Here is a 144,179-nt window from a genome sequence, read left to right as displayed (position 1 = left end):
GGAGGTCAGTCATCTCAGCTCCAGGATGTGATGTTCCACAGGGTAGTGTCCTCAGCCCAACCATCTTCACCTGCTTCATCAATGACCTTCCTTCCATCATAATGTCAGAAGTTCGCTGATGATTGCACAATGTTCAGCACCATTCGTAATTCCTCAGATATTGAAGTAATCTGTGACCATATGCAGCAAGACCTGACAATATCCAGGACTGGCTGATAGGTGGCAAGTAACATTCGTGCCACACAGGTGTCAGGTAATGACCATCTCCAACAAGAAAGAACCTACCCTTCGCCCCTTGACATTCAATGGCATTACCATCACTGTCAACATCCTGGGGGTTACCATTAATGAGGAACTGAACTGGACCAGCCAAAGCTAGGTCAGAGGCTAGGAATTCTGTGGAGAGTAACTCAGCTCCTGACTCCTCAACGTCAAATACAAGGCACAAGTCAGGAGTGTGATGGGATACTCTCCACTTGCCTGGATGAGTGCAGCTCCCACAACACTCAAGAAGCTCGACACCATCCAGGACAAAGCAGCCCACTTGATTGGCAATCCATCCCTAAACATTCACTCCCTCCACCACCGACACACAGTGGCAGCAGTGTGTACCATCTACAAGATGTTCTGCAGGAATTCACCAAGATTCCTTTGACAGCACCTTCCAAAACTGCGACCACTACCATCTAGAAGGACAAGGGCAGCAGATAGTTGGGAACACCACCACCTGCAAGTTGCCCTCCAAGTCACTCACCATCCTGACTTGGAAATATATCGTCGTTCCTTCACGGTCACTGGGTCAAAATCCTGGAACTCACTTCCTAACGGCACAGTGGGTGTACCTACACCACATGGACTGCAGCGGCTCAAGAAGGCAGCTCACCACCACCTTCTTAGGTGGGGGGGGCGCGGGGGGGGTGGGCAATAAAAATGCTGGCCCAGCCGGCGACGCCTGCATCCCGCGAGCGAATAAATCAAAAACGTAAGTTCGAGGGGCCGAATGGCCTCCTCCTGTTCCTGTTACTGGACCGGGACGCAGCGTAGGCGCAGGCAAGCGACGGGTGAACGGGGCTCGATACAAGTCAGCGCACGGGCAGCAGAGTTTTGGAAGTCATCACCTGAGGGGTGGGGGTGAGGGTTGGCGGGGTGGTGGTTCCAGGGGGCTGGGGCAGGGGTGAGGGGGCAAGATGGGAAAGCCGACCAGGGGAGAGCGCTGAAATGCCTCCGAAGTCAGGGCTGACTTTTCACTATCCAAAGCAGCTGGGCACTGATTGAGGAGCACGCAGCGTGACCTTTGACTCCCCAGCCCCCTTTTGAATTGCAGCCAGGCCCAGCTCTAACAAAGGGGCCTCTGTCTCTGCAGGGCCCAGCCGAGGTTTCATTTATTTTACCAATGTAAAAGTTTAGCTGTTTTCCTTTCTGTGTCGGGAGGGAGACATGCTCAGTTACAGAGCAGGAGGCGAGGCAGGGAGGGGGGTTGTGGGAAGGGGTAGACGGTGTTTTGGGGGATGGGAAGGAGGTGGGAGTTGGGGGTGGGGGTTGCTTTTGTCAGAGGGGGGATCGGGGGAGCTGCCTTTCAAACCTTGAGTGCCTGTCAGCCCCAACATACCTGTGGCTTCTGAAAGAATTTGCGATCAGGGCTTCAAACGAGCACCTTTCTGTCTCCTTGGCTCAATCCGACGGCTGATCCATCTCCTTCGGAATGGCATCGTCCACGGCAACGAGGGGAGCGGGGTGGGGTGGGCTGGGAGGGGGGGCGCGAGGGGGGTGAGGGGGTCTCGCTCTCGGCCGTCGTGCCCAGGTTCTGTGATGTTTCTCAGTGTGGTTTTCACCGAGATAAATACTGGCCGCCTGGCTGATGGGGTTTCAATGCCCCTGGCCTTATTCGAAAGAGGGGCGTCAAATCCTTGCTGGCAATGACAGCGAAACAATCCGGTTTTCGCTGACGGGGGTTTAGGGAGTAGTCGGTAGTCAGTGCCCCAGATGAACTTGCTCCTGAACGGTGCTCATCAAAGCTTCTTGGTGCACATGAGGGGTCAATGGGAACGCAGTTTAATGTCCAATCTGAAGAATGGCATCTCAACAATGCGACACTCCCTCAGTGCTGACCCCCTGACAGTGCAGCACTCCCTCAGTACTGACCCTCTGACAGTGCAGTTGTCCGTCAGTACTGATCCGGTGATAGTGCAGCATTCACTCACCACTGACCCGGTGACAGTGCAGCACTCCCTCAGTACTGACCCTCTGACAGTGCAGCACTCCACCAGTGCTGACTCCCTGACAGTGCAGCACTCCCTCACTTCTGACCCTCTAACAGTACAGCACCGCCCCAGTACTGACCCTTTGACAGTGCAGCACTCCCTCAGCACTAACCAGCTGAAAGTGCAGCACTCCCTCAACACTGACCCTCGAACAGTGCAGCACTCCCTCAGTGCTATCCCTCTGTCAGTTCAACACTTCCTGAGTATTGCCCCTCTGCGCTGACCCTCTGACAGTGGAGCACTCCCTCAGTACTGTCCCCTCTGACAGTGCAGCACTCCCCAACTACTGTCCCTCTGACAGTGCAGCACTCTCTCAGTACTGACCCTCTGACAGTGTAGCACTCCCTCAGTACTGACCCTCTGACAGTGCAGCACTCCCTCAGTACTGATCCTCTACCAGTGCAGCACTCCCTCAGTACTGACCCTCTGACAGTGCAGCATTTCCTCAATACTGACCCTCTGACAGTGCAGCACTCCCTCGGTTCTGACCCTCTGACAGTGCAGCACTCCCTCAGTACTGCCGCTCTGAGAGTGCAGCACTCCCTCAATGCTGACCCTCTGACAGTGCAGCACTCCCTCGGTTCTGACCCTCTGACAGTGCAGCACTCCCTCAGTACTGACTCTCTGACAGTGCAGCACCCCCCCAGTACTGACTCTCTGACAGTGCAGCACTCCCTCAGCACTAACCAGCTGAAATGCAGCACTCCCTCAACACTGACCCTCGAACAGTGCGGCACTCTCTCAGTGCTATCCCTCTGTCAGTTCAGCACTTCCTGAGTATTGCCCCTCTGCGCTGACCCTCTGACAGTTCAGCACTCCCTCAGTACTGTCCCTCTGACAGTGCTGCACTCCCTCAGTACTGACCCTCTGACAGTGCAGAACTCCCTCAGTACTGACCCTCTGACAGTGCAGCACTCCCTCAATACTGACCCTCTGACAGTGCTGCACTCCCTCAGCACTAACCAGCTGAAATGCAGCACTCCCTCAACACTGACCCTCGAACAGTGCGGCACTGTCTCAGTGCTATCCCTCTGTCAGTTCAGCACTTCCTGAGTATTGCCCCTCTGCACTGACCCTCTGACAGTTCAGCACTCCCTCAGTACTGTCCCTCTGACAGTGCGGCACTCCCTCAGTGCTGACCCTCTGGCACTGCAGCACTTCCTCAGTTCTGATCCTCTGACAGTGCAGCACTCCCTCAGTGCTGACCCTCTGGCACTGCAGCACTTCCTCAGTACTGACCCTCTGACAGTGCAGCACTTCCTCAGTACTGACCCTGTGACAGTGCAGCACTTCCTCAGGATTGACCCTCTGACAGTACAGCACTCCCTCAGGAATCGCTCTCTGACAATGCACCACTCTCTGAGTGCTCTATGCAGTGGTTGCAAAACAATTTAAAGAGAGCACTGACAGATAGTCAGTACTGAGGGAGCACTGCACTTTCAGAGGGTCAGTGCTGACAGGGTGTGGCGCTGTCAAAGGGTCAGTGCTGAGGAAGTGCAGCACTGTCAGAGGGTCAGTACTGAGGGAGTGCTGCACTGTCATAGGGGCAGTACTGAGGAATGATCCCTGATGTTCGGGGATATCTCACGTCAACCAGGGCTTTGGTACAGGCACTGCCGCTGCTCTCACCACCACGCAAGGCCGAGTTCGGCCAGGTGTCCTGCTCCAGGTTACAGAGTGGTGACCCCCTCTGGAATGTCAGGACTGGGCTCGGCTGCAACGCCGTCCATGGAAGAATAGCCTACCAACGCCTCCTGCGCGGTGGAGGGCAACTGGTACCTCACGCTGCATCGTCCCCCGTCCCTGCCGCAAGCCCTCCACCCAGTCCCTCACGGCACTCTAACTGGCAAAGTCTGGTGGGGGTGGAGGGGTTGGTGGGCAATGGTCAGGTTCGCGATGCCAAGCCTTGAGCTGATGGACTGGCCTTTAAGTGGCTACCATAGCTGGTCATGGCACACGAGTGCCCTAACATGATTTGCTGGCTGCCAGCTCACCTGTGGGCCCCTGCGTATTGGGGATGCGGCATCCTGACCAGAAGCCGAGGCTGTAGACAGCGGACTGGTGAGGGGAGGCAGGAGCTGGCGGGAAGTCCTCGGCGTTGGAAGTGGGGTTTTTTCCCCCCTTTGGAGTGTCGGAGGCTGGGAGTCCGGTCAAACTGGAGCTCAGGACTGGCAGCGGGGTATTGGAAGGACAATTTTCATTCTGGCTGCGCCTTTCACCCATCTCGCGATGCCCCTGTCAGCTGACGAAGTGCTGCCTGAAGGTCCCAAGTCACGCACAACAAGATCCCACAAACAACAATGTAGCGATGAGCAGAACAAACTTTTCCCATAAGACCATAAGACCATAAGACATAGGAGCAGAAATTAGACCATTCGGCCCATTGAGTCTGTTCTGCCATTCAATCATGGTTGATAAGTTTCTCAACCCCATTCTCCCTCCTTCGCCCTGTAACCTTTGATCTCCTTACCAATCAAGAACCTATCTATCTCGGTCTTAAATACACTCAATGACCTGGCCTCCACAGCCTTCTGTGGCAATGAATTCCATAGATTCACCACTCTCTGGCTGAAGAAGTTTCTCCTCATCTCTGTTCTAAAAGGTCTTCCCTTTACTCTGAGGCTGTGCCCTTGGGTCCTAGTCTCTCCTACTAATGGAAACATCTTCCCCACATCCACTCTATCCAGGCCTTTCAGTATTCTGTAAGTTTCAATCAGATCCCCCCTCATCCTTCTAAACTCCATCGAGTATAGACCCAGAGTCCTCAAACGTTCCTCATATGTTAAGCCTTTCATTCCTGGGATCATTCTCATGAACCTCCTCTGGACCCTCTCCAGGGCCAGCACATCCTTCCTGAGATACGGGGCCCTGTGACGTTGGCCAGGCAATGAACATTGACCCTGGACGCTGGGGAAAATAATGCCCCGTCCCCTCGCTCTTCTCCCTGATAGTGACCGTGGGATGTTCCCATCTGAGAGGGCAGACAGGGCCTCAGTTTACTGTCCCATCCGAAAGTCAGCAGGACTCCCCGGCTACCGGGTTTGGGAGCGCGGGCATGTGATCGCACTCACATGGACGGGCACTCAAGCCTCTGGACTGAGCCTTGAGGCCGTGACCCTCGGGTCCGGAGGGGAGAGCGCTCCCCAGGGAGTTCGGGGTGGGAGCCATGGCAACGGGAGACAGGCGAGGGAGGCAGCGAGGCACTGGGTGCCTGCTGCAGCTCCCAGGATCGGGTTGGGAGGATGGAGATGAGCAGTAAGGGTGGGGCGGTTACTGAAAGCAGCGCGGGGGCACCTTGAAAGCAAGGCTTCACTTTGGGCCTGACGATCGAGGGTGAGAAATCCGTGACACAGGAAGTAAACGCGGCAAGCGGGAAGTGCACACAGACACAAGGCATCCAACAAAGGGAGAGCCAGTTCCTCCCTCTTGGCCGCAGGGAAAATGTGTTCATTTTCGATTTGATCGGATGTGTTGGTTGAAAGGAACTTGGATCATGACCTGATGAAAAAAGTATTTGCAGGAAAGGGCTGAAGAGAGGAGTGGACGGTGTCACTCTCGAACAAGTAGATACGTTTGCCTGCTTAGGACAAACGATGACAGAACGTGGTCGGTGCGGTGTCGGAACTAACAGGGGAACAGAGACAGCCAGAGGTAACTTTGTGAGGATGAAGCGTTCGTTAACAACAACAAAACTCAAGCTTGTAACGGGGAAGAAGCTGATAATTTACATTCCAACCACTTTCCTGAATGGGTCAGAAACCTGAACATTAAATAAAAATCTGTGGAAGGGAATAGAAGGGAGGCCGTGTGACACAGTGCCCCTAACTCTGGACCAGAAACTCCGGGGTCAAGTCCTACTCCAGAACTCGGTGGCCATGGAAGGTGCATTCTTAATGTGGTCAAACAGGTTGATTATCAGCCTGTGAATCCTTCCGATACGCCTGGTGGCCGGCGGTGAGAGCGGAAGAGTTTCCTGGTCGGCCATACTACAGAAAGTAACGGCAAAACCACAGTAGTGCTTCACCGAGCGTCACCATGGACCAATCCAATGGAAAGTCCATGATCGCCAACACCCTCTGAGGGCCTGGGACCAGGAGGTGGAAGGAAATAGAGACCTTTGGAAATGTGGGTGCTAAGACATACGCTTAAAATTCCACATGCAGACCCGTAAGGCAAATGAAATTGAGACTCCCAGAATGAAAAGACATCCGGAAAAGAAAATGTCCGTATTTCAGCCATTTGATCAGAGTTGAAACGTCACAGAGATCTCTTCTAGAGGGCAAAGGGGAGGGCAGCAGAAAGAGGGGGGTTGACCTAGGCGTAGCCAGGTGACGGACGTTACTGAGCAGTCACAGGCGAGCTACAGTGGATGCGTGAGGACGGTGCAAGATGGACGAGGGTAACGGGCCAAGACTTCCCATCTCCTGGCAGCAGCAGCAGGGGGGAGAGGCAGGAGTGGGGCGACCCTGGGTTCCTCTTGCGGAGAGATAGCCATGAGCACGACGGGCTGAAAGGCCTCCTTCTGTGCTGCAACCGCTTTAAGAATCTGTGATTTCATTGGCTAAAAAGCCGGGTGTGCAGCAAGAGGCCATCGCTACATAAAATGGGCCTGAAGGAGCTGAACCAGTCGATGGCAGATGTTTAATCGAGGCGAGTTTGGGATTGTTTCCCACTGGGTGCTAGGAAACCTCAGCCACAGAACACAACAGAAAGAAAAGATTAGGAATGCAGGGTATAGGGGAACAGGAAGAGACCATTCAGCCCCTCGAGCCTGTTCTGCCATTCAGTTGAGACTATGGCTTGCCTGCGTACTAACTCCATTTACCCACCCCAGCCCTCATATCCTTTTACACCCTTATTTATCTATCTCAGCTTTAACATCATTAAATTGGGCAAGCATCCACCGTCTTTCTTTGGGAGAGGGTTGCACATTTCTCCCTGTCCTTGCATAAAGAAGACGCTCCCTAACTTCTCTCCAGAGTAGCCAAAGCCCTGATTTTAAGGTTATGCCACCATCACCACGCCCCCACCCCCACCACCCCCCAGTCCTATCCTGTCCTCTCCAGTGGAACATGTTCCTCCCTACCTCACCCTTTCAGTTCCTTTCAAAACCCTACAAGCCTTAAAATCCAGAATAATAAAGTCCTAACGGGGGCAGATATGGGAACGTCAGCCTCCCGATCAGGAATCAGCCACACTTCTTTCTCAGCGTGAGGAACGTTGGAGAGAGGCGTTGTCCACTCTCCTTGGCCAGGGCTCCTGCAGGTTCCGCCCTGACAAATAGGCTTGCTCCCCACCTTCAGTCTTTTTAAAGCGAAGCAAAAAAATAAATAAATAAAGGAGGAAAACACATCTCCCAATGCCCGCGTGATTTTCCTCCTGAACATTTGCCCTCAGCAGAGTCCTGGAGGTTACTCTCCGATTCCCGGGACCAACCTTGGTTGGTTGGCAACTGTAATGGAAGGAAGTTGTAGCTGAATAAAGTAAGAGGAAAGGGGAGAGGATGAGACAGTGAGGAAGCTGAGTGGGTTTGAATGACGTCCAGCAGTTTAAATGGTGGGGGAGGGGCAAATTATTCACCTCTACTGAGCAGGGAAATTTCTCAAAGTGAAACAAATTAGCTGAAGATGGATAAAGATGGAAATCGGTGAAACCAAGCCCTATAGACAAAACTAAACTACAGCCGTTTGCAAACTAGATGCATAACAAACCATAGTCATTTCACAAACTACAGACTCTCACAAACTACAGAAACCCACAAACTGCAGACAGTCAAACACAACAAATTATAGACATTCACAAAGTACAGACACTTTCAAATTACAGACATTCACAAATTACAGACACTCACAAACTATAGACATTCACAAACTACAGATAATCAAATTACAGACGTTCACCAACTACATAGACTCACAAATTACAGATACTCACAAACTACACACTCACAAATTACAGATACTCACAAACTACAGACATTCACAAACTGCAGACTCACAAGTTACAGACTCAGAAAACAAAGGCACTCTCAAACATCAGACATTCAAACTATAGACACTCAAATTACAGAAACTCACAAACTGCAGACATTCACAACCTAAAGACATTCAAAATCTTCAGGCATTTGCAAATTACAGACACTTGCAAACTACAAACACTCACAAAGAACTGACACTAGCAAACTTCAGATATTCATAACCTACAAGCATTCACAGACGGCAGATCCTTGAAAAGTATAGACACTCACAAACTACAGACATTCACAAACTACAGATATTCACAACATTTCGACACTCACAAACTAGACACTCGCTGGCACCTATAGGGCTAAAGTGGGACTGAGTACAGTACTACCCACACAGTGAGTAGCGACCCGCACCCAGGGTCAGTCTGGTGTCAAACAGAGCCGTGTGTACCAGTGAGCATGGAGACAGCTCCTAGCTTGTACTCTTTACTGTATTTTTGTAAATAATTCTAAGAGTCAATAAAGACTTACAGTTAACCTATACATGACTATGAAAACTTCTTTAGAACTACCGAACTGTAACCAACACCCTACAACATTCCCAAACTATGGCACTCATAAAGTAGGGAGATCTCACAATGGTCGCAAATATTTGACATGATGGAAGGTACAAGAGACACTTCAAAATGACAGACACTCAGAAATTGGTTTGTGTGACCAGACTTCCATGTGCACTCTATTTCTCAAAACACGGAGACAGCTTAGCTAACTCAACAGCCTTTTTGATCATTTTCTGATTAGCTAAGCCAGCTCCTCCGTAACCCTTTTTAATTTCTAAAGCGGACCTCCTTTCGTTCTTCTCCCTCCACCTGTCCCCCAACATTCCCTCGCTAATGTCGCATGAATGTATCTGTTTAGTGTATGGCCACTGCTACACCTTTGCCCTTTTACCTCAGCTATTTCCTCCCCAGCTTCCCCAGTGCACACTCCGACACCATGCCTGCTCCAGAGCGCGCTTGGCTAGACTCTCATGTTCCACCCTCCATAAGGGTGGAACTCAGCAGCCTGTATCCCAGCTCAATCACGTCAAGTCCCTTTCACCCATCACCCCGGTGCTCGCCGATCTACATTGGCTCCCAGTCCAGTGGCGCCTCAATTTGAAAACTCTGATCCTTGTTTTGAAATCCCTCCATGGCCTCGCACTCCACCCCCCACCCCCGGCCTCCCCCCCACCCCCCCTCCACCCCATCCCCCAACACCCCATCTCTGTCACCTCCTCCAGCCCTACCACCCTCCGAGGTGTCTGCGCTCCACCATTTATGCACACCCTCGATTTTAATCGCTCCACAATTGGTGGCTGTGTCTTCAGTTCCCTACGCCCTGAGCTCAGGAATTTCCACCCGCCCCTAACTCTCTCAGCCCCTCTACTTCGCTACCCTCCTTAAAACCCACCTCTCTGATCTCTTGGTCATCAGATCTAATATCCCCCTACTTGGATCCGTGTTAAATTTTGTTTGCCAACACTCCTCTGAGAAGCCTTGGGGCATTTTGCTACATTAATGGCACTATATTAATGCAAGTTGTTGTCGCTCTGTCTCACTGCCTATATATCCGATGTCTGGGGGCCCTGCACTGAGCTCAGAATTGCCTACGTACGAGCGTACAAATTAGAGGCAGGAGTAGGCCACTCAGCACCTCGAGCCTGCTCCACCATTCAATAAAATCATGGCTGATCTGATTGTAACCTCAAATCTGCATCCCACCTACCCGCCCCAATAACCTATCACCCCCTTGCTTACCAGAATCTAACCACCTCTGCCTTAAAAATATTCAAAGACTCTACTTCCACCACCTTTTGAGAAAGAGAGTTCCAAAGACTCATAACCCTCTGAGTGAAAACATTTCTCCTCATTTCTGTTTTAAATGGGCGACCCCTTATTTTTAAACAGCAACCCCTAGATTCTCCCACAAGAGGAAACATCTTCTCCACATCCATCCTGTCCAGACCCCTCAAGATATTATATGTTTCAATCAAGTCGCCTCTTACTATTCTAAACTCCAGCAGACACCAGCCTAGTCTGTCCAACCTTTCCTCATCAGACAAGAAACTCTTGTCAGCCGTTTCAGGCCTTCAGTAGATTACCAATCCATACCCAACGCTAAAACGGCTCTTATCAAAGTCTTAAATGGCTCCCATGTCACTGTGACAAAGATAAACTTTCCCTCATCATCCTTCTCAACCGCTCTGCAGCCTTTGACAGGATTGGCAGCACTATCCTCCTCCAAGACCATCCCCCTCCAACACCATCCTCCTCCAAGACCATCCCCCTCCAACACCATCCTCCTCTGACACTATCCTCCTCCAACACTATCCTCCTCCAACGCTGACCTCCTCCTCCAACACCATCTCCCTCCAACACCATCCTCCTCCGACACACCATCCTCCTCCGACACTATCCTCCTTGAACATCACCCTCCTCCAATGCTGACCTCCTCCTCCAACACCATCCTCCTCTAACACTATCCTCCTCCAATACCATCCTCCTCCAACACCATCCTCCTCCGACACTATCCTCCTCCAACACCATCCTCCTCCGACACCATCCTCCTCCGACACCATCCCCCTCCAACACCATCCCCCTCCAACACCATCCTCCTCCGACACCATCCTCCTCCGACACCATCCCCCTCCAACACCATCCTCCTCCAACACCATCCTCCTCCAACACCACCCTCCTCTGACACTATCCTCCTCCGACACTATCCCCCTCCAACACCATCCTCCTCCAACACCATCCTCCTCTGACACTATCCTCCTCCAACACCATCCTCCTCCAACACCATCCTCCTCCAACACCATCCTCCTCCAACGCTGACCTCCACCTCCAACACCATCCTCCTCCAACACCGTCCCCCTCCAACACCATCCACCTCCAACACCATCCTCCTCCAACACCATCCTCCTCCAACACCATCGTCCTCTGACACTATCCTCCTCCAACACCATCCTCCTCCAACACCATCCTCCTCCAATGCTGACCTCCACCTCCAACACCATCCTCCTCCAACACCATCCTCCTCCAACACCATCCTCCTCCAACGCTGACCTCCACCTCCAACACCATCCTCCTCCAACACCATCCTCCTCCAACACCATCCTCCTCCGACACTATCCTCCTCCAACACCATCCCCCTCCAACGCTGACCTCCTCCTCCAACACCATCCTACTCTGACACTATCCTCCTCCAAAACCATCTCTCTTCAACACCATCCTCCTCCAAAACCATCCTCCTCCAACACCATCCTCCTCCAACACCATCCTCCTCCAACATCATCCTCCTCCAACACCATCCTCCTCCAACACCATCCTCCTCCAACACCATCCTCCTCCAACATCATCCTCCTCCAACATCATCCTACTCCAATGCTGACCTCTTCCTCAAACACCATCCTCCTCCAACACCATCCTCCTCCAACACCAGCCTCCTCCAACATCATCCTCCTCCAACATCATCCTCCTCCAATGCTGACCTCCTCCTCCAACACCATCCTCCTCCAACACCATCCTCCTCCAACACCATCCTCCTCCAACGCCATCCTCCTTCAACACCATCCTCCTCCAACACCATCCTCCTCCAACACCATCCTCCTCTAACACCATCCTCCTCCAACATCATCCTCCTCCAACATCATCCTCCTCCAATGCTGACCTCCTCCTCCAACACCATCCTCCTCCAACACCATCCTCCTCCAAAACCATCCTCCTCCAATGCCATCCTCCTCCAACACCATCCTCCTCCAACGCCATCCTCCTCCAACACCATCCTCCTCCAACACCATCCTCCTCCAACGCTGACCTCCTCTTCCAACACCATCCTCCTCCAACAACATCCTCCTCCAACACCATCCTCCTCCAACGCCATCCTCCTCCAACGCCATCCTCCTTCAACACCATCCTCCTCCAACACCATCCTCCTCCAACACCATCCTCCTCCAACACCATCCCTCCTCCAACATCATCCTCCTCCAACATCATCCTCCACCAATGCTGACCTCCTCCTCCAACACCATCCTCCTCCAACACCATCCTCCTCCAACACCATCCTCCTTCAATACCATCCTCCTCCAACACCATCCTCCTCCAACACCATCCCTCCTCCAACATCATCCTCCTCCAACATCATCCTCCTCCAATGCTGACCTCCTCCTCCAACACCATCCTCCTCCAACACCATCCTCCTCCAACACCATCCTCCTCCAACGCCATCCTCCTCCAACACCATCCTCCTCCAATGCCATCCTCCTTCAATACCATCCTCCTCCAACACCATCCTCCTCCAACGCCATCCTCCTCCAACACCATTCTCCTCCAACGCCATCCTCCTCCAATGCTGACCTCCTCCAACACCATCCTCCGCCAACACTATCCTCCTCCAACATCATCCTCCTCCAATGCTGACCTCCTCCAACACCATCCTCCGCCAACACTATCCTCCTCCAACACTATCCTCACCAACATCATCCTCCTCCAATACTGACCTCCTCCAACACCATCCTCCTCCAACACCGTCCTTCTCCAACACCATCCTCCTCCAATACCGTCCCCCTCCAACATCATCCTCCTCCAACACCATCCTCCTCCAATGCCATCCTAAATGGTAAGAGATTAGAAATTGTAGATGTACAAAGGGACTTGAGTGTCCTTGTCCATGAGGTGCAGCCAGCTATTGGCTAATGGAATGTCAGCCTTTACCGCAAGACAGTTTGAGTATAGGAGTAGTGAAGTCTTGCTTCAATTATAAAGAAGCTTGGTTAGACTGCACCTGGAGTACCGTGTGCAGTTTTGGTCCCCTTACTTCAGAAAGGATATTATTGCCATAGAGGGAACGCCATAGAGATTCGAAGAATGAGAGGTGATTTCATTGAAACATACAAAATACTTAAAGGAATAAAAAGGGTAGATGCAAGTAAGGTGTTTTCCCTGGATGGAGTGTCTAGAACCAGGGGACACAACTTCATAATAAGGGGGAAGCCACTTAGAACCCAGATGAGAAGAAATTTTTTTTAATCAGGAGGCTGAGAATTGTTTAGATTTGGAATTCTCTACCCCAGAGGGCTGTGGAAACTCAGTCACTGAGTATGTTTAAAGTAGAGATTGACAGGTTTGTAAAGGCCAATGACATAAAGAGATAAGGGGATAATTTGGAGAAAAAAGTGAAATGGATGACCAGCCATAATCGTATTGATGGTGGAGCAGTCTTGATGAGCTGAATGGCCTTCTCCTGTTCCTACTTTCTTATGTTCTACTTCACCACTATCTCTCTGTCCCTCGACTCCTCCACTGCTGCTAAGTTATCAGTCTGCCCCCTGGGCCGAATTTCGTGGAGGAGGTGGATGGGTGGAGTCGGGAAACCTCCCAGCTTGGCAGAACCTGATTCCTTTAAAAGGGATCCGCCCATCACATTTTTGGTTTGAAAAGCCAGTTGAGGCTGGTTAGAAGGCTCACATCCATTCTCTGGGACTTCAGTCGTGTTACTTTATGGCTGTTCGACTCTCTGGTGCTGACTTCTCACACCCTCCCACTGACCCTCCCTCCCCCCCATGCCTCCTCATACCGCCATGCCCATTCGTATCCCTCATGCCCCCATATCCCCCATGTCCTCTCATATTCCTCATGCCCTTCCCATGTTCCCTTACATCCCCCATGCTCTCTCCATCCCCCCTCATGTCCCCATGTCCCCTCATATTCCCAAAGCCACCTTAATCCCTCCCCATATTCTCCATGCTCTCTCCATGCCCCCCGTATACCCTCCATAGCCACTCACCCAGTATTCACTCTGAGTAGACCTCAGCAGCCATGTGGAGATGAAAAAAATTAAACTTGTAACAGTGTAATAGAGCTGTCACTCAAACACACTTGATACTGTAAAAACTCTCATTTGTGAATCCCAGTCAAAAAATTTAAATCCCCTCAAGTGGTCAATCTGCTGTAAAAACAAACATCTACTTCAATAAGCACATCAAAGATGGAAATTCCTTTAATACCCTATTAAATCTGTCAATCAAAATGTCTATACATTCCTTCCTGGGTTAAGTATTTCAGGTCCCTCTGAAAATCAGCCATGCATTCATAATTAGTTCAGTTATAGTACCAAACCTTTGGAAATCTAAACAATGGAGTCTATTGAAATTGCAGAAATAGACAGCTAATGATTTTTTTCAAAGCTAGACCAGATGGCCTGTCAATAAATGCACTTGAGCATCGGGTGTCTGTTATTTTGCTCTAAGTAAAAGCTGCAGACTCATTTTGTTTATGATTTTAAAAGGCTGGGGATTTAAATCACTTCAGATCATGATACTTAAACAGACCTTAAATCCGTCGTGCTCCATAAAATCGTGGCCCCAACACTTCAGGTTAAGGCTGTTGGAGCAACATAAATTGGGTGTGAATGTACACAGCAGTCCAGTAAAATGACCCAGCCATGTTTGGGTTTCCTGCCTGTGTGAAACATGCCTCACCCTCTTCCTCCTGCTGGCAAAAATGGGATCTGGCGGAGATGGGGTCCCGCTTACCATTTTTGCCTCGACTCAGCAAAAATGTGGGCTCTTAACTGACCCCCCCAGCGCTGTATAAGCAGCAATTTACTCCAACTAAGTTATTGGCTGAAGCCACTGTTGTAGGTCCTTGATCCAAACTCCATTCCCTAGCTACTGACTCCATCCCTCTCATTACCAACCATCTGAGACTAAACCAGGCTGTTCACAATCTTGGTGTCATATTTGACTCTGAGGTGAGCTTCCAATCACAGTTCACATCATCACTAAGACCGCCTTTGTAACATCTTCCAACTTAAACCCTGGCCTCAGCTCATCTACTGCTGAAAGCCTCATCCATGCCTTTGTTACCTCTAGGCTTCATTGCCCAATGCTCTCTTGGCTGGTCCCCCACATTCTACCCTCTGTAAACTTAGGGTCATCCAAAACTCTGCTGCCTGTGTCTTGACCTGCACAATATCCAGTTCATCCATCTTGACCCTTTTGACTCCCGGTCAAGCAACATCTTGATTTCAAAATTCTCATCCTTGTTTTCAAATCCCTCCATTGTCTCGCCCCCTCCATATGTCTGTAATCTCCCCCAGCCCCACAGCCTTCTGAGGTATCCGTGCTCCTCTAATTCTGATCTTTTCAGCATCCCCAATTTTACTCGCTTTGCCATTGGTGGTTGTACCTTCAGCTGCCAAGACTAAGCTCTGGAATTCCGTCCTTACACCTCTCTGTCTCTTTATCTCTATTTTCCTCCCTTTTAAGACCCTACTTAAAACCTAGCCCTCTGACCGAGCCTTGGGTCATCTGATCAAAATACTCCATGTGAACATGCGAATTAGGAGGAGTAGGCCATTTGGCCCCTCGAGCCTGCTCTGCCATTCAATAAAGTCATGGCTGATCCGATTGTGGTCTCAGCTCCACCTTCTGCCCATCCTGATAACCTTTGACTCCCTTCTTAATCAAAAGTTTATCTATCACTGCCTTAAAAATACTCATTGACCCTGCCTCCACCTGTCACTGGGGAAGAGAATTCCAAAGATTCACGACCATCTGAGAGAAAAAAATTCTTCTCATCTCTGTCTTAAATGGGAGATCCCTTATTTTTAAACTCTCTCCTTATGTGCTTTGGGGTTTCATACACATATACATAGATAGCTACATATAAAACCCATAAAGGCACACATGTACACTTGCGAACGTATACCCACACATTTACACACACCCATATATAGTCACAAATGTGCATCTACAGCTACACACATCCACATAAAACATGTGGACACACATATATAGCCCCCTACACATCCACACACACAGACATACACACACATCACACATACAAAAACAGACAAATACACTCACAGGTACAAACACACACACACATCCACACACACACACACACACACACACACACACACACATAGGAGCACAAGGAGGCCATTCAGCTTCTCGAGCCTGTTTATTAATTTGATTAGGTCATGGTTGATCCATCCTAACTCCATCTATCTCTTTGACCTCTAACCCTTAATACCTTTGTCCAACAAAAATCCAGCTAACTCAGTGTTGAAATGTTCAACTGTCCCCAGTCCCCACCCCAACCACCTCCCGAGCCTCAAAGGCATTTTGAGGAGAGAGTTCTTGATCCCCACTGCCCAATCTGGTTCAACAGGAACTTTGCAAATGGAGCCACCAACCAGCCTGGCTGCGCTAAACATCCACACTCCTGGAGGTCAGGGAGGGTGAGCGGGGGAACTCCAGAGAGAAGGAATTCCCAGGGGGATGGGAGGGGGGGTGGGGATTTCAACCAATCTGTGGCTGTGGCGGATGAGGCGATCCCTGCGGAATTCCCGCAAACCGTTGTGTGTCCTATTGAGCAGCAGATAAGCCAGGCCAGTGCCTGATAAAGGCTCGCTTTACGTTCCGGTGCTGAGCCCCACTCACCGGGAGGTGAGAGCGGAGAAACTGTGCACCTGCTCGCCACAATCCTTCATCTTCAGGCCAGGTGGGTTCTGCATGGGAAATGGCTGGGAAGCTGCCTGATGCTCTCCTACTCTTGTGTCAGGACTTCTGTCTTACAGTCACTGGCCTGCATTGAGCATTACTCTAGTCCTACTCTGTCCCTGAGGGGTAGGGGGTTCAGTATCGGTGACTCTACTTCGCTGCCCTGGGTCCCAGAGGGATACGTTCAGCTGCCCATATTGGAATGTGGCATGCCCAGGGATCAAGCTGAGGGAACTCGCCCCTTTTTCTCAGCCTGTCTGGTTTGATCACAATCTTATTTTTTGATTCAATTTCATTAGATGGTGACACCCTCATAGAATCCTACAACACAGGAGGCTATTCGACCCATTGTGCCTATGCAGGCTCTTTGAAAGAGCTATCCAGTTTAACCCCACAGCCCAGCCCTTTCCCCATCGCCCTGGGAGTGAAGTCCTCTGCAAGTGTACTTCCCACTGCCTTTTGAAAGTTTCTGTGGAGTCCGATTGCACCGTTCTTTCCGGTAACGTCTTCTGGACCTTCATGAAGAAAAGTCCCTCTCATTTCCCCCTCTCGTTGATTTGCCAATTATTTTAAATCTGTGACCTCTGGTCATCCAATCGTTGGCCAGAGGGAACGCTTTCTTCCTATTCGCTCGGTCAAAAAAATAATTATGAAGACCTCGATGAAGTCTCCCCTCAGCCTTCTCTGCCCTAAGGAGAACAATCCCAGGTTCTCCAGTCTCTCACCATTAACTAAAGTCCCTAATAAACTTCCTCTGCCAGTTCTCAACATCCTCAATGTAGTCCCGAATTGAACTATGTTTGCTGTGTGGTCAAATAAGTAGTGAAACGCTGTGTATCTTATGACAGCCTTTAAACCAATCTCTGTCTTGAATAATGGGAAATGGATATGTCGGATTACAGAGTGTTTACTGCACAAAAACAGGCCATTCGGCCCAACATGTCCATGGTGGTGCTTAAGCTCCACAGAAGCCTCCATCCACCCCTCTTCACCTCATCCCGTCAGCATATCCTTCTTTGCCATTTTTCCTTGCGTGTTTATCTAGTTTCCCCTGAAACGCATTTCTGCTATTTGTTTTATTCATTCCTGGGAGGTGAGTGTCGCTGAAATGACCAGCATTTGTTGTCCATCACTAATTCAAATTCTTTTAAATGTATTTGTTCATGGGATGTGGGCCTCACTGACTAGGTCAGCATTTATCCCTAATTGCCCTAGAGATGGTGGTGGTGAGCTGCCTTCTTGAACTGCTGCAGTCCATGTGGTGTAGGTACACCCACTGTGCTGTTAGGGAGGGAGTTTCAGGATTTTGACCCAGCGACAGTGAAGGAACGGCGATATATTTCCATGTCAGGATGGTGAGTGACTTAGAGTAGAAATTGCAGGTGGTGGTGTTCCCATGTGTCTGCTGTCCTTGTCCTTCTAGATGGTAGCAGTCGTGGGTTTGGAAGGTGATGTCCAAGGAGCTTTGGTGAGTTCCTGCAGTGCATCTTGTAGATGGTGCATACTGCTGATCCTGTGTGTCAGTGGTGGAGGGAGTGAATGTTGAAGGTGGTGGATGGGCTGCTGATCAAGCTGCTTTGTCCTGGACGGTGTCAAGCTTCTTGAGTGTTGTGGGAGCTGCACTCATCCAGGCAAGTGGAGAGTATTCCATCACACTCCTGACTTGTGCTTTGTAGATGGTGAACAGGCTTTGGGGAGTCAGGAGATGAGTTACTTACCGCAGGATTCCCAGCCTCTGAACTGCCCTTGTCACCACAGTAATTATATGGTTGGCCCAGTTCAGTTTCTGGTCAATGGTAACCCCCAGGATGTTGATAGTGGGGGATTCAGTGAAGGTAAAGCCATTGAAGGGGAGATGGTTAGAATCCATCTTGTTGGAGATGGTCGATGCCTGGCATTTGTGTGGTGCGAATGTTACTTGCCACTTGTCAGCCTGTATTCTCACCACTCTCTGGGTTGCAGTCACTACTTTATTCATGCATGAGGTCTGGGGATTACTCACCCAGCCAGCACGGACTGCAGCGGTTCAAGGAGGCAGCTCACCACCACCTTCTCAAGGGGCAATTAGGGCAGGGCAATAAATGCTGGCCTAGCCAGCGGCGCCCACACCCCATGAATGAATAAAAAAATGTATTAACCTGCCCTCGAGAAGGTGATGGTGAGCTGCTTTTTTGACACAGTCTGGCTAGACTGCTTCCGAGGGCAGTTACACATCAACCACATTGTTATGGGTCTGGAGTCACATGTAGGCCAGACCGGGTAAGGATGGCAGATTTCCTTCCCTAAAGGGGCATTAGTGGACCAGATGGGTTTTACGACAACCCAGTCATTTCATAATCACATTAACTTTCTAAAGCAGGTTTATTTAATTAACTGAGTTCAGATCATACCCTTGCATTCCAAGCCTCCTAGTTTCACCCTTCACAGAATCTCTCCTGTTTGACTATCTCTTCAAAACAGACTTGCTTGTTTGAATTTGACTGGCTGAGGAATACTTTCCAAATAAGAACCTGACTAAGCCAACTTAAATAACCCAGAGTTATTTAAAACTCTCAAAAGAGCAGTCAACCAAATATATATAAATATATATAAACGTATAAATCACAGAGAGTCTACAGTACAGAAATATCCCAAATGCTCTGCACCAGTGTTTATGCTTTACACCAGCCTCCTCCCATCCTTCCTTCATCTAACCCCATGAAGATATTCTTCTATTCCTTTCTCCCTCATGTGTTTTTCCAGCTTCCCATTAGATGCACCCATGTTACTCACCCTGCGGTAGTGAGCTCCATGTTCTAACCACTCTCTGGACCCAACACAATATGAACCTTCAGCGTGATGCCACCACCAAACTCATCCTCCCCCATACTGCTCCCTTTTCCGCATTCCGAAGGGACTGTTCCCTCCGCGACACCCTGGTCCACTCCTCAGTCACCCCCACCCCCCTCCCCCAGCACCTCGGTCCCCTTCCCACGGCACCTTCCCATACAACTGCAGGAGGTGCAACACTTGCCCCTTTTACCTCCTCTCTCCTCACCCGTCGAAAGGCCCCAAACACTCCTTCCAGGTGAAACGGTGTACTCCTTCCAATCTAGCCTACTGTATTCACAGCTCACAACATGGTCTCCCCTACACTGGGGAGACTAAACGCAGACTGGGTGACCGCTTTGCGGAACACGTCTATTCGGTCTGCAAGCGTGATCCTGAGCTCCCAGTGGCCGCCATTTTAATTCCCCACCTTGCCCTCGCACTGACCTCTCCGTCCTCTGTCTGCTGCACCGTTCCTGTGAAGCTCAACGTAAACTTGAGGTGCAGCACCTCATCTTCCAGTCGGACAGTTTGCAGCCTTCCGGACTCGACACGGTGTTCAACAATTTGGGGGGGTGGACTCTGTTTCCCCGTTTTGTTCCCCTTTCCTTGCTGATCTTGTATTTTTTTTCCTTACAGCCAACGACACACCTGCTCTGGGCGTAACTTTTGTTCCTTTGTTTCTCATCTTGCTCCAAAGCCATTCCCTTTGGCCCCGGAAGACTAATTCTTCAGATATTCTCCGGCCTCCCACCTTATCAAAGACCTTCCTTTTGTTCTTGGCCCACCCCCTGGTTCGAAACCTATCACAGCTTTTCTCACTCCTGATGAAAGGTCACAGGCCTGAAACCATTAACTCTGTTTCTCCCTCCACACAGATGTTGCCTCACCTGCTGAGTCTTTTTTTCAGTTTTTTCTGTTTTCATTTCGGATTTCCAGCACCCGCTCTGTTCTGCTTTTCGACAGGATTAGGACTTGAGTTCTGAATTTCCGGAATGGTCTAGGACAATTAAACAACAAACGAGGAGGAGGAGGAGGCTTCACAGATATCCCCACCCCCAGTGATGGGGGGAGGAAGACCATAGCACATCAGCGAAAAAAGACAAGGCTGACCCATCAGCAACCGTCTCCAGCCAGCAGGGCCGAGTGAACGATCCATCTCGGCCTCCTCCTGAGGTCCCCAGCATCACACGTGCCTGTCTTCAGCCCATTCGACTCACTTCATGTGGTGCCAGAAATCGACTGAGCAACCTAGGAATGCCACCACCTGCAAGTTCCCTTCCAAGCCGCTCACCATCCTGACTTTGGAAATATATCACCGTTCCTTCACTGTCGCTGGGTCAAAATCCTGGAACTCCCTCCCTAACAGCACTGTGGGTGCACCTACACCACATGGACTGCAGCGGTTCAAGAAGGCGGCTCACCACCACCTTCTCACGGGCAATTAGAGATGGGCAATAAACCTTGCCAGTGACACCCACAACCCAAGAACAAATGAAAGAATGTCCCTGCTGCTACAAGCAATTACAGCAGCTCATGGAATGTTGGCCTTTATCACAAGAGGATTTGAGTACAGGAGTAGTGAAGTCTTGCTCCAGTTGTTTAGAAGCTTGGTTACACCACACCTGGAGTCCTGTGTACAGTTTTGGTCCCCTTACCTCAGAAAGGTTATTACTGCCATAGAGGGAGTGTAACGAAGGTTCACCAGACTTGTTCCGGGGATGGTGAGACTGTCTTATGAAGAGAGATTGGGGAAACTGGGCCTGTATTCTCTAGGGTTTCTTACTTAAAGGAATAGACAGGGTAGATGTCCTCCCTAGTTGGGGAGACTAGAACCAGGGGACACAACTTCAGAATAAAGGGGAGGCCACTTAGGACCGAGATGAGGAGAAATTTCTTTACTCAGAGGGTTATGAATCTTTAGAATTCTGGAGGTGCTGTCTTTCAGATGAGACGCAAGACTGAGTCCCATCGGCCCTCTCGGGTGAATGTGAAAGAGTCCGTGGCATTGACTGAAGCAAAAGCCTGGTGTCCTGGTCCAATATTCATACCCCAACCAACGTCACTAAACAACAGATGATGCTGTGGTCTGAGCACACGCTGGCTGCCATTTTCCCTGACATTACAGCACTGCCTGCTCTCCAAACAGCACCTCACGGGCTGTCTAGTGGGTTACTCTGAGATCACAGAAGATGTTGTCTAAATGTAATTCTTTCTGTAGGGGTATCCCACCTGGATCTTCTTCAGGGGGTCCCCACAATGCTGGTCGGTCACCTTGAGGTCAAGCATCATTTCCTGGATTTGACAGGCCCTTCCTGAAGTTAACCTGTCCTGTTTATCCAGGGTTGGGAGCTGGACCCCTTCCCACTCTTTGCCACCTGCCATTGGCAGTTGCGTTGGAAGGATTTACAGGTTGATACCCGGCCTGTCTGGTCACATTACGAACACACCATCCTTGGTCATCAAGTCCTGGGCCGAGACTTGAACCCAGAGCTCCTGGCTCCAAGGCAGGGAGGCTGCCCTCTGCACCACAGGACCTCCCATGGGTGTCCAGCACATTCTGCTGCAGAAATCAATTGGAGTTAATGTTTCCTGACTGCAATTGGATATTACCTCCCCCTCACACCACCACCCACGCCCCTGTCCCGGTGTTGGGAATGGTGAGGTTGGCATCAGATTCAGTTGTGATGCCCTCTCCCCATTAAATAAGCTGCTGGCTTGGCTGCGCTCACACACCCCATTGCCAAATGGAAATAGCTCTGACCACCCCCACATCGCCCCTCCCACCCACCATCTTGAGTGAAGGTTCCAGAACGGGGATGAGGAGAACTTTATTAGCGTTACGGTTTGGAACGCATTGCCTGAAAATTTTGTGTGAAATTTTCAAATTCCAAAAGGAATTTGATCGATACTTGAATAGGGAAAGAGAAGTGGGAGAGTGCGACTAATTGGATAGCTCTTCCGAAGAGCCAGCACAGGTGCGGTGGGCTGAATGGCCTCCTTCTGGGTTTTTTTTTTCGTCTATTAATTCTCGGGACTTGGGCAAGACCAGCATTTGTTGCCCATCCCTCGTCGACACCTTCATGAGCCGCTGCAGCTCCTGTGGAACTGTACCCGCCATTCCTCCGCTGTCGTTGGGTCAAAATCCTGGAGCTCCCTCCCTAACAGCACTGTGGGTGTACCTACACCACATGGACTGCAGCGGCTCACCCACCGCCTTCTCAAGGGCAATTATAGACGGGCAACAAATGCTGGCCCAGCCAGCGACGCCCGCATTCAGCAAATGGGGTAAATAAGATACAGCCTTGGTACTGTTGGAGAGAGGAAGCTCCAAGACTTTGGCCCCGCGGCTGTGAAGGAGGAGTGAAATCTCCCCGAGGGGGGATGGCGTGAGTGGGGGGGGTGGGGGGGGCGCTTGCAGGTGGCAGCATTTCCGGAGCGTCTGCTTCTCCCTTGTCGTCCGAGGCGGTGACGCTGCCTGGTTCGATAGACTGGCTCACAGTGTCGTGAGCAGGATTAGAATCAGCACACGCAGCATTTCCAAATTATAGGTTTGCACAAATTGAGCCACAGGACGAGTTCCTGTGTTCTGAAATAAAATTGTTCTATATTTATGAAAATCACGCTGCAGCCACTCATTTGAAAAGCTGTGGAATGTTCACCTCACTGCCTCAAGTGCTTTTCACTTTGGGTGGATGCTGTCGACAATTAAGGTTTCCCGATTTTTTTTTTAGCCTGCTCACGAGCCTCTCCCTCTCCCTGTGACTGCTCACACTGCCACGCTCCTCACCCAGTCCTTCGGGGGATCTCCCCAATTCCCTGCCCGGTTTCAGCTGCAGGTTCCCGTGGGCCGCACTGATGCTGGGTTCAAGTCCCACCCCAGGGGCAAAACCAAAGCGAAAACTGCTGGAAATCTGAAACAAAACGGATTGGTCATCGGCCTGACATCTTAGCTCTGTTGTTTTCCTCTCTCCCTCTCCCTCTCTCTCTTTCTCTCTCCCCACGGATGCTGAATGTTTCTAGCATTCTCCGTTTCAATTTACTTGAGAGCGAAATCCCGGCTGACGCTCCCAGCGCGGTATCAAAGGGGCGGGGGTGCTGCGCTGTCAGCGGTGCCGCCTTTCCGATGAGGCATTAAAACCCGAGGCCCTGACTTCGTTCCCCCGGGATGGCGTAAAAAGGTCCAGGCGGTCGATGTTCCGAAGAATAGCTGGGGGGTTATCCCTGGGGTGTCCTGGCCAATGCTTATCCCCCAATCAGTATCACAAAAAACAGGTCATCTGGTTCATTGTCACGTTGCTGTTTGTGGGAGCTTGCTGTGCACAAATTGGCTGCTGCATTTTCTACGTTACAGCAGTGACTTCACTTCAGGAATGTGCTTTTCGTTGGCTGTAAAGCACATTGGGGGCATTCTGAGGTCATGAAGGGCAAGTCCTATTTCTCCAATACCCTGGAAGCGACCAGCCAACATTCTGCACAGCAACAGTCACAGCCCGCTTACAAATTCGATCTTGCTGACTTGTCCAGGCATGATCTCAGATACCCACTCAGCCCCTTTCCTCTCTCAGGGAATGCTGAAACACCGGCCGGAGTTTTCCAGCCCTCCCACGGCACTCTGCCCTGGAAAATTCCAGCCTTTGTTTCGCCCTGGGTCTAAGTATCGGTCAAGTGCTTTGCCCTTGGCAGTGCAGCATGAAGGGTTAACAGTCGGGATATGCTAATGTGTGATGTAGACGATGATGTATCACTGACATCGGTCTGTTGTGTGTTCATCTCTCTCTCCCTCCCTCTCTTTCTCTCTTGAGAGAGAGCGAGGTTGGAACATGGCTAGGAGAGAGAGAGAGAAAGAGAGAGAGGTTGGAACGTGCCTAAGAGAGAGAGAGAGAGGTTGGAACATGTGTAGGAGAGAGAGAGAGAGAGAAAGAGAGAGAGAGAGGTTGGAATATGCCTAGGAGAGAGAGAGAGGTTGGAACATGCCTAGGAGAGAGAGACAGATTGAGAGAGAGGTTGGAACATGCCTAGGGGCAAAATGCCTACTCTGTAACCCCATTAGATGCAACACTAATAAACAAGTGTTAAGCGAATGCCAGAGTATGACTACGGTCTGTGCAGGAACCAGGTACAATGCCTAGTGTCTGTGAACAGAAGGACCAGAGGAGTTTTCCCCAATGTCCTGAGCCAATGTTTATCCCTCAACCAACAGACAATCCTGTTATCATTATCCCGTTGCTTTTATTTATTTGTGTGGTGGTCCTTGGCTAAGCAAATTGGCTACCGCGCCTCCTACATTGTAGCACTGACCAGAACTCGTGAAAGTACTTCACTTGCTGTGAGGCACATTCCAGTCACGTACAGCAGGGATGGATGGGATAATTGCCCGGTAGCTCCCATTCTGGAGACTTGAGGCGTTGTTATATTCAGCCGACACCATCGTCCCACCAGCTGGAAGTGATGGCTAGGAATTGTACAAAGAGGGCGTCTTAAACCAGGTTGGTGGCTCCCCAAGTGAATCCCACCTAGGCCCCGACGCCTGCTTGTGGGGCAGTTTTAAGGGCACAAGCCACCTTTGGGCATCTCACCCAACTCAAGCGTGAACCCCGAGAACGGGCGACCACAAAAAGCATCCTGGCTAATCTGACACTGTCCTCATGTGAAGACTGCACATGCATGATCTCCGGAAGGCTATCACTGAAAAATAAATGTCATCTGGTAGTACAGAACTTGAATATTGCTGAAAAGAGAGACATGTTTTGTCTTGCAGTCATCAGGATAAACACAAGAATGCCAAATTTCAAAGGATCACAATCATTCATACTAGCACTAGAAAAGGTTGCTGATTGGTTAGCAGATTGACTTGTTTGGCTGTTCAGTGTGATTTCAGTCTGTGTTCAGTGTGATTTCAGACTGAGTTCAGTGTGATTTCAGACTGAGTTCAGTGTGATTTCAGACTGTGTTCAAGGTGATTTCAGACTGTGTTCAGTGAGGTTTCAGACTGTGTTCAGTATGATTTCAGTCTGTGTTCAGTGTGATTTCAGACTGAGTTCAGTGTGATTTCAGACTGTGTTCAATGTGATTTCAGACTGTGTTCAGTGAGGTTTCAGACTGTGTTCAGTATGATTTCAGGCTGAGTTCAGTGTGATTTCAGGCTGAGTTCAGTGAGGTTTCAGACTGTGTTCAGTGTGATTTCAGGCTGAGTTCAGTGTGATTTCAGGCTGAGTTCAGTGTGATTTCAGACTGTGTTCAGTGTGACTTCAGTGTGACATTTGCTGACCCTGTCTCTGAGCTTCCAGACACTTGCCATTGCTGCTTTCTATGCAAGCACAGGCGATGTAACACCTGTCCGTTTACCTCCTGCCTCCTCACCATCCAGGGCCCTGAACTCTGGTTCCAGATGAAGCAGTGATTTGCCTGCGCTTCTTTCAGTTTGATATACTGCATTCACCAGTCACAAAGCGGTCTCCTTGACATCTGGGAGGCAAAGCTGGGTGACCACTTTGCGGGACGCCTGCCGGGGTGTCCCCCGACTGTGACCCTCACTTCCTATCACTTTTCATTTTAACTCTCCCCCTCGCTCCAACTCTCTGACCTCTCCGTCCGCAGCAGCGTTCCGGCAAAGCTCAAACGCAAGCTCGAGGAGCGGCCCCTCCTCTTTTGACTCGGCACTGAGCTATCCCGCCATTCGCGCCTCGTCCGGACACGTCTTTTGTCTCTTGAAACCATTCGCTCAAAACCCTTTAGCCATTTAACCTCTCCACCCTGCGACAGCTCTGTCCCTTCTGTTCTTTCCCCCCCAACCCCGCCCCTCTTTCGCTCGCTCCAAGCCCTATCGCATTTCTACCCTTCCTCAGTTTTCGTCATCATCCCAAAACGTTTACTCCGTTCTCTCCGCCGGTGCTGTCTGGACGCACGCGCAACGCCCGAGACAAGCGGGGCGGACTGTTAGCCCGAATTGAGGGGCAGAGTTTCCTGCTCCCACCAGTGGCAGAAATCGTGGCGGGCGGGGGGAAGCGGGGGTTGGGGGGGTGGGGGGGGGGGGGGGGGGGGGTGGGGAAGCGGGGGTGGCGGTGGGGGGGGGGGGGGGGGGCACTAAATGTGGCGAGACCAAAAATGCCAGTTTTCCGACGGCGGGAAAGCAGTTTGGGATTTTGGTTTCCCGAACTTCGATGTCGGGTTTAACGACTTCCCCCGCTGACCCGTGTCGGGATCCGCCCTGGCGTCCATTTGCATCTCATTCAGAGGCTGGCCCGCCGGGATCGCGTTCATCCTCCGAATTAAGTGGCCCCCCTGCCAGCAGTGGGGGGGGTGGGGGGTGGGGGGGGGGGGGGGGGGGGGGGGTGGGGGGGGGTGGGTGGGGGGCAGGGGGTGGGGGGGGGTGGGGGGGATGTCAGAGTGGGCATGGGGATGGTAACGGGCGTCGGCTCTGAGGGGAGGGAAGGCCTGTGGAGCTGGAGAGGGGAGGGGGTGTGTCTATGGTGACGGGTGGGTGACAGCGGGGGAGGGTAGAAGGTGGTGAAGTGGGTCTGGGGAGTTACACGCACCAGATCCTCAGGGCTGCACTTGACAAACACAGTTACTCTGTGCGTGCGAACCCTCGAAGAGGGACGAGGATTTTTTCGGGTGGATAGGGTTCAAGGTCAGCACCCTAATAAGTATAAGGCAACTGGATGTCAAAGATGGTCAGTTGTGTTCTCCTCTCTATGGTTAATCCCGCATGGCAGCAGGTTGGTTCCTGGCTCGTGGGTCTCACAACGTTGAGATCCCAGCAAGTTGTGGAGCTGCGACTCATCCTTTGCCATTCACCATTGCCTGCAGTCAGACGCAGGGAGGGAGGGAGGGGGCTGGGTGCCTTCAAAGGGGCAGGGCTGGTGGAGGGCAGCCAACTCGCGACTCCAAACCTCCACCCTCCCGGGTGAACGGTCACGGCTGACGAGGGCTCGTTCGGTCAGTCTTTCTATCCAGCCAAGGCAATGCTCTCTCTATGGAGTCTCGAGGGTGGTGGAGACAAGCGGAAAAGTGGCCGTGTGAGTCTCCCTGCACGTGGCTCTCATCGCCCTGGTCAAAGAGCAATGTCTCCATACGCAGTCATGTGCGAACGGGAGGAACATCCATCTCTAGTCCTCCGGGGTGTCCTTTAGCCTGGAAGAGTTCGGCTGAGTGGGGATGCCATGTCTAGATGGAGGGCAGGTGAAAGGCTTAGCACTGGCCTGCTGGCTTTGAGATGTAAAGGACACGCTCGTTTAATGTATCACTTCAATTTGTTCACACGTCCACTGAGTCGTCGATGATGCAGGCTGCAGGCCTCGGTAGTGGCCCCCATCGAGTCGAGGAGAAGGGAGGGTGGGGGGGTCCAACGTAGGTTGGCACAGGGCCAGGAGAAGGAAGGGTCTGAGCAGCACGAGGCAGTGGAGCCTCTATAAAGGTCAAGATGCTGGCGAACATGGACCAATGCTACGGTGAGAATGGGCCCAGCCATGGGTGTATCTCCGGCGGTGCTCTTATCTAAAGATGAACGAAAGACAGTGCCCTGAGGTGCCCTCGTATGTCCCGGAATGCGGGTGCTCGCATCTGCCAGCTTCCCCTGTACGGGTGGTAGATACAGGGACGCTGGAGGAGTAACTCAGAGCTCCTGGTCTGCACTGGCGGGGTGTGCTTCAAATAGGACCTCCGACCCCATGAGGTAATGGCGGGGTGGGCTACTTCCTGCCCACCGCGCCACAAAATTTACCATGCTCCTTGCTGATGCATAATTAATGAGCTTGAAAAGCAGAAGGTCGCGCTTGTTCACCCACCCGCTGCCCGGCAGGAATCACGCTGAATTTCCCGCCTGTCACCTCTCCTGGTCTCCAGGAGGGAAAATTCCACCTGAGGTTAAAAAGGTATGACTTTTCACTGCCATCATGGAGATGTTGGCTGCAGGGTGACCAAGACTGGAAACGGAATACTCAAGGGCATTCAACATTTAGGGAGGATAGGCAAAAAGAAAACGGAGGTGGGGTAGTGTTGTTAATAAGAGCTGAGGTCAGTATGTTAGTGAGCGAGGACCTTAGTTTGGAAGAACAAGATGTAAAATCTGTTTGGGTGGAGCTAAGAAACAGCAAGGGGCAGCAAACATTGGTAGGAGGTGTTTATAAGCCACGAAACAGCAGTGGTGATGTAGGACATGGTTTAAATCAGGAAACTAGAGGTACGTGTAACAAGGGTAATACAGTAATTGTGGGTGACTTAAATCTACCTACAGACTGGGTAAACCTAATGAGCACTAATGCTGTGGAAAGCAAATTCCTGAGATGTGTACAAGGTGGTTTTCTAGAGCAGTAGGTTGAGGAACCAGCTAGGGAACAGGTTATTTTAGATCCAGTATTATGCCAATAAGAAAGGACTAATTAATAATCTTGTAAAAGAGCTTTTAGGGAAGAGTGACCATAATATGGTAGAATTTTCCATTAAGTTTGAAAGTGACTAGCTCAATCTGAAACAAGGGTCTTAAATCTAAACAAAGCAAACTATGAAGATATGAGGGACATGTTGCCTGTGGTGGATTGGGAAAATACATTAAAAGGTATGATGGTAGGCAGGAAATGGCTAGTATTTAAAGAACACATGATACAAATATACATTCCTTTAAGGCACAGAAACCCAACAGGAAAAGTATCGAACCGTGGCTAACAATAGAAGTTAAAGATTGTGTTAGATGAAAGGAAGAGGCTTATAAAGTTGCCAAAAAAGTAGCAAGCCTAAGGATTGGGAGGATTTTAAAATTCAGCAAAGGAGGACCAAGAAATTGATAAAGAAAGAGACAATAGAGTAAAAATTTAAACTAGCAATAAACATAAAAACAGACTTTAAAAGCTTCTATTGGTATGGAAAAAGGAAAAGATTAGCAAAGACAAACATGTGTCCATTACAAGCAGAGACATGAGAATTTCTAATGGGGAATTGGGAAATGGCACAGAAACTAAATAAATACTTTGTGTCTGTTTTCAAGGGGGAAGATGCAGAAAACCTCACGCAAATACCAGACAACCAAGAGAATGGAGAACTGAAAGAAATCAGTATTAGTTTAAAAAAAGAGTACTAGGGAAATTAATGGGACTGAAAGTTGATAAATCCCCAGGACCTGGATGATTTACATCCCAGAATGCTGAAAGAGGTGGCTGCAGAGATAGTAGATGCATTGGTGGTCATCTTTCAAAATTCTGTAGGTCTAGAATGGTTCCTACAGATTGGAAGCTGCAAATGTAACCCCACTATTTACGATGAGAGGGAGAGAAAAAATGGGAAACTACAGTCCTGTTAGCCTTACATCAGTAGCAAGGACAATACTAGAATCTCTTACAAAGGATGTGATAACTGAACACTTAGAAATTAAAAATCTGATTGGGCAGAGTCAACATGGATTTATGAAAGGGAAATCATGTTTGACAAACCTGACAATGTGACTAGCAGGATAGATAAGGGAGAACCAGTGGATGTGATGTATTTAGATTTTCAGAAGGCTTTTGATAAGTTCCCACACAAGGAGTTGATAACAAAATTACAGCAGATGGGATTGGGGGAATATATTGGCATGGATTGAGATCTGGCTAATGGACAGAAAACAGAGAGGAGGAATAAACGGGTCATTCTCACATTGGCAGGTGGTGACTAGTGAGGTACCATGAGGATCAGTGCTTGGGCCCCAGCTATTCACAATCCAGATCAATGATTTGGATGTGGAGATTAAATGTAATATTTCCAAGTTTGAAGATGATGTAAAACTAGGTGGGAATGTGCGTTGTGAGGAGAATGCAAAGAGCCTTCATAGAAACATAGAAACTTGGAGCAGGAGTAGGCTATTCGGCCCTTCAAGCCTGCTTTGCCATTCAATATGATCATGGCTGATCCTCCACCTCAACACCATGTTCCCGCTTTCTCTCCATACCCCTTTATGCCCCTAATATCCAAAAAATTATCAATTTCTTTCTTGAATATACTCAGTGACCCAGCCTCCACAGCTTTCTGTGGTAGGGAATTCCACAAGTTGATCACCCTCTGAGTGAAGAAATATTTCCTCATCTCAGTTCTAAATGGCCTGTCCCATATCCTGAGACTGTGGCCCCTAGTTCTAGACTCCCTAGCCAGGGGGAACATCCTCCCTGTATCCAGTCTGTCTAGCCCTGTTAGAATTTTATACGTTTCAACCCTTTTCATTCTTCTAAATTCTTGTGAATACAGGCCCAATCGAACCAATCTCTCCTCATACGACAGTCCTGCCATCCCTGGAATCAGCCTAGTGAACCTTCACTGCACTCCCTCTATGGCAAGGATATCCTTTCTTAGGTAGGGAGACCAAAACTACATGCAATATTCCAGGTGTGGTCTCAGCAAGGCCTTGTATAACTGCAGTAAGACATCCCTACTTCTGAACTCAAATCCTCTTGCAATGAAAGCCAACAAACCATTTGCCTTCCTATTTGCTTGCTGCACCTGCCTGTCTACTTTCATTGACTGGTGTACAAGGACACCCAGATCCCTTTGGACATTCACATTTCCCAATCTTTCACTATTTAAATAATACTCCATTTAAATAATACGCTGGGGGATTTGGAGAGGCTAAGTGGGTGGACAAGAACATGGCAGATGGGATATAATGTGGAGAAATTATCCACTTTGGCAGGAGGAACACAGGTGCAGGGTATTTCTTAAACGCTGAGAGATAGGAAGTGTTGATGTTCGAAGGGACCCGGGTGTCCTTGTTCATGAGTCACTGGAAGCTAACATGCAGGTGCAGCAAACAAATAGGAAGGCAAATGGTATGTTGGCCTTTATTACAGGAGGATTTGATTATAGGAGTAAAGAAGTCTTACTGCAATTAGACAGAGCCTTGGTGAGACCACACCTGGAGTGCCCGTGTGCAGTTTTGGTCTCCTTACCTAAAGAAAGGTATACTTGCCATAGAGGGAATGCAACAAAGGTTCACCAAACTAATTCCTGGGATGGAGGGATTGTCGTATGAGGAACAATTGAATAGACTGGGCCTATATTGTCTGGGGTTTAGAAGAATGAGAGGTGATCTCATTCAAACATACAAAATTCTTACAGGCTGGTCAGGGTAGATGCAGGAAGGATGTTTCCCCCTGGCTGGGGGAGGGTGTCGAGAACCAGGGGACACAGTCTCAGAATAAGGGGCAGGTCATTTAGGACTGAGATGAGGAGGAATTTCTTCACTCAGAGGGTGGTGAATCTTTGGGAATTCTCAGAGAGCTGTGGAGGCTCAGTTGTTGAGTATGTTCAAGACTGAGATTGAGGATTTCTACATAGTAAAAACATCAAGGGATATAGGGATAGTGAGGTAGATGATCAGCGATGATCTAGTTGAATGGCGGATAAGGCTCAAGGGGCCGAATGGCCTCCTCCAGCTCCTGTGTCCCTAAATGCTACCTGACCTGATTATTTCCAGTGTTTTCTGTTTCTCTTTCAGGTTTCCAGCATCGGGGGTGTTTTGCCTATGCCTGAAGCTGTGCATCATTGCTGGTGTTACAGGCATTCTCTTTACAATCTAGCCCTAAATCAGGTGAAGGCTTCTTTTAGTGCTTTTGGCACGTGGCTGTTTTAGAGTGCAGGAGTTAAGTATTATTGCATGCATTTAAAGGCTGGCTCAAGTCAGCTGCTGCAATGATTGTCTTGACTCCCCGGGGGTGGGGAGGGAGGGGGGTGGGGGGAGAGGGAGAACGAGAGGTTATTTCTTGTGCAAAGTGCTAAAACAGTTGGTGCCATTTCCTTTTCACTCATTTATAAGCCCCTGTCAGCTGCCATCAATCCGACTTGGCTACTGCGCAACGCAGACTCCCAACCGGCTCCCCTTTCCATTAATGAACTGCGCAGATCCCAGATCAAAGGGGCATTGGGAACCTCTCACCCCTGGGATCCGAACGGGATTATGGGCTCAGGGAGGGATTGACAGGTCTCCTCTCTCTCTCTCTCTCTCTCTCTCTCTCGGATGGGATTTTGGTGGCCCTTCCGCCTCTGGGATCGGGTTTCAGAGCTGCAGAGGGGAGCGCGTCTGCGCACGGTGGCTTTGGGAGAACCACAAACCCAGGGCCGCTCACGAGGTCTGGTGCTTGTGGGAAGAGGAGATGGTGTTTGGAAACGGAAGCAGCTCGCTCCGGTGGTCACTGCCATGGGATGGTGTTCGGGCAGGCCGGCAATTAGCGGCTCGTGCCAAATTCGGGAAAACTGGGCTTATTTCTTACTCATTCCCGGGGTGTGGGCGTCGCTGGCTGGACCAGCATTTATTGCCCATCCCTAGTTGACCTCGAGAAGGTGGTGGGTGAGTCCTTGTGGTGTAGGTACACCCACCGTGCTGTTAGGGAGGGAGTGCCAGGATTTTGACCCAGCGACAGCGAAGGAACGGCCGATATATTATTACTATTATTACATTATTACTCCGAAGGGGGAAAAATAAATATCGATGAGAAGGTGAGTGCTTGGCCTCGCCTTTGGCTGACATTGGAAGAAGTTTGTCAACGGGGAGAGAATAGTCAGTCAGTCAGGACCAGTTCATCCCAAACTGGCTGCCTGCTCTCAGCTGGAGGGGCGGGGGGCCGTGGGGAGGGGGGGCTCGGGGAGGGGGCTCGTGGATGGGGCACGGGGAGGGGGGAGCGGGGCGGCAGAGAGTGGGGGGGGGGGCGGCGGAGAGGGGGGGCTCGGGGAGGGGGAATGGGGAGGGTGTCGCGGGGTGCGGGGGGCTCGGGGAGGGGGCACAGGGAGAGGGCAGCGGGGAGGGGGGTTTCGGGGAGAGGCGGCACGGGGAGGGGGCCCGGGTAGAGAGGGGTCGGGGAGGGGGGGTTCAGGGTGAGGGGGCACGAGGTGGGGGTGCTCGGGGAAGGGGGAGGGAGCATGGGGAGGGGGGGGCACAGGAAGTGGGGACTCAGAGAGGGGGGGGCTCAGGGAGGGGGGTCTCGGGGAGGGGGTGTGGTATTAGTGACGCTGCATTGTGAGCCTTGAAGAAGCTGAGTGGTGAGAGGGAACATTCCGGGTAACCGTGGGGCTCAGGGGGTAGCGCGCTCGCCCCGCAGTCAGGGTGGGCTCTGGGCTCGAGTCCTACACCAGCCACTGGAGTGTGTATAATCCAGGTGGATAAACGCCCCCACCCAGCGTGGCACTGAGGGAGTGCCACCCTTCCCCCGAATGCTGCCTTTCGGGCGAGGTGTCAAACCACCCTCTGGGGGGCAGACGCCAAAGATCCACCCAGCCTCATTTTGAAGGAGGAGCGGGGGAGCCGCACTTATTGCTGCGGCAACTCCACCACGCAGGTCCCGCTCACGCTGCCCCATTGTGGGATCTTGCTGTGCGTAAACCAGCTGGCACGCTTCCCGCGTTACTGGGTCAGGCTCCGAAAGGGCTTCGGTAAAAGCAAAACGCTGCGGCCGCCGCTAATCCGAAATAAAAAGCAGCAAACACCGGAAAAGCTCAGCGGCTCTGGCAATGTCCGTGGGGGGGAGAAACAGCGTTAAAACCCAGAGCTGCCAACTCTCTCTCCAGGCACAGAGGCCGCCAGACCTGCTGAGCTTTTCCAGCGTTTTCTGTTGCTTTTTTCTTCAAATTTCGAAAGCGCTCCATCGGGTGTAACTCGCCCTGGGACCATCCCGAAGGCACAGGTTCGACCGTGAGGGCTCACCTCGGCCACGGAGGAGCTTGCTATCGACACCTGCTGGTGAAACGATGCACTGAAGCCTAACCCTCACTGCAGGAGTGTACCCCGGAGGGTGAGGTCTGGAGGGGAGAGGGGGGGTGCGGGGGCGGATGGGAGTGGGGGAGGGAAGTATGAGGAGCAAGCCTGAAGAGGACTTGTGGCCAGAGGTACGGTCTCACAGGTCCAGGGACTCTGTCCTCTTCAAGCTCCAAGTCTGAGAAACGTGAAGCAAAGGAGGAGGCCATTCAGCCCACTGTGCTTGTGCCGGCTCTTTGAGAGAGCTATCCAATCAGTTACCCCACTCACCCACCCACCCCCTCTCTATTTAGCCATAAACCTGCAGAATTTTCTTCCCCTCTAGCATTCATCCAGTTCCCTTTCAAAATGCATGGAATCTGCTCCCACTGCTCCTTTCAGACAGAACAATTCCAGATCACAGCAACTCGCTGTCCATGAAAGGTAAACTCCTCTCTCCTCCGAATCGCTTGCAAATTATCTTCAGTCTGCTGCCTCCTACAATTGGAAACGGTTCCTCCTTATTTACTCTGCGCTGATTTACTCCCCATCATTTCAAACACTTCTACTGAATCCCTCTCTTAATCTTCTCTGCTCCAAGGAGGACAACACCAGCTTCTCCGGTCCCGCTATGTGAACTGAGGTCCCTCATCCCTGGTGCCATTCTGATAAATCTCCTCTCCCACCCTCTCCGAGACCTTGACATCCTTCCCAAATCCAGGAAGCATACTGGCCACTAAAATCTCTAAACAGAAAGCACGCACAGCCCACACACACAGATACACAGAGATACACACACACCCCACACACACACAGATACACAGAGATACACACACACACACGCAGATACACAGAGATACACACACAGATACACAGAGATACACACACACACACACACAGATACACAGACACACGCAGATACACAGAGATACACACACAGATACACAGATACACACACAGATACACAGACACACGTAGATACACAGAGATACACACACAGATACACAGAGATACACACACACACACACACAGATACACAGAGATACACACACAGATACACAGAGATACACACACACACACATACACAGACACACGCAGATACACAGAGATACACACACAGATACACAGATATACAGACACACACACACATACACACACACACACGGATACACAGACACACGCAGATACACAGAGATACACACAGATACACAGATATACACACACACACACACAGATACACAGACACACGCAGATACACAGAGATACACACACAGATACACAGATATACACACACACACACAGATACACAGACACACGCAGATACAGAGATACACACACACACACACAGATACACAGAGATACACACACAGATACACAGAGATACACACACACACACACACAGATACACAGACACACGCAGATACACAGAGATACACACACAGATACACAGATATACACACACACACAGATACATAGACACACGCAGATACACAGAGATACACACACAGATACACAGAGATACACACACACACACACACACACACACAGATACACAGAGATACACACACAGATACACAGAGATACACACACACACACAGATACACAGACACACGCAGATACACACAGATACACACACAGATACAAAAATATACACACACACACACACACACACACACAGAGACACGCATACACACACACACACAGCCGAGTACAGAGACATCTTTAACAGGAACCTAGAAACTGCCAGCAGTGCAAATCTGAGACAGTTTCCCCTTCCCTGGGACACACTGTTCCCACCCATATTTCATTCTTCCTTCCCTTAACAAGCCGAGAGGATGCTGAGCTCTGTGGCCATCGACCGGCCCTCAGCAGCATTCGGCTCGGTCCCTGGTCCCTTATTTCTGGTGCTGTGCTGCACTCTAGTGGGCATCGTGAGGCTATCAGCCTCGGTCCCTGTTCAGAGAGAGAAGAACCCTGGGATCCAGGCGGACTGGACGGTTTAAGCCAGCAGGGCTGGAGTTTGGGTGATGATCAGAGAGAGAGGAAAGAGGAGATTGTGGAGCGAGGCAGTACGCTCACACACACACAAACCCAAACACAGGCGCATACACACACAGAGGCACAGGGGCAGGCACACACAACACAGGCACACGCACACACATAGGCAAAGACACACACACACACTGAGACGCACACACAGACACTGACTGACACACAAACGCGCGCGCGCACAGGCACAGACGGACACACACACGCACGCACAGGCAAACACACATATACTGGTCGATGAGATGTCGCGGGGGTGTCAGTCACTGGTTGATTTCCACGACCTGTCTGGCAGCACAGACTCGCAAACCCTACCCTCAAAATAGCAAAACACCTACAAATATTGTCAAGCGGGCGCAGCAACTGCTAGAGGGCACTTCTGCAGCAATGGTGCCATATTAAGAAATTGTCACCTCTCTCTCTCTCTCTCCCCCTCACCCACCCACTCCTTCACAAAGAACCCTTTCATCCAGTCTCTCCCTTTTTAAAGACAGACACACTCTGGGCAGCCTGATCACAGCAGAGGGGGTTAACCCTTCCATCCACTCTCTCATTTACAGACAACCACCGAGCAGCCTGATCCCAGGAGAGAACAAGCCTTTCCTCTTGCTCTCTTCGCACGTCCACTCTTGGACCCTGGGCTGCCCTTCCACCCCCCAACCCCCCCCTCCACCTTTGCAGTTAAGGGGCTGCTGCGGGAGCCAATTTGTCAAACCCACCACCTCGAAAAGGTCAAGAACGGGCCCAGGCATCGTCGAGCTTAGGTTTTGTGAATAAAGTGAAAGAGTTAGGTGAGGGCGGACTGTAATTGGAGTGACGTGGCAAGCAGGAGGAGTGGGCCAGAAAACGTCAAGGCGGAGTCAGTAGTAAAAACGTTCAACTTATTTAATGGCTTCTAATAACTTATCACTCTATATGGGGGGTAAAGATCTTCTGACTGACTCCCGAACAGTTTCAGACATCGTCATGTCGGAGGCCCTTCAGCCTATTACGCCTCTTTGAGAGTGTTGCTCAAATACAGAATCTCAGAATCTCACAGCGCAGAAGAGGCCCTTCAGCCCATCGAGTCGAGAAACACCCAACCCGCCTGCCTAATCCCATTTACCAGCACTCGGCCCACAGCCTTGAATGTTCTGACGTTAGTCCCGTCTCCTGCTCACTCCCCGTAACCACACAATTATTCTTTTCCTTCTTTAGTCTTTGTTGCCATTTTGAAAAAGTTACTATTGAATCCACTCCCTCCGCCTTTTCAGGCAGCGCTTTCCAGATCACAACAAATCGCAGCGTGAAAGAACATTTCCACCTCTCCCCCCCTCCCCCCCCGCCACGCCTCTGTTTCGCTCGCCGATCTCCTTCAACCTGCGCCCTTGGGTTGCCAGCCCTCCAGCCCCTGGGAATAGTTTCTCCTTATTTACTCTGTCAAAACGGATGTGGAAAGGGCATTTCCTCTTGTGGGAGAATCAAGAACTCGGTGGTGGCGGCGGGGGGGGGTGGGGGTCGCTGTTTCAAAATAAGGGGGTCGCCCATTTGGGGCAGAGGGTATGAGGCTTTCCTCAAGAGATGGCTGAGGCAAAGTCCTTCCACACCCTTAAGGCAGGGGTAGACAGGTTCTTGACAAGCAAAGGGGTGAAAGGTTATCGGGGGCTGGGGGGAGGGGGGTGGGTGGTTAGGCGGGAATGTAGAGTTGGGGGTTAAAATGAAATCAGCCATGATCTTATTGGACAGTGAAGGAGGCTCAAGGGGCCAAGTGGTCTGCTCCTGCTCCTTAAGTTGTATGTTTGTAACACCTATTGAATCTCCCCGAGTAGAGCCTCCCAAGGGCTGTCGAGCATTGGACACATGCCTATGTCCGTTTTAGAATTCTCTCAGTGAGATTCTCCCTCTCTTCTCAAGACCAGAGCGAGAAACCGTCTGAGTCCTCCTTCCTCGGTCTTTAAAGTTCATGCGCTGTTCTGGAGGTTCTCTTCGCTGCAGACTTGCCATTTCTCGTATTGTCCTTTCTGGAGTGCACTGCAGGACTAGAATACCAGGGCGTTAAAGTCCAGCTAGGTTTTTTTTTTATTCATTCATGGGATGTGGGTGTCGCTGGCGAGGCCAGCATTTGTTGCCCATCCCTAATTGCCCTTGAACTGAGTGGCTTGTTAAATCATTTCAGGGGGGGCAGTTAAAAGTCATCCACATTGCTGTGGGACTGGAGTCACACATAGGCCAGACCAGGTAAGGACGGCAGATTTCCTTCCCTAAAGGGGCATTAGTGAACCAGATGGGTTTTTAACAACAATTGATGATGGTTTCATGACCACCAGATTTTATTCTTTTAACTCATTGAATTTAAATTCCACCAGCCACAATGGGGGAATTTGAACCCATGTCCCTAGTGTATTAGTCCTGGTTAGCCCACTTCCAAGGCATTGCACTCCAGTCTGGTCACCGCATCTTAGGGACGGTAATCTGGCCTTGGAGTGAGTGCGGTGGTAGCTTTACCAGGACGAAACCTGGTAAAGTTATGGGTCCAAGGGTCAAGTTATGAGGAGAGATTGCACAAGCTGTTACCTGGAATGGTTAAGTTAGGTAGTTAAGGGGTGATCTGATCGAAATTAGCAGGACGTTGAGGCAAAAATAGGGAGTAAAACATTTTTTGCCGGTTGGGAAAGTCTGGGATGAAGGAGCAGAGACCAAGCGTTAAGCTACAGATCTTTCAGGAGTGAAGTTAGGAATTACTTGTACATGCGAATGGGCAGCAGGAGTTTAGAACTCCCTCCCACAAATGGCAACTGATACTGGAGCACGTTTTAATCTAACACCTGAGGTCGGTAGAGTTTCGCTAACCACGGTGTTAAGAGATATGGGGCAGGGATGGACATGTGGAGATAGGTCACGGGTCAGCCGTGATCTCACTGAATGGCCGGACAGGCTCAAAGGGGGTAAATGGCCTCCCCATATCCTAAGGAGCAAGGACTGGCGCGCCGGAAAGATTCAGCCCTTCTGGCCGTGTGGACCCTGTCGCTTCAGACATCTATCCCCACCCGCCCACCCCCCCCCCCCCACACCCCCCCCAACCCCCCCCCCCACCCCCCAACCCCCCCCCCCCCCCCCCCCCACCCGCCCCACTCCCCCCTCGGGTGCTGCATGGAGACCGGTAAAACGGAAAGATGAGCTGGTGAAACGTGGACTGTGTTCGCACTTGGGTAACACACGGTGCAGTTATCCATCCAGTTATCCAGAAAGCAGCTACACAATACTCCAGGTACATTTTATATGTAGTGTTAGGTAGGCACACTATATAACGCTACAGGTGCTGACAGAGTCAACGATAACCGCTTGCCCGCATACAGCACCTTCAGGCACCAGCTGTGGCTCAGTGGGTTGCACTCATGCCTCTGAATCAGGAGGCTGTGGGTTCAGGTCCCACTCCATAGAGTCACAGTGCAGTACCAATGAAGTGCTGCATTGTCAGAGGCGCCGTCTCTCAAGTGTGACATTAAACCAAGGTGGCACTTTCAGCCAGATGAGAATATTAGAAATAGGAGCAGGAGTGGACCACACAGCCCATTGTCCCTGCTCCACCATTCAATACAGCCATCCCACTCTCCTGCCCGCTCCCCATATCCTTTAATTCCCTGCCTATCCCAGCCTTAAACGTATTCAGCGATGGAGCTTCCACAGCCCTCCAGGGTAGAGGATTCCAAAAGATTCACAACCCTTTGAGTGGTGATTTCTCCTCATCTCAGTCTTAAATGGTGGACCCCTTGTCCGGAGACTGTGCCTCGTTGTTTTAGACTCCCCGAGGTGTACAAGGTTATAAAGGGGCACAGAGAGTAGACAGGGATGCCCTATTTTCCCTAGTGGAGAGGTCAATCACCAGGGGACACAGATTTTATGAGATTGGTAGGAGGATTAGAGGAGACATGAGGAAAAAACTTCTTCACCCAGAGGGTGGAGGGTGTTTGGAATTCACTGCCTGGTTTGTGGGGTGGAGGCAGGAACCCTCAACTCATTTAAAATGTCCCTGAGGTGCTGGAACCTGCAAGGCTACAGACCGGGTGCTGCAAGGTGGAATTTGAATGGCAGCTAGTTTTTTATTTTTTTCTTTGCTGGCTGGCACAAACACAATGGGCTGAATGGCCTCTTTTTGTGCCCTAATGTTTCTATGGTTCAATGGAAACAATCTCTCAGTGCCTATCCTGACAAACCCCTTCAGGATTCTGTCGGTTTCAATGAGACCGCCTCTCATTCTTCTAAGCTGCGGAGAGTATAGGCCCAATTTACTTAGTCTCCCATCATAGGACTACCCCCTCACCCCAGGGAGCAATTAGTGAACCTTCGCTGTACTGTCTCCAGTGCAAGTATATCCTTCCATACAACACCTTCAGGCACCAGCTGTGGCTCAGTGGGCTGCACTCATGCCTCTGAATCAAGAGGCTGAGGGTTCAGATCTCACTCCATAGAATCACAGTGCAGTACCAATGACGTGCTGCATTGTCAGAGGCGCCGCCTCTCAGGTGAGACATTAAACCGAGGTGGCACTTTCAGCCAGATGAGAATATTAGAAATAGGAGCAGGAGTGGACCACACAGCCCATTGTCCCTGCTCCACCATTCAATACAGCCATCCCACTCTCCTGCCCGCTCCCCATATCCTTTAATTCCCTGCCTATCCCAGCCTTAAACGTATTCAACGATGGAGCTTCCACAACGCTCTGGGGTAGAGAATTACAAAAGATTAAATATGGAGACCAAACTGCACGCAGTATTCCAGATGGGGTCTCGTCAAAACCCAGTACAACTGGAGCAAGGTTTCTTTATTCTTGTATTCCAGTCCCCCTTGCAATAAAGGCCAACATTTCCAAGATCTAAATCTTGGCACTATTCCAAGCAGAGCAGGGGGTTCCCCCTGGTGTCTTGGCAAAGATTTATCTCTCAACCAACATCACTTAAAAAAAACCATTACCTGTTCAAATTGGCTGTCACTTTTTCTACATTACATACACTTCAAAAGATCTTCACTGGCTGTAAAGGGCTTTGGAACATCTGGAGTTTGTGAAAGGTGCCGGACAAATGCAAACTTATCTTCCTTTCAATGCGTTTAAGATGTCTCAAGGTGCTTCACAGGGTGTAAATCTGACATCGAGATACATAAGGAAATATTAGGACAGGTCACCAACAGCTTTGAGGTTAGGTTTAAGGAGCTTTGTGAGAGACAGAGAGACAGAGAGAGAGAGTGGGGGGGTTGAGAGTCAGAGACAGACATAAGAGTGAGAGGGAGAGAGAGAAAGACAGAAAAAGAGAGAGAGGGAGAGAAAGAGAGGGAGGGAGAGAAAGAGGGAGGTAGAGAGGGAAGGAGAGAAAGTGGGAGGGAAAGAAAGAGAGGGAGGGAAAGAAAAAGGGAGGGAGAGAAAGACGGAGGGAGAGAAAGAGGGAGGGAGAGAAAGAGGGAGGGAGAGAAAGAGAGGGAGGGAGAGAAAGAGAGGGAGGGAGGGAAAGAGAGGGAAGGAGGGAAAGAGAGGGAAGGAGGGAAAGAGGGAGGGAAAGAGGGAGGGAGAGAAAGAGGGAGGGAGAGAAAGAGAGGGAGGGAGAGAAAGAGGGAGGGAGAGAAAGACAGAGAAAGGGAGGGAGAGAAAGAGGGAGGGAGAGAAAGAGGGAGGGAGAGAAAGAGAGGGGGGAGAGAGGGAGGGAGAGGCAGTGAGGGAGGGAGAGACACAGACAGAATCACAGAGAGGGAGAGAAAGAGGGAGAGGGGAAGAGAGAGACAGAGAGAAAGGAGGAAAGACAGAGGTGAGGAGAGAGAGACAGAGACACAGAGAGGGAGAGACAGAGGGGGGGAGATGGAGGGGGAAGAGAGACAGGGACAGAGAGGGGGACAGGAAGAGGGAGAGACAGACAGAGACACAAATGGGGGGAGAGAGACAGATGGGGGGTAGAGGCACAGAGAGAGACACAGCAAGAGGGAGAGAGAGACACACACAGGGGGGTAGAGAGAGGGGAGAGAGAGACAAGCAGAGAGAGAGAGAGACAAAGAGAGAGGGGAGAGAAGAGAGAGAGAGGGGAGGGGGAGACACAGAGACAGAGACACATGGGGGAGAGAGAGAGAGAAACAGACAGAGACATAGGCACAGGGTGGGGTAGAGAGAGAGAGAGAGACAGAGTCAGACAGAGAGGCGGGAAGAGAGAGAGAGAGAGAGAGATGGAGACAGAGAGGGGTGAGAGGCACTTCTCATGAGACCTCAACAGCAGCATGACCATCCTATGGCCTTCTCGTTGGATGAAGACGCGGAACTCGCCTTAGTTCATCTCAGTTGACTGGCAAGTTTGCTTGGCCAGCAGACCCTCCCATTCTCACGGAGTGCCAGACGACAGGGGCTTTACTGAAGTCGGTTTCAGACAAGAATTTCGGGGGTGGGGGGAAAAACTTTCGAACACAGCAAGGGGGTTAATGATCGCAACACGCTGCCCACCAAGGAAGCGGAAATGGGAATGACCAATGACCTCAAAAAGGATATTGGACGGACTCTCGAGGGAAATCAAGCTGCAGGGGAGCGGGCTTCAAGCGGAGGAGGGGGTCTGACCGGATTGCTTGTGGGGGAGCTAGCATGGGCTTGACGGGCCGAACAAGTCTGCTACTTTGTCGGAATGGCTCAGCGTTAAGGGAAAGGCGCGGAGGCATCAACTGAGGCCTCATTGTCCCCTTCAAATACTCCCAAGAGAAAGAGAGGAAGGGAGGCAGAGAGGGAGGGAGGCAGAGAGGGTGGGAGGCAGAGAGGGAGGGAGGGAGGCAGAGAGGGAGGGAGGCAGAGAAAGTGGGTGGCAGAGAGGGAGGGAGGCAGAGAGGCTGGGAGGCGGAGAGGGAGGGAGGCAGAGAGGGTGGGGGGCAGAAGGAGCTCCTTGGTGAGACCGTACCTGGAGTGCTGTGTGCAGTTTTGGCCTCCTTACTGAAGGAAAGATATACTTGCCATAGAGGGAGTGCAACCAAGATTCACCAAACCAATTCCTGAGATGGAGGGATTGTCATATGAGGAACGATTGAATAGACTAGGCCTTTATATTTCGAAGAAGAACAGGGAAGTTCTCCTATGGTGTCCTGGCCGATATTTAATCCCTTAACTATCATAAAAAATCCAGGTTATTAGGTCATTTGTCACAATGCTGCCTGCAAGATCTTGCTGTGAACATGTTGGCTGCCACATGAAAATAGTAACTGCACATCAAAAGTAAGGCACTTCTGCACAAGGCTCTATAGGTAGGCAATTTTTTCTGAAGTACGTTTTCCTGTCTGGGTTTGAAGTGTCTGCTGTAAAACCAAAATGGTGTTTTTCTCTCTAGCGCCCCTGAGGCTAAATCAGAGATCTCCATCACATAGCACATTTAAGAAAGAAGGGAGAAAGAAAACATGGGGGATGTACAGGCCTGTTAGCCTGATATCAGGAGTGCGGAAAATGCTAGAATCTATTGCGTAGGACGTGATAATAGGGCACTTAGAAAATAATGCTCGGGACTGGGCAGAGTCAACATGGGTTTATGAGAGGCAAATCATGTTTAACAAGGCTGTTGTGGAGTTTTTGGGGATGTAACTAGCAGAATAGATAAGGGGGAACCTGTGGATGTAGTGCATTTAGATTTTGAGAAAGCTTTTGGTAAGGTCCCACACAAGAGGTTAGTAAACAAAATTGGAGCACATGGGGTTGGGGGGAATGTATACTGGCACGGATTGAGAACTGGTTAGTGGACAGAAAACAGATAATAGGAATAATTGGGTCATTTTCAGGCTAGCAGGCTGTGGTTAGTGGGGGTACCGCAAGGATCATTCACAACCTACATTAATGATTTGGATGTGGGAATTAAATGCAATATTTTCCACGTTGGCAGATGACACAAAACTAGGTGGGAGTGTGAAGTTTGAGCAGGGTGTACAGCTGCTTCAAGGGGGTTTGGAGAGGCCAAGGGAGGGGGCAAAAACTTGGCAGATGGGATACAATGTGCAGAAATGTGAGGTTACCACTTTGGTAGGTAAAACAGAAACATAAAGTATTTCTCAAATGGTGAGAGGCTGGGAAAGTGTTGAACTTCAAAAGGACTTGGGTGCCCTTGTTCATGAGTCACTGAAAGCTAACATGCAGGCACAGCAAGCAATTAAAGTGACAAATGGCCTTTATCACAAGAGGTTTTGAGTATAGAATTAAAGATGTCTAACTGCGATTATATAGATCCTTGGTGAGACCGTACCTGGAGTGCTGTGTGCAGTTTTGGCCTCCTTACTGAAGGAAAGATATACTTGCCATAGATGGAGTGCAACCAAGATTCACCAAACCAATTCCTGGGATGGAGGGATTGTCGTATGAAGAACAATTGAATAGACTGGGCCTTTATTCTCTGGGGTTCAGAAAAATGAGAGGTGATCTCATTCAAACATACAAAATTCTTACAGGGCTAGACAGGGTAGATGCAGGAAGGATTTTTCCCCCTGGCTGGGGGAGGGTGTCGAGAACCAGGGGACACAGTCTCAGAATAAGGGGCAGGTCATTTAGGACTGAGATGGGGAAAAATTTTTTCACTCGGAGGGTGGCGAATCTTTGGAACTCTCTGCCCCAGGGAGCTAAGGACAGTCATTGAGGACGTTCAAGACAGAAATGGATAGATTTCTAAATGTTAAAAACATCATGGGATACGGGGGTAGTGTGGGAAAAGGCATTTTGAGATAGATGATCAATCATGATCTGGTTGAATGGCGGAGCAGATTTGAGGGGCTGAATGGCCTTCTCCTGTTCCTATGTTGAATTCTTCCCCCCCACCCCCTATCAACATCCTGGGGGGTTACCATTGACCATAAACTGAAGTGGACCAGCCATATAAATACTGTAGCTACAAGAGCAGGCCAGGGGCTGGGAATTCTATGTAGAGCCTGTCCACCATCTACAAGGCACAGGTCAGGAGTGCGATGGAACACTCTCCACTTGCCTGGATGAGTGCAGATTCCCACAACATTCAAGAAGGCTCGACACCGTCCAAGAAAAAGCAGCTCACTTGATTGGCACCACATTCACCACCTTAAAACATTTTCTCCCAATCCGTTAATAAATCCTAGTTTTTACAGTAAACCCCTCACCCTGAGAATGAGTAACAGAAGCAGATAGGAGCAAACAAATAGGCTCGCTTTTGAGCTACTAATGAACATTTGCAGCACACGGGTAAGCTGGTCGAGTTGCAATGGTTTTCTTTTTAATGGGTTTGATAGCAAAATACAAATCTTAAAACATAACAATGTGATTATTTTGTAAAACATGCTTTAAATATACTCTGAGCTGCAGCAAATCAAAGCTACCTGCAAATGTGTGAAAAGGAGCTGATGTAACAGCTTGAAGGAGTGTAGCTTTAAAGGAAAAGTCAGCCCAATTCTCCCTAATTCTTTACCCAACTAGGGGTTTTGTTTTCAGTCACTGGCTTGAGTATCTGAGGCTGCGGGACTTGTCCAGTGACCCTCTGGATTAAAGCCACTTTGATAAACTCTGCCGAATGTGGGGTGTCAGTGTTGAGGAAAAGAATCTGACTCATTTCAAGCAGCAACAATGGGGGCAGGTACAGCACAGGGTTAGATACAGAGTAAAGCTCCCTCTACACTGTCCCTATCAAACACTCCCAGGACAGGTACAGCACAGGGTTAGATACAGAGTAAAGCTCCCTCTACACTGTCCCTATCAAACACTCCCAGGGCAGGTACAGCACGGGGTTAGATACAGAGTAAAGCTCCCTCTACACTGACCCTATCAAACACTCCTAGGACAGGTACAGCACAGGGTTAGGGACAGAGTAAAGCTCCCTCTACACTGTCCCTATCAAACACTCCCAGGACAGGTACAGCACTGGGTTAGATACAGAGTAAAGCTCCCTCTACACTGTCCCCATCAAACACTCCCAGGACAGGTACAGCACAGGGTTAGATACAGAGTAAAGCTCCCTCTACACTGTCCCCATCAAACACTCCCTGGACAGGTACAGCACAGGTTAGATACAGAGTAAAGCTCCCTCTACACTGCCCCTATCAAACACTCCCAGGACAGGTACAGCACGGAGTTAGATACAGAGTAAAGCTCCCTCTACACTGTCCCCATCAAACACTCCCGGGACAGGTACAGCACAGGTTAGATACAGAGTAAAGCTCCCTCTACACTGCCCCTATCAAACACTCCCTGGACAGGTACAGCACAGGTTAGATACAGAGTAAAGCTCCCTCTACACTGCCCCTATCAAACACTCCCAGTACAGGTACAGCACGGAGTTAGATACAGAGTAAAGCTCCCTCTACACTGCCCCTGTCAAACACTCCCAGGACAGGTACAGCACAGATGAGATACAGAGGAAAGCTCCCTCTACACTGTCCGTATCAAACACTCCCAGGACAGGTACAGCACGGGATTAGACACAGAGTAAAGCTTCCTCTACACTGCCCCTGTCAAACACTCCCAGGACAGGTACAGCACAGATTAGATACAGAGGAAAGCTCCCTCTACACTGTCCGTATCAAACACTCCCAGGACAGGTACAGCACGGGATTAGACACAGAGTAAAGCTTCCTCTACACTGTGCCCATCAAGCACTCCTAGGACAGGTACAGCACGGGGTTAATTACAGAGTAAAGCTCCCTCTACACTGTTCCTATCAAACAATCCCAGGACAGGTACAGCACGGGGTTAGATACAGAGTGAAACTCTATATTTTAACCCGTCAATATACCTCAGGTCCAGCGTCTGAAGCATGACTTTTACTGATATCTTGACTTTCTCCCACCGACTCCCAATACTTAAAATGATGACCATCCATGGGCCATGGAGCATCATGGCTGGAGCTTAATCAGTCTCGCTCCCCTGGGCCCCTCACATCCACAGAGGGTGCCTGCCCATTGCTCTGGGTTTAAGGCCAGCTGCCAGGCGCTAGCTTGTGCAGGGAGCCGCAGGTTCTAAGTACTATCAGCGCTTACCGCTAACACATACAGGCAGCTCCTTACTCATCAATCAGCACTGTGCCACCAGGCCTTCCACCATCATCACCCCCCCCTGCCCTCCATCAACCACACAACATCCCACAGTCTGTGCGAGCCAAGCACGGCTCAGTTTAAATAAATAAAAAAGGACGAGGTTGCACCCACCGATCTGGAGAGCGGCGAGCCCCTCCCCCCGGCCGCTGGAAATCCTCGGAAGACAGCGAGCGAGCCACCAGGCGGGCCGAGTGAAGGGGAGAGGGAGAGAGAGGCAGAGAGGAGTGCGGGGTTAGCCAAAGCAGCGAGATGGGTACAAGTGGTGGCCGAGGGAGCACCTCACCGGAGCCTGGGCTGGCGACGGGTCAGCTCGGCCCTTGGGCTGCAGGGGTCCCTTTCCCCTCTCCCTGATGGGAGCCTCTCCAACATCACTCTGCCCAGCAATGCGCTTGCTGAGTTCACCAGGTCAGGGCACTGCCGTATTTTCACGGTGGCGGACTCGGCGAGAGTCAATGCCGTGGCCAAGCGGCCGCAAGGCTTGTAACGACGCATCGCGGAGGCCAGGCATCCGCCCGGCTGCTTTCCTCCCGGACCCCCCTCGTGGCGGGAGGGGCAATGCTGTTTCGTTCCATTCCGGATCCGTTGAGAAGCGCACCCCACCACCCCCACCCCGCCCCCACCCTTCACTCCCCCGCCCACCCCCACCACCCCTCACTACCCCCACCCTCAGGACATCTGGTGCGGCGCCTCCAGCATTTCCATGAGGAAGGTGTCGATGGGAGTGTCTCCAATCAGCTTGAAGAAGAAGAGATGCTCCAGGCACTTGAGTCCGATGGAGCGCAGGGCGGGCAGGCGGAGGAGGAGCTTCGCAAACCTGGCGGAGGGGGGTGGGGTGGGGGAGGGGTTGGGGGGGGGAGGTGGAGGCACGGAAGGTACAAGCAAGGAGTCAAGGTCAGCACTCAGGACAGGTCGGGCACATTCACCTCCCGCATTCTGTACCAGAAAACTCTCCGCTGTTTCAGGCCCTCCAACATTCCACAATCCTTATAATAACCCCTTCATCCCAGCTATAACCCCACCCCAACCCCCACCTTTACCCCCCCAAGAAGCCCAGTCCCCCTATGACCCCCATTAATGCCCCATCTGCACCCAATAACCACTATTCCACATTATAACCCCATTAACTTGTCCATGAATCCCCCAATTTCCCCCCCAGTAAACCATCCTCCCTTAATACCCCTCCAGCCCCAATCACTCTCCCCATAAACCCTTCCAAATCTCAAGTACCTTGTCACACTTCACTCAGTAACAACCTCAACAATCCCAAATAAATCCCTCCCCCATAATCCCTCCCCACCTCCCTTTAATAGCCCCTTTCTTCTCAAAAGTCCCTGCCCTCCCCCTCAATAATCTCTCCTCCCCATATTCCCTCCCCAAAAAACCCCACCCCTGCGCTTCTCCCCTCAAGAACACAACTCCACCCTTTAATAACGCCCCATTAATAAACACTTTCCACCCCCTCGATAATCTCTCTCCCTCCAACACAATAACCCATGCCCTTTAATAATCCCACGCATTCCCCCGCAATGTTCCCGACCCTCCCACACTCGCCTTAATCACTCCGCCCACAATGGTGAACTGGACATCACCTTTCTCCACACCTAATGTCTCAGTCAGCCCCAGCTCCCACAGTAAAGCCCGGCAGAGCTAAGCATACCAGCTGAGGCTGTCGGGGGACAGGTTTAAGGTATATCTAACGATTGGGTGGGTAATCCAAACAAGAGCCAAGCACAACCCAGAAATAATTGTCCGAACACACTGTTCACTCCACAACCTGTCACAATGGGAGACAGCTGTCCGAGCACATCGCGACTCCACAAGCTGCCCCGAGGGGAGAGAGCTGTCCGAGCACACTGTCCACCCCACACCTTGCCCCAAGGGGAGAAAACTGTCCGAGCACACTGTCCACCCCACACCCTGCCCCGAGGGGGGAGAGCTGTCCGAGCACACTGTCCACTCCACACACTAGCCGGAGGGGAGAGAACTGGCGGAGCACACTGTCCACCCCACACCCTGCCCCGAGGGGAGAGAAATGTCCGAGCACACTGTCCACTACACAACCTGCCCCAAGGGGGAGAGAGCTGTCCGAGCACACTGTCCACCCCACACCCTGCCCCGAGGGGAGAGAACTGTCCGAGCACACTGTCCACCCCACACACTTACCCGAGGGGAGAGAGCTGTCCGAGCAAACTGTCCACCCCACACCCTACACCGAGGGGAGAGAGCTGTCCGAGCACACTGTCCACCCCACACCCTGGCCCGAGGGGAGAGAACTGTCCGAGCACACTGTCCACTCCATACCCTGCCCGGAGGGGAGACAGCTGTCCGAACTCAATGTCCACCCCACACCCTGCCCCGAGGGGAGAGAGCTGTCCGAGCACACTGTCCACCCCACACCCTGCCCCGAGGGGAGAGAGCTGTTCGAGCACACTGTCCACCCCACACCTGCCCCGAGGGGAGAGAGCTGTCCAAGCACACTGTCCACCCCACACCCTGCCCCGAGGGGAGAGAGCTGTCCGAGCACACTGTCCACTCCACACTCTGCCCCGGGGGAGAGAGCTGACCGAACACACTGTCCACTCCACACCTGCCCCGAGGAGGTGAGAATGGACCAAGCACACTGTCCACTCCACACTCTGCCCCGAGGGAGAGAGCTGTCCGAGCACACTGTCCACTCCACACCTGCCCAGAGGGGAGAAAACTGTCCGAGCACACTGTCCACCCCAGACACTTTCCCGAGGGGAGACAGCTGTCTGAACCCACTGTCCACTCCATACCCTGCCAAGAGGGGAGAGAACTGTCCAAGCACACTGTCCACCCCACACCCCTGTCCGAGCACACTGTCCACTCCACACCCTGTCCCGAGGGGAGAGAGCTGTCTGAAACCACTGTCCACCCCACACCCTGGCCCGAGGGGGTGAGAACTGTCCGAGCACACTGTCCACCCCACACCCTGCCCCGAGGGGAGAGAACTGTCCGAGCAAACTGTCCACCCCACACCCTGCCCCGAGGGGAGACAGCTGTCCGAGCACACTGTCCACCCCACACCCTGGCCCGAGGGGAGAGAACTGTCCGAGCACACTGTCCACCCCACACCCTGGCCCGAGGGGAGAGAACTGTCTGAGCACACTGTCCACCCCAGACACTTCCCCGAGGGGAGAGAGCTGTCCGAGCACACTGTCCACTCCACACCTGCCCCGAGGTGGAGAGAATGGACCAAGCACACTGTCCACTCCACACTCTGCCCCGGGGGAGAGAGCTGTCCGAGCACACTGTCCACTCCACACTCTGCCCCGGGGGAGAGAGCTGTCCGAACACACTGTCCACTCCACACCTGCCCCGAGGAGGTGAGAATGGACCAAGCACACTGTCCACTACACACTCTGCCCCGAGGGGAGAGAACGGTCTGAGCACACTGTCCACCCCACATCCTGCCCCGAGGGGAGAGAACAGTCCGAGCACAATGTCCACCCCACACCACTGTCCGAGCACACTGTCCACTCCACACCCTGCCCCGAGGGGAGAGAGCTGTCTGAAACCACTGTCCACCCCCACGCCCAGGCCTGAGGGGAGAGAACTGTCCGAGCACACTGTCCACCCCACACCCTGCACCAAGGGGGTGAGAACTGTCCGAGCACACAGTCCACCCCACACTCTGCCCGAGGGGAGAGAACTGTCCGAGCACACTGTCCACTCCACACCTGCCCCGAGGGGAGAGAACTGTCCGAGCACACTGTCCACTCCACACCTGCCCCGAGGGAGAGAGCTGTCCAAGCACACTGTCCACTCCACACTCTGCCACGGGGGAGAGAGCTGTCCGAGCACACTGTCCACCTCACACTCTGCCCCGAGGGGAGAGAACTGTCCGAGCACACTGTCCACCCCACACCCTGCCCCGAGGGGAGAGAGCTGTCTGAGCACACTGTCCGCCCCAGACACTGCACCAAGGGGAGAGAACTGTCCGAGCAAACTGTCCACCCCACACCCCTGTCCGAGCACACTGTCCACTCCACAACCTGCCCCGACGGGAAAGAACTGTCCGAGCACACTGTCCACCCCAGACACTGCCCCGAGGGGAGAGAACTGTCCGAGCAAACCGTCCACCCAACACCCCTGTCTGAGCACACTGTCCACTGCACACCCTGCTCCGAGGATGAGAGAGCTGTCTGAAACCACTGTCCACCCCAGACACTGCTCCGAGGGGAGAAAACTGTCTGAACCAACTGTCCACCCCACACTCTGCTGCAAGGGGGAGAGAGCTGTCCGAGCACACTGTCCACCTCACACTCTGCCCCGAAGGGAGAGCTGTCCGAGCACACTGTCCACCCCACACACTGCCCCGACGGGAGAGAACTGTCCGAGCACACTGTCCATTCGATACCCTGCCCCGAGGGGAGAGAGCTGTCCGAACACACTGTCCACCTCACACCACTGTCCGAGCACACTGTCCACCCCACACCCTGGCCCGAGGGGAGAGAACTGTCTGAGCACATTGTCCACCCACACCCTGGCGCGAGGGGAGAGAACTGTCTGAGCACACTGTCCACCCCAGACACTTCCCCGAGGGGAGAGAGCTGTCCGAGCACACTGTCCACCCCACACCCTGCCCCGAGGGGACAGAACTGTCCGAGCACACTGTCCACCCCAGACACTGCCCCGAGGGGAAAGAACTGTCTGAAACCACTGTCCACCCCACACCCTGCCCCGAGGAGGTGAGAATGGACCAAGCACACTGTCCACTACACACTCTGCCCCGAGGGGAGAGAACTGTCCAAGGACACTGTCCACTCCACAACCTGCACTGAGGGGAGAAAACTGTCCGAGCACACTGTCCACCCCACACCCTGGCCCGAGGGGAGAGAACTGTCCGAGCTCAATGTCCACTCCACACCTGCCCCCAGGAGCAGAGAATGGTCCAAGCACACTGTCCACTCCACACTCTGCCCCGAGGGAGAGAGCTGTCCGAACACACTGTCCACTCCATACCCTGCCCCGAGGGGAGAGAACTGTTCAAGCAAACTGTCCATCCCACACCCCTGTCCGAGCACACTGTCCACCCCACGCCCTGCCGCAAGGGGGAGAGAGCTGTCCGAGCTCACTGTCCACCCCACACCCTGGCCCGAGGGGAGAGAACTGTCTGAGCACACTGTCCACCCCAGACATTTCCCCGAGGGGAGAGAGCTGTCCGAGCAAACTGTCCATCCCACACCCCTGTCCGAGCACACTGTCCACCCCACACCCTGGCCCGAGGAGGAGAGAATGGTCCAAGCACACTGTCCACTCCACACTCTGCCCCGGGGGAGAGAGCTGTCCGAACACACTGTCCACTCCACACCTGCCCCGAGGAGGTGAGAATGGACCAAGCACACTGTCCACTACACACTCTGCCCCAAGGGGAGAGAACTGTCCAAGCACACTGTCCACCCCACACCCTGCCCCGAGGGGAGAGAACTGTCCGAGCACACTGTCCACACCACACCCTGGCCCGAGGGGAGAGAACTGTCCGAGCACACTGTCCACCCCACACCCCTTTCCGAGCACACTGTCCACTCCACACCCTGGCCCGAGGGGAGAGAGCTGTCCGAGCACACTGTCCACCCCACACCCTGGCCCGAGTGGAGAGAAGTCTCCGAGCACACTGTCCACACCACACCCTGGCCCGAAGGGAGAGAACTGTCCGAGCACACTGTCCACTCCATACCCTGCCCCGAGGGGAGACAGCTGTCCGAGCACACTGTCCACCCCAGACACTACCCCGAGGGGAGAGAGCTGTCTGAACCCACTGTCCACCCCATACCCTGCCCTGAGGGGACAGAACTGTCCGAGCAAACTGTCCATCCCACACCCCTGTCCGAGCACACTGTCCACCCCACACCCTGCCCCGAGGGGGTAAGAACTGTCCGAGCACACTGTCCACCCCACACTCTGCCCTGGGGGAGAGAGCTGTCCGAACACACTGTCCACTCCACACCTGCCCCGAGGAGGAGAGAATGGTCCAAGCACACTGTCCACTCCACACTCTGCCCCGGGGGAGAGAGCTGTCCGAACACACTGTCCACTCCACACCTGCCTCGAGGAGGAGAGAATGGCCCGAGCACACTGTCCACTCCACACCCTGCCCCAAGGGGAGAGAGCTGTCTGAAACCACTGTCCACCCCACACCCTGGCCCGAGGGGAGAGAACTGTCCGAGAATACTGTCCACCCCACACGCTGGCCCGAGGGGAGAGAACTGTCTGAGCACACTGTCCACCCCACACCCCTGTCCGAGCACACTGTCCACCCCACGCCCTACACCGAGGGGAGAGAACTGTCCGAGCACACTGTCTACCCCAGACACTGCCCCGAGGGGAGAGAGCTGTCTGAACCCACTGTCCACCCCATACACTGCCCCGAGGGGAGAGAGCTGTCCGAGCACACTGTCCACTCCACACCCTGGCCCGAGGGGAGAGAACTGTCCGAGCACACTGTCCACCCCAGACACTGCCCCGAGAGGAGAGAGCTGTCCGAGCACACTGTCCACCCCAGACACTGCCCCGAGGGGAGAGAGCTGTCTGAAACCACTGTCCACCCCACACCCTACACCGAGGGGAGAGAGCTGTCCGAGCTCACTGTCCACCCCACACTCTGCCCCAAGGGGAGAGAGCTGTCCGAGCTCACTGTCCACCCCAGACACTGCCCCGAGGGGAGGGAACTGTCCGAGCTCACTGTCCACCCCACACCCTGCCGCAAGGGGGAGAGAGCTGTCCGAGCTCACTGTCCACCCCAGACACTGCCCCGAGGTGAGGGAACTGTCCGAGCTCACTGTCCACTCCACACTCTGCCCCGGGGGAGAGAGCTGTCCGATCACACTGTCCACTCCACACCTGCCCCGAGGTGGTGAGAATGGACCAAGCACACTGTCCACTCCACACTCTGCCCCAAGGGGAGAGAACTGTCCGAGCACACTGTCCACCCCACACTCTGCCCCGAGGGGAGAGAGCTGTCTGAACCCACTGTCCACTCCATACACTGCCCCGAGGGGAGAGAACTGTCCGAGCACACTGTCCACTCCACACCCTTGTCCGAGCACACTGTCCACTCCACACCCTGCCCCGAGGGGAGAGAGCTGTCCGAGCACACTGTCCACTCCATACCCTGGCCCGAGGGGAGAGAACTGTCCGAGCACACTGTCCACCCCAGACACTGCCCCGAGGGGAGAGAGCTGTCCGAGCACACTGTCCACCCCAGACACTGGCCCGAGGGGAGAGAGCTGTCTGAAACCACTGTCCACCCCACACCCTACACCGAGGGGAGAGAGCTGTCCGAGCACACTGTCCACCCCACACTCTGCCCCAAGGGGAGAGAACTGTCCGAGCACACTGTCCACCCCACACCCTGCCGCAAGGGGGAGAGAGCTGTCCGAGCTCACTGTCCACCCCAGACACTGCCCCGAGGGGAGGGAACTGTCCGAGCTCACGGTCCACCACAGACACTGCCCCGAGGGGAGGGAACTGTCCCAGCTCACTATCCACTCCACACTCTGCGCCGGGGGAGAGAGCTGTCCGATCACACTGTCCACTCCACACCTGCCCCGAGGAGGTGAGAATGGACCAAGCACACTGTCCACTCCACACTCTGCCCCGAGGGGAGAGAACTGTCCGAGCACACTGTCCACCCCAGACACTGCCCCGAGGGGAGAGAGCTGTCTGAAACCACTGTCCACCCCACACCCTACACCGAGGGGAGAGAGCTGTCCGAGCTCACTGTCCACCCCACACTCTGCCCCAAGGGGAGAGAACTGTCCGAGCACACTGTCCACCCCACACCCTGCCGCAAGGGGGAGAGAGCTGTCCGAGCTCACTGTCCACCCCAGACACTGCCCCGAGGGGAGGGAACTGTCCAAGCTCACTGTCCACCCCACACCCTGCCGCAAGGGGGAGAGAGCTGTCCGAGCTCACTGTCCACCCCAGACACTGCCCCGAGGTGAGGGAACTGTCCGAGCTCACTGTCCACTCCACACTCTGCCCCGGGGGAGAGAGCTGTCCGATCACACTGTCCACTCCACACCTGCCCCGAGGAGGTGAGAATGGACCAAGCACACTGTCCACTCCACACTCTGCCCCAAGGGCAGAGAACTGTCCGAGCACACTGTCCACCCCACACTCTGCCCCGAGGGGAGAGAGCTGTCTGAACCCACTGTCCACTCCATACACTGCCCCGAGGGGAGAGAACTGTCCGAGCACACTGTCCACTCCACACCCTTGTCCGAGCACACTGTCCACTCCACACCCTGCCCCGAGGGGAGAGAGCTGTCCGAGCACACTGTCCACTCCATACCCTGGCCCGAGGGGAGAGAACTGTCCGAGCACACTGTCCACCCCAGACACTGCCCCGAGGGGAGAGAGCTGTCCGAGCACACTGTCCACCCCAGACACTGGCCCGAGGGGAGAGAGCTGTCTGAAACCACTGTCCACCCCACACCCTACACCGAGGGGAGAGAGCTGTCCGAGCACACTGTCCACCCCACACTCTGCCCCAAGGGGAGAGAACTGTCCGAGCACACTGTCCACCCCACACCCTGCCGCAAGGGGGAGAGAGCTGTCCGAGCTCACTGTCCATCCCAGACACTGCCCCGAGGGGAGGGAACTGTCCGAGCTCACGGTCCACCACAGACACTGCCCCGAGGGGAGGGAACGGTCCCAGCTCACTGTCCACTCCACACTCTGCCCCGGGGGAGAGAGCTGTCCGATCACACTGTCCACTCCACACCTGCCCCGAGGAGGTGAGAATGGACCAAGCACACTGTCCACTCCACACTCTGCCCCGAGGGGAGAGAACTGTCCGAGCACACTGTCCACCCCATACTCTGCCCCGAGGGGAGAGAGCTGTCCGAGCACACTGTCCACTCCATACCCTGCCCCGAGGGGAGACAGCTGACCGAGCACACTGTCCACCCCAGACACTGCCCCGAGGGGACAGAACTGTCCGAGCAAACTGTCCATCCCACACCCCTGTCCGAGCACACGGTCCACTCCACACCCTGCCCCGAGGGGAGAGAGCTGTCTGAAACCACTGTCCACCCCAGACACTGCCCCGAGGGGAGAGAACTGTCCGAGCACACTGTGCACCCCACATCCTGCCCCGAGGGGAGAGAACTGTCCGAGCACACTGTCCACCCCACACCCCTTTCCGAGCACACTGTCCACTCCACACCCTGGCCCGAGGGGAGAGAGCTGTCCGAGCACACTGTCCACCCCACACCCTGGCCGGAGGGGAGAGAACTCTCCGAGCACACTGTCCACACCACACCCTGGCCCGAGGGGACAGAACTGTCCGAGCAAATTGTCCATCCCACACCCCTGTCCGAGCACACTGTCCACCCCACACCCTGCCCCGAGGGGGTGAGAACTGTCCGAGCACACTGTCGACCCCACACCCTGCCCCGAGGGGGTGAGAACTGTCTGAGCACACTGTCCACCCCACACTCTGCCCCGGGGGAGAGAGCTGTCCGAACACACTGTCCACTCCACACCTGCCCCGAGGAGGAGAGAATGGTCCAAGCACACTGTCCACTCCACACTCTGCCCCAAGGGGAGAAAACTATCCGAACACACCGTCCACCACACACCCTAGCCCGAGGGGACAGAACTGTCTGAACCCACTGTCCACCCCATACCCTGCCCCGAGGGGACAGAACTGTCCGAGCAAACCGTCCACCCAACACCCCTGTCCGAGCACATTGTCCACTCCACGCCCTGCTCCGAGGGGAGAAAACTGTCTGAACCAACGGTCCACCCCACACCCTTGTCCGAGCACACTGTCCACTCCACAACCTGCCCAGAGGGGAAAGAACTGTCCGAGCACACTGTCCACACCACACGCTGGCCCGAGGGGAGAGAACTGTCCGAGCTCACTGTCCACCCCAGACACTGCCCCGAGGGGAGAGAGCTGTCTGAACCCACTGTCCACCCCATACCCTGCCCCGAGGGGACAGAACTGTCCGAGCAAACCGTCCACCCAACACCCCTGTCCGAGCACATTGTCCACTCCACGCCCTGCTCCGAGGGGAGAAAACTGTCTGAACCAACGGTCCACCCCACACCCTGCCGCAAGGGGGAGAGAGCTGTCCGAGCACACTGTCCACCCCAGACACTGCCCCGAAGGGAGAGCTGTCCGAGCACACTGTCCACCCCAGACACTGCCCCGAAGGGAGAGCTGTCCGAGCACACTGTCCACCCCAGACACTGCCCCGACGGGAGAGAGCTGTCCGAGCACACTGCCCATTCCATACCCTGCCCCGAGGGGAGACAGCTGTCCGAGCACACTGTCCACCTCACACCACTGTCCGAGCACACTGTCCACCACACACCCTGCCCCGAGGGGAGACAGCTGTCCGAGCACACTGTCCACCCCACACCCTGGCCCGAGGGGAGAGAACTGTCCGAGCACACTGTCCACCCCACACGCTGGCCCGAGGGGAGAGAACTGTCTGAGCACACTGTCCACCCCACACCCCTGTCCGAGCACACTGTCCACCCCACACCCTACACCGAGGGGACAGAACTGTCCGAGCACACTGTCCACCCCAGACACTGCCCCGAGGGGAGAGAGCTGTCTGAACCCACTGTCCACCCCAGACACTGCCCCGATGGGAGAGCTGTCCGAGCACACTGTCCACCCCAGACACTGCCCCGACGGGAGAGAGCTGTCCGAGCACACTGCCCATTCCATACCCTGCCCCGAGGGGAGACAGCTGTCCGAGCACACTGTACACCTCACACCACTGTCCGAGCACACTGACCACCACACACCCTGCCCCGAGGGGAGACAGCTGTCCGAGCACACTGTCCACCCCACACCCTGGCCCGAGGGGAGAGAACTGTCCGAGCACACTGTCCACCCCACACGGTGGCCCGAGGGGAGAGAATTGTCTGAGCACACTGTCCACCCCACACCCCTGTCCGAGCACACTGTCCACCCCACACCCTACACCGAGGGGAGAGAACTGTCCGAGCACATTGTCTACCCCAGACACTGCCCCGAGGGGAGAGAGCTGTCTGAACCCACTGTCCACCCCATACACTGCCCCGAAGGGAGAGAGCTGTCCGAGCACACTGTCCACTCCACACCCTGGCCCGAGGGGAGAGAACTGTCCGAGCACACTGTCCACCCCAGACACTGCCCCGAGGGGAGAGAGCTGTCCGAGCACACTGTCCACCCCAGACACTGCCCCGAGGGGAGAGAGCTGTCTGAAACCACTGTCCACCCCACACCCTACACCGAGGGGAGAGAGCTGTCCGAGCTCACTGTCCACCCCACACTCTGCCCCAAGGGGAGAGAACTGTCCGAGCACACTGTCCACCCCACACCCTGCCGCAAGGGGGAGAGAGCTGTCCGAGCTCACTGTCCACCCCAGACACTGCCCCGAGGGGAGGGAACTGTCCGAGCTCACTGTCCACCCCACACCCTGCCGCAAGGGGGAGAGAGCTGTCCGAGCTCACTGTCCACCCCAGACACTGCCCCGAGGTGAGGGAACTGTCCGAGCTCACTGTCCACTCCACACTCTGCCCCGGGGGAGAGAGCTGTCCGATCACACTGTCCACTCCACACCTGCCCCGAGGAGGTGAGAATGGACCAAGCACACTGTCCACTCCACACTCTGCCCCAAGGGCAGAGAACTGTCCGAGCACACTGTCCACCCCACACTCTGCCCCGAGGGGAGAGAGCTGTCTGAACCCACTGTCCACTCCATACACTGCCCCGAGGGGAGAGAACTGTCCGAGCACACTGTCCACTCCACACACTTGTCCGAGCACACTGTCCACTCCACACCCTGCCCCGAGGGAAGAGAGCTGTCCGAGCACACTGTCCACCCCACACTCTGCCCCAAGGGGAGAGAACTGTCTGAGCACACTGTCCACCCCACACCCTGCCGCAAGGGGGAGAGAGCTGTCCGAGCTCACTGTCCACCCCAGACGCTGCCCCGAGGGGAGGGAACTGTCCGAGCTCACTGTCCACCACAGACACTGCCCCGAGGGGAGGGAATTGTCCGAGCTCACTGTCCACTCCACGCTCTGCCCCGGGGGAGAGAGCTGTCCGATCACACTGTCCACTCCACACCTGCCCCGAGGAGGTGAGAATGGACCAAGCACACTGTCCACTCCACACTCTGCCCCGAGGGGAGAGAACTGTCCGAGCACACTGTCCACCCCACACTCTGCCCCGAGGGGAGAGAGCTGTCCGAGCACACTGTCCACTCCATACCCTGCCCCGAGGGGAGACAGCTGACCGAGCACACTGTCCACCCCAGACACTGCCCCAAGGGGACAGAACTGTCCGAGCAAACTGTCCATCCCACACCCCTGTCCGAGCACACTGTCCACTCCACACCCTGCCCCGAGGGGAGAGAGCTGTCTGAAACCACTGTCCACCCCAGACACTGCCCCGAGGGGAGAGAACTGTCCGAGCACACTGTCCACCCCACACCCTGCCCCGAGGGGAAAGAACTGTCCGAGCACACTGTCCACCCCACACTCTGACCGAGGGGTGAGAACTGTCCGAACACACTGTCCACTCCACACCTGCCCCGAGGGGCAGAGAATGGTCCAAGCACACTGTCCACTCCACACTCTGCCCCGAGGGCAGAGAGTTGTCCGAGCACACTGTCCACCCCAGACACTGCCCCGAGGGGAGAGAGCTGTCCGAGCACACTGTCCACACCAGACACGGCCCCGAGGGGAGAGAGCTGTCTGAACCCACTGTCCACCCCACACCCCTGTCCGAGCACACTGTCCACTCCACAACCTGGCCCGAGGGGAAAGAACTGTCCGAGCACACTGTCCACACCACACCCTGCCCCGAGGGGAGAGAACTGTCCGAGCACACTGTCCACCCCAGACACTGCCCCGAAGGGAGAGTGCTGTCCGAGCACACTGTCCGCCCCACACCCTACCCAGAGGGGAGAGAGCTGTCCGACCACACTGTCCACCCCACACCCTGCCCCGAGGGGAGAGAGCTGTCTGAACCCACTGGTCACCCCATACACTGCACCGAGGGGAGAGAACTGTCCGAGCACACTGTCCACCCCACACCCCTGTCCGAGCACACTGTCCACTTCACACCCTGCCCCGAGGAGAGAGAGCTGTCTGAAACCACTGTCCACCCCACACCCTGCTCCGAGGAGCAGGACCAAGCACACTGTCCACTCCACACTCTGCCCCGGGGGAGAGAGCTGTCCGAGCACACTGTCCACCTCACACTCTGTCCCGAAGGGAGAGCTGTCCGAGCACACTGTCCACCTCACACTCTGCCCCGAAGGGAGGGCTGTCCGAGCACACTGTCCATTCGATACCCTGCCCCGAGGGGAGAGAGCTGTCCGAGCACACTGTCCACCTCACACCACTGTCCGAGCACACTGTCCACCCCACACCCTGCCCCGAGGGTGAGAGAGCTGTCTGAGCACACTGTCCACCCCAGACACTGCCCCGAGGGGAGAGAGCTGTCTGAACCCACTGTCCACCCCACACCCTGCCCCGAGGGGAGAGAGCTGTCCGAACGCACTGTCCACTCCACACCTGCCCCGAGTAGGTGAGAATGGACCAAGCACACTGTCCACTCCACACTCTGCCCCGGGGGATGGAGCTGTCCGAACACACTGTCCAGTCCACACCTGCCCCGAGGAGGTGAGAATGGACCAAGCACACTGTCCACCCCACACTCTGCCCCGAGGGGAGAGAACTGTCCGAGCACACTGTCCACCCCACATCCTGCCCCGAGGGGAGAGAGCTGTCCGAGCACACTGTCCACCCCAGACACTGCCCCGAGGGGAGAGAACTGTCTGAGCACACTGTCCACTCCAGACACTGCCCCGAGGGGAGAGAGCTGTCTGAACCCACTGGTCACCCCATACATTGCCCCGAGGGGAGAGAGCTGTCTGAACCCACTGGTCACCCCATACACTGCCCCGAGGGGAGAGAACTGTCCGAGCAAACTGTCCACCCCACACCCCTGTCCGAGCACACTGTCAACTCCACAACCTGCCCCGAGGGGAAAGAACTGTCCGAGCACACTGTCCACATCACACCCCTGTCCGAGCACACTGTCCACTCCAGACACTGCCCTGAGGGGAGAGAACTGTCCGAGCAAACTGTCCATCCCACACCCCTGTCCGAGCACACTGTCCACTCCACACCATGCCCTGAGGGGAGAGAACTGTCCGAGCACTCTGTCCACCCCACACCCTGCCCCGAGATGAGAGAGCTGTCCGAGCACACTGTCCACCCCACACCCTGCCCCGAGATGAGAGAGCTGTCCGAGCACACTGTCCACCCCACACCCTACACCGAGGGGAGAGAGCTGTCCGAGCACACTGTCCACCCCACACCCTGCCCCAAGGGGAGAGAGCTGTCCGAGCTCACTGTCCACCCCAGACAATGCCCCGAGGGGAGAGAGATGTCCGAGCACTCTGTCCACCCCAGACACTGGCCCGAGGGGAGAGAGCTGTCTGAAACCACTGTCCACCCCACACCCTACACCGAGGGGAGAGAGCTGTCCGAGCACACTGTCCACCCCACACTCTGCCCCAAGGGGAGAGAACTGTCCGAGCACACTGTCCACCCCACACCCTGCCGCAAGGGGGAGAGAGCTGTCCGAGCTCACTGTCTACCCCAGACACTGCCCCGAGGGGAGGGAACTGTCCGAGCTCACTGTCCACCCCAGACACTGCCCCGAGGGGAGGGAACAGTCCGAGCTCCCTGTCCACTCCACACACTGCCCCGGGGGAGAGAGCTGTCCGATCACACTGTCCACTCCACACCTGCCCCGAGGAGGTGAGAATGGACCAAGCACACTGTCCACTCCACACTCTGCCCCGAGGGGAGAGAACTGTCCGAGCACACTGTCCAGCCCACACTCTGCCCCGAGGAGAGAGAGCTGTCCGATCACACTGTCCACTCCACACCTGCCCCGAGGAGGTGAGAATGGACCAAGCACACTGTCCACTCCACACTCTGCCCCGAGGGGAGAGAACTGTCCGAGCACACTGTCCACCCCACACCCTGCCCCGAGAAGAGAGAGCTGTCCGAGCACACTGTCCACTCCACACTCTGCCCCGAGGGGAGAGAGCTGTCCGAGCACACTGTCCACTCCACATTCTGCCCCGAGGGGAGAGAACTGTCCGAGCACACTGTCCACCCCACACTCTGCCCCGAGGGGAGAGAGCTGTCTGAACCCACTGTCCACCCCATACACTGCCCCGAGGGGAGAGAACTGTCCGAGCACACTGTCCACTCCACACCGCTGTCCGAGCACACTGTCCGAGCACACTGTCCACTCCACACCCTGCCCTGAGGGGAGAGAGCTGTCCGAGCACACTGTCTACCCCACACCCTGCCCCGAGGGGAGAGAGCTGTCCGAGCACACTGTCCACCCCACACCCTGCCCCGAGATGAGAGAGCTGTCCGAGCACACTGTCCACCCCACACCCTGCCCCGAGGGGAGAGAGCTGTCCGAGCACACTGTCCACTCCACACCCTGGCCCGAGGGGAGAGAACTGTCTGAGCACACTGTCCACCCCAGACACTGCCCCGAGGGGAGAGAGCTGTCCGAACACACTGTCCACTCCACACCTGCCCCGAGGAGGTGAGAATGGACCAAGCACACTGTCCACTACACACTCTGCCCCGAGGGGAGAGAACTGTCCGAGCACACTGTCCACCCCACACTCTGCCCCGAGGGGAGAGAACTGTCCGAGCACACTGTCCACCCCACACTCTGCCCCGAGGGGAGAGAGCTGTCCGAGCTCACTGTCCACCCCACACCCTGCCGCAAGGGGGAGAGAGCTGTCCGAGCTCACTGTCCACCCCAGACACTGCCCCGAGGTGAGGGAACTGTCCGAGCTCACTGTCCACTCCACACTCTGCCCCGGGGGAGAGAGCTGTCCGATCACACTGTCCACTCCACACCTGCCCCGAGGTGGTGAGAATGGACCAAGCACACTGTCCACTCCACACTCTGCCCCAAGGGGAGAGAACTGTCCGAGCACACTGTCCACCCCACACTCTGCCCCGAGGGGAGAGAGCTGTCTGAACCCACTGTCCACTCCATACACTGCCCCGAGGGGAGAGAACTGTCCGAGCACACTGTCCACTCCACACCCTTGTCCGAGCACACTGTCCACTCCACACCCTGCCCCGAGGGGAGAGAGCTGTCCGAGCACACTGTCCACTCCATACCCTGGCCCGAGGGGAGAGAACTGTCCGAGCACACTGTCCACCCCAGACACTGCCCCGAGGGGAGAGAGCTGTCCGAGCACACTGTCCACCCCAGACACTGGCCCGAGGGGAGAGAGCTGTCTGAAACCACTGTCCACCCCACACCCTACACCGAGGGGAGAGAGCTGTCCGAGCACACTGTCCACCCCACACTCTGCCCCAAGGGGAGAGAACTGTCCGAGCACACTGTCCACCCCACACCCTGCCGCAAGGGGGAGAGAGCTGTCCGAGCTCACTGTCCACCCCAGACACTGCCCCGAGGGGAGGGAACTGTCCGAGCTCACGGTCCACCACAGACACTGCCCCGAGGGGAGGGAACTGTCCCAGCTCACTATCCACTCCACACTCTGCGCCGGGGGAGAGAGCTGTCCGATCACACTGTCCACTCCACACCTGCCCCGAGGAGGTGAGAATGGACCAAGCACACTGTCCACTCCACACTCTGCCCCGAGGGGAGAGAACTGTCCGAGCACACTGTCCACCCCAGACACTGCCCCGAGGGGAGAGAGCTGTCTGAAACCACTGTCCACCCCACATCCTACACCGAGGGGAGAGAGCTGTCCGAGCTCACTGTCCACCCCACACTCTGCCCCAAGGGGAGAGAACTGTCCGAGCACACTGTCCACCCCACACCCTGCCGCAAGGGGGAGAGAGCTGTCCGAGCTCACTGTCCACCCCAGACACTGCCCCGAGGGGAGGGAACTGTCCGAGCTCACTGTCCACCCCACACCCTGCCGCAAGGGGGAGAGAGCTGTCCGAGCTCACTGTCCACCCCAGACACTGCCCCGAGGTGAGGGAACTGTCCGAGCTCACTGTCCACTCCACACTCTGCCCCGGGGGAGAGAGCTGTCCGATCACACTGTCCACTCCACACCTGCCCCGAGGAGGTGAGAATGGACCAAGCACACTGTCCACTCCACACTCTGCCCCAAGGGCAGAGAACTGTCCGAGCACACTGTCCACCCCACACTCTGCCCCGAGGGGAGAGAGCTGTCTGAACCCACTGTCCACTCCATACACTGCCCCGAGGGGAGAGAACTGTCCGAGCACACTGTCCACTCCACACCCTTGTCCGAGCACACTGTCCACTCCACACCCTGCCCCGAGGGGAGAGAGCTGTCCGAGCACACTGTCCACTCCATACCCTGGCCCGAGGGGAGAGAACTGTCCGAGCACACTGTCCACCCCAGACACTGCCCCGAGGGGAGAGAGCTGTCCGAGCACACTGTCCACCCCAGACACTGGCCCGAGGGGAGAGAGCTGTCTGAAACCACTGTCCACCCCACACCCTACACCGAGGGGAGAGAGCTGTCCGAGCACACTGTCCACCCCACACTCTGCCCCAAGGGGAGAGAACTGTCCGAGCACACTGTCCACCCCACACCCTGCCGCAAGGGGGAGAGAGCTGTCCGAGCTCACTGTCCATCCCAGACACTGCCCCGAGGGGAGGGAACTGTCCGAGCTCACGGTCCACCACAGACACTGCCCCGAGGGGAGGGAACGGTCCCAGCTCACTGTCCACTCCACACTCTGCCCCGGGGGAGAGAGCTGTCCGATCACACTGTCCACTCCACACCTGCCCCGAGGAGGTGAGAATGGACCAAGCACACTGTCCACTCCACACTCTGCCCCGAGGGGAGAGAACTGTCCGAGCACACTGTCCACCCCATACTCTGCCCCGAGGGGAGAGAGCTGTCCGAGCACACTGTCCACTCCATACCCTGCCCCGAGGGGAGACAGCTGACCGAGCACACTGTCCACCCCAGACACTGCCCCGAGGGGACAGAACTGTCCGAGCAAACTGTCCATCCCACACCCCTGTCCGAGCACACGGTCCACTCCACACCCTGCCCCGAGGGGAGAGAGCTGTCTGAAACCACTGTCCACCCCAGACACTGCCCCGAGGGGAGAGAACTGTCCGAGCACACTGTGCACCCCACATCCTGCCCCGAGGGGAGAGAACTGTCCGAGCACACTGTCCACCCCACACCCCTTTCCGAGCACACTGTCCACTCCACACCCTGGCCCGAGGGGAGAGAGCTGTCCGAGCACACTGTCCACCCCACACCCTGGCCGGAGGGGAGAGAACTCTCCGAGCACACTGTCCACACCACACCCTGGCCCGAGGGGACAGAACTGTCCGAGCAAATTGTCCATCCCACACCCCTGTCCGAGCACACTGTCCACCCCACACCCTGCCCCGAGGGGGTGAGAACTGTCCGAGCACACTGTCGACCCCACACCCTGCCCCGAGGGGGTGAGAACTGTCTGAGCACACTGTCCACCCCACACTCTGCCCCGGGGGAGAGAGCTGTCCGAACACACTGTCCACTCCACACCTGCCCCGAGGAGGAGAGAATGGTCCAAGCACACTGTCCACTCCACACTCTGCCCCAAGGGGAGAAAACTATCCGAACACACCGTCCACCACACACCCTAGCCCGAGGGGACAGAACTGTCCGAGCAAACTGTCCATCCCACACCCCTGTCCGAGCACACTGTCCACTCCACACCCTGCCCCGAGGGGAGAGAGCTGTCTGAAACCACTGTCCACCCCACACCCTGCCCCGAGGGGTGAGAACTGTCCGAACACACTGTCCACTCCACACTCTGCCCCGAGGGGAGAGAGCTGTCCGAGCACACTGTCCACCCCACACCCTGCCCCGAGGGGAGAGAGCTGTCTGAACCCACTGGTCACCCCATACACTGCACCGAGGGGAGAGAACTGTCCGAGCAAACTGTCCACCCCACACCCTTGTCCGAGCACACTGTCCACTCCACAACCTGCCCAGAGGGGAAAGAACTGTCCGAGCACACTGTCCACACCACACGCTGGCCCGAGGGGAGAGAACTGTCCGAGCTCACTGTCCACCCCAGACACTGCCCCGAGGGGAGAGAGCTGTCTGAACCCACTGTCCACCCCATACCCTGCCCCGAGGGGACAGAACTGTCCGAGCAAACCGTCCACCCAACACCCCTGTCCGAGCACATTGTCCACTCCACGCCCTGCTCCGAGGGGAGAAAACTGTCTGAACCAACGGTCCACCCCACACCCTGCCGCAAGGGGGAGAGAGCTGTCCGAGCACACTGTCCACCCCAGACACTGCCCCGAAGGGAGAGCTGTCCGAGCACACTGTCCACCCCAGACACTGCCCCGAAGGGAGAGCTGTCCGAGCACACTGTCCACCCCAGACACTGCCCCGACGGGAGAGAGCTGTCCGAGCACACTGCCCATTCCATACCCTGCCCCGAGGGGAGACAGCTGTCCGAGCACACTGTCCACCTCACACCACTGTCCGAGCACACTGTCCACCACACACCCTGCCCCGAGGGGAGACAGCTGTCCGAGCACACTGTCCACCCCACACCCTGGCCCGAGGGGAGAGAACTGTCCGAGCACACTGTCCACCCCACACGCTGGCCCGAGGGGAGAGAACTGTCTGAGCACACTGTCCACCCCACACCCCTGTCCGAGCACACTGTCCACCCCACACCCTACACCGAGGGGACAGAACTGTCCGAGCACACTGTCCACCCCAGACACTGCCCCGAGGGGAGAGAGCTGTCTGAACCCACTGTCCACCCCAGACACTGCCCCGATGGGAGAGCTGTCCGAGCACACTGTCCACCCCAGACACTGCCCCGACGGGAGAGAGCTGTCCGAGCACACTGCCCATTCCATACCCTGCCCCGAGGGGAGACAGCTGTCCGAGCACACTGTACACCTCACACCACTGTCCGAGCACACTGACCACCACACACCCTGCCCCGAGGGGAGACAGCTGTCCGAGCACACTGTCCACCCCACACCCTGGCCCGAGGGGAGAGAACTGTCCGAGCACACTGTCCACCCCACACGGTGGCCCGAGGGGAGAGAATTGTCTGAGCACACTGTCCACCCCACACCCCTGTCCGAGCACACTGTCCACCCCACTCCCTACACCGAGGGGAGAGAACTGTCCGAGCACATTGTCTACCCCAGACACTGCCCCGAGGGGAGAGAGCTGTCTGAACCCACTGTCCACCCCATACACTGCCCCGAAGGGAGAGAGCTGTCCGAGCACACTGTCCACTCCACACCCTGGCCCGAGGGGAGAGAACTGTCCGAGCACACTGTCCACCCCAGACACTGCCCCGAGGGGAGAGAGCTGTCCGAGCACACTGTCCACCCCAGACACTGCCCCGAGGGGAGAGAGCTGTCTGAAACCACTGTCCACCCCACACCCTACACCGAGGGGAGAGAGCTGTCCGAGCTCACTGTCCACCCCACACTCTGCCCCAAGGGGAGAGAACTGTCCGAGCACACTGTCCACCCCACACCCTGCCGCAAGGGGGAGAGAGCTGTCCGAGCTCACTGTCCACCCCAGACACTGCCCCGAGGGGAGGGAACTGTCCGAGCTCACTGTCCACCCCACACCCTGCCGCAAGGGGGAGAGAGCTGTCCGAGCTCACTGTCCACCCCAGACACTGCCCCGAGGTGAGGGAACTGTCCGAGCTCACTGTCCACTCCACACTCTGCCCCGGGGGAGAGAGCTGTCCGATCACACTGTCCACTCCACACCTGCCCCGAGGAGGTGAGAATGGACCAAGCACACTGTCCACTCCACACTCTGCCCCAAGGGCAGAGAACTGTCCGAGCACACTGTCCACCCCACACTCTGCCCCGAGGGGAGAGAGCTGTCTGAACCCACTGTCCACTCCATACACTGCCCCGAGGGGAGAGAACTGTCCGAGCACACTGTCCACTCCACACACTTGTCCGAGCACACTGTCCACTCCACACCCTGCCCCGAGGGAAGAGAGCTGTCCGAGCACACTGTCCACCCCACACTCTGCCCCAAGGGGAGAGAACTGTCTGAGCACACTGTCCACCCCACACCCTGCCGCAAGGGGGAGAGAGCTGTCCGAGCTCACTGTCCACCCCAGACGCTGCCCCGAGGGGAGGGAACTGTCCGAGCTCACTGTCCACCACAGACACTGCCCCGAGGGGAGGGAATTGTCCGAGCTCACTGTCCACTCCACGCTCTGCCCCGGGGGAGAGAGCTGTCCGATCACACTGTCCACTCCACACCTGCCCCGAGGAGGTGAGAATGGACCAAGCACACTGTCCACTCCACACTCTGCCCCGAGGGGAGAGAACTGTCCGAGCACACTGTCCACCCCACACTCTGCCCCGAGGGGAGAGAGCTGTCCGAGCACACTGTCCACTCCATACCCTGCCCCGAGGGGAGACAGCTGACCGAGCACACTGTCCACCCCAGACACTGCCCCAAGGGGACAGAACTGTCCGAGCAAACTGTCCATCCCACACCCCTGTCCGAGCACACTGTCCACTCCACACCCTGCCCCGAGGGGAGAGAGCTGTCTGAAACCACTGTCCACCCCAGACACTGCCCCGAGGGGAGAGAACTGTCCGAGCACACTGTCCACCCCACACCCTGCCCCGAGGGGAAAGAACTGTCCGAGCACACTGTCCACCCCACACTCTGACCGAGGGGTGAGAACTGTCCGAACACACTGTCCACTCCACACCTGCCCCGAGGGGCAGAGAATGGTCCAAGCACACTGTCCACTCCACACTCTGCCCCGAGGGCAGAGAGTTGTCCGAGCACACTGTCCACCCCAGACACTGCCCCGAGGGGAGAGAGCTGTCCGAGCACACTGTCCACACCAGACACGGCCCCGAGGGGAGAGAGCTGTCTGAACCCACTGTCCACCCCACACCCCTGTCCGAGCACACTGTCCACTCCACAACCTGGCCCGAGGGGAAAGAACTGTCCGAGCACACTGTCCACACCACACCCTGCCCCGAGGGGAGAGAACTGTCCGAGCACACTGTCCACCCCAGACACTGCCCCGAAGGGAGAGTGCTGTCCGAGCACACTGTCCGCCCCACACCCTACCCAGAGGGGAGAGAGCTGTCCGACCACACTGTCCACCCCACACCCTGCCCCGAGGGGAGAGAGCTGTCTGAACCCACTGGTCACCCCATACACTGCACCGAGGGGAGAGAACTGTCCGAGCACACTGTCCACCCCACACCCCTGTCCGAGCACACTGTCCACTTCACACCCTGCCCCGAGGAGAGAGAGCTGTCTGAAACCACTGTCCACCCCACACCCTGCTCCGAGGAGCAGGACCAAGCACACTGTCCACTCCACACTCTGCCCCGGGGGAGAGAGCTGTCCGAGCACACTGTCCACCTCACACTCTGTCCCGAAGGGAGAGCTGTCCGAGCACACTGTCCACCTCACACTCTGCCCCGAAGGGAGGGCTGTCCGAGCACACTGTCCATTCGATACCCTGCCCCGAGGGGAGAGAGCTGTCCGAGCACACTGTCCACCTCACACCACTGTCCGAGCACACTGTCCACCCCACACCCTGCCCCGAGGGTGAGAGAGCTGTCTGAGCACACTGTCCACCCCAGACACTGCCCCGAGGGGAGAGAGCTGTCTGAACCCACTGTCCACCCCACACCCTGCCCCGAGGGGAGAGAGCTGTCCGAACGCACTGTCCACTCCACACCTGCCCTGAGTAGGTGAGAATGGACCAAGCACACTGTCCACTCCACACTCTGCCCCGGGGGATGGAGCTGTCCGAACACACTGTCCAGTCCACACCTGCCCCGAGGAGGTGAGAATGGACCAAGCACACTGTCCACCCCACACTCTGCCCCGAGGGGAGAGAACTGTCCGAGCACACTGTCCACCCCACATCCTGCCCCGAGGGGAGAGAGCTGTCCGAGCACACTGTCCACCCCAGACACTGCCCCGAGGGGAGAGAACTGTCTGAGCACACTGTCCACTCCAGACACTGCCCCGAGGGGAGAGAGCTGTCTGAACCCACTGGTCACCCCATACATTGCCCCGAGGGGAGAGAGCTGTCTGAACCCACTGGTCACCCCATACACTGCCCCGAGGGGAGAGAACTGTCCGAGCAAACTGTCCACCCCACACCCCTGTCCGAGCACACTGTCAACTCCACAACCTGCCCCGAGGGGAAAGAACTGTCCGAGCACACTGTCCACATCACACCCCTGTCCGAGCACACTGTCAACTCCAGACACTGCCCTGAGGGGAGAGAACTGTCCGAGCAAACTGTCCATCCCACACCCCTGTCCGAGCACACTGTCCACTCCACACCATGCCCTGAGGGGAGAGAACTGTCCGAGCACTCTGTCCACCCCACACCCTGCCCCGAGATGAGAGAGCTGTCCGAGCACACTGTCCACCCCACACCCTGCCCCGAGATGAGAGAGCTGTCCGAGCACACTGTCCACCCCACACCCTACACCGAGGGGAGAGAGCTGTCCGAGCACACTGTCCACCCCACACCCTGCCCCAAGGGGAGAGAGCTGTCCGAGCTCACTGTCCACCCCAGACAATGCCCCGAGGGGAGAGAGATGTCCGAGCACTCTGTCCACCCCAGACACTGGCCCGAGGGGAGAGAGCTGTCTGAAACCACTGTCCACCCCACACCCTACACCGAGGGGAGAGAGCTGTCCGAGCACACTGTCCACCCCACACTCTGCCCCAAGGGGAGAGAACTGTCCGAGCACACTGTCCACCCCACACCCTGCCGCAAGGGGGAGAGAGCTGTCCGAGCTCACTGTCTACCCCAGACACTGCCCCGAGGGGAGGGAACTGTCCGAGCTCACTGTCCACCCCAGACACTGCCCCGAGGGGAGGGAACAGTCCGAGCTCCCTGTCCACTCCACACACTGCCCCGGGGGAGAGAGCTGTCCGATCACACTGTCCACTCCACACCTGCCCCGAGGAGGTGAGAATGGACCAAGCACACTGTCCACTCCACACTCTGCCCCGAGGGGAGAGAACTGTCCGAGCACACTGTCCAGCCCACACTCTGCCCCGAGGGGAGAGAGCTGTCCGATCACACTGTCCACTCCACACCTGCCCCGAGGAGGTGAGAATGGACCAAGCACACTGTCCACTCCACACTCTGCCCCGAGGGGAGAGAACTGTCCGAGCACACTGTCCACCCCACACCCTGCCCCGAGAAGAGAGAGCTGTCCGAGCACACTGTCCACTCCACACTCTGCCCCGAGGGGAGAGAGCTGTCCGAGCACACTGTCCACTCCACATTCTGCCCCGAGGGGAGAGAACTGTCCGAGCACACTGTCCACCCCACACTCTGCCCCGAGGGGAGAGAGCTGTCTGAACCCACTGTCCACCCCATACACTGCCCCGAGGGGAGAGAACTGTCCGAGCACACTGTCCACTCCACACCCCTGTCCGAGCACACTGTCCGAGCACACTGTCCACTCCACACCCTGCCCTGAGGGGAGAGAGCTGTCCGAGCACACTGTCTACCCCACACCCTGCCCCGAGGGGAGAGAGCTGTCCGAGCACACTGTCCACCCCACACCCTGCCCCGAGATGAGAGAGCTGTCCGAGCACACTGTCCACCCCACACCCTGCCCCGAGGGGAGAGAGCTGTCCGAGCACACTGTCCACTCCACACCCTGGCCCGAGGGGAGAGAACTGTCTGAGCACACTGTCCACCCCAGACACTGCCCCGAGGGGAGAGAGCTGTCCGAACACACTGTCCACTCCACACCTGCCCCGAGGAGGTGAGAATGGACCAAGCACACTGTCCACTACACACTCTGCCCCGAGGGGAGAGAACTGTCCGAGCACACTGTCCACTCCACACCTGCCCCGAGGGGAGAGAACTGTCCGAGCACACTGTCCACCCCACACTCTGCCCCGAGGGGAGAGAACTGTCCGAGCACACTGTCCACCCCACACTCTGCCCCGAGGGGAGAGAGCTGTCCGAGCACACTGTCCACTCCATACCCTGCCCCGAGGGGAGACAGCTGTCCGAGCACACTGTCCACCCCAGACACTGCCCCGAGGGGACAGAACTGTCCGAGCAAACTGTCCATCCCACACCCCTGTCCGAGCACACTGTCCACTCCACACCCTGCCCCGAGGGGAGGGAGCTGTCTGAAACCACTGTCCACCCCAGACACTGCCCCGAGGGGAGAGAACTGTCCGAGCACACTGTCCACCCCACACCCTGCCCGAGGGGAGAGAACTGTCCGAGCACACTGTCCACCCCACACTCTGCCCGAGGGGTGAGAACTGTCCGAACACACTGTCCACTCCACACCTGCCCCGAGGGGAGAGAGCTGTCCGAACACACTGTCCACCCCATGCTCTGCCCCGAGGGGAGAAAACTGTCCGAACACACTGTCCACTCCACACCTGCCCCGAGGAGCAGAGAATGGTCCAAGCACACTGTCCACCCCACACCCTGCCCCGAGGGTGGGGGAACTGTCCGAACACACTGTCCACCCCACACCCTGGCCCGAGGGGAGAGAACTGTCTGAGCACACTGTCCACCCCAGACACTGCCCCGAGGGGAGAGAGCTGTCCGAGCACACTGTCCACCCCAGACACTGCCCCGAGGGGAGAGAGCTGTCTGAACCCACTGTCCACCCCACACCCCTGTCCGAGCACACTGTCCACTCCACAACCTGCCCCGAGGGGAAAGAACTGTCCGAGCACACTGTCCACACCACACACTGGCCCGAGGGGAGAGAGCTGTCTGAACCCACTGTCCACCCCAGACACTGCCCCGAGGGGACAGAACTGTCCGAGCAAACCGTCCACCCAACACCCCTGTCCGAGCACACTGTCCACTCCACACCCTGCTCCGAGGGGAGAGAGCTGTCTGAAACCACTGTCCACCCCAGACACTGCTCCGAGGGGAGAAAACTGTCTGAACCAACTGTCCACCCCACACTCTGCCGCAAGGGGGAGAGAGCTGTCCGAGCACACTGTCCACCTCAGACACTGCCCCGAAGGGAGAGCTGTCCGAGCACACTGTCCACCCCAGACACTGCCCCGAAGGGAGAGCTGTCCGAGCACACTGTCCACCCCACACCCTGCCCCGAGGGGAGAGAGCTGTCCGAGCACACTGTCCACCTCACACCACTGTCCGAGCACACTGTCCACCCCACACCCTGGCCCGAGGGAGAGAACTGTCCGAGCACACTGTCCACCCCACACCCTGGCACGAGGGGAGAGAGCTGTCCGAGCACACTGTCCACCCCACAGCCTGGCCCGAGGGGAGAGAGCTGTCCGAGCACACTGTCCGCCCACACCCTGGCCCGAGGGGAGAGAGCTGTCCGAGCACACTGTACACCCCACACCCTACACCGATAAGAGAGAGCTGTCCGAGCACACTGTCCATTCCACACTCTGCCCCGGGGGAGAGAGCTGTCCGAACACACTGTCCACTCCACACCTGCCCCGAGGGGGTGAGAACTGTCCGAGCACACTGTCCACTCCACACCCTGCCCCGAGGGGAGAGAGCTGTCCGAGCACACTGTCCACCCCACACCCTGCCCCGAGAAGAGAGAGCTGTCCGAGCACACTGTCCACTCCACACTGTGCCCCGGGGGAGAGAGCTGTCCGAACACACTGTCCACTCCACACCTGCCCCGAGGAGGTGAGAATGGACCAAGCACACTGTCCACTACACACTCTGCCCCGGGGGAGAGAGCTGTCCGAACACCCTGTTCACTCCACACTCTGCCCCGGGGGAGAGAGCTGTCCGAACACACTGTCCACTCCACATCTGCCCCGAGGAGATGAGAATGGACCAAGCACACTGTCCACTCCATACCCTACCCCGAGGGGAGAGAATTGTCCAAGCACACTGTCCACCCCACACACTGCCCCGAGGGGAGAGAACTGTCCGAGCACACTGTCCACCCCACACCTTGCCCCGAGGGGAGAGAACTGTCCGAGCACACTGTCCACCCCACACTCTGCCCCGAGGGGAGAGAACTGTCCGGGCACACTGTCCACTCCACACCCTGCCCCGAGGGGAGAGAACTGTCCGAGCACACTGTCCACACCAGACACTGCCCCGAGGGGAGAGAACTGTCTGAAACCACTGTCCACCCCACACCCTGGCCCGAGGGGAGAGAACTGTCCGAGCACACTGTCTACCCCACACCCTGCCCCGAGGGGAGAGAACTGTCCGAGCACACTGTCCACCCCAGACACTGCCCCGAGGGGAGAGAGCTGTCCGAGCACACTGTCCGCCCCACACCCTACCCAGAGGGGAGAGAGCTGTCCGACCACACTGTCCACCCCACACCCTGCCCCGAGGGGAGAGAGCTGTCTGAACCCACTGGTCACCCCATACAATGCACCGAGGGGAGAGAACTGTCCGAGCACACTGTCCACCCCACACCCCTGTCCGAGCACACTGTCCACTCCACACCCTGCCCCGAGGAGAGAGAGCTGTCTGAAACCACTGTCCACCCCACACCCTGCTCCGAGGAGCAGGACCAAGCACACTGTCCACTCCACACTCTGCCCCGGGGGAGAGAGCTGTCCGAGCACACTGTCCACCTCACACTCTGTCCCGAAGGGAGAGCTGTCCGAGCACACTGTCCACCTCACACTCTGCCCCGAAGGGAGAGCTCTCCGAGCACACTGTCCATTCGATACCCTGCCCCGAGGGGAGAGAGCTGTCCGAGCACACTGTCCACCTCACACCACTGTCCGAGCACACTGTCCACCTCACACTCTGCCCCGAGGGGAGAGAACTGTCCGAGCACACTGTCCACCCCACACCCTGCCCCGAGGGGAGAGAACTGTCCAGCACACTGTCCACTCCACACCCTGCCCCGAGGGTGGGGGAACTGTCCGAGCACACTGTCCACCCCACACCCTGCCCCGAGGGTGGGGGAACTGTCCAAGCACACTGTCCACCCCACACCATGCCCCGAGGGGAGAGAACTGTCCGAGCACACTGTCCACCCCACACCCTGCCCCGAGGGTGAGAGAGCTGTCTGAGCACACTGTCCACCCCAGACACTGCCCCGAGGGGAGAGAGCTGTCTGAACCCACTGTCCACCCCACACCCTGCCCCGAGGGGAGAGAGCTGTCCGAACGCACTGTCCACTCGACACCTGCCCCGAGGAGGTGAGAATGGACCAAGCACACTGTCCACTCCACACTCTGCCCCGGGGGATGGAGCTGTCCGAACACACTGTCCAGTCCACACCTGCCCCGAGGAGGTGAGAATGGACCAAGCACACTGTCCACTACACACTCTGCCCCGAGGGGAGAGAACTGTCCGAGCACACTGTCCACTCCACACCTGCCCCGAGGGGAGAGAACTGTCCGAGCACACTGTCCACCCCACACTCTGCCCCGAGGGGAGAGAACTGTCCGAGCACACTGTCCACCCCAGACACTGCCCCGAGGGGAGAGAAATGTCTGAGCACACTGTCCACTCCAGACACTGCCCCCAGGGGAGAGAGTTGTCTGAACCCACTGGTCACCCCATACATTGCCCCGAGGGGAGAGAGCTGTCTGAACCCACTGGTCACCCCATACACTGCCCCGAGGGGAGAGAACTGTCCGGGCACACTGTCCACCCCACACCCTGCCCCGAGGGGAGAAAACTGTCCGAGCACACTGTCCACACCAGACACTGCCCCGAGGGGAGAGAACTGTCCGAGCACACTGTCTACCCCACACCCTGCCCCGAGGGGAGAGAACTGCCCGAGCACACTGTCCACCCCAGACACTGCCCCGAGGGGAGAGAGCTGTCCGAGCACACTGTCCACCCCAGGCACTGCCCCGAAGGGAGAGCTGTCCGAGCACACTGTCCACCCCACAACCTTCCCCGACGGGAGAGAACTGTCCGAGCACACTGTCCATTCGAAACCCTGCCCCGAGGGGAGAGAGCTGTCCGAGTACACTGTCCACCTCACACTCTGCCCCGAGGGGAGAGAGCTGTCCGAGCACACTGTCCACCCCACACCCTGGCCCGAGGGGAGAGAGCTGTCCGAGCTCACTGTCCACCCCACACCCTGCACCGAGGGGAGACAGTTGTCCGAGCACACTGTCCACCCCACACCCTGCCGCAAGGGGGAGAGAGCTGTCCGAGCTCACTGTCTACCCCAGACACTGCCCCGAGGGGAGGGAACTGTCCGAGCTCACTGTCCACTCCACACACTGCCCCGGGGGAGAGAGCTGTCCGATCACACTGTCCATTCCACACCTGCCCCAAGGAGGTGAGAATGGACCAAGCACACTGTCCACTCCACACTCTGCCCCAAGGGGAGAGAACTGTCCGAGCACACTGTCCACCCCACACTCTGCCCCGAGGGGAGAGAGCTGTCCGATCACACTGTCCACTCCACACCTGCCCCGAGGAGGTGAGAATGGACCAAGAACACTGTCCACTCCACACTCTGCCCCGAGGGGAGAGAGCTGTCCGAGCACACTGTCCACTCCACACTCTGCCCCGAGGGGAGAGAGCTGTCCGAGCACACTGTCCACTCCACATTCTGCCCCGAGGGGAGAGAGCTGTCTGAACCCACTGTCCACCCCATACACTGCCCCGAGGGGAGAGAACTGTCCGAGCACACTGTCCACTCCACACCCCTGTCCGAGCACACTGTCCGAGCACACTGTCCACTCCACACCTGCCCCGAGGAGGTGAGAATGGACCAAGCACACTGTCCACTACACACTCTGCCCCGAGGGGAGAGAACTGTCCGAGCACACTGTCCACTCCACACCTGCCCCGAGGGGAGAGAACTGTCCGAGCACACTGTCCACCCCACACTCTGCCCCGAGGGGAGAGTACTGTCCGAGCACACTGTCCACCCCAGACACTGCCCCGAGGGGAGAGAGAGCTGTCCGAGCACACTGTCCGCCCCACACCTGCCCCGAGGGGAGAGCTGTCCGAGCACACTGTCCACTCCAGAAACTGCCCCGAGGGGAGAGAACTGTCTGAGCACACTGTCCGCCCCACACCTGCCCCGAGGGGAGAGCTGTCCGAGCACACTGTCCAATCCAGACACTGCCCCGAGGGGAGAGAGCTGTCTGAACCCACTGGTCACCCTATACACTGCCCCGAGGGGAGAGAACTGTCCGAGCAAACTGTCCACCCCACACCCTACACCGAGGGGAGAGAGCTGTCCGAGCTCACTGTCCACCCCACACTCTGCCCCGGGGGAGAGAGCTGTCCGATCACACTGTCCACTCCACACCTGCCCCGAGGAGGTGAGAATGGACCAAGCACACTGTCCACTCCACACTCTGCCCCGAGGGGAGAGAGCTGTCCGAGCACACTGTCCACCCCACACTCTGCCCCGAGGGGAGAGAGCTGTCCGAGCACACTGTCCACTCCATACCCTGCCCCGAGGGGAGACAGCTGTCCGAGCACACTGTCCACCCCAGACACTGCCCCGAGGGGACAGAACTGTCCCAGCAAACTGTCCATCCCACACCCCTGTCCGAGCACACTGTCCACTCCACACCCTGCCCCGAGGGGAGGGAGCTGTCTGAAACCACTGTCCACCCCAGACACTGCCCCGAGGGGAGAGAACTGTCCGAGCACACTGTTCACCCCACACCCTGCCCCGAGGGGGAGAGAGCTGTCCGAGCACACTGTCCACCCCACACCATGCTTCGAGGGGAGACAGCTGTCCGAGCACACTGTCCACCCCAGACACTGCCCCGAGGGGAGAGAGCTGTCTGAACCCACTGTCCACCCCATACACTGCCCCAAGGGGAGAGAACTGTCCGAGCAAACTGTCCACCCCACACCCCTGTCCGAGCACACTGTCCACTCTACACCCTGCCCCGAGGGGGTGAGAACTGTCCGAGTACACTGTCCATTCGATACCCTGCCCCGAGGGGTGAGAACTGTCCGAGCACACTGTCCATTCGATACCCTGCCCCGAGGGGTGAGAACTGTCCAAGCACACTGTCCACCTCACACCACTTTCCGAGCACACTGGCCACTCCACACTCTGCCCCGAGGAGCAGAGAATGGTCCAAGCACACTGTCCACTCCACACTCTGCCCCGAGGGGAGAGAGCTGTCCGAACACACTGTCCACCCCACACTCTGCCCCGAGGGGAGAGAGCTGTCCGAACACACTGTCCACCCCACACTCTGCACCGAGGGGAGAGAGCTGTCCGAACACACTGTCCACCCCATGCTCTGCCCCGAGGGGAGAAAACTGTCCGAGCACACTGTCCACTCCACACTCTGCACCAAGGGGGTGAGAACTGTCCGAGCACACTGTCCACTCCATACCCTACCCCGAGGGGAGACAGCTGTCCGATCACACTGTCCACCCCACACCCTGGCCCGAGGGGAGAGAACTATCCGAGCACACTGTCCACTCCATACCCTGCCCCGAGGGGAGACAGCTGTCCGATCACACTGTCCACCCCAGACACTGCCCCGAGGGGAGAGAGCTGTCTGAACCCACTGGTCACCCCATACACTGCACCGAGGGGAGAGAACTGTCCGAGCAAACTGTCCACCCCACACCCCTGTCCGAGCACACTGTCCACTCCACACCCTGCCCCGAGGGGAGAGAGCTGTCTGAAACCACTGTCCACCCCACACCCTGCCCCGAGGGGAGAGAGCTGTCTGAAACCACTGTACACCCCACACCCTGGCCCGAGGGGAGAGAGCTGTCCGAGCACACTGTCCACCCCACACTCTGCCCCGAGGGGAGAGAGCTGTCTGAAACCACTGTCCACCCCACACCCTGCCCCGAGGGGAGAGAACTATCTGAACCAACTGTCCACCCCACACCTGCCCCAAGGGGAGAGAACTGTCTGAACCAACTGTCCACCCCACACCCTGCCCCGAGGGGAGAGAGCTGTCCGAGCACACTGTCCACCCCAGACACTGCCCCAAAGGGAGAGCTGTCCGAGCACACTGTCCACCCCACAACCTTCCCCGACGGGAGAGAACTGTCCGAGCACACTGTCCATTCGATACCCTGCCCCGAGGGGAGAGAGCTGTCCGAGCACACTGTCCACCTCACACTCTGCCCCGAGGGGAGAGAGCTGTCCTAGCACACTGTCCACCCCACACCCTGGCCCGAGGGGAGAGAGCTGTCCGAGCTCACTGTCCACCCCACACCCTGCACCGAGGGGAGACAGCTGTCCGAGCACACTGTCCACCCCACACCCTGCACCGAGGGGGTGAGAACTGTCCAAGCACACTGTCCACTCCATACCCTTCCCCGGGGAGAGACAGCTGTCCGATCACACTGTCCACCCCACACTCTGGCCCGACGGGAGAGAACTGTCCGAGCACACTGTCCACCCCAGACACTGCCCCGAGGGGAGAGAGCTGTCCGAGCACACTGTCCACCCCAGACACTGCCCCGAGGGGAGAGAGCTGTCCGAGCACACTGTCCACCCCACTCCCTGGCCCGAGGGGAGAGAACTGTCCGAGCACACTGTCCACCCCACACCCTGGCCCGAGGGGAGAGAGCTGTCCGAGCACACTGTCCACCCCACACCCTGCCCTGAGGGGAGGGAACTGTCCGAACAAACTGTCCACCCCACACCCCTGTCCGAGCACACTGTCCACTCAACACCCTGCCCCGAGGGGAGAGAGCTGTCTGAACCCACTGTCCACCCCACACCCTGGCCCGAGGGGAGAGAACTGTCCGAGCACACTGTCCACCCCACACCCTGCCCAGAGGGGAGAGAACTGTCCGAGCACACTGTCCACCCCAGACACTGCCCCGAGGGGAGAGAGCTGTCTGAACCCACTGTCCACACCAGACACTGCTATGATGGAGCTGCTCAGCGTGTGACTCAGAATGCAATCTCATTCACCTGCCTAGCTGGTCCGGGTATTTCTGTTTGCAGTAAGATTCGAGCGAGGCGTAAACCTTCTCTCGGAGAATTTCCACCTCTGCTGGGTTCGACAGCCCTTTCGCATCTACAGGACACAAGGAGGTGTGATTAGGCATGGGTCCACAACCTTGCTAACATTTTATCCCCTTTTGAGCCCTGCACAGGCTCCAAGTTTCTTCAGAGGTAAACACTGAGAGAATGTTTCCTGTTGGGAGAATCTGGAGCTGGGAACAACACGTGTCAAAATAAGTTGGAGGAAGAATTTTTTTCTCTCGGAAGGTCATTAATCTTTGGAATTCCGTTCCCCAGCAAGCAGTGAAGGCCAAGTCGCTGAATATATTCAGGGATGAGTTAGACAGGTTCTTGATTTGCAAGGGAGTCAAGGGTCATTGGAGACAGGCAGGAAAGTAGAATTGAGGCCATAATCAGTTCAGCCATGATCTTACTGAATGGCTGAGCAGGCTCGAGGGGGTGAGTGGTGTGCTCCTGCTCCTATTTCATATGTTCTTCTGTTCCACCTCTATTTCCAACGGGCTGGTAACTGGCTCCAGTGTCGCATACAGTGTGTGTGCGCGCGTGTGTGCTTTTGGGTGTGCATGCGTGTGGTGTGCACGTTTGCGCATGTGTGCGTGGGGTGTTGGCGTTTGCGGGGGATGTATGCGGGGGATGTGTGCACACGCAGGTGCATAGGGTCTGTGCGCCTCCCACTGCACGCGTCTGTGCTTGTGTGTGTGTGTGTGTGTGGGGGGCGTGCGTGTGGGACACGCATGAGCATGCGACTGTTCGTATCTGTGTGCGCGTGTGCGTGTTTTATTCCTTTACAGGATATGGGCCTCACTGGCAAAGTCAGCATTTATTGGCCATTCCAAATTGCCCTCTATAAGGTGGTGGTGAACTGCCTTTTGAAGACTGAGTGTCTCGCTCGGCCATTTCAGAGGGCAGCTAAAAGTCAACCACATTGCTGTGGGTCTGGAGTCACACGTAGGCCAGACCAGGTAAGGACGGCAGATTTCCTTCCCTAAAGGGAGATTAGTGAACCTGATGGGTTTTCGCAATTTATTCTCCGTGAGACTCGCCGAGACCAGATTTATTTAAATAATCACATTTAAATTCCCCCTGTTGCGGGGTTGGGATTTGAACCTCCATCTCCAGAGCATTAACCATTAGGCCTCTGGATTACTGGCCCAGTAACAGAGCTACTTTGCAGCCACTCCCACCCTCCCATCATGCCTGTGCTCACGGATCTACACTGGGTCTCTGTTAAACAATGTCTCGATTTTAAATTCTCATTTTCACAGAATAATACATGTGGGACATCTGGCCTGTGACTGTACCAACTCCTTCAAAGGACAACACAATTTGCCCCACTCACCCACTCCTCCCAAATATCTGTGTGATATTTACTCCTTCAAGTCGTTATCCAGTTCCCTTTCAAACCAATCTGTATCCACCTGCTTGTCCGTTTCCAATCCCTCCGTGGCCTCTCCCCTCCCCATCTCTGTCACCTCCTCCAGCTGCACAGCCCTCTGCGACAGCTGTGCTCTTCCAGTTCTGGCCTCTCACGTATGCCCAGTTTAGCTGGCTCACTGAATGATGTTCGTGTTTTCAGCTGCCTGGGCCCTGGAATTCCCTCTCTAAACCTCTCCGCCTCTCTAACCCTACCTGCAGACCCTCCTTCCGTCCATTCCTAATGTCCCAACTGCCTCGGTGTCAAACGTTGTCTGACTACGCCCTTATGTACGGCAGCTGGTGGAATTTAAACTCAGTTAATAAATCTGGAATGTAAAGCTAATGGTGACCATGAAACTCTCACCGATTGTTGTTAAAAACCCATCTGGTCCACTAATTCCCCTTTAGGGAAGGAAATCTGCCGTCCTTACCCGGTCTGGCCTACATGTGACTCCAGACCCACAGCAATGTGGTTGATTCTGAACTGCCCTCAAAAATGTCCGAGCGAGATACTCAGGTCGAGGGAAATTAGAAGTGGGCAACAAATGCTGGCCCTCATCCCATGAAAGAATAAAGAAAGTATATTTATATTTTATGGATATTTATACACAGGGACCTGTCCTCTGCAGGCAAAAGGAACCTGTCCAGGCAAAATGGATGGAGGACAATACTTCCCTGGTGCATTCTCCATGGTAATTTCTTCACCAATCAGAGTTGACCTGCCAGCCAATCAGCACCCTTTTCTGATGTGGTATAAATTGTTGCTCTCTTTGAGATTTGGTATTCTTGCATCTGTCCTGGTGAATGCAAGACGAAAAGCTTTGACAGCAAATCCCTTCAGATACTGAGGACAGCCCGGCCCACCCCCCGCCACCGACCTCAGGACGGCCCAGCTCACCCCCCCCCCCGCACCCCCACCAACTCAGGACGGCCCGGCTCACCGCCCCCCTCAGCACGGGCCAGCTCACCCCCACCCCCCTCAGCACGGGCCAGCTCAGCACGGGCCAGCTCACCCCCCCCTCCCCCCTCAGCACGGGCCAGCTCACCGCCCCCCTCAGCACAGGCCAGCTCACCCCCCAACCCGTATGGGTCAACTCACCACCCACCCCAGGGCAGGCCGACTCATCCCCAGGATGGGCTGACTCACTCTGACCTGCTCATAACCAGGATTGTTTCCACAGTTGTGACCTGCACTGAGCAGTGAAGTGCTGTTTAGTGAGGGGGACAGGCCTCAGACTTGCTGCTCTGCTCTGCCTGGCTCTCTGACCTAACCCTACCTCACACCATCAGGGAGAGATCACTGTCTGTTGCTCCATCACTAATACTGACTACCCGAGCAGGGCTTGGCTTTGAGTGATCCACGTACCAGGATTGAAGAGGATGATCGCTCGAAGGCAACCAAGCTCCGTCTTGTCCATCTCCATGTCTCTCATCTTGGACACCAACTCGGTCAGAACCCTGCATGAAGGAGAAAGAGAGGGATATGTAACAGTTATAATCTATGGAGAGATGTATCCACTAACATGCAAGTTGAAGCATGTGGCACCATTAAGCACAAGCTGCCCCATCAAACACTCCCAGGACAGGTACAGCACAGGGTTAGATACAGAGTAAAGCTCCCTCTACACTGTCCAATCAAACACTCCCAGGGCAGGTACAGTACGGGGTTAGATACAGAGTAAATCTCCGTCTACACTGTCCACATCAAACACACCCCGGACAGGTACAGCACAGGGTTAGATACAGAATAAAGTGCTCTCTACACTGTCCCCATCAAACACTCCCAGGACAGGTACAGCACAGGGTTAGATACAGAGTAAAGCTCCCTCTACACTGTGCCCATCAAACACTCCCAGGACAGGCACAGCACAGGGTTAATAAATCTCCATCTGTATCTACTCTCCTAAAACGTGCTTTACTTAACGAGTCAAGCAGCCTTTTGCTGTATTAACTCAACATTCAGCTTTTCGCAGACTCAGCAACATCAGGCTGAGGCCTCCCAGTGAGATTGCTCAATCAGAGACAAATTATGGACGTTTATATTTGGTGTTTAGAATATAGAAACTGAGTCTCTACTAGCTCCAGAGAGTCAAGAGGCACCGACTTACAAACACATCAGCGCAGGCTGCATTGTGACGAGCGTCTCGGAGGTGACGGATCAGTGTCTGACCCAGTGCAGCCTGAAAATACCTTCTGCAGTCCCACCCCACAGCCAACACTTTTGGTGGGTAACTGTGGCCTAATGGTAATGTCACTGTGCTAGTAATCCAGAGGCCCAGTCTAATGTTCTGGGGTCACGGGCTCAAATCCCACCACAGCAGCTGGTGGAATTTGAATTCGAAGAATATAAAACTGGTTTCAGTAATGGTGACCATGGAACAAACCATCATCGATTGTGGTAAAAACCCATCTGGTTCACGAGAGCCCCTTTAGGGAAGGGGATGTAACATCCTCACCTGGTCTGGCCTACATGTGACTCCAGACCCGCAGCAATGTGGTTGATTCCTAACCACCTTGCGAATTGGCCCACCAAGGCACTCAGTTCAAGGGATGGACAACAAATGCTGGCCGTGCCAGTGACGCCCACATCCCAAGAGTAAACAAAGTCAGTGAAGCCAAGGGCACCAACTCTACCCCTTCCCCACCTGTCGAAGATGGCTCCAACGCCAGCGCTGTGGGCACTGTTGCGGTGCACGTGGAGTCCGGTGGCAAGCAGGATCCCATCCCTCACCGTTATCGACCGGTGCGAGAACGAGGCGATCAGGAGCTCATTCCAGCCTGAAGGGAAGAGACGAGGCACAACGTCAGGAAGCACCAGACACCGGGGGGAGGGGGGGGGAGGAGGAGGAGATGGGGAAGGGGGGTGGGGGCGGGGGGAGGAGATGGGGGAGGGAGGGGAAGGTGGGAGGAGTTGGGGAAGGAGGAGATGGGGAAGGAGGTGGGGAAGGTTGGGGGGGGTAGGAGATGGGGAAGGAGAGGAGATGGGGAAGGTTGGGGTGGGGAGGAGATGGGGAAGGTTGGGGTGGGGAGGAGATGGGGAAGGTTGGGGTGGGGAGGAGATGGGGAAGGTTGGGGGGGGAGGAGATGGGGAAGGTTGGGGTGGGGAGGAGATGGGGAAGGTTGCGGGGGGGAGGAGATGGGGAAGGTTTAGGGGGGGAGGAGATGGGGAAGGTTGGGGGGGGAGGAGATGGGGAAGGTTGGGGGGGAGGAGATGGGGAAGGTTGGGGGGGGAGGAGATGGGGTAGGTTGGGGGGGAGGAGATGGGGAAGGTTGGGGGGGGAGGAGATGGGGAAGGTTTTGGCGGGGAGGAGATGGGGAATGTTGGGGGGGAGGAGATGGGGAAGGTTGGGAGGGGAGGAGATGGGGAAGGTTGGTGGGGGAGGAGATGGGGAAGGTTGGGGGGGAGGAGATGGGGAAGGTTGGGGGGGAGGAGATGGGGAAGGTTGGGGGGGGAGGAGATGGGGAAGGTTGGGGGGGGAGGAGATGGGGAAGGTTGGTGGGGGGAAGGTTGGGGGGGGGAGGAGATGGGGAAGGTTGTGGGGGGGAGGAGATGGGGAAGGTTTGGGGGGGGAGGAGATGGGGAAGGTTGGGGGGGAGGAGGAGATGGGGAAGGTTTGGGGGGGGGGAGGAGATGGGGAAGGTTTGGGGGGGAGGAGATGGGGAAGGTTTGGGGGGGGAGGAGATGGGGAAGGTTTGGGGGGGGAGGAGATGGGGAAGGTTTGGGGGGGGGAGGAGATGGGGAAGGTTGGGGGGGGGAGGAGATGGGGAAGGTTGGGGGGGGGAGGAGATGGGGAAGATTGGGGGGGGGAGGAGATGGGGAAGATTGGGGGGGGGAGGAGATGGGGAAGGTTGAGGGGGGGAGGAGATGGGGAAGGTTGAGGGGGGGAAGGAGATGGGGAAGGTTGTGGGGGGAGGAGATGGGGAAGGAGAGGAGATGGGGAAGGTTGGGGGGGGGAGGAGATGGGGAAGGAGAGGGGATGGGGAAGGTTGGGGAGGGGAGGAGATGGGGAAGGTGGGAGGAGATGGGGAAGGTTGGGGGAGGAGGAGATGGGGAAGGTTGGGGGAGGAGGAGATGGGGAAGGTGGGAGGAGATGGGGAAGGTTGGGGGAGGAGGAGATGGGGAAGGTTGGGGGGGGAGGAGATGGGGAAGGTTGCGGCGGGAGGAGATGGGGAAGGTGGGAGGAGATGGGGAAGGTGGGAGGAGATGGGAAAGGTTGGGGGGGGGAGGAGATGGGGAAGGTGGGAGGAGATGGGGAAGGTTGGGGGGGGAGGAGATGGGGAAGGTGGGAGGAGATGGGGAAGGTTGGGGGGGGAGATGGGGAAGGTGTGGGGGGGAGGAAATGGGGAAGGTGTGGGGGGGGGAGATGGGGAAGGTTGGGGGGGAGATGGGGAAGGTTGGGGGGGAGATGGGGAAGGTTGGGGGGGAGATGGGGAAGGTGTGGGAGGAGATGGGGTAGGCGGGGGGGGGTAGGAGATGGGGAAGGTGGAGGGGGAGGAGATGGGGAAGGTCGGGGGGGGAGCGGAGGTGGGGAAGGCGGGGGTTGGGGGGGGGTGGGGGGGGTGGAGATGTGGAAGAAGCGCGTGCATTTGGAACGATAATGTCAGTGGACTAGTAATCCAGAGGGTGAACTAGCGCTCTGGAGACATCAGTTTAATAAATCCCACCACAGAAGCTGAGGGAATTTTTTTTGTTCTTTATTCTTTCACGGGACGTGGATGTCGCCGGCAAGGCCGGCGTTTGTTGCCCATCCCTAATTGCTCTTGAACTGAGTGTCTTGCTCGGCCATTTCAGAGGGCAGTTCAGAGTCAACCACATTGCTGTGGGTCTGGGGTCACACGTAGGCCAGACTGGGTAAGGACGGCAGATTTCCTACCCTAAAGGGACATTAGTGAACCTGATGGGTTTTTACAATTGATAATAGTTTCATGGTCACTATTACTTTATATTACAGATTTATTAATTGAATTTAGATTCCACCAGCTGCCTTGGTGGGATTTGAACCCATGTCCCCTTGTGAGCCTTGGCCCTCTGGATTACTAGTGCAGTGACATTACCACTACACCATTTTGGAGCCAAATACAATGACTTAATTTGGACTAAAACACTGGTGTCATTAACCATGATCATGAAACTACCAGGTTGTTGTAAAAACCCAGCTGGTTCACTCATATCCTTTAGGGAAAGAAATATGCCGTCCTTACCTGGTCTGGCCTCCAGACGCATAGTAATGTGGCCGACTCTAAAGTACCCTCTGAAATAGCAAGACGCTCAGTTGCAGGTGCCTCACCATCACCTGCTCAAGGGCAGTTAGGGACGGGCAAAAAAAAAAAAAATTAGATGCCGGCCTTGCCAACGACCTGCTCCGACCCAGACTCAATCCCGCCCGAGAGGTCAGAATTCCCTCCCAACAACCTACCATCTTCACATCTTTTTAAAACCAACCTTGGGGCAAACGCTACCTTTGAGTATAGCTGCCCTTCCCGGTCTTGTCAATCGCGACGGTGCGTCCTGTGCCACAGGCCATAGGCTTTTCACCTCGGGCTCCCCCACTTGGGAACTCTCTCGCCATTCCTTCGCTGTCGCAGGGTCGGAAAAATCCGGAACCTGTGATGTGGTTGACTCTTAACCGCCCTCCAAAATGGCCGAGCAGGCCATTCGGTTCAAGGGCAATTACAGGCGGGCCACAAACGCCTGCCTTGCTAAGCGACACACCCACATCCCGTGAACAAATAAAGAGAGGAAAAGAAAATTCCAAGTCTAGTGCAGCGTTATGACCCCCTTACCCACCCCCGCACAGGGCAGCCGGCCCCACTGGCGGGTTGCACTCGGTGTGAAGCAATCCCCCACCCCTCACCCTCACCCCACCCAAATCCTCACCTGCTCTCAGCAGGATGACCTGATCGTCCAGTGGGAGCTCGGAGAAATGCGGGATCCGCTTTGCCCACTCCACCAGCGTGAAGAGCTGCTTGTCCGCCGCCTGGCAGATGTTTGTCACCGGGTCGTTGGGCTGCAGGGGAGTGGAGGAGGGGTATGGGTTGGGTGGGGGAAGAAAGATACTCCTGGTTACACAGCGTTTTGTGCATTGAGTGACCTTTCACCTCAGGTACGACCCGAAGCACTCTGCAGCCCATTCAGTGCTCTCTCGGAAGTGTAGTCACTCGCTGTAGCATGGCGGACCAATATGTGCACAGCAAGGTCCCACAAACAGCAACGTAACTGCGACCAGATCATCCGGTTTTTTTTCCCTCCTTCTTAGGCAATGTTGGCTGAAGAGATGAACATTGGCCAGGAACTGGGGAGAACACTCACCCCCAACCCTCACAACAGCGCCGCGCCCCCCCCCCACACCCACCACCCCTCTCCGCCCCCGCAACCTGGTCTTCTTAAAAATTCGGGTTATGGGATCTTTAACATCAGCCCTGATTGACCGCCTTGGTTTAACGCCTCATCCGAAAGACTGTGCCGGGCTCCCTCGGCGCTGCACTGGGAGTTGCTAGCCCAGATTCCACGCTCACGTCTGGAACTCGGACCCGCGCCCACAACATTCTGGCTTGGAGGGAGATGGGGGGGGAATGCTACCCGCCAAGCCATGGCTATCGCCTGACAACATGAGGAAACATTCCCCTTCAACATTCGTCCGGCCTACCTTCAGGTTCGTGGCCTATGGGACTTGAAGCTACAATGTTCAGCTTTGGAGGCAGCAGCGTTAGCCACGGTCCCAGAGTTCAGAGTTAGCTGATTCCCAAGGACCAACGCACCCCGGCCTGCTAACCCCAGAGGCTTGCCGGAAAGGCAGCGAGTTGAATAACCGGCCAGTCCAGTTGTTGCTTTTGGAGGTGTTGGCCGAAGCAGGTATGAGGGACCAAGACCTCACGCTGTATCTTTTTTTAATATAAAATATATATATATAAATACAGATATGGTCATTGCTATCTCTGAAAATTTGAAACTGGGCAAAGACCTAAAATGGCTGAATCCATGTCTCTCCTGTGACCCTCGAACGAAAGAAGCTACCTGGCAGTATCAGGGAAACTCACACATCATTTTGTCTGAAGAGACACTGACGACACGTTGTGGGCTGCACAGACCTAATTCAAAGAGAGCTATACAAAGGCCATCTACATTGCATAACGCAGGCTGGCCAACAGGAATCTGCTACTCTGCTATGACAAAGGACCCCACATGAAACAGTATTCCTTTTCTCTACGGTCTCTGCACTGTAACCCTTTCTTTTCTGTATCCCTCTTTTATTACATGAATGCAAAGGAGGCAACGTTGAGACCCTCCTCCCATGTTTCAAGTGTGTGCAAATAAACTAAACCTTTGAGTTCATCCTATCACGAGTTTGCTGTGGGGATATTAATGGAAACTTGGATCACACCAAAACTGAGGGATTGGAAAACATTCCACTATTTATATAAAGGGGGAAGCCAATGAAAAACATATTTCTGTTTACGGATGAGTGGTGAGAGGAGACATCAGGACAGTTTAAATTAACCGTCCCCTCCTGTCCGTAACACAGGAACCATCAAATCTTAAGGGCCCAAGAGGAAGCCATTCGGCCCATAATGCCTGTGATGCCTCTTTGGTGCAAACTATCCAATTAGTCCCACAGCTCTGCAAATCCATCCTGTTCAAGTATTTATCCAATTCCCTTTTGAAAGTTAACGACTGAATCTGCTCCGCCCGCCCCCCACCCCCACCCCCCCACCCCAAGGTACCGTGTTCCAAATCACAACAACTCGCTGTGTCAAAAGAACTCGTCTCTCCCTCTGGTCCTTCTGCCTAGTGGGTTGTGGGGGCAGAGAGTTGTTGAGCGACAGGGGGTGGTGAGGCTGGAGGGTTATTAGGGGTTAAACTTTTTGGGTGTGCCCTGAGACCCACCCTGTTACAGGCTGCATGGTTACAGCAGCATTGGGGCTTCACGGGACAGGCGATTAAGCCACGCCCGCTAAGTGGGTAAACAACAGAAATTTAAAGGGTGAAAGCAAAATACCGCGGGTGCTTGAAATCTGAAACAAAAATACAAATAAAAATAGCTGGAAAAACTCAGCAGGTCTGACAGCATCTGCGGAGAGGGACACAGTTAACGTTTCGAGTCCGTATGACTCTTCATCAGAACTGAGGAAAAATAGAAATGAGGTGAAATATAAGCTGGTTGAGGGGAGTGGGACAGGTAGAGAAATTTAAAAGGGCCTTGCAGCTATCAAAACTCAGTCTGAGCTACACGGTTGCCATTGCTGCCTCCCAGTCGGGACCCGTGAAATCTCGTCCCGTGACCCCCCACAACCCACTGGAAGTTGCAACCCACTGTTTGGGAAGCTCAGGGTTCCTGCCTCTCTTGCTGGCTGGCAACCATTCCTCCTCATCTCCTCTATCGATGCCTTTCCTCTGCTGGCCAGGGCAGTGCACCGTCTCCCTGCTTTTGAAGTGACGCTGTCAGAATTCCATATCCCCCTCAACAGCGCCCAGGCAGCAGCTGGTATATGTTCGGCACATTCACAGGGGGAACAAAACGTATTACCACAGGGCAAGATTCATTGGGTATGGTGGGGGGGATGGGGTGGGGCGAGGCTGGGAAACTCAGCTGCACAGCTTCAAAAACATCGGTCAACTTTCAAATCCATGATCGTTTGGTTGCAAAATTCCAGAACGGCAAAGCCTGCGGAAACTTCCTGTCTGGAGTAGTGGCTAAACAGGAGCTACTCAGTGTGAGGGAACTGAGTTAATGTTGGTAAATACATGGTCATTAAAACTAGACGCTGGGGAGGGGTTATCAAGTGACAGTGTGAGGGACACGTGTTAATAGTAGATACATAGTCAGTAAAACTCTCTCTTTACTACAATCATTCCCCTTTGCCTTTCTGTTCCATGGCTACAGGAGAAGGTCAGAGGCTGAGAATCCTGAGACGAGTAACTCACCTCCTGACTCCCCAAAGCCTGTCCACCATCTTCAAGGCACAAGTCAAGAGTGTGATGGAATACTCCCCACTTGCCTGGATGAGTGCAGCTCCAACAACACTCAAGAAGCTTGACACTGTTCAGGACAAAGCAGCCCACTTGATTGGCACCCCAGCCACATTCACTCCCTCCAGCACTGACAAACAGTGGCAGCAGTGTGTACCATCTACAAGATGCACTGCAGCAACTCACCAAGGCTCCTTAGACAGTACCTTCCAAACCCACGACCATTACCATAGAGAAGAACAAGGGCAGCAGATAGATGGGGACACCGCCACCTGCAAGTTCCCCTCCAAGTCACTCACCATCTTGACTTGGAAATATATCGCCATTCCTTCACGGTTGCTGTGTCAACCCACCCTAACAGCACTGTGGGTGTACCTATACCACATGGACTACAGCGGTTCAAGAAGGAAGCTCACCACCACCACCTTCTCAAGGGCAATTTGGGATGGGCAATAAATGCCGGCCCAGCCAGCGACATCCACATCCCAAGTGCGAACTAAAATAAAAATTAGGGTTACTGAGCATGTACGTGTATGCACAGAGTATGGCAAGTACGTTTGTTGAGTTGCGGGTGCAGGCAGCTAGGTAGGAATATGATGGTGTGGCGACAGTGGAGACATGGTTCAAAAACAGAGCAGGACTGGGTACTATATTATTGAATACAAGGTGTTCAGGAAAGGCAGGGAAGGATAGAAAGGAGGAGGGGTGACAGTATTGCTGAAGGATTATATTACAGTGCTGGAAAGGGAGGATGTCCACGAGGGGTCAAGGACAAAAGGTATTTTGTGAGAGCTAAAGAAGAAAAGAGGTGCCATTCCAATACTGGGTGTATTCTGTAAGCCACCATCTAGTGGGAAAGATTGAGAGGAACAAATATGTGTAGAGATTACAGCGAGGTACAAACCTATAGAATGGGGAACTTTTTATTAGTCTAAAGTAGATTGGGATCGTAATATCCGGCAACAAGAGGCAAGAGTCCAGGAGAATTTGCTAGACCTGTATGCTTCTGGCCCAACATGGAGGGAAGCATTGCTGGACCTGGTTTTGAGGAACGAGGTGGGACAACTGAAATCAAGTGTCAACGGGGGAATATTTAGGGGCCAGTGATCATATGGTGTCACAAGGTTTAGGTTGGCTATGAGCAAGGGCAAGGAGTAATCCAGAGTAAGAATAATTATATGGGGGGAGGGCCAATTTTAATAGGGCGAGAATGGATCTGACCTACTCATCTATCTCCTCTGCTAATTCCTGCTGATGTCTGGCACAATGAACTTTGAACCTTGGTCTTTATTGCAAGGGGGGATGGAGTATAAAACTAGGGAAAGCCTTACTACAACCATACAGGGTATTGGTGAAAATACACGGACTACGGTGTACAGTTTTGGTCTCCGTAATTAAGAAGGGACATGTTTGCGTTGGAGGGAGGTCAGAGAAGGTTCACCAGGCTGAGTCCTAGGATCAAGGCAAAAACAGAATTACCTGGAAAAACTCAGCAGGTCTGGCAGCATCGGCGGAGAAGAAAAGAGTTGACGTTTCGAGTCCTCATGACCCTTCGACAGAAGGGTCATGAGGACTCGAAACGTCAACTCTTTTCTTCTCCGCCGATGCTGCCAGACCTGCTGAGTTTTTCCAGGTAATTCTATTTTTGTTTTGGATTTCCAGCATCCGCAGTTTTTTTGTTTTTATCCTAGGATCAAGGGGTTGTCTTAAGAGCAGGATGGGTCTATACACACTGGAGTTTTGAAGATTGAGTGATGGTTTTAATGAAACATACAAGATTCTGAGGAGGATTGATAGGGTAGAAGCTGAGAGGATGTTTTCCCCTCCTGGGGGAATCTAGAACTAGTGAGCACAGCTTAGAGATAAGGGGCTGCCCATGTAAGACGGAGATAAGGAAGAATTTCTTCTCTGAGGGTTGTTAACCTTTGGAATTCTCTTACCCAGGGAGCAGTGGAGGCTGAGTCACTGAATACATTCAAGGCTGAGTTAGACAGATTTTTGATCTACAAGGGGGGTCAAGGGTTATGGGGGACAGGCAGGAAAATGGAAGGAAGGCCACAATCAGATCAGCCATGATCTTATCGAATGACTGAGCAGGCTCAAGGGGCTGAATGGCCTACTCATTATGTTCTTATTGAGGTTTCTCAGCCAAACCCAATAAGGATGGAGAGGGAGTAGCACACTCGACCTGGCTGGACAGAGGTCTGAACTCAGCTCCCTGAGCCATGACATTAATATTTAGATTGACAGCTATCGAGGACACTCTCCACTTCCTCGAGTGAACTCATTGGTTCATTGTTGTTCCACGTTTCCCCTTCTTCCATCTTGCTGGACACTGCACTCGGGCACCTCAGTGCTGAGTCAATAAATTATTCCTGAAATCTCTCTGCTTGCTGTTTTACCCATGTTAGTTATGCTGGATTCAGAAAGAGCTGCTCGACGTGAAAGAGCCTGGGCTCCTCTCTTCCTGGGTGTGATGGACTACAGAGCAACATGAAGAAAATTCACCACATTTCCATCACATTCCTAGGCCATGGAATCTGTCTTGCTGCTAGATTTTCAATGTTTTTCTATTTTCCACGCCTCCCTTTCTGTTATTCTGTTATTCCCGCCACCTCAGGACCCACCTTTTGTTCCTTTGCTTATCCTATCACCTCTGCCTTTTGCCTTGCACCATCGTCCCTTTTTTGTCATTTAATCTCTCCTGTGTTCCACCCTGTCAGACCTTACCTTTTCACCTTTCCCCCACCCTACTTTCTCTGCCTCTGTACTTGCCTATAACCTGTTACATCTCTAACATCTTCCAGTTCTGATGAAAGGTCATTGACCAGAAAAGCAAACTCTGTTTCCTTCTCCACTTGCCTGGATAAGTGCAGCTCCAGCAACACTCAAGAAGCTCAACACCATCCAGGACAAGGCAGCCCGCTCGATTGGCATCCTATCCATCACCTTAAACATTCACTCCCTCCACTGCTGATGCACAGTAGCAGCAGTATGTACCATCTACAAGATGCATTGCAGGAACTCACCAAGGCTCCTTCAACAGCACATTCCAAACCCATGACCACTACCACCTAGAAGGACAAGGACACCAGACGCAGGGACTGCCACCACCTTCCCTTCCAAGCCATGCATCGTCCTAGCTTGGAAATATATCACCGTTTCTTCACTCTTCATCATCAGTAAAGTATTGGAAGGGGTCATCAACAGTGCTATCAAGCAGAACTTGCTTAGCAATAACCTGTTCACTGACACCTAGTTTGGGTTCTGCGAGGGGCACTCAGCTCCTTACCTCATTACAGCCTTGGTTCAAACATGGACAAAAGAGCTGAACTCCCGAGGCAAGATGAGAGTGACTGCCCTTGACATCAAGGCCGCATTTGACAGAGTGTGGCATCAAGGAGCCCTAGCAAAACTGGAGTCAATGGGAATCAAGGGGCAAAACTCTCCGCTGGTTGGAGTCATACCTAGCACAAAGGAAGATGGTTGTGGTTGTTGGATCAGTCATCTCAGCTCCAGGACATCACTGCAGGAGTTCCTCAGGGTAGTGTCCTAGGCCCAACCATCTTCAGCTGTTTCATCAATGACCCTCCTTCTATCATAAGATCAGAAGTGGGAGTGTTTGCTGATGATTGCACAATGTTCAGCACCATTCATGACTCCTCAGATACTGAAGCAATCCATGTCCACATGCAACAAGACCTGGACAATATCCAGGCTTGGGCTGACAAGTGGCAAGTAATATTCAAGCTACACAAGTGTCAGGGAAGGATCATCTCCAACAAGAGAGAATCCAACCATCGCCCCTTGACATTCAATGACATTACCATCACTGAATCCCCCACTATCAACATCCTGCAGCTTACCATTGACCAGAAACTGAACTGGACTAGCCATATAAATACTGTGGCTACAAGAGCAGGTCAGAGGCTAGGGATCATGTGATGAGTAACTCACCTCCTGACTCCCCAAAACCTGTCCACCATCTACAAGTGTGATGAAATACTCCCCACTCGCTGGATGAGTGCAGCTCCTACAACATTCAAGAAGCTTGACACCATCCAGGACAAAGCAGCCCGCTTGATTGGCACCACACCCACAAACATTCACTCCCCGCACCACCGATGCACAGTAGCAGCAGTGTGTACCATCTACAAGATGCACTGCAGCAAGTCACCAAGGCTCCTTCGATAGCACCTTCCAAACCCACGGCCACTACCATCCAGAAGGACAAGGGCAGCAGATACATGGGAACACCACCACCTGGAAGTTCTCCTCCAAGTCACTCACCATCCTGACTTGGAAATATATTGCCATTCCTTCACAGTCGCTGGGTCAAAATCCTGAAAGTCCCTCCCCAACAGCACAGTGGGTGTACCTACCCCATGGCTACCTTGTTCCTAAGCTCCCAATTCCCTCTCTAAAGCCTCAGCATCTCTCTAGCTCTCTCTCCTCCTCCAAACAGCCCATATTCTACTCAGGGTCAAATTTCATGCGACAACACTTCTTTGAAACACCTGAGTGGCAGCTACATAAATGCAGGCTGTTGCTCCCATTAGGCCTTGGAACTCAGTCAGACTCTAAAGCTGAGTTACCAGGATATGTTAGCTCTTAGCAGTAAATGAGATTGAAGTATTGGCTGCAATGAATGATCCAAAATCCGTTGAGTTCTCCCTTAAGAAGTCTACTTGAATAGTTAGCGCAGGCTCAGCATACGTGGTCATGTTTCCACAATATCCAAAAGACCACATCAATCTTCCTTTCACTTAGGGGAGATAGTGGCACGGTGGTAATATCACTGGATTAGTAATCCAGAGGCCCAGGATAATGATCTGGGGGCCATGGTTTCAAATCCTTACCTGGTTCTGGCCTACATGCGATTCCAGACCCACAGCAATGTGGTTGACTCTTTTAACTGCCAGTATTTGTTGCTCATTTCCTAATTGCCCTTGAGAAGATGGTGGATGAGCTGCCTTCTTGAGTTGCTGCAGCCCACGTGATATAGGTACATCCACAGTGATGTTAGGGAGGGAATTCCAGGATTTTGACCCAGCGACAGTGAAGGAACGGCGATATATTTCTAAGTCAGGGTGATGAGTGACTTGGAGGGGAACTTCCAGGTAATCGTGTTCCCATCTTCCAGGTAGTGGTGTTCCCATCTTCCAGGTAGTGGTGATCCCACCAACTGCTGCCCTTGTCCTTCTGGATGGCAACGGTTGTGGGTTTGGAAGGTGCTGTCTAAGGAGGCTTCGTGAACTCCTGCGGTGCAGCTTGTGGATGGGATACACCGATGCTACTGTTCGTCAGTGGTGAAGGGAATGGATGTTTATGGATGTGGTGCCAATCAAGCAGGCTGCATGTCCTGGATGGTGTCAAGCTTCTTGAGTGTTCTGGGAACTGCACTCATCCAGGCAAGTGGAGAGTATTCCATCATGCTCCTGACTTGTGCATTGTAGATGGTGGACAGACTTTGGGAAGTCAAGAGGTGAGTTACCCGCTGCAGGATTTGTAGCCACTTATCTGCTCCTGTAGCTACAGTATTTATATGGCTGGTCCAGTTCCGTTTCTGGCCAATGGCAACCCCCAGGGTGTTGACAGTGGGGGATTCAGCAATGCTATTGCCATTGAATGTCAAGGGGCGATGTTTAAATTCTCTCTTATTGGAGATGGTCACTGCCTGGCACTTGAGTGGCGGGAACGCTACCTGTTACTTGTCGGCCCAAGCCTGGATATTGTCCAGATCTTGCTGCATTTGGGCATGGACTGCTTCAGTATCTAAGGAGTTGCAAATGGGTAGCAAATGCTGGCCTTGCCAGCAACACCCACATCCCATGAAGGTAAAGAAAAACTTGTTCAACATGGAAATAGCAGAGCGGTAAAAAATACTGGAGGCATTTCAGTGGGGAAACCAGCTGGGAAAACCATAGTACCAAGGCTTTCACCCATCAGAATCCATTGGGTAAGGATACCAATATTGGACAGGAGAGCAACTTGCTCCTGGGACAGGGTGGCAATTAACAACCACAATAGATGCCCAAGATGGGCTCTTAAAGTCAGGACACTGGACTCGCTTCAGCAATGTACGGCTGCAGTAACAGAAAGAGGATGGGGCTGACACTCTGCATGGAAAAGGTCAAATGGACCCAGCTCAAAACTTCAATTGAGTCCGTCTTACGGCCCTACATTACAACAGTGGCTGTGAAGCACTTTGAGATTCCCTGTGATCATGAAAGGTGCTGTTTAAGTACAAGAAGATTATGAAAGGGTTTGATTAGAGAGATCTAGAGAAGATGCTTCCACTAGTGGGGGACAAGGGGCCATGAACATAGGCTGGCCACTAATAAATCCAATACAGAATTCAGGAGAAACTTCTTTACCCAGAGGGTGGTCCGAATGTGCAACTTGCTACCACAAGCAGGGGAAATTCAATAGGTACATGCAGGAATAGAGAATGGAAGGATATGTTGATGGGGTTAAGGAGGGGTGAGAGGAGGCATAGGGACAGCATGGACTTGCTGGGCTGAATGGCTTGTTTCTGTGCTGTAAATGCCACGAAATTCCTCTAGCGTAATGGAAATGACATTGTGCATTTTGTCTACTTGAGGCTACCATACACACATGTAACAGCAGAGGGAGTCGCTAGGAAGAGATAATAAAGATTCATGTTTAACAGCTCATGGCAGTTCTAATTTACAATGTCTCTGGCCTAAGGTAAAACTGTTTCCGTCCCAAGAACTTCACATTCCATGGTAGGCTAGCCTAGCAGATGCAATCTAAAGTAAACGGTGCATAGTATTAGTGTGCGACGTGGCCCCTGGAAATGCGGAGCACACGCTGATATTTCTCAGTTGTTTTTAGGCAGCTGCAGGAAAGTATTATGATACATTCTGTCACCCACGCTGGGCCGTGCCCATCACTCAACACTTTGTTATCCAAGATATTACTCTTCTACTGGCTCCCTCTGCAGCTCTACTGCTATAGTACAGCAGCCTCCTGCAGTCAACAACACATCGAATCCCTGTCCCCACATCACCTCGAGCTCCACAAAACGTATGAAATTTTGAAAGTAGCAAGTTTAACTGGGATCTGAATGTCAAGTTGACAGGACATCAGGATGTGATGCTAAGAGCAGCAAGCCACGTTATCTTAAAATGTAACAAATACGTACTGAGATCAGATGAAATCAGAGGTTTGAAAGATTAGAAACTGGCCAATCTCTTTTTATAGAAATCGGTCAATAAAGTATTTTCTTTAATTAAATAGGGAAACTTAAGTGAAGGGTTCATGTTCTTTTTTGTTTCTGACTCTATCTAGCCTTTTCCACTCATCTTCCTCTTTTAAAATGGGAGCTGGTGGATGGGGCGGTGAGGTCTGCACAAGAGCGACGGGCCACATTTTCCAATGGAGGCTGTGAGGAGAATGTGGCTCTCTCGGAGCTTCCTGCCCAAACCCAACCAACAACTGGGCTTTCCCCCATCATTCCTCATACCTCCATCCCCCAAACTACCACCATTGCTATTCCAACCACTTCCTTTAGAAATACTCACAGACCCTATATCCTCTATTGCACTTCACTCTGTATCAGCCTACTTAGGCTTAACCTTCCATTCACTCCACCCTTAAATAATTATACTACCGCCCTCACTTGCAGGGTGCTTAGCGAGAGGACAAAGGCCAACTCATCCTGTTTTGCATTTAAGTACGAGGGGTGATCTTATCAAAACATATAAGATCTTATAGGGTAGACATCAGGAAGGTGTTTCTATTTGTGGGAGAGACTAGAACCAGGAGAGACAGTTTAAGAATAAGAACTCTACACTTAAGATGGAGATGAGGAGAATTTAGTCTGTGGAATTCTCTTCCCCAGAAAGCAGTGGAGGCTATGTCATTGAATTTATTCAAGGGAGGCAGTGTTGCACAGATTTTTCATAGACAAAGGAGCCAAGTGTAATTGGAGGTGGGGGGTGGTGGTGGGGGTGCAGACGGAAAAGTGGAGTTGAGACCACAACCAGGTCGGCCATGATCTTATTGAATGGCAAAGCAGGCTTGAAGGGCTGAACGGCTTATTCCTAAGTCCTATATTCCTCTGCTGCTATCTTGTCCCCATTTTCCTTCTGGGATACTTTGATTGTTTTCACAATTCAGCCAACCTGAGCCTTTTGATTTTTAAAAAGGCGAATTAACATGGAAAAAAATAAAGAGTATTTGTCTGCATTTCCCTATTTCTTTTCCAGTCAGACTGCTGGATATGATTTCCGTCCACAAAACAGGGCGATAATTAAAAACAAAAATGATGAACTAACAAACTGTTGCAGCTTTTGTCTTGTGGTCTATACACTTTAGAAACTGTGATAGGCCGACAGACAGAGAGATGTTGTTACTCCTCAAAATATTTGTTCAATTTTCCAAAGAGGTCATTTCAAATTGAGTAAACATAAAATTTCTAATCATCACCTGTTCTGTGAACAGAAATTCTAAATATTCTAATTATAACCAGCAGTGTGGCTGGAAAAGGAACAGGGAGAGATCTGCAGACAAATGAGTCTTTCCTCATGCTAATTTGCCTACTCAAAGGAAATAAAACATGTCAGTTGAATTGTGAAAATCTTCTCTCGATTTTCCTCATCTAAACCTATCATCATAACCCTCCATTCCTTTCTCCCTCATGCACTTGTCTAGATTCCCCTTAAATACATCTATACTATTCAACCACTCCCTGTGATAGCGAGTTCCATATTCTCACCGCTCTTTGGGTAAAAAGGTTTCTCTTGAATTCCTTATTGGAATTCTCGGTGGCTCTCTTATATCAAAGGCTTCTAGTTATGCTCTTCCCACACAGGAGGAAATATTCTCTCTGAATCTGCTCTGTCAAAACTTTCCATCATTTTAAAGACCACCATTGGCACACCCGTCAGCCCTCTTGGACTGATGGGCTGGCAAATGTTGCTGCGGCACCAGCTGCAAACTGGCCGCTGTTAGATTAACAGCGGAAATCTCACTGACCTGACAATTAGAGACATGACCTTATTGCATAGGGATTAATTCCCCTAAGAACTGCTTCACCAGAGTGTACAACCCACCTAAGGACATTATGGAGACAGATATACATATATACATATACATACATATACTTATAGGTAGAGATCAGAGTATATTCAATCAAGATACCTGACAGCCTCTGTCTGGCATGAAGGACCTAAAAATTTACCCTGAACATCAGGCAACACCTATTCTTCTCTGTGAGCAGCAACAAGCTAATAGAGTACGTAAATGTTTTTAAACGTGGGGGAATGCACTTTTATTCAGAAAGAAACAATCTTAATTGCTGTTGCAGAGGGACAGGGGAAAGAAGAGGGGATGCTGGGATCTGAGGGGATGGCGGGTGATTGCGGGGGGGGGGGGGGGGGGGGGGGGGGGGGGGGGGTGCCGAGATCCGAGGGGGGGATGCAGGCAGGGATCGGGGAGGGGGAGGAGGCTGAGTGGGGGGGGACCCAAGGTCTGAAGGGGGGAGTTTGGAGATCTTGGGGGGAGGTCAGGAGGTCTGATGAAGATTAGAAGGGCACGGCCAGATATCTGGGGGAAGGGGGGGGGGGGCGGGGGCGGAGGCGGAGATCTTGAGGGGGGGTGCCATGTAGATCTGAGGAGAGAGGGGAGAGTCGGGCAGTCTGAGGGGGGATCGGGCAGGATTGAGGTGGGGTGAGGAGGGTTTGATGGGGAGGACAAGGGAGATGGGGAGACAGTGAGGATGTGTGGGGAGGGTGATTCAAGAGGGGAAGGAGGAGATTTTCCCCTGAGGTATTTGGCGGGGGTGGGGGTAGGAAGCGTAGAGAAGGCTCATTTGCAGGAGGGGTATAGCGGGGAGGTGAAGAAGGAAGAAAAGACTCGTGCGCTGTGGAGATGGGCTGCCCTGTGGTCAGCGCACTGGGAGATGGGGGGGCCTCCTAGGAATGAACAGCCGTCCACACTGTCTCTCTCGAATCTATATAAATACAACAGCTGGTCAAACAGGCAACCCTGCCCTGCACTGAGGATCCAACCAGCCACCATCCCCCCCCAACCCAGCCCTCCCCCCTCAGTTACTGCAACAGAAAAAAAAACAAGCCATGAAAGAAAGGGAGTTACTTTTTTGGCTGTTATCACCCGGCGAATAACTGTGGCCTGGGGCTCGGCGTCAGCGAGTGCTTGAGAAATCGCATCCATCTGATGGCAGAGAGACGCATGTTAGGAGCAGAACGGAAACGGGGTTAAACACAAGTTAACAGGCAGGCCGAGCTGGCATATCGCAAGCAAACTCCCGAGGGGGCAGCTCCTTGAGGCGGGTGCTGCCAGCGAGGGGTGGGCTTGGGATGTGTGGGGTGGGGGGGGGGGGGCATCAAGCCCCTGGTAAGAGTGGCAAGAAACGCTCCTTTGGTCCAACTGGACACTCAATGTGCAGCTCCCCCGTGGAACTGCTTCTGTCGAGGCGGGCTGGGTGTTAGGAGTGTGTTGTGGGAGCTGGGGAGAGGAGGCGGGTTTGCAAAACCCAGGACCAAATCCCAGACATCCACTTGACCGCTCCCCAGCTGTGTGATTTTATCTTTAAGCCCGAGGCTGCTTTCTGAACGGAAGGAATAGGAGGAAGGGGAGGCCTATCGGACCTAATCCACCATTCCACACGACCACAGCTAATCTTTGCTCTCAACTCCGTTTTGCCTCTCTATCCCTCGATTCTCTCACAGTCCAAAATTGTCCGTCAGATGCGAACATGCTCAACGGCTGACACCCACGAGTTTCTGGGGGATAGAGAATTCCAAGGATTCACAACCCTTTGCGTGAAGAAATCTCTCCTCAGGCGGAATTTTACCGCCCCTCCCCTCCTCCCGCCAGCTGGATTTTCCAGTCCCAGCAAAGTCAATGGGCTCTTGAACGGCCCGCCGCATTTAACAGTCTCGCTCCCGCTACAACCGGGTCATAAAACTCCACCCTGCAGCTCAGTCCCAAATGGCCAACACCTTATCCTGAGGCTGAGTTCCCATGTATCCAGCCAGGGGGAGGCATTTTCTCAGTACCTGCCCTGTCAAGCCCCTTAAGAGTTTCATACGTTTCAATGAGATCCCCTATCATTCTTCTAATCTCCAGAGAATACTCGGCTCAAATACCACCTCACAGGACAGCCCTTTCAGCCCAGGAACCAGTTTAACAAACTCTCGTTGCATCTCTTCTAAGGCAAGTGTGTCCGTCCTTGGATAAGGAGACCAAAACTGTACACAGTGCTCCTACACACCGTGGTCTCGCCGGAGCCCTGTACAATTGCAGCAAGATTTCCATATTCTTGTACTTCAATTGCTTTGATGAGCTTTGCCTCTTCCCAACCCGGTGAACTTGCTTGGCTGATGGATATTCTACTTGGTGTAAAGACTGGGGACTAACAGAGGGGAGCTGGCTGAGGTGAGGAAGAGGTTGTGAGGGGGTCAGTATTGGGCGTGCTGCAATGGGGGCATCCTTTTGGTAGGGGTGGGGGCGCGGTGGGGAGAGAGGAATCCGATGTGCCACATAACCAGCAACAGGGGACATTGGGAACTGGGAATGTGGGGGGAGACCGTGGCATAGTCATATTGTCACTGGGCTTGTAATCCAGAGGCCCAGGCTAATTGTCTGGGGGACACGGGTTCAAATCCCACCAACGCAGCTGGTGAAATTTAAATTCAATTAATAACTCAGAATTATAAAGCTAGCTAGTCTCAGTGATGTTGCCCATGATGATGTTCATCGATTGCTGTAAAAATCCATTTGGTTCACTAATCTCCCTTTAGGGGAGGAAATCTGCCGTCCTTACCTGGTCTGGCCTACACGTGACTCCAGACCCACAGCAATGTGGCTGACTCTTAACTGCCCTCTGCAACTGGCCAAGCAAGCCACTCCGTTCAAGGGTAATTAGGGATGGGCAACAAATGCTGGCCTTGCCAGTGACGTCCACATCCCAAGAAAAGATAAATTTTAAAAAAACAAGGAAACCTCATCCTGGGGTGGGGAAAGGACAGAGCTCTAGGAAGAAAAGAGCAGGGTGGAAGTGGGGTAGGCGGTGAGCAGGAGTCATTTGCTCACAGGCTGCCACTCAGTCTAGTCAAAGACAGGGATGGAAGGGGGTAGAGTATGCTGGGTGGTGATTGGGGCGGGGGGGGCATTGTGAGTCTGAGGGATGGTCCTGCCCAATCAATAGGCAGAGGTTCCAATCTGCCTCGTTGGGAGGTCGACGTGGACGACATCGGGGGAGCCTAAGACAGATATATAAACAGTTAGATGTTACCAAGAAACAGACATTTCAGTGCAGCTTCCTGCCTTTGACAGTAACTGTGTGTATATCGCCGATCAGCTGAAATCTAACCACGCGTCAGGCTTATCACAGTTCCTCCTCGGTGGGTATGTGCACCCTGCTCGGGAGTGGCACTGAAACACAAGGGTTCAGAAAGCCTTGGGTTCAAACCTCACCCAGGATTGCAAGTGTCAGTGCAAGATTCCCTTTCTGAGCCTCGCATGAACAGAGAAGCAGGGTGCTGCCCTGTTGAGGTGAATCCCTGGGCATTATTAGAGTCAACGGGGGTGCAACACTGTTCCTTCCTCAATCAACAGCACCACCATTGATCTCCGGGTCATTTGTGCATTTTAGCTGTGCTCCAATTGCCTGGCACATTTGCCTACCTAATACCAGTGCCTGGACTTCCAAAGCAATTAATTGGCTGGGACACCCTTTGGATGCCACAGTGGAATTGAAATGAAAGTTCCTCCTTTTCTTACATAATAGGTTGCCGAAAACTTTGATAGCTGACTGAAATCCAAGCCTTGCACATTCCCTTGCTTTTACACTCAATGCCCCGTATCTTTAAACATTTTAAGGTTTTGAAACAGTTACACTCCTGCCTTTAAAGATTCACGTGTCTACGCTGCTGCATCTCACTTATCTTCCACTCAGTTAAGAATCTAACCATTCATGCAATGTGTTTCCGATCTTTCTTCAACCCCCTCCGTCACCTCCACACAAAATATGCATCGAACTGTATCTGCCCCCTACCTGCCCACTCCAATGCCCTGTCCATGCAGGATTTATCATGTCTCTAGCTAATTTTCAAAGCCCTGCCTGCTTCTAAGTAAGCAATGTAAATGCAAACTGAGGGGGTGCCAGTGCAGATCACTGGGGAGTGCCGCTCACCACCCATATTGTGCCAGCCCGGCCAGCTCTACCCTTCACTTTCTGGCCTCTCCCTCTATCTGTGCAGCTACATTCGTACACCTCCATTTTCATCAGTTTCTTAGGCGGCACTGTGTCAAACACCATCTGGAAGTCCATGAGGAGAGCACACAAGCCCCTTTGTCTCTATTCAGTCATTTCCTCAAAAGCTTCAATTAATTTAGTCCAGCAGACCGAAAACCCCCTCCCCTCGATTACCCCGAGGGGCTTTCCCAGTGTAATCACGCTTTTCTGAATGTAACCTGCATCTTTCTCACTGATGGGTTTAATCCCGTGTCATGGGTGCCAGAGCCTGGAGTCTCTGATGACTGTGTGTTGGTTCTTTGGGCGCGATTCTCCCACTATCAGGGTAAGTGGCACAAACGATCGCAGCATCCAGCGCAGTTCAAGTTTCTCTCTGCGCAAGTTTTAAAAACATTGTGCCATCCACAAAACTGGACATGTACCCACGCCCCTCCCACCACCCACCCCGCTCCTGTCCCACACACCCCCCACCAACCCCCCAACCCCAAAGGTTGAATTAATCGCAATTTGGGAGGTTCTACAAATTTTCCTCAAGGGCGCCCCAAGAATCAAGCTGAACCTTTTGGGTGCAAAGCCACAAATATGATTTGAAAGATTTTGATTTTTTTTTTAAATTTACTAAGGAACTAACCTAACCAGAAAACAACTTCATATCTACATATTTTTTTTAAAAGTGACTTTCACTCATTTAAAATCAGGTTTCGCAGAGGCGGTTATTGACACTGATTAACAATGCGTCCACATGCTCTATTAAAAGCAAAAGACCAGTGACAATACCCTATAAAGTGTACCACCATTCTGGCTAATGCAGGATGGATGATTTCAGACACTGGTCTAAATGCCCTGGCCAGACTTGCAGCAAAACACACAGCTACAGTCAACAACGATAGGAGATAGGAGGGTGAGAATGAATCCTGCACCAAAATCAGCTTCAACTCAAAAGGCAAGCTTCACTTTCAACAGTTCTTTGTAGCCATAAATTGGCTGCTCTCCATGGGATTGAATCCTGTGAGACCAAGGGGAGACAGTGGAGTAGTGGTGATGTCATTGGGCTAGTAAACCAAAGGCCCAGGCTAATGCTCTGGGGACAGAGGTTCAATTCCCACCATGGCAACTGGTGGTGGAACTTAAATTCAATTAATAAAATCTGGAATTGGAAGCTAGTCTCAGTAACAGTGATCATGACAGCTACCATCAATAAAATCAATGGAAATCTGCCATCCTTACCTGGTCTGGCCTACATGTGACCCACTGTAATGTGGTTGACTCTTAACTGTCACCTTCCAAAGCCGCAATTCCTGCCATCTAGAAGGACAAGGGCAGCAGATACTTGGGAATACCACCACCTGGAAGTTCCCCTCCAAGCCACTCACCACCCTGACTTGGAAATATATCGTCGTTCCTTCACTGTTGCTGGGTCAAAAGCCTGGAACCCCCTCCCTAACGGCACTGTGCTAAAGGACAGGAACCCGTGCGGTCATCACCCTCAGCAAGGTTAGTGCATCTCAGGTAGAGTGAAGACATTTGCGGGAGTCTCTTTAAATTTGCCCTAGAGAGAGTAGGCATAAGATGGCATGGGATTTTCTACACCCCATTACCACGAGGTTCGGAGACAGGTTTGTGAGAAAGTCATCATCTGCATGTCCCTCCAAGACCTGCTGGACGATGGGCACAGCACCAGGCTCCTGCACTTCTCACTGTAGCGTACCACTGTCCCACCAATACTCCATGGGTGAAGGGTCCAGAGGGCAACTGATGCCAAGGGAACTACATGCCACTAGCCAAGCCGGGGTGGGGAATAAACGAAATGTACTTTGGCCTTCGCATGCATCAACAAACATGCCCAGGCTATACCATCCCTGTAGCTGGTACAGGCCTGCGTGCCCCTTTAACACTCTCCAGTCCAAGAAAGAAGCTATCTGAACTGTACTACCACCTGTTTCGCACTATGTCCCCACGGACCAAGCAGTGAGTTTATATGGATCAGGTAAGAGTCTGAGTCTGAGGTACGTGAGTGGGAGCACAGCACAGAGGACAAACCATGGATAAAATTAGCACCAGCCCAGGGTGCACACCATGGGTGCAATTGGCATGAGCCAAGGGGTCACACTGTGGGTACAATTAGCACCAGCCCAGGGGACACACTGCGGGTACAATTAGCACCAGTCCAGGGGACACACTGCGCGTACAATTAGCACCGGCCCAGGGAACACACTGTGGGTATAATTAGCACCGGCCCAGGGAACACACTGTAGGTACAATTAGCACCAGCCCTGGGGACACACTGCGGGTACAATTAGCACCAGCCCAGGGGGCACACTGTGGGTACAATTAGCAAAGGCCCAGGGGACACACTGCGGGTATAATTGGCACCGGCCCTGGGGACACAGCATGGGTACAATTAGCACCAGCCCAGGGAGCACACTGTGGATACAATTAGCACCAGCCCTGGGGCACAGCATGGGTACAGTTAGCACCAGCCCAGGGACACACTGCGGATACAATTAGCACCAGCCCAGGGGATACACTGTGGGTACAATTAGCACCAGCCCAGGGGACACACAGTGGGTACAATTAGCACCAGCCCAGGGGACACACTGTGGGTACAATTAGCACCAGCCAAGGAACACACTGTAGGTACAATTAGCACCAGCCCTGGGGACACAGCATGGGTACAATTAGCACTAGCCCAGGGGGCACACTGTGGATACAATTAGCACCAGCCCAGGGGACACACCGTGGGTACAATTAACACCAGCTAAGGCCTCCGCCACCACATCGCCACCCCACATCAAGCCACTCTTACCGAGGCCACCTCACTCCCCGCCCCATCGGCCTGCAACTCCAGTTTCTGCTCCACTGCCACCTCGGCTTCCAGAATTTTCTCCACCGGCATTTCATCGTTGGCCCCGCTGGTGGATTCCACCTCTTCGCCCCTTTCTCGGCTCCTCTGTCTCTCCTCCTGGACGGCTGGGGAAAGGAGCACAGCTATCGAATCGGACAGCAACATACAGCAAATGAGTTAGGCCAAGGTGTACAGAATGGGGCAATGGGGATGGGGGTGGTTTCAGAGAGAGGAACCGGGGGGAGTTTCGGACAGAGGGGGTGAGCACGGAGGGAGAACACAGGGAGGGGATCCGGAGGGAGAAGAGCAGGGATCGCAGGGAGGAGAGGGGGTGCCGGGAGAAGAGGGGGTGCTGGGGTGTTGAATCGGAGGGAGGAGGGATCGGAGGGAGGGGGGAATCGGAGGGAGAGCACAGGGTGGAGGAAGTGGATGTCCTAGCATTGGTCAGAGAGAAGAACAGGATGAGTTTGTTGGACATGGACAGGCAGCTTGTCAACTCGCTGTGCTCACTCATGAACAAGCACCAGCTAAATCATGGACGAGCGGCCTCCCCGCCTGTGGAACTAATGGCTAAAACAGGGAGTTAGCGCCTGAACGAGAACGGGTCAAAATAAATTTTCACATCCACGTATCTTTATATCAAATCAAAAAGCATGCACAAGCTAACCTGTTCAGAATTTACTTTAAAATGGAGGTTAAATACGAAAGTGGATGACGCCAAAAGAGGAATACACAGAGAGACAGGAATTGCTGCAGTGCCTCCGAGGGTGAGAAGCATAGCGGCAGCTCAGGGGAGGGAGCTCTCTACAGCATCGTCCCGGATACATCTGCGGGCCAGTGTCCGAACATCTCAACGCAGGCTAACAAACACGCACCTTCGAATTAGGAGCAGGAGTGGACCCACTTCACCCCTCGAGCCTGTTCTACCATTCGCTCAGATCACGGCTGAACTGACTGTGAACCTGCCGATACCCTTTGGCTCCCTTGTCAATCAAGAATCTACCTACCCTCGCCTTAAAAATATTCAATGACCCCGCCTCCACTGCTCTCTGGGCAAGAGAGTTCCACAGGCTCAAAACCCTCTTAGAAAAAAAAAGTCTTCTCCACTCCATCTTAAATGGGAGGTCACTCATTTTCAAACCGTCCCCTCTAAGTCCGAGTCTCTCCCACCAATGGCACATGCCCTCTCAGCATCCACCGAGTTAAGCCCCCTCAGGATCTTATATCTTTGAACAGTAATGCAGTGTGCAAGGCTTTGTCCAGTGCCAAGACTGAAGCGCCAGAAGCCCGTTTTTGCCTGTGTCAGGAGGTCATGGGTTCAAGTCCCACTCCAGGGGTTTGAGTATACAATCCAGGCTGTGTGCCCAGTGCAGTACTGAGGGAAGGTGGTAACTACCGGAGACACTGTCTTTCTGCCAAAACCGAGGTCTCTCGGGTGGGTGTAAGAGAGCCCTTGACTATTTCGAGGAAGAGCAGGAGAGATGTTCTTCCCCAAGTCCTGCGTCAATATGTACCAATCCTCAGGCAGCAGCTACTGTGCAGTGCCCTGGATCAGGAAAAAAGTGGAGCCAGTGGGAGGAGGCATAGTGGTGGTGGCGGGAAGTGGCCTGGGCCAAATGTCTGAAACCACTGAACATGGCACAAGCGAGGGCGCCAGGAGACTCTGATGGACCCCCCCCCGTCCAAGCAGCCCACCGATGGCAAAGAGAGACACAAGTGGGCAACCTGAAAGATTGGCGTCTTGAGGGAAAGGTCAGGGGTCGAGAGGTGAGTTGGGGGGGGTGGGTGGGGGAGAGATCAGGGCAGGTTACAAAGCAATTACACGTTCCCCTCAACCCACCACCCCCATTCCCCCATCAACCTCCTCTCTCTCTCTAGAATCTGAACCTACCTTCACGCTTCATACCCGAGGCCAGACACTTCTGGTAGCGGCAGTACTGGCACCGGTTACGCTGCCGTTTGTCGATAATACAGTCCTTGCTGTCTCGGCAGGTGTAGGTGAGGTCCTTGCGCACTGTCCGCTTGAAGAAGCCCTTGCAGCCCTCGCAGCTGTACACACCATAGTGTTTGCCTGCATGCGACAGATACATCAGAAGTCAGGTTCTGGGCCACTCTGGGTGTAAGGGCGCACCCCACCCACCACTCCCGAGCCCCTTAAGTCGAGGAGCTGCTCCCCAGCATCTGAATGATGACCTAACTCAGGGTGTCTTAACAAACCCCTTGTGAACTGAACTGGACATTGAACTTTAGCTCATTCAATCTCTTCGAGGACAGACCAGTGCGAAGAGCCCAAACGCAAACTATTATTGATTTGGGTGCCAAGGGCTGATTCAGGACTCAGTTATAATTGGATTCGCCCATTCGTTCTGTACAACTCGCATTTTACCTTAATGTGAAAACGAGAACAAGCAAGTGAAGCTTCCCCAAATCAGCGGGATAGCTTGCCTGACTCAAAGTCTAACTGCTGCCCTGCAATCTAACCACCTCAGACCTTTAATGGGATACGGAAGTTACACAAGGGTTACTTAAGAAACAGGAAGAGTGGGCCTAAAGACTGCTCCGCCATTCAATAAGACCAATGTTGATCTGATTTTGGCCTCAACTCCACTTACCTGCCTGCCCCCATAGCTCTCGGCTCCCTTGTCAATCAAAAAAATCCACGTAACTCAGCCTTGGATATATTCAATGCTGCAGCCTCCACTGCTCACCGGGAAAGAGGATTCCAAACACCAATAACCTTCAGAGAAGAAATTCCTCGTCACCTCCGTCTTCAGTGGGATTCTCCTTATTTTTAAGCTGTGGCCCCTACTTCTAGGTTTCCCCACGAGGGGAAGCATCCTCTCAGCATTTCCCCGGTGTGCCTTGGAGGGGAGCTCGCAGGTAGTGATGTTCCCATGCATCAGCGAACATCCCCATTTCTGAACTTATGATGGAGGGAAGGTCATTGATGAATCAACTGAAGGTGGTTGGGCCTAGGGCGCTACCCTGAGGAGCTGCTGCAGTAGTGTCCTGGAGCTGAAATGAGTGACCTCCAACAACCACAACCATCCTCCTTTGTGCTAGGTATGACTCCAACCAGCGAAGAGCTTCCCCACCACCCCCCACCCCCCAGCCCCCAATTCACATTGGCTCCAGCTTTGCTCAGGTTCCTTGATACCACACCTGGTCAAAGGCTGTCTTGGTGTCAAGGGCTGTCAGTCTAACCTTGCCTCTTGAGCCCAGCTCTTTTGTCCATGTTTGGATCAAGGAATAGACAATACTTTAAAATAGCTTACAATACAATATTTTAAAATATTTGAATAGACAATACTTTAAAGTACAGCATTCAAAACAGCTCCCCCATAAAAATCCATTAATTGAAAAATCTCAAAGCCCGATCACTAATGAACTAACAGGGATTCAAACTGGTTTCACAAACTATTACACGACAAGCATTTGCACAACAAATCAAATGTGTGTATGGGGAAAGCCATGGCGCGCAACACACAACACTTCATTTTAACACTGCCGAAGTATTCCTTGCCAATTCTCCTCCCCTTCAACTGAAGGATCCCTCCACTCTTTGGGTGCAGGTGAACTCTGGAACCTCAAGTGACCAGACTTCACGCCAGGCCCGTGGATGATTAGAAAGCTCTTCAAATGCAGAGGGCATCACCAATGAAATCTGAAGGTCGCCAGTACTGCCTGGGAGTTGCTAGAAAGCCAAGAGGAGGCAGGAGCCCAGACTGAGTGACCTTCAACATGGAACAAAGGCCCAAGGGGCTAACTGTGGTATCTGACCACCACGTTTGCAATTAATTCAGCACAGACCATAATTAAAAGTACCTTCCTGCAGGCTAGGTGGTGCCATTCACCAGAGTACTCAAATCAGTGTAGATATAAATCATCTGAATCCCTTAATTAAATTTCAGCCTTTAACTTGCTCTCAAAAATCCATTATCCTATAGATAAACCATCTGAACTACTCAGTTAGATTCTAGTCTGTAACTGCCCCGTCACAATCCATTATTCTGTGCATAATCGGCTTGTTGGGCTAGGCGTATGATTTATTGTTTCAGGGTTTTCGTTGAGTGAATACATGTATAAACATACAAATTAAGAGAAGTAGACCACTCAGCCTCTCAAGCCTGCTCCGCCATTCAATAAGATCATGGCTGATCTGACTGTGACCTCCTGCCTACTCCCGATAACCTTTCACCCCCTTGTTCATCAAGAATCTATCTAGCTCTGCCTTAAAAATATTCAAAGGCTCTGCTTCCACCGCCTTTTGAGGAAGGGAGTTCCAAAGGCTCTCAGCCCTCTGAGAGAAACATTTCTCCTAATCTTGGTCTTAAATGGGCAACCCCTTATTTTTAACCAGTGACAACGCGAGGGGTCCCTGGTTCAAATGCCAGGCGAGCCGCTTTGTGTTGCTTCCTCTAGTTCAAGTCACAGATTTTAGGGAGTCGGTGGCGCAGTGGTAATGTCACTGGACTAATAATCCAGATGCCCAGGTAAATCCTCTGGGGCCATGGTAGAATGGCCAGCTGGTGGAATTTAAACTCAATTAATAAAAAGTCTGGAATTGAAAGCTATTCTCAGTAATGGTGACCATGACATTCTCATAAAAACCCATCTGGTTCACTAATGCCCTTCAGGGAAGGAAATCTGCCGTCCTTACCCACACGTGACTCCAGACCCACAACAATATGGTTGACTCTCAACTGCCCACTGAAATGTCCCAGTAATTCACTCAGTTCAAGGGCAATTAGGGATGGGCAGCAAATACTGGCCTTGCCAGCGACACCCACATCCCGTGAAAGAATAAAATAAAGCTCCCGTCAATTAACTAATTTGCTGATATCAATTTCAGTAAAATCCCGCTGTTCACAGGGGTTACACTATCGCAAATGGCCAAATTGCAGACGATGAACGTGCTTCTCAATGGGAGTCTATTCGATAGGTTCCAGCAGTGCGAGGGCAGCATTGGTTTGTGCAGTTACTGAACAGCAAATTGTGGTACAGTACCTGTAAAGGGCAGAACATTTCAAAATTGAGCAGAGCCATTACTGCAGCTCTGGACCACGAGATTGGGGAATTTCCAGGTTAGTCTCTCTGTTCGGGCTGCACATCACTTGCAACCATTCCAGGCACTGCTCCTCACCCCTATAGAATAGGTGCCTCAAAAAAAAAAAGAATGAAATGTCCATGGCCAGGGCTAATGGAAGGAATCCACTTCCAGAGGCTTTGACGCCATGTCCCCATTAAAACTTGTGAGAGGTCTCTGCTCCATCATGACTGCTTTCTCCTCAGGGAAAGAGGAGAGATGAGAAAGGAAATATGATGGGCGACGCAGTGTACAAAGGTTTTGGTGAACACACGAAGAAGGAAGTTGCGAAAGGTGGGAGCTTCACGGTATCCTATTTAATCTACCTGAATTTCCTTACGCGCTTTTACCTGAAGACCTGTCTCCGCAAATGGCACACACACGTCTCAACGACGATGTGGCAGAGCCGCCTGGGTAGGTGAGAGCTTGGTTCATCCCCAGCGACATGTGGACGTCATCGGAGCTGCTGACTGCATGCAAACCCGACATGTTCACTGTGGAGTTGATCTGAAAGCAAAAGAAATAAATGCCAGCGTTACTCTCTTGTGTGAAGAGAATGGTGCAAAACTCAGCGGGAGTCTGTACGTTTGATGATTCCTATCAGCGGCGGAGGAGAAGGAGGTTTGGCTGATATGAATGACAGGCAGTATTCTGGAAATCACACGAAGGGACTGGTGAGGACAAGCCCTCCCCCAAGTACGGGTAACAGGCTGGCTTTGATACGGCGGACAGCTTGGCAAGCTTGTGCATGTTGTTACAGATAGACAGTGGAATTCCCTGAAGGATAGGTTTCCAAGCGGAACGTGGAATCCTGGACTCCCACCAGTCTTCCGCCCACTTGCCTGAGGTACACTAGATACCAGCAGGTTAATTCTCTTGCTTTCTAACATTCACTTTTTCCCTAAAATGATGGAATTGTCTGTCAGCTGTGGCTCGGGTGGTCAAAACACTGCGAGTCCTGTGTTAATGTTGGGTTAGCTGTATTGTTAAGATTAAGAATAAATAGGTTTAATGCATGGATTGATTAAGTACCTGGAACACGTGTAAAAGGGGACTTTGTTACAGTGCCCCATCAGAGGCCGACACCTCTCTTAATTGTTCATTTATTTTACTAATTATTGCTTTTTTTCTCAAAAGAGCGAATAAAAGGGGAATGCTGGGACACTGGGGTAGTTGGTAGTTTTTTAAATTCATTTAAGGGATGCGGGCATTGCTGGCTAGGCCAGCATTTATTGCCCATCCCTAATTGCCCTTGAGAAGGTGATGGTGAGCTGCCTTCTTAAACCGCTGCAGTCCCTGTGGTGTAGGTACACCCACTGTGCTGTTAGGGAGGGAGTTTCAGGATTTTGACCCAGCGACAGTGAAGGAACAGCGATCTATTTCCAAGTCAGGATGGTGTGTGGCTTGGAGGGGAACTTCCAGGTGGTGGTGTTCCCATGTATCTGCTGCCCTTGTCTTTCTACATGGTAGACGTTGTGGGTTTGGAAGGTGCTGCCTAAGGAGACTTGCAATTCCTGTAATATATCTTGTAGATGGTACACACTGCTGCCACTGAGCGCCGGTGGTGGAGAGAGTGAATGTTTGTTGATGGGGTGCCAATCAAGCGGGCCGCTTTGTCCTGGACAGTGTCGAGCTTCTTAAGTGTTGTGGGAGCTGCACTCATCCAGCCAAGTGGAGTGTATTCCATCACATTCCTGACTTGTTCCTTGTACATAGTGGACAGGCTTTAGGGAGTCAGGTGGTAAGTTACTCGCTGCAGAATTCCTAGCCTCTGACTTGCTCTGGTGGCCACAGTATTTATATGGCTAGTTCAGTTCAGTTTCTGGTCAATCATAACCCCTAGGATGTTGATAGTGGGGGATTCAGTGATGGTAATGCCATTGAACAACAAGGGGCAATGACTGGATTCTCCCTTGTTGGAGGTGGTCATTGCCTGGCACTTGTGTGGCATGAATGTTACTTGTCAGCCCAAGCCTGTATATTGTCCAAGTCTTGCTGCATTTGGAAATGGACTGCTTCAGTATCTGAGGAGTCACAAATGATGCTGAACATTGTGCAATCATCAGCAAACATCCTCACTTCTGACTTTATGATGGGAGGAAGATTGTTGATGAAGCAGCTGGAGCTGGCTGGGCCGAGGACACTACCCTGAGGAGGCAGAGACATGCAATGTTCTGCATTCTGTGAATAAACCTACCAGCAGGAATAGGGTTTGTATCTAGATTCATACTTCACCATCTGGCTTGGGATCCATTTAAGGTCCTGCAGCAGGACTTAAAGCATAAAAATCTACGTTGATGGACTGCTCAACTGGTGGAGGGACTGTCTTAATTGAGGCCCTCATAAAGGGTCCACAATATTTCAAAGAAGAGCAAATCTTGGTCAGTATTTATCCCTCTAACCAATATTACCTAGGCGGGTTATCTGGGATCTTGCCATGCCAAATTGGCTGCCCCATTTCCAATATTAAATTGGCAGCAACATCCAAAGAAGAAAGCTCCACCTGCAGAAAAGTATTGCAGGATGCTGGTGAGGCTGTGGAAGGTGCTGTATGGCTGCAAACTTGTTTGCTGTTCTTATTCACCTGACCTAACTTCTGTCCTTCACCTGACTCTCCTTCTAACTCCGTGGCCCTTAATACCCTGACCCCCAGTTCTGCGCTACAGCCTGGAGTTATGTTGTGACGCAGGCTGGACTCATATAGAACATGTCTCCTATTGGTAAGATCACCCCTCCAAATTGGAAGGAAGACTAGAGGAATAGGCCAAGTGTTTGCAAGAAATTGAGTACAGATGGGTTTGGGTTGCAAATTTGCTCCTTGGCTCATGGCTTCTGCTGTACTGATTACCTGTGTGTGTTGGGTCTCATAGTAAATCAATAAATTATAGAAACTTTAAAAAATCCCCTCCCTCAAGAACTGCTCAGCCACTGGAAATAGCCCCACAACCCTGTTCAATCCTTCCAACCTGCTATCAACTGAGGCCGTTGGGAAGGCTTGGAATAGCACCTTATCCAATTAGTCCAACCAAACTTGGGGCCAAGAAAGGCTATTTGGCCCCTCGAGTCCGTTCCGCCATCATTTAATGTGATCATGGCTGATCTGTGATCTAACAGCATCTGTGATATGGGGAGATGGTGATGTGGTGGTAACGTCTGTCACTGGACTAGTAATCCAGAGGCCCAGGCTAATGCTCTGGGGAACAAAAAAAAAATGCTGGAAAAACTCAGCAGGTCTGACAGCATCTGTGGAGAGAAAGGCAGAGTTGACATGTGGGCATGAGAGCAGGGTGGCGTGTTGAAATGGCAAATGACAGGGAGGTCTGGGTCATGCTTGCAGACAATCTGAAGGTGTTCTGCAAAGCAGTCACCCAGTCTGCATTTGCTCTCTCCAATGTAGAGGAAACCGCATTGGGAGCAGCAAATGCAGTAGACCAAATTGAGGGAAGTGCAAGTGAAGTGCTGCCTCATATGAAAGGAGTGTTTGGACCCCTGGACGGTGAGGCGGGGGAGTGAGGGGGAAGTAAAGGGGCAGGGGTTGCACCTTCTGCGGTTGCATGTGAAGGTGCTGTGGGAGGGGGTTGAGGTGTAGGGGGTGATGGAGGAGTGGACCAGGGTGTCCCAGAGGGAACGGTCCCTACGGAATGCTGACAGGGGGTTGAAGGAAAGGTGTGTTTGGTGGTAGCAGCATGCTGGAGTTGGCGGAAATAATGGAGAATGATCCTTTGAACATGGAGACTGGTGGGGTGATAAGTGAGGACAAAGGGGACCCTATCATGGTTCTGGGAGGGAGAGGAAGGTGTGAAGGCAGAGGTGTGGGAGATGGGTTAACCAATGTGGTTGGGAAACCTCGGTTAAGGAAGGAGGAGGACGTGTCAGAGGAACTGTTTTTGAAAGTGGCATCATCAGAACAGATGCGACAGAGGCAAAGGAATTGAGAGAATGGGATGGAGTCCTTACAGAAAGCAGGGTGTGAGGAGCTGTAGTCGAGGTAGCTGTGGGAGACGGTGGGCTTGTAATGAATATTGGTGGACAGTCTATCACCAGAAATTGAGACAGAGAGGTCAAGGAAGAGAAGGGGAGTGTCATTGATGGACCATGTGAAAGTGATGGAGGAGTGGAAATTGGAAGCAAAATTAATAACTTTTTCCAGGTCCAGACAAGAGCATGAAGCGGCACCGAAACAGTCATCGATGTACTGGAGAAAGAGTTGTGGGAGGGGGCCTGAGTAGGATTGGAACAAAGAATGTTCCACGTGCCTCATAAAGAGACAGGCATAGCTGGGGCCCATGTGTGTACCCATAGCCACACCTTTTATTTGGAGGAAGTGAAATGGGTTTAAGGAGAAATTGTTCAGTGAGAAAACAAGTTCAGTCAGGCAGAGGAGAGCGGTGGTGGATGGGGATTGTTCAGGCCTCTGTTCAAGTAAGAAGCGGAGAGCCCTCAGACCATTCTGGTGGGGGATGGAGGAGTGGGATTGGACTTCGATGGTGAAGAGGAGGCGGTTGGGGCCAAGGAACTGGAAATTGTTGATATGATGTAGGGCATCAGAGGAATCACGGATATGATAGGAAGAGATTGGACAGGGGGAGAGAGAACGGAGTCAAGGTAGGAAGAAATGAGTTCCGTGGGGCAGGAACAGGCTGACAGGATCGGTCTACCGGGACAGTCCTATTTGTGGTTTTGAGGAGGAGGTAGAAGCGGACTGTCCAGGTTTGGGAGACTATGAGGTTGGAAACTGCGGAGGGAAGATCTCCAGAGGAGATGAGGTCAGTGACAGTCTTGGAAACAATGGCTTGATGTTCGGTGGTGGAGTCATGGTCCAGGGAGAGGTAGGAGGAAATGTCTGCGTGTTGGCGTTCAGCCTCTGCGAGGTAGAGGTCAGTACACCAGACAACAACAGCACCACCCTTGTCAGCATGTTTGATAACAAAGTCAGAGTTGGACCTGAGAAAACAGAGTGCGGCAAGTTCAGGAGATAGGTGAGAGGAGCAGAGAAATTAAGACGGCCGATGTCACGCTGACGGTTCTCAATGAAAAGATCAAGGGCAGGTAAGGAAGGTAAGGAGGGGCCCAGGAGGAAGGAGAATACTGGAGAAATACTTGAAATGCTCTGGGGTCATGGGTTCAAATCCCACCACGGCAGCTAGTGGAATTTAAATTCAATTAATAAATCTGGAATTGAAAAGCTAGTCTCAGTAATGGTGGCCAAGACAACTATCATCGACTGTTGTAAAAATGCATCTGGTTCACTCGGGAAGGAAATCTGCCTTCTCTACATGGTCTGGCCTACTTGTGACTCCAGGCCCACAGCAATGTGGTTGACTCTTAAATGCCCCCTGAAATGGCCTCACAAGCCACTCAATTCAAGGGTGATTAGGAAGGGCAACAAATGCCAGCCTTGAAACATCCCATGAATGAATAATAATGAAAGAAAAACGCTATCCAGAGCCTTTGCTCCATTTCCCTTAATGCCTTTGGTTAGCGGTAATCTCAGATTTAAGATTAACAATTGAAAGGGCAGTGGTGCTTTAAACATCATCACCCTCTTCCTCCCCATCCTGACTTGGAACTGGCCCACGTGCTTCAGCTGTTTCTGTTTGCAGAAGAGAGTTCCAAACTTCTACCGCCCTTTGTGTAGAAATGTTTGCTAATTTTCACTCCTGCAAGGCCTGGCTGTAATCTTTAGGCTACATCCTAGTCCTAAATTCCTCAACCAAGGGAAATAGATTCTCCCTATTTATTCTTTCATGGGATGTGGGCATCTCTGGCAAGGCCAGCAAATGTTGCCCATCCCCAATTGGGCCCTTGAACTGAGTGGCTTGCGAAGCAATTTCAGAGGGCAGTTCACAGAATTGTTACAGTGTAGAAGGAGGCCATTCAGCCCATCATGTCTGCACCAGCTCTCTGAGCGTTTTAACTTGGCACCAATCTCCTGCCTTTTTCCAGTAACCCAGCACTTTGTTTCTATTTAAATAATCATCCAATTCCCTCTTGAATGCCTCAATTGAACCTGTCTCCCCACAATTCCAGACAGTGCATTCCAGACCCAAACTATTCGCTGTGTGAAAAAGTTTCTCCTGACCTCACATTTGCTTCTTTGGTAAAACACTTTAAAATTGTGCCCTCTGGTTCTCGAGCAGGAACAGTTTCTCCCTACCTACTCTGTCTAGATCCCTCGTGATTTTGAAAACTTCTATCAAGTCTCCTCTTAGCCTTCTCCTTTCCAAGGAAAACAGTCCCAACCTCTCCAATCTCTCTTCATAACTGAAGCATTTCGCCCCTGGAACCATTCTCGTAAACCTCTTCTGCATTCACTCCAATGAATTCACATCCTTCCTATAGTGTGGCACCCAGAACTGTACACAATGCTCCAGCTTGAGGAGTTAAGAGTCAACCGCATTGTTGTGGGTCTGGAGTCACGTGTAGGCCAGACTGGGTAAGGATGGCAGATTTCCTTCCCTGAAGGACATTAGTGAACCAGATGGGTTTTAATGACAGATTGATGAAAGTTGTCATGGTCACTATTACCGAGACTGGCTTTAAATTGCACCAGCTGCTCTGGCAGGATTTGAACCCTGATCCCTCGAGCATTAGGCTGGACCGCTGGGTTATTAGTCCAGTGACATTACCACTACAGCACCATATTCCGTGTCAGTTCTTGCTATATCTGAAAAGGATACCGAGTAGGTTTACCAGGACTGCTGGGAAAGGGTGATCAGCTGGCTCGCTTTTCTCGCAAAAGGGAAAGACCATAATAAGACCATAAGACACTGGAGCAGAAGTTAGGCCATTCGGCCCATCGAGTCTGCTCCGCCATTCAATCATGGCTGATAAGTTTCTCAACCCCATTCTCCCGCCTTCTGTCCGTAACCTTTGATCCCCGTACCAATCAAGAACCTATCTATCTCAGTCTTAAATACACTCTCGGTCTTAAAGGTTGAGGGATGACCTGCCAGAGGTTAAAATTACGCAAGGTTTTGACAGCATGGACACGAAAAGAGTTTGCTGTGCCAAACCGGCTGCCCCATTTCCTACTGTACAGAAGTTAAAAGAGAACTCCACTGGACGAAAAGGCCATTGGTGAGCCTGTGTAAGGCGCTGTACGACTGCAATTGCTTTTTCCCTCTTGTGGGGAGAGAACATGACTAGAGGCCATCAATATAAGATGCTCACCAAGAGATCCAATAGGGAGTTCAGAAGGAACTTCTTTACCCAAAGAGTGGTGACAGCGCAGAACTTGCTACCACAGGGAGTTGAAGACAATATTATAGATGGACTTAAGGGGATGCAAGTTAAGAATACGAGGGAGGAGGGAATAGAGGGTCATGCTTATAGTGAGATGAGGTTGGGGGTGCAACATAAACATCAGCATGTGCTGGATGAGCCAAATGACTTGCTTCTGTGCCAAATATCCTACGTAATCCTACAGTCATGAAAATTTTGATCAAAACCCTCCCTAATCTTGCAAATAGGAGTACAATCCCACTGCTGAAAAAAAGAGACATGCTGTCAAAGCTTTTCGTCCTGCACTCATTAGGGCAGCTCGCGAGAATATCAATTGTGAAGCAAACAACAATTTATACTGTATGAGAAGAGAGTGTCGATTGGTTGGCAAGTGGACTCTGATTGGTATAGGTGTTGCCATGGAGAATGCACCAGGGAACAGTCAATATTCAAGTTCTGCACTGCCAAATGAAGATACAAACACAATACTAGTTTGTCCAACTCTCCTCATAATTTAAAAACCTACACAATCTGCAGAAATAGATGGCTAGTGATAAGGGGGCAGGGGGAGCCAATGTCTACTTACCAGTGGGCTGCTAACTGGACCATAGCCTAGGGAAGGGGTTGAAGGGAGAGCAGGCGAACCCAAGGAAGAGCTGATGACGGAGAAATGTGAGCCAATACTGCTGACAGATGAGTTCACAGAAGACGAGACTCCTGAACCGATGGCGGAAGAATGCAGAGGCGGAGAGCTGCTCATCGTCCGTCGCTGTTGTGGAGAATTCACAGAAGAGCTGTCAGGGCTCCCACAATCTACAAAGCAAGAAAACGGCAGCAACATTTATCGCAGAGGAAGCAATGCAAGAACACCTCACCCTTTCATAATTGCACCCAACAAGCAGTCTGTTACAAACATACAACACACAGTCTATCACACCGTCTTTTACGTGCACACACACATGCACAGACAGGCACGTGTGCACACATGCGCTGACAGACACAGAGGCGCACACAGAGACACACACACATAAACACACACACACAGAGGTGCGCACAAACACAAACAGGCGCGCATACAGAGAGGCGCACACACACACACAGAGGCGCAGACACACACACACACACACACACAGAGGCGCAGACACGCACACAAACAGATGCACGCGCGCGCGCACACAGAAGTGCGTGCGCACATGCACACACACAGAGGCGCGTGCACACGCACACACACAGGCGCGCGCACACGCACACACACAGAGGCGCGCGCACACGCACACACACAGAGGCGTGCGCACACGCACACACACACACACACATACACAGAGGCACACACACACACACACACACACACAGAGGCGCACACACACACACACAGAAGCGTGCATACACACACACAGAGGCGCGAACACACACACAGAGGCGCGCACACACACACACAGAGGCGCGCACACACACATACACACACACACACACACACACACACACACACACACACACAGAGGCGCGCACACACACACACAGAGGCGCACACACACACACAGAGGCGCACACACACACACACAGAGGCGCACACACACAAACACAGAGGCGCACACACACACACAGAGGCGCACACACACACACACACACAGAGGCGCACACACACACACAGAGGCGCACACACACACACAGAGGCGCACACACACACACACACACAGAGGCGCACACACACACACACAGAGGCGCACACACACACACACGCACACACACACACACACACACACAGAGGCGCACACACACACACACGCGCACACACACACGCGCACACACACACAGAGGGGCGCGCACACACACACACAGAGGCGCGCACACACACACACAGAGGCGCGCACACACACACACTGAGACGCGCACACACACAGAGGCGCGCGCACACACACACACAGAGGCGCGCACACACACACACACAAACACGGAGGTGTGCACACACACACAGACAAACTGTGCTCATTTGTGCGTGTGTGTGTAAATAAAGCAGGACATAAATCACAGCTGTAAATGCTGGACAATCACCCGTCAGAGGAACAGCCGTCTGAGAATCGAATCTACATATCACCCAAAGTGCTGGCACTACAACTGCAGGCAACACGAGTGTGGAAACTTCCCTCTATCTCTCAACTGTTAACTACTCGGGGCCACGTGGTTGTTTTTACAGGGGAAGTGATTTGACTCACCACATTACTGATTGTACAGTGATATGGTTGCACACTAACCAGGGCCTCTGCACTCCACGGCCCACATATTCCTTGGACTGTTACCACTACCTTGAGACATTCAGCAAATTAACATCCTGTGCAGAATTACATCTACAAGCTCACACTTTTGGGAAATTCTGAACCCAATTAAACACCCACATAAACAAATACGTCAGGGAACAGTGTAGAACTTTTCTCTGTATCTAACCTCGTGCTATACCTGCCCTGGGTGTGTCTGAAAGGACATTACAGAGGGAACTTTACTCTGTATCTAACGTGTGCTGTATCTGCCCTGGGAGTGTTTGATGGGACAGTGTAGAGGGAGCTTTATTCTGTATCTAACCCCATGCTGTACCTGCCCCGGGAGGGTTTGATAGGGACAGTATAGAGGGAGCTTTATTCTGTATCTAATCCTGTGCTATACATGCCCTGGGAATGTTTGATGGGACAGTGTAGAGGGAGCTTTACTCTGTATCTAACCCTGTACTGTACCTGCCCTGGGAGTGTTTGATGGGCTCAGTGTAGAGGGAGATTTAATCTGTATCTAACGTGTGCTGTACCGGCTCTGGGAGCATATCATGGGGACAATGTAGAGGGAGCTTTACTCTGTATCTAATCCCGTGCTGTACCTGTCCTGGGAGTGTTTGATGGGGCAGTGTAGAGGGAGCTTTACTCTGTATCTAACCCCATGCTGTCCCTGTCCTGGGAGTGTTTGATGGTACAGTGTAGAGGAAGCTTAACTCTGTATCTAACTCCGTGCTGTACCTGTTCTGGGAGTGTTTGATGGAGACAGTCTAGAGGTAGCTTTACTCTATAACTAACCCCATGCTATACCTGTCCTGGAAGTGTTTGATGGGACAGTGTAGAGGGAGCTTTACTCCATATCTAACCACGTGCTGTACCTGTCCTGGAAGTATTTGATGGGACAGTGTAGAGGAAGCTTTACTCTATATCTAACCCGTGCTGAACCTGCCCTGGGAGTGTTTGATGGGCTCAGTGTAGAGGGAGATTTAATCTGTATCTAACGTGTGCTGTACCGGCTCTGGGAGCAGTTCATGGGGCAGTGTAGAGGGAGCTTTACTCTGTATCTAACCCCGTGCTGTACCTGTCCTGGGAGTGTTTGATGGGGACAGTGTAGAGGGAGCTTTACTCTGTGTCTAACCCGGTGCTACACCTGTTCTGGGAGTGTTTGAAGGAGACAGTGTAAAGGCAGCTTTACTCTGTATCTAACCCCGTGCTGTACCTGCCCTGGGAGTGTTTGATGGGGACAGTGTAGAGGGTGCATTACCTTGTATCCAACCCCGTACTGTACCTGCCCTGGGAGTGCTCTATATCGGATCAAAGTGCTCTTGGCAATAATTGCTGTGCAAAGACCAGTCAAGGGAGCTTCACTCTGTATCTCAGCCGTGTTATATCGGATCAAAGTGCTCTTGGTAATAATTGCTGTGCAAAGACCAGTCAGAGATATTGGGCAGAATTGTACGGCCCTGTCGCGGTGGGGGCAAGGCCAGGAAATATGGCGAACCGTTCAAAAGTTCATTGACTTCCGCAGCACCAGAAAATGCAGTCGGTGGGAGGGGCTGTAATATTCCACTCATTGTCTCTTGAGCATCAACACCTGCTAAACAATAAGCAGAAGCTTTTGAAATGAGGGCTCCATCAAGGAATAGAAGAGCAGATAGGTAGGCAACTTTCAGAGAAGTGTTAAAATAATAGGGTAGTAATAATGGGGGATTTCAACTTCCCCAACATTAACTGGGCTAGAGACAGTGTGATAGGTTTAGAGGGAGCAGAATTCCTAAAATGCATCCAGGAGAGCCTTTTAAGCCAGTACATAGAAGGCCCTACAAGAGAAGGGTGCGGTCCTGGACTTAATTTTAGGCAATGAAACCGGGCAAGTGGTAGAGGTATCAATGGGGGAGCATTTTGTAGATGGTGATCATAACGCCATTAGATTCAAGGTTGTTATGGAAAAGGATAAGGAAGGGCCAGAAATCAAAGTGCTAAATTGGGGGAAGGCCGATTTTAATAAGGTCAGATATGATTTGGCCAGAGTGGACCTGGAGCAGCTACTTTTAGGTAAATCTGCGTCAGAGCAGTAGGTCTCGTTCAAGAAAGAAATAGAGAGAGTACAGGGCTAACATATTCCAGTAAAGATAAAGGGTGGGACCAACAAATCCAGGGAACCCTGGATGTTGAGGGATATAAAGGATTGGATAAAGAGAAAAAGGGAGGCTTACGGCAGATACCGAGGGCTCAAAACAGAGGAAGCCCTAGAGGAGTGTAGAATGTGTAGAGGGGAACTTAAAAAGGAAATTAGGAGGGCAAAAAGGGGGCATGAAAAAACATTGACAGGTAAAATAAAGGAAAATTCAAAGATATTTTACAAGTACATTAAGAGTAAGAGGATAACTAGGGAAAGAGTAGGGCCCATTAAGGACCATAGTGGTAATTTGTGTGTGGAGCCGGAAGACATAGATAGGGTTCTAAATGAATACTTTGTGTTGGTGTTCACAAGTGAGAGGGATGACGTGAGTATGGAAATCAGGCAGAAGGGCTGTGATGTAATTAAAGAAGTTAGCACAGAAAGGGAGGAGGTTCTAAGTGGTCAGGCAGGCTTAAAAGTAGATAAATCTCCAGGCCTGGATGAAATGTATCCCAGGCTGTTGAAAGAGGCAGGGAGAAGATAGCAGGGACGCTGGTAATAATTTTCAATGCCTCTCTGGTCACAGGAGAGGTGCCAGAGGACTGGAGGACAGCCAATGTGGTACCGTTATCCAAGAAGGGAGGAAGGGATAAATCAGGGAACTACAGGCCAGTCAGTCTAACAGTCTCAGTGGTGGGGAAACTATTGGAATTCTGAGGGACAGAATTAATCTACACTTGGAGAGGCAGGGATTAATCAAAGACAATCATCATAGTTTTGTTAAGGGGAGGTCATGTCTAACCAATTTGATTGAATTTTTTGAAGAGATGACCAGGTGTGTAGATGAGGGTAATGCATTTGACGTCGTGTACTTGGACTTCGGCAAGGCTTTTGATAAGGTCCCACATGGAAAACTGATAACAAAGGTAAGAGCCCATGACCCTAGGCAATTTGGCAAATTGGATCCAGAATTGGCTAAGTGGCAGAAGCAGATGGTCGAAGGGTATTTTTGTGACTGGATGCCTGTGTCCAGTGGGTTCCACAGGAATCGGTGTTGGGTCCCTTGCTGTTTGAGGTATATATAAACGATTTAGACTTGAATGTAGGAGGGTTGATCAGTAAGTTCGTGGATGACACAAAAATTGGTGGGGTGGTGAAGAGTGAGGAGGATAGCCTTAGATTACAGGAGGATATAGACAGGCTGGTCAGATGGGCTGATCAGTGGCAAATGGAATTTAATCCGGAAAAGTGTGAGGTAATGCACTTTGGCAGGACAAACAAGGTACAGGAATACACGATGAATGGTAGGACCCTGGGAAGTACCGAGGATCACAGGGACCTTGGTGTGTATGTCCACTGGTCCCTTAAGGTAAAGGTGGTTAAGAAGGCATATGGGATACTTGCCTTTATTAGCCGAGGCATAGAATATGAGAGCAGGGAGGTTATGCTGGAACTGTATAAAACACTGGTTAGGCCACAGCTAGAGTATTGCATGCAGCTCTGGAATCTGCATTATAGGAAGGATGTGATTGCACTAGAGAGTGCAGAAGAGATTTACCAGAATGTTGCCTGGGCTGGAGAATTTTGGATATGAGGAGAGATTGGATAGGCTGGGGTTATTTTCCCTGGAGCAGAGGAGATTGAGGGGGGACATGATTGAGGCGTATAAAATTATGAAGGGCATAGTTAGGGTAGACAGGAAGGAACTTTTCCCCTTGGTGGAGGGATCAATAACCAGGGGCATAGACTTAAGGTAAGGGGCAGGAGGTTTAGAGGGGATGTGAGGAAGAATTTTTTTCACCCAGAGGGCAGTGGGAATCTGGAACTCACTGCCTGAAAGGGTGGTTGAGGCAGAAACCCTCAGAACGTTTAAGAAGTATTTGGATGGGCATTTGCGATGCCAAGGCATACAAGGCTATGGGCCTAGTGTTGGAAAACAGGATTAGAGTATTAGGTACTTGTTTGACCAGCGCAGACTCGATGGGCCAAAGGGCCTTTTTCTGTGCTGTAGACCTCTATGACTCTACAACTCCCCCACACTCTTGTCACTGGGCAGTCTCATCTCGAGCCTCAGCCTCCCCTGTACACACACTTCCTTCTCTCTATCAGTACTGTGTTATTTTTTCCCTCTGGATGTTCTCTCTTAGCCCTGCTATGCCCCAGTGCTCCCTACACTTGTTTCCTGAGCAATATATCCTGAGTTCTGAGTCCCAACAGTCAGCCTCCTCAGACCTGCTGCTCCTCACTCCTCTTTCTCACAGAATCTTTAGTGTCGACATTTGGCCCATCAAGTCTGCACTGGTTCTCTGAATGAGCATTCTACCTGGTCCCATTCCCCTGCCTTATCCCCGTAACCTTGCACATTCTTTCTTTTCAGTTAGCCAGCCAATTTCCTTTTGAATACGTCGATCAAACCTGTCTCCACCACCCTCTCAGGAAGTTCGTTCCAGACTCCAACTACCCTCGGTAAAAAAAAAATTTTCCTCATTTCACTTTTGCTCCTTTTGCCAATTATTTTAAATCTGTGCCCTCTCGCCCTTGATGTTCTCTTGTCCACATCCATCAGGATTTTGCATAGCTCTATCAAGTCTCCTCTCAGCCTTCTCCTCTTTAAGGAAAACAGTCCCAACTTCTCCAATCTATCTTCATAGCTACAGTTTTTCACCCATGGAGTCATTCTCATGAATCTCCTCTGTATTCTCTCCAATGCTTTTACATCCTTCCTCAAGTATGGCGCCCAGAATGGGACGTGGTACTCCAGATGGGGCCTAACTAATGTCTTATACAAGTTCAACATGACCTTCCTACACCACCCTCCCTCATTCCCACAACCTACAATGAGTGGTGATGAAAAAAAATAGCATAACCTGCATTTTTATGGTGACCTTTCACGAGGTCAGGAAACCCCAAACGCTTGATAGTCCTCGAAGTACTTTTGAAGTGTAGTCACTATAGCTTGACTGGAAACGTACAGCCAATTTACACACAGCAAGCTCCCACAAACTGCAATTAGATAGTGACCTGATGATCTGCTTTTAGGTGTTGGTTTAGGAATGAATATTGGCCGGGCCCAGTATTGTACTTTTTCCAATTGCGCCGTGGGGATCTTTTTCATCCACCTGACAGGGCAGACGGATTTAATACCCCGCCTTAAAGACGGCACCCGTGACACTGCAGCACTGCCTCAGGACTGCACGGAGAGCATCAGTTCGGATTTCAGGCGTCAAGTCTCAGGGGTGAGACCACGACCCGCCAAGCCATGAGCAGCATCTCTGGCAGTGCGCAAAGCACACAACAGGAGGACAAGGAGCATTGTAGTGACAGAAGGAAAGGTTGCCATGAGGGAAAACTTGAGGCTTGAAATGAGGGATGGATTCCCCAGCAACACATGGAGCCATTTTGTATGGACCAGCCCGGAAGCCAATATCAAGTCAAGGCCCATGAGTTCGTTCCCCACTTTTGTGCCACCACTCCCAGTTTCCAATTCATCAATGCTGTTGTCAGTCATTATCCACTGGCCAGTCAGAAAAGGGCGGCAACTGATCTGAGGCAAGCGCCAACAACTGGCAAGGCCTTCTCTTCTTCTCAAAGCATTTGAAAATTTAAGGCCGAGCAACTTTGCCCTGTAAAATCACAGATTCACAGAATTGTTACAACACAGGAAGCCCATCATGTGGAGTGGTTTTTTTTTGTCATTCAGGGTAGTTTGGTGCGGAAACAGTACAACTTACTTCTCATCCTTATTCCTAGCTGACATACAAATAGGCTGCCCAGCTACCCTGCTTTTTACTATCATAAAGGGAGAAGGGCAGTCATTTCCTGATGGTCCCTTACATGGAAATCCCAATTTATAAGCACCTGCCAATCTACAAACCTTCCCCCACTAACATCAATTAGCCTTTTGCTGACTCCAGGTCATACTTATTTGCAGGGTTTAATACTTGAAGGCGAACCCAAACACAAGTCCACCAAAATGGCAAAATAATACATGGTGCATCACATAAAAGAAATTGCACTTATGTAGCACCTTTCACGATCTCACAAAGTCCATCCCAGGTGCTTTTATATCCAAGAAGTTCTTTTGAAGTGTAGTCACTGCTGTAATGTATGAAAAGCAGCAGCCAATTTGCGCATAGAAAACTCTCATAAACAGCAACATGGTAATAACCAGGTAATTATTTTTTAAAGGGAAGCTGGATGGATGGGGGGATAAGCACTGGTCCAAGACATCAGAGGTCCCCTTATCTTCTAAATAGTTCCACAGGAACATTTACATCAGTCTGAGACCAGACAGGAGTCTCGGTTTAATATCTGAAAGACAGCACCTCTGACAGTGTAGCACTCCCCCACAGCTGCATTGGGCGTGACCAGCCTGGATTATCTGCTCAAGTCTTCACCACATTCCGACTCAGGGCGAGAGTGTTTTGTGAGCATTTCTGGCTGGGCCTGCATTTATTGCCCATCCCCAATTGCCCTTGGGAAGGTGGTGGTGAGCTGCCTTCTTGAACCGCTGCAGTCCATGTGATGTATGTACACCCACAGTGCTGTTAGAGAGCGAGTTCCAGGATTTTGATCCAGTGACAGTGAAGGAACATCGATATATTTCCAAGTCAGGATAGTGAGTGGTTTTGGGGGTGGGGGGGGGTGACTTGCAGGTAGTGATGTTCCCCATGTATCTGCTGCCCTTGTCCTTCTAGATGGTAGAGGCCATGGGTTTGGAAGGTACTGTCTAAGCAGCCTTGTTGAATTGCTGCAGTGCATCTTGTAGATGGTACACACTGCTGCCACTGTGCATCAGTGGTGGAGGGAGTGAATGTTGAAGGTGGTGGGTGGCATGCCGAACAAGCGGGCTGCTTTGTCCTGGATGCTGATGAGCTTCTTGAGTGTTGTTGGAGCTGCACTGATCCAGGCAAGTTGCCAGCTGAGCCACAGCTAACATAATCTAACTCCCTGCTACTAAAATCAGCGGCCCCACTGTGAACTGGGTCCGGAAGAGAGTGTCATTCAGTCACTGCTTTGATATCGTGAACTTGGTTTCTTTTCAGAAGCTTTGCAATAGTCACTGGCCCTTTCTTTGCAGGCTCTTGTGGTCACAGCTCAAACTGGGTTTGTTCTATAACAGTGCAGCCCTGCAGGTACCGAAATAGAGTGTGCTCTGAGAGGAACCGGAGACATGGTGCATTCTCCAGACAGCATGCATTCGAAGAAACCACAGTGGTCAGGATTAGCACGCCTATACAAGCATTGTGCACAAGTGTGGGGGTTTGAGGAACAAAAGAAAAAAAAAGCAGAAAGCATGCGGGTCACACCCAAATCAATGCTGCTGCTTCCAGACTGCTCAGTTCCAACAACGGCCAGCCGCACTGAAACACTGAGGCAACTTTAAAATCACTGTTTCTCCATTCAACTGCTGACTGTTGTGTGCATTCCCCACCAACGACCCACCCCCCCAACCAATCCATGTTACAGCTCGCATTCATCAAGACTGAAATCGTGGCTTGCTTTTATCTAACACTCTTAGCGTAGTAAAGTGCTGCAGGGGCCATTAACAAAGACAGTTTGATACCCAGCCACAAGAAGTGATGCCAGGAGAGGTGAAATTTTTAAAAATACAGAAAATGCTGGGAACACTGAGCAAGTCTGGCAGCAGCCAGGTGGAGGGAGGGGAAAAGTATTAAGGTTTCAGGAACTGGGTAAAGATAGAGATTGAGCAGGTTTGGAGCAAGTGAAGAGTAAAATAAGAAACGGGAAAGCCCGTGAAAGGGTGAAGGGCAAGAGAAATTCCATGGCAAGAGGTTTCACGAGGCAAAGGAACAAGGGGGGGTGGCGACAGGGCAAGCACAGGAATAAAAAGGCAAAAATTGCTGGAAAAACTCAGCATCTGTGGAAGACAGAGTTAACATTCTGAGTCTGTGTGACTCTTCATCAGAACTAAAGAGAAACAGAAATGTGGTGAACAAAGATGTGCCCAGAGGAGGAGTCAATGGCAGGATGCTGAACTGCTGCCACCTGAAAGCAGAGCAAAATGAGAAGCGAGAGAGCGGAAGAAAAAACATCAAACCAGCGAAGAGAAAGGAAAAAAGCAGGGGCGGAGGTCATGACCTAAAGTTGTTGCACTTAATGCTGAGTCTGGAAAGCTGTAAAGTGCCCAATCAGAAGAGGGGTTGCTGTGCGTCTAGCCTGTGCCATGCTTCATTAGAACACCGTGGCAGGTCAAAGGCAGAAAGTTTTGCACTGAGGGAGGGGAGGTGGGGGGCGGGTAGTGAGGTTGCCAGGTTAGATTCTGTGTTCAAATTCCCTGGAGTAAGTGAAAACTGAACCCATCACTTTCTGATTCAGAGGTGATGGTGCTGCCCGCTGGGCACCCGGCTGACACCAGTTGAAGTTAAATGAAGTTAACGTCCATACGTTAAATACATATCACAAGTCGTGAGCAACAGGGATAAGCTGGTTTTCAAGGAAGCGGGTAACCCAGCCCGCCGGCAGTGTTTGAATCTCAAATGTCAGCTGGGAGACGGTGTGCTGATGCCAGCAACAGGAAGAGCTCTGTGACCTTGATGTGCATTGGCATCAGCCAGTAGGTGCCAACAGTGGCCAAGAATTCAGCCCAGTCCATCAACCATCAGTGCCTTGAGCTCTCTGCAAGCTATGCATTCCCTTTCCCAACTTTCCCAAAGCCTGTCTCCCATCTACAAATCGCAAGTCAGGAGTGCGATGGAATACTCTCCACTTACCTGGATGAATGCAGCTCCAACAACACTCAAGAAGCTTGACACCATCCAGGACAAAGTAGCCCGCTTGATTGACACCACATCCACAAACATTCACTCCCTCCATCACCGGCGCTCAGTGGCAACAGTGTGTACCATCTACAAGATGCACTGCAGCAACTCACCAAGACTCCTTTGACAGCAACTTCCAAACCCACAACCCATTACCAACTAGAAGGACAAGGGCAGCAGATACATGGGAACACCACCAACTGCAAGTTCCCCCTCCAAGCCACTCATCATCTTGACTTGGAAATATATCATCATTCCTTCACTGTCGCTGGGACAAAATCCTGGAACTCCCTCCCTAACAGTGCTGTGGGTGTAAAAGAAGTGTCTAGTGTGATAGTTGATGCATTGGTTTTAATTTTCCAAATCTCCCTGGATTCGGGGAAGGTCCCATTAGATTGGAAGGTAAAAATTTAACTCCATTATTCAAAAAGGGAGGGAGACAGAAAGTGGGAAACAACAGGCCAGTTAGCTTAACATCTGTCGTAGAGATAATGTTAGAAGCTGTTATTAAAGAAGCTATAGCAGAGCACTTGGATAAGCTCAAGGTCATCAGGCAGAGTCAACATGGTTTTGTGAAAGGGAAATCGTGTTTAACCAACTTATTGGAGTTCCTTGAGGAAGTAATATGTGCTGTGGATTGATAAAGTGCCACATCAAAGGTTATTGTAGAAAATAAAAGCTCATGGTATAGGGGGTAACGTATTGGCATGGAAGGAAGATTGGCTGGCTAACAGGAAGCAGAGAGTAGGCATAAATGGATCTTTTTCAGGTTGGCAGGGTGTAATGAGTGGTGTGCCACAGGGATCAGTGCTGGGACCTTAACTGTTTACAATTTATATTAATGACTTGGATGAAGGGATGGACGGGATGGTTGCCAAATTTGCTGATGACACAAAGATAAGTAGGAAAGTAAGTTGTGAAGAGGGCATAAGGAGGCTACAAAAAGATTTAGATAGGTTAACTGAGAGGGCAAAAATCTGGCAAATGGAGTATAATGTGGGAAAATGTGAAATTGTCCACTTTGGCAGGAAGAATAAAAGAGAAGCATATTATCTAAATGGTGAGAGATTGCAAAGCTCTGAGGTGCAGGGGGATCTGGGTGTCTAAGAGCATTATTCACAAAAGGCCAGTACACAGGCACAGCAAGAAGTTAGGAAAGTTAATAGAATGTTATCATTTGTTGTAAGGGGAGTTGAATACAATAAGTTATGCTTCAGTTGTACAGGGCACTAGTGAGACCACATTTGGAGTACTGTGTACAGTATTAGTCACCTTATTTAAGGAAAGATGTAAATGCGTTGGAAGCAGTTCAGAGAAGGTTTACCAGGCTATTGCCTGGAATGGATGGGTTGTCTTATGAGGAAAGGCTGGACAGACTAAGCTTTATCCACTGGAGTTTAGAGGAGTAAGAGGCAACTTGATTGAATCATATAAGATCCTGAGGGATCTTGACAGGGTGGATGTAGAGAGGATGTTTACTCTTGTGGAAGAATCTAGAACTCGGGGTCACTGTTTAAAACTAAGGGATCGCCATTTAAAACAGAGATGAGGCGAAATTTTTTCACTCAGAGAGCCATGAGTCTTTGAAACTCTCTTCCTGAAAAGGTGGTGGAATGTTTTAAGGCAGAGCTAGATAGATTCTTGGTTAAACGGGGGGAGGGGGGGGGGGGGGGTGATAGGTTATCAGGGGTAGGCAGGATGCAGATTTCAGGTTACTCTCAGATCAGCCATGACCTTATTAAATGGCAGAGCAGGCTTGAGGGGCTGAATGGCCTACTCCTGCTCCTTGTTCATACCTACGCCACGTGGACTGCAGCGGTTCAAGAAGGCAGCTCACCAGCACCTCAAGGGCAACGAGGGATGGATAATAAATGCTGACCTAGCCAGCGACCCCGACATCCCGTGAAAGGATAATGAAAACAAATTCCCCCGACATCTTGAAGGCGGAAGGTCCTGTTGGAGTAGATGTTCCCCTGCAGGTGGTCATTCTTTTTGGTGTGAGCACAGACAATGAAGATGGCACGCTCTTCGCCCTTTACAACGTGTGTTAGTGTCGACAAAGTTCACTGGGCCTCCTGCCCACACGAGGCTTTGCACCCCTTGCTCTTGTGCCCTGGCCTATATTTATCCCTCAAAGCAACACCACTAAAGCAGACTATCTCCTCATCACCATGTCACCGCTCGCGGGAGCTTGCTGTGCAAAGATTTGCTGCCCTGTTTCCCACATCACAATCTTTCAAAAAAACATACCTCACCAGAGGAGGTGGACCCTATCCTGCTCTTTTCAACTAACTTGACACGATCGCAGCAGCCTGCCACTTGCTAATCAGTAATATCATTGCCAGCAACGAGAAACAGGCTGTCACCAGCTAACCACACAACACTGCTGTGAACTCTGCAGTTCAAGGTGAGGTGGGCAGTCGTAGTTGTATACCAGAGCCTCTCGCCGAAAGACACAAACCCGGCTGAAAAAAGCTGAAAACTATATACATACATACGATTAGGAGCATTATTCAGCTTTTTGCACTCACTAAGGTGAGGGATGGCAGTGCTGGTGAGAGCTTGGCATTCTTCCCCTTCAGGTGCTCAGAGTCAGCACCGAGCGCTCACGTGTCAGGTACAGGAGAGAGCAAAGCGCCCTCTACTCTGCCCCAATATCATTCAGCCCCAACTGCAGGAGAACGCCCTCACTAGCTGGACCAGCTGGTCATTTTTTTCCCATTCCCCACTGACTGAGATTGCCAATGCCGAGTTCCACAACCACACCATGCTCTGGGTAAAGGAGTTTCTCCTGAATTCCCTATTGGATTTATCAATGACCATCTTATATTTACAGCCATTTGATCTGATCTTCTCCATATGGGCACATCTTTAGGTCCACCTTATCAAACTATTTCACAACCGTAAAAACCTCAGCTCTCTCGCTCCTGAAGAAGAGGGTTAGGGCTAGGGTTAGGAATTCACAGCATAAGAACAGGCCACTCAGCCCAAATATCGGTGTTAATGCTCCATGTGAGCCTCCCCCTGACCCTAGTTCATCTCACCCTACCTGCACATCCTTTCTCCCTCATGTTCATCTTGCTTTCCCTCAGCCACTATGTAGTAGCGAGTTCCACAACCTCACCACGCTCTGGGTAAAGGAATTTCTCCTGAATTCCCTATTGGGTTTATCAATGACCATCTTATATTTACAGCCATTTGATCTGATCTTCTCCACATGGGCACATCTTAGGTCCGCCTTATCAAACTATTTCACAATCATAAAAACCTCAGCTCCCTCGCTCCTGAGGAAAAGAGCCCCAACCTGGTCGATCTTTTAATTAGCGGCAAGTTAAGGCACTGGAGGAACAGATCGAGACGGGCCAAACCATTTCACTTAGGACTGAGGTGTGGACAGAAATAAACTTTCACCCCTGTCAGTCTGGGCTGGACCTTTATCCGGGGCCCAGAGTCACAAAGAACACAAAGAGAAATGTCAGATGGCAAACAACGCAATCAGAACAAGAAGGCAGATCGTAATCTCACCTGCTGAGCCCTGGAGTTGTCACTTCCGCCCTCATACCACAAACTCAGTGAATGTGGTAGAGAGAGAGAGAGAGTGAGAGAGAGAGAGTGAGAGAGAGAGAGTGAGAGAGAGAGAGTGAGAGAGAGAGAGTGAGAGTGAGAGAGAGTGAGAGAGAGAGAGTGAGAGAGAGAGAGTGAGAGAGTGAGAGTGAGAGAGAGTGAGAGAGAATGAGAAAGAGTGAGAGAGAGTGAGAGAGTGAGAGAGAGTGAGAGAGAGTGAGAGAGAGCGAGAGAGAGCGAGAGAGAGCGAGAGAGAGCGAGAGTGAGAGAGAGTGAGAGAGAGTAGGAAATTCAGCCCCTCGAGCCTGCTCCGCCATTCAATACAATCATGGCTGATCTCATTTCGGCCTCAACTCCAATTTCCCACCATCTCCCCATAACCTCTCAATCCATTACTAATTAAAAATCTGTCTATCGCCTCCTTAAATTTATTCAGAGAGAGCGAGCACACGAGAGAGCACGAGAGAGTGAGTGTGAAAAGAAAGAGAGAAAGAGAGAACATCACCAGTAACAGGAATTCTCAACATACCTCAGTTCAAACACACGGCTCCCACTAACACACAGGCTACACTGACAGCTTTAAGACAGCACATTCAAGCCCAGAGGAAAGGGGGTTAAAAAGAGATCTGAAAGAGGTTTAAAATCATGAACTTGGCAAAACCATGCCCAGTGGCAGAAGGGTTGGTAACCAGAGGACACAAATTTAAAATCATTGCCAAGAAAACTTTCTTTTCCAAAAATGCGCTGCAAGAAAGAGAGGTGGAAGCAGATTCAATAGTAACTTTCAAAAGGGAATTAAATAAATACCCAAAGGAGAAAATTGCCAGGGTTATGGGGAAAGAGCAGAGAAATAATCCAGAGGGTTTTGGGGAAGGAGTGGGACTAATTGGACAGCTCTTTCAGAGCCAACACAGGGACAATGGGTTGAATGGCCTCCTTCTGTGCTGTACATGGTCACCCTCTCAGACTCCCCTCAATCAGCGTCTTCTTTCAGATCAACAGAGACACTTTGAGGTGACATAAGTGGACACTGGGTGTGGGGAAGTTGTTAAGTATGGCACAGAATCAAATACAGGGGAACAAGCTCCCCATATGGGTCAGGTAAAACAAAAGGGTCATGGAAACAAGGAAGGCTTGTTTCTTCAGGAGGACAGTTTGCGAGATAACTGGGCATGCTTATTTTATTGTTTTTTCTTTCATGGGATGTGGGTCAGCATTTACATATAAACATACGAATTAGGAGCAGGAGCAGGCCATTTGGCCCCTCAAGCCTGCTTCTCCATCCAATAAGATCATGGCAGATCTGATTGTGGCCTCAACTCCACATTCCGCCTATCCCCAATAACCTCTGACTCTCTTGTTAGTAAAGAACCTATCTCCCTCTGCCTTAAATGTATTCACGGGTCCTGCCTCCACCATTCACTGGGGGAGAGAGTTCCACAGGCTCACAACCCTCAGAGAAAAAATTGCTCATCTCTGTCTTAAATAGGGGACCCTTTATTTTTAAACTGTGTCCCCTAGTTCTAGTCTCTCTAACAAGTGGAAACATCTTTTCAGCATCCACCCTGTCAAGTCCCCACAGGAATTATGTTTCAATAAGATCACCTCTCATTCTTCCAAACTCCAATGGATACAGGTCCATCCTGTCCAACCTTTCATCATAAGATAACCCACCCCACCCCCTCCATTAAGTGAACATTCTTTGAACTGCTTCTAAAGATTTATATCCTTTCTTAAATAAGGAGACCAAAACTGAACACAGTACTCTAGATATGGTTGTCATAGAGGTCTTCAGCACAGAAAAAGGTCCTTCAGCCCATCGAGTCTGCACCACTCAAACAAGTACCTAACTATTCTACTCCCATTTTCCAGCGACAGACCCATAGCCTTGTTTGCCATGGCAATGCGAGTGCACATCCAAATACTTCTTAAATGTTAAGAGGGTATCTGCCTCTACCAGCCTTTCAGGCAGTGAGTTCCAGATTCCCACCACCCTCAGTGAAAAAAATTCTTCCTCACATCCCCTCTAAACCTCCTGCCCTTTACCTTAAACCTATGCCCCCTGGTTATTGATCCCTTCACCAAGGGGAAAAGTTCCTTCCTGTTTACCCTATCAATGCCCCTCATAATTTTATACACCTCAATCATGTCCCCCCTCAATCTCCTCTGCTCCAGGGAAAATAACCCCAGTCTATCCAATCTCTCCTCATAACTAAAACTCTCCAGCCCAGGCAACATTCTGGTAAAACTCCCCTGCACTCTCTCTAGTGCAATCACATCCTTCCTACTATGCAGATTCCAGAGCTGCACGCCGTACTCTAGCTGGCCTAACCAGCGTCTTATACAGTTCCAGCATAATCTCCCTGCTCTTATATTCAATGCCTCGGCTAATAAAGGAAAGTATCCCATATGCCCTCTTAACCACCTTATCTACCTGTCCCGCTACCTTAAGGGACCAGTGGACATGCACACCAAGGTCCCTCTGATCCTCAGTACTTCCCAGGGTCCTACCATTCATCGTATATTCCTGTGCCTTGTCTCACCAACACCCTGTACAACTGCAGCAAAACATCCCTACTTTTATGTTCCATTCCCCTGGCAATAAACAGCAACATTCCATTTGCCTTCCTAATGACTTGCTGTAGCTGCATACTAACTTTTCCTGATTCATGTACCAGGACACCAAGATTCATCTGCACCTCAGAGTTCTGCAGTCTCTCTCCATTTGAATAATATGCTGCTTTTCAATTCTTCCTACCAAAGTGAACAACTTCACGTTTTCCCATATTATATCCATCTGCCAAATTTTTGCCACTCACTTAACCCATCTATGTCCCTCTGCAGACTCCTTATCTCCCCTTCACAACTTACTCTCCAACTATCTTTGTATCATCAGCAAGTTTAGCAAAACCATACATTTGGTCCCTTTATCCAAGTCATTGATATAAATTGTAAAGACTTGAGGCCCCAGCACTGATCCCTGTGGCACACCACTTGTCACATCCTGCCAACCTGAAAAAGGGCCATTTATCCCTACCCTCTGCTTCCTGTTAGCTAACCAATCCTCTATCCATGCTAATATGTGACCCCCTTCGCTATGAGCTTTTATTTTGCGTAGTAACCTTTGATCTGGCACCTTGTCAATTGTCTTCTCAATTGTCTTCTCGAAATGTAAGTACAGTGCACCCACATTGCTTGTTACTTCCTCAAAAGAACCCCAATAAATTAGTCAAACATGGTTTCCCTTTCATAAAATGATGTTGACTGTTTGTTTGCACTGAGATTTTCCAAGTGCCCCGCTATAACCTCCTTGGCTTGCTAGGCTATGTCTGGGGGCACTTAAGAGTCAGCCACATTGCTGTGGGTCTGGTGTCACATGTTGGCCAGACTGGGTAAGGACAGCAGGTTTGCTTCCCGAAACGGCATCAGTGAAGCAGATGGGTTTTTAACTACAAACAATGATAATTGTCGTGGTCACTGTTATTGAGACGAGCTTTATATTCCAGATTTATTCATTGAGTTTAAATTCCACCAGCTGCCTGGTAAGATTTGAACCCGCGGCATTAGCCTGAGCCTCTGGATTACTCATCTCATGTCATTAACCCTACGCCACCATCTCCCCAACACTTGTGGAAAGATGAATCAGCGCGATAGTGAGAAGGCGAGCAGATGGGCTTCAAAAACTGGGCAGACATCACCACAAAATGATAACAGCACATGCAGAAGCCATTCATCCCAGCGTCTCCATGCCGACTCTCTGCAAGAGCAATTTAGCTCGTCCCACTCCACTCTCTTTCCCCCTAACCCTGCAAACTTTCTCTCTTTGGGTGCTTATCCAACTGCCTTTCGAAAGCCATGTTTGAATCAGCCTCCAGGCAGCACATTCTAAGTCCTAGCCACTCACTGTGCGAAAACAGTTTTCCTCATGTTGCTATTGCTTCTTTTGGTAATCACCTCAAATCGGTGCCCCTCCAGTTCTTGATCCTTCTGCCAAAGGGAACAGCTTCTCCCTATCTACTCTGTTTGGGCCCCTCACCATTTTGAACACTTCTATCAAATCTCCTCTCAATCTTCTCCAAGAATAGCCCCAGCTTCACGAATCTATCCACATAACTGAAGTTTCTCACCCTTAGAACCATTTCCGTGAATCTTTTCCACACTCTCCCTAATGCTTTCGCATCTTTCCTAAAGTGTGGTGCCCAGAACTGGACACAATATTCCAATAGAGACTGAACCCAGTGTTTTATAAAGGCTGTTCATAACTTCCATGCTTTTGCACTCTATACATCTAATTATAAAGTCCAGCATCCTGTATGATTTATTAACACTTTCGCAATCTGTCCTGTCACCTTCACTGATTTGTCCACATCTACCCTCAGGTCCCTCTGCTCCTGCACCCCCTTTAGAATAGTACCCATTAGTTTATATTATCTCTCCTTACTTGTCTGACCAAAATGTATCACTTCACACTTCTCTGCACTAAATTTCATCTGCCTCCTGTCTGCCAATCCACCAGCCTGTCAACGTCCTCTGGAAAGTCTATCACTGTCCTCCTCACAAAGAGGACAATACAATCGCAATACATCCAAGCTTTGTGTCATCTGCAAATTATAAATTTGTGCCCTGTGCACCGAAGTCTCGGGTCCTTAGTGCAGAACAAGAAAAGCATGGGTCTTTGTACCAGCTCCTGGGGGACCATACTGCATACCCTCCTCCGGTCCAAAAAAAAAAATAGCCATTTCCTAACCCTCTCAGTTTGCTGTATTTCAGCCAACCTCATCTCCCTGCCACCATCGTCTCCTTCATTCCACGGGCTCCAACTTTGTTGACAAATCTATTATATGGCACTTCAAAAGCCTTTTAGAAGTCACGTACACCACATCAACCACATTACCCTGATCAACCCTCACTGCTCTCACATCAGAGATCTCCAGCAACTTAGTTAAACATGATTTGCCTTTAATATATAATGCTAACTTTCCTCAATTAATCCACCCTTGTTGAAGCGACTGTAAATGTTGTCCCCTATTGAGAAGAATGGGCTTCACCCATATTTTCATAAAGCAGGCCACAGTGCTGCAGGTTTAAGATGAAACAGTTGGTTTCTCAATGGAGTTTTGTTTGACTTGGTGTGGGAGAGACCAAGGGAGTAAACAATTTAAACAATACAAAATCCAACAGGGAAGTCGTTAGTTAGAGAACGGTGGGAATGTGGATGTCACTACCTCCAGAAATATTTGAAACAAAAGGCATAGGTGCATTTCAGAGGAAGCTCGATAAGCACACGAGGGAGAAAGCAATAGAGGGGTATTCTGATCGGGTGACAAGATGGGCTGGAGCATAAACATTGGCATGGACCAGTTGGGCCATGTGGGCTGTTTCTGTACTGTAAATTCTATCTAAAAACTGCCTTGGGACATCTAGATCAATGGACAAGGTATCAAACTGGCAAAATTCCTTGGGTAGGGGAAAGAGAAGTCACGACATGTTCATTGTATCGGATTCTTGCCTGGCATTGAAACACTGGATGCCCACAAATCTTGCTGATGCACAGAAGTTGCCAAGTGCTATTCTTGACAACCGGGCTACTTCATAAGCCAGTTAGGTACAAGAAGATGGCAAAGTCCTCCTAAGTACCACAATTTACAGGATCTGGCTGAATGGCTAAACTAAATAAAAGCACATTTATATTACATGTGAAAGCGTCCCTTTAATCTGAACTGTTGGGATCTTGCACGGAGAAGTAAAGTATCATTGACTTTCCTGAGTTTCTTATTCCCAATCTGGTGTCGACTTTATTTTGCACATCACAGAGAAAGGGACAGGACCCAAGTCACAATCTTTGTCAAAAGATTCTAGAAAGGTTTACAATTTCTTTCTTTTTTAAACTGACAGTCTTTGTTTTGTTATTGCCCATTATTCTATGTATTTATACATTCAGCAAATAAATCTGAATAACAGTTTTAACCTGGAAGATAACACCAACATCACATTGCTTCTGTGTACCAAGATGGACAGCACCGCTTTTGCAGGCAGCTTGGGCACCTTCAGTGCAAGATATTGTGTTCACCCTTTGGCACACCACACCCATTTACAGCACGCTCAAGAATGGTCAAAGATGGCATGCATTTGGCTATGGAAACGGCAGATGACAATTACAGGTGGAAGGCAGCCCCAAATTAGAAGTTCAAATCACCAAGACTTGCAAGCTGTTCTTTCTGCAGGCCCTCTTTGGACAGCATCCAGAATCAACTGGTCAGCTCAGCAGCCCCTCTTTGCTCACCTAAAACATCCAGGTCCCATGGCATCTTTGTGCACAATGTGCAGCGATGCCCCTAACCTGCTCTGCTCAGGGGAAATCCTCAGCCAGGTCAATACTCCAAATGCAGTACTCCCAAAATGTACAAAATATACACAGAATGTTCAACTGCATGCAAGAATCAGGCATGGCAATGTGACAGGAGAAAGGCAGATCCTTTACTGAGTTGTATAGCACAGGAGGCTATTTGGCCCATTGTGTTGACTGTATTGGCCAAAAAAAGGCGTGTCCAGCCAAATCCTGTTTTCCAGTTCTTGATCCATAGCCCTAGTAGGTTACGGCACCTCAAGTTCATATCGATTGCTTGTTAATCTTGATAAGGTTTTCTCCCTCTACCACCCTTTCTGGCAGTGAGTGCCAGATCCCCACTCCACCATATGGGTGAAAAAGTTCTCCTCAGCCACCCTCTAATCCTTCCACCAATTACTTTAAATCTATGTCCCTGTCCGCCACCGCCCCCCCACTCTGTTGCTAAGGGAAACAGGTCCTTCTGACGGGGTGCGAAAAGTCCCACGGCACTACTTCAGAGAGGGAGCAGGGTGTTACCTCTTGTCCTGGGCCAATATATGCCCCTCAAACAACATCATAAAACAGATTATCTGCTCATGATCACATGGTCTTTTGTGGGAGCTTGCTGTGCGCGCACTGCCAATCGCAATTCCTGGATTAGAACAGTGACTATACTTCAGAAGCACTTCAATGGCAGCAAACGGCTTTGGGAGGTCACGAAAGATGCCAAGTTAAATGCAAGCCATTCTTTTCTCTGCTTTGCGCTAAACCACCAACCAGACCATCGCCGTATTACATACGACACTTGGGGGGCAGTGATAAAGAGTGGAAGGAGTCAGGGAGGTGACTGAGAAAGCAATATGCAGTCCGCACCATGTCTGAGCAACTTCAGCTACCCATCCTTACATCCAACCAGTCTGTCAGTGTGATTTCAGTGGGGATGGCATTACTGATGGATGTGGGACGCATGCACACCCTGAGACCTGATCGGAAACAAAATGTTCCATAATGCTGGCCGCTCATTTATCCCAGTGACTCAGCCCTCACGATCCTGTACACGCGCTGCTCACCTCTGCTGTTCTCGCACATTCTGTCCAAAGCTGCAGAAACCTCCACGTGTAAGAGCAGCGAGCCGGCGATTCTGAGATTAAAAGGGCAGCGAGCCTTTCCTCCTCCTCCTCCTCGTCTCTAAGCCCCAGCTAGCTCTGCCCATCGGTGTCCCCAACCCACCCAACCCCCTCCTTCACCCAGGTCTCGCTTGGCAATCACCCCAGCCCTATTTCCCTGTCGGTCCCAATATCTCGATCCACTGCCAGCCCATTCACCAGTCCATCACTGACTCATTCCAGGACACAGATTATACCTCAGAATCTCTCACTTACAATAATGCCTATGTCTCTCTCTCTGCACCTGTGGGACCTCAGCCTCTTTCCCCCTTTGGGTCTGTCGGTCTCCCTGCCTGTTTTTCTTTCTCCCCTTCTCCAAGTCAGTCTCTCCTTCTGTATCTCTACTCTCGGATGTCAGGTTCTGCCCCCACCACTCCCTCTATCTATCTCTCTTCCCTGAGGTCAGGTCTCTCTCCCGGGTGTGGCTGTTTCTCTCCCACCCACCCACTGGGGATCCTCCCGTTTCTCCCCACGTTCCCCTGATCCCCGCCAAGGGTCAGTCTCAACCCTTTTAGATCGGTGTCTCCCTCTCACACTACCCCAGGATCTCCCTCCCTTTCTCTCTCTCTTTCCCAGGATCTCCCTCTATCGCAGTATCTCTTTCTCCCTATCCTAGGTTACCCCTCTCTCTAACCCAGGATCTCTCTTTATCCCAGGATCCTTCTCTCTCTCCCCCCTCCCCCTTCCCTCTCTCTCCCCCCTCCCCCTTCCCTCTCTCTCCCCCCCTCCCCTTCCCTCTCTCTCCCCCCCTCCCCTTCCCTCTCTCTCCCCCCCTCCCCTTCCCTCTCTTCCCCCTCCCTCCTTCTATCTATCCCAGGATCTTTCTCTCCCTCCCTCTATCCAAGGACCTCTCTCCCCTTCTATACCAGGATTTCTCTCTTTCTCTACCCCCCCTCTCTCTATCCCAGGATCTCACCCTCCCTCTCTCTATGCTATGCTCTCTCTCTTTTTCTCCCTCCCTCTCTCTATCCCAGGATCTCTCTCTCTCCACCCCACCACCACCCCCCCCCACCCCCCCACAGTTTCTCTAACCCAGGATCTCTCTCTCTCCCCCCTCCCTCTCTATCCCAGGAACTCTCTCTCCCCACCTCTCTCTATCCCAGGATCTCTCCCTCTCTCTCTATCCCAGAATCTCTCTTTCTCTCCTTCTCTCTATCCCAGGATCTCTCCCTCTCTCTCTATCCCAGGATCTCTCTCTCTCTCTGTCCCAAGATCTCTCTCTCTCTCTCTGTCCCAAGATCTCTCTCACTCCCCACCCCCTCTCTCTATCCCAGGATCTCTCTTTCTCTCTGTCCCAAGATCTCTCTCACTCCCCACCCCCTCTCTCTATCCCAGGATCTCTCTCCCCCTCTCTCTATCCCAGGATCTCTCCCGCCCCTTCCCCCCTCTCTATCCCAGGATCTCTCTTTCTCTCTATTCCAGGATCTCTCTTTCTCTTTCTCTCTATTCCAGGATCTCTCTCTCTCTCCTTCTCTCTATCCCAGGATCTCTCCCCCCACACCCCACCCACCCCCCCCCCCCCCCCGCCCCCCACCCCCCCAGCCCACACTCTCTATCCCAGGATTTCTCTCTCTCCTTCTCTCTATTCCAGGATCTCTCTCTCTCCTTCTCTCTATCCCAGGATCTCTCTCTCTCCTTCTCTCTATCCCAGGATCTCTCCCCCTCTCTCTATCCCAGGATCTCTCTTTCTCTCTATTCCAGGATCTCTCTCTCTCCTCTCTATCCCAGGATCTCTCTCCCCCTCTCTCTATCCCAGGATCTCTCTCTCTCCTCTCTATCCCAGGATCTCTCTATCTCCTTCTCTCTATCCCAGGATCTCTCTTTCTCTCTATCCCAGGATCTCTCTTTCTCTCTATCCCAGGATCTCTCTTTCTCTCTACCCCAGGATCTCTTTCTCTCTACCCCTGGATCTCTATCGCTTTCTCCCTTCCCCTTGGGGAGTCAGTCTCTCTGTACCCCCTCTCCCAGTTCACACTCTTTCCCCCAGCCCTGTAGATGGGGATTTGCTTTCAGACCCTCTCTCCTGAATCCGCTCTCCGACCAACAGCCGAACCCGAGCTGACTGCACCCAGGCCCCGATCCCCGGCCTCTGTATCCGACGCTAGGCCCCGATCCGCGGCCTCTACTGATTCTCCCTCCGACTGGCTGCCAAGGCACAGGCGCTCAGCAATGCCTCCTACTGGCTGAAGCTTAGGAGGGGCGGGGCCTCCAATGGGGGCGGGGCGAAGCGCCCTGGGCACGGCCAGCTGGAGGGACCGAGAGGCACGAGCATGTGGGTGGGGTTTGGCTTGTGGGCGTGACTTGACTTGTGGGCATGTTCACCTCAACCTGTGGGCGGAGCCAGTTTGCGGGCGGGCCCTCCTCAGTTTATGGGCGGAGTTTGGTTTATGGGCGTGGCCTGTTCTGTCCAGACCAGTAGCTTCCCTGCAAGGTCCTGCAGACAGGATAGGCGGGGCGGGGGGGTAGGCAGGGATTTATTATTCGCTCATGAGGTGTGGTCTTCGCTGGCTGGCCCAGCATTTATTGCCCATCCCTAATTGCCCTCAAGAAGGTGGTGGTGAGCTGCCTTCTTGAGCCGCTGCAGTCCATGTGGTGTAGGTACACCCACAGTGCTGTTAGGGAGGGAGTTCCAGGATATTGACCCAGTGACTGTGAAGGAATAGCGATATATTTCCAAGTCAGAATGGTGAGTGATTTGGAGGAGAACTTCCAGGTGGTGGTGTTCCCATCTATCTGCTGCCCTTGTCCTTCTAGATTGTAGTGGTCGCGGGTTTGGAAGGTGATGTCTAAGGAGCCTTGGCAAGTTTCTGCAATGCATCTTGTAGATGGTACATACTGCTGCTACTGTGCGTCGCTGATGGAGGGAATGG

General features: G+C 52.7%; 1 protein-coding gene across 2 annotated transcripts; it reads right to left on the bottom strand.

Annotated features, from left to right (window-relative positions):
* Positions 1 to 47,995: 47,995 nt before the first annotated feature.
* On the bottom strand, positions 47,996 to 141,969 carry LOC121291565 (retinoic acid receptor RXR-beta-A-like). Of its 2 annotated transcripts, XM_041212931.1 has the most exons (11): positions 141,214 to 141,968; positions 119,676 to 119,902; positions 112,216 to 112,372; positions 108,671 to 108,850; positions 106,741 to 106,904; positions 100,808 to 100,885; positions 87,596 to 87,725; positions 84,363 to 84,495; positions 83,084 to 83,175; positions 80,248 to 80,353; positions 47,996 to 48,156 (listed from the first exon to the last, which is right to left on the bottom strand). In XM_041212931.1, exons 1-11 carry the CDS (start codon positions 141,230 to 141,232, stop codon positions 48,009 to 48,011), a joined length of 1,434 nt encoding a protein of 477 aa, XP_041068865.1. In that variant the 5' UTR covers positions 141,233 to 141,968; the 3' UTR covers positions 47,996 to 48,008. The 2 variants fall into 2 exon arrangements, with proteins under 2 accessions (XP_041068865.1, XP_041068866.1); XM_041212932.1 differs by lacking the exon at positions 100,808 to 100,885 and having other exon boundaries at positions 141,214 to 141,969.
* Between the last annotated feature and the right edge of the window lie 2,210 nt (positions 141,970 to 144,179).

The sequence above is a fragment of the Carcharodon carcharias genome, chromosome 19, assembly GCF_017639515.1.
Source record: "Carcharodon carcharias isolate sCarCar2 chromosome 19, sCarCar2.pri, whole genome shotgun sequence".
NCBI classification, from domain to species: domain Eukaryota; kingdom Metazoa; phylum Chordata; class Chondrichthyes; order Lamniformes; family Lamnidae; genus Carcharodon; species Carcharodon carcharias.
Note: the sequence above shows the minus strand (reverse complement) of the source record. Positions and strands in the feature narration are given on the sequence as shown.

Excerpts from the sequence above, each read along its gene's own strand:
- LOC121291565 (XM_041212931.1), bottom strand. Across the intron at positions 112,373-119,675 it reads GTCCAGTTAGCAGCCCACTG|ATCAACTCCACAGTGAACAT; the intron begins GTAAGTAGACAT and ends TTTTGCTTTCAG. Across the intron at positions 108,851-112,215 it reads TTGCGGAGACAGGTCTTCAG|GCAAACACTATGGTGTGTAC; the intron begins GTAAAAGCGCGT and ends TGTCGCATGCAG.